The following is a 144179-nucleotide window of genomic DNA, read 5'->3' on the forward strand; positions in this document are numbered from 1 at the left end:
GTTTAGGAAGTGACAAAAAAAAAAAAGTTACTACCTTACTTACCTCAGATTCTTGGCTTGCTTCCCTAGAAAGGATGGGTTTGGGAGAACTGGTTATATCTGGTATTTGTTTGCAAGGTTGGTTTTTACTTCACTCCTTGAGAGGAAATTAAGCTAGAGGTCCACACTGGATGCCCTCCTCTACTGGGCTCTCCCTTCTTTTGTGAGACAGGGTTTCTCAACAAGTCTGGAGTTCTATTTAGACAGGAAGAGCAGGCGGACAGTAGGCCCCAGGGGCCCCAAAGGTTCCATCTTTGCCTTCTAGTTGTAGAATTTATAGTCAAGCGCTACCACACCTGGCTTGGGTGCTGGGGGCGGGGGGGCCAAGCCTGTGCAGCAAGCACTTTATCCACGGGCCCATGCCCTGGTCCTCAGACGCACCCCCTTTTCATGCAGAAAACCCTCTTTGGACAGAGCACACACAAGCGCCTTTACATTTTTTTGTCTTTATTTTCTTTTTTAAGTAAAGAAATTCCGTTGAATCAAAGATAACAAAATTACAGTTTTTGTTTGTAATGATCTTCATTTACCACCACAGATTCCAAAAGAAATGTGAGAACATGAAACAATCAAGGATGCCATTGTTTAGATAATTTCTTAATAAAGGTAAATATCGTCATATTTAGAAAAAATTGCATTGCTAATTGCAAGTCCGAAACACCTGCTGCTGGAAGAGTCAAAAGACCCAGCAGCATAGGGGCTTCCGGAGCATGAACTCCAAAATACAGTATTTCCAGGACAGCATCTGGAGTTCCGTGAAACCCAGAGAGAACAAAACAAAACTCATTAGAATCAGGAATGTAAAAGTGATGGTTCTCAAAAAAAAAAAAAAATCAATCTGGAAGCAGATCTGCCGACGTAAGACTGCGGTCGGGTGGGTCGGTTGGAGTCTACCTGGGAAAAGGAGGGAGCGAGCTGGCCCCTCCCCCGCCCCAGCCTGGTCACTAAGGCAGCGGCCTGAGGCTGGGGGAGACAGCCAGGTCACCTGGAACGGGTGTGGAGAGGTAACAGGATTCTACACGGATTTGTGCTTTAGGAAAACTAAAGAGGCCGAAATGAAGAGCAAAGTGAGCCTAGCTCCTCTGGCCAGGAACTAGGTTTCCTCATGAGAGCTGCCCGGGACAGCAGAGCGGTGGTGCGTGGCCCTGGGGACCAAGGAGGTCGGCGATGATTTTAGGTGATGTTGACTGCTGTGTCTGTGGTCTGGGGGCAGAATGCCCACTGACACTAAGGGTTCTCCTACAGGCGCTAGAAGTGGACTGTCCCCAATTTATGGCAACAGAAGATGACTTGGCTAATGGGGACCAGTTATAGATTTCCTAATTGACAGGAGTCTAGTAAAAAGTTGTGAACTTTCTGAAACTATGTCAGTCTCAATCTAGCAACTAGAAACTGATGTCGGTTTCTTTATCAGGCCTTGGTGAAAGTTCTACCTACATCTATGCCAGGAAAAGACAGCTGGGAGACATGGCAGACGGGCCCTCCCTTCCTAAAGAGACAGCTGTCTATGTTCTGGGTGTCTGGGGCCTGTTGGCAAGCTGTACTCTGTGGCCTGTTTCTAAGGACTACTGCAGGAGGATGCTGGGCTGTAGCACCTGGAGGCAGCAAGGCCGGCAGAGCAGCCTTTGCTTTGTCTGGATGCCGTTCTGGGTCCTCAGCCAGCAGGGGCCTGCGCCCGCCCGTGTCCTTAGCTGTAAATAGAGTTTAGGAAAAGCGACCCCAGACAGAGGGGGCACTGTCCTCTGCTTAGCTAACAGGTGAAAGAAACCTGGCCCTCGATGGCTTGGCCTCTACATGTCAAGCAGGTCCCTTTTAGAAGCATTTGAGTGACGGAATGTGGCTTTGAAAGAAAGTAAGGCCAAGGGGGGGGGTGTTCCAGATCACTCGAGGTGTTGGGGTGAGAGGTGGGGGTGATGTCATAGGAGCCTCCAGGCCACCTGAGGAAATTCTCTGGTTTGGCTGTGGTTTTTGCTTCAGACTTTCACAGCAGAAGGGTTTGAAGTCTTATGCCACAATGTTGTCATACCAGGGGATTTTCTAGAGGCAAGTTAAGGCTTTCTGGGTAAAGAGAACAATTCCAGGTGACACTGTAACAGGATGCTGAAGTGACATGCTTCCTAAGGATGCTCTCGTGTGCCTGAAGGAAGAAAACCCAGGAGTGCCTTCAACTCCACAAGTCCTATCTCCACCCCCACCCCCACTTCCTTCTCCTTTTAAAACTGTCACTCAAGTCAGGATCAAGGACACAAGAAAAGAAAAGCCTCTCACATCTCTAACACCTGCTTCCGGGGCAAACATAAACACATGTTCTGTATCTCCGGGGCTGGCAAACCCTATCTCAAGTCAGCCACTTACAAAGAGCGCTTTCATCCGGATGCCAGCCAGATAAGCTCAGCTACCCAGAAGCTTCAGCCTGCAGGGGAAGGGCTTCTGGCTTGGCAACCATCCACGCTTTGCCCGGTCACACTGAAGGCTGGAGGTACCCTCCTCATTACCGTGGCCCTCACCTGCTACAGTCACAAGACTACCCTCAGAATAGCAAGGAAGCTGTCATGGGTGAAGACTAGGAAGAGAGGCCAAAGACGGAGCTTTGGATGCTGACTCGGATCCTGACTAGGAAGAGCTGAGTGAACACGCTCCTTTCTCTCTCAAGATGAACTTAGGGGTCGGGATTCACCCCCTTCGACATGCAACTTCAGACACACTTAACGAGGACGGAGCAAACGATTCACAAGGGAGTGAAGCAGCCTCAGAGACGATGTAGAACGAGGTAATAGGTTCAGAGGTGAAGTGACTTTCCCCTATGTCTGGCATGAGTCAGAGCCAGTAGGGATGAGCAACATGTCTCCTGACCCTGGTTCTGTAACACCATGTAAATAAAGGAAGACACCCTTACCGGAATATTTCAGTAGACCCCAAGGTTCCCTGTGAGTGTAAGAAGCCACAGAAACGAAAGGAATACACTGACGTGCTTTCCGTGTTCATTCTGCTCTGGCGTGGACGATGCAAAGTCGTTACAGGAAAGAACGGGCTTTCAAGTCTGCAAGCCTCCCTGCTAACTATGCAGCCTTGATAATTATTTTGATGCTAGGTAATCCTAATTTGACTCAAGTCCATGGTTTTCAATTATTTGGGAAGGAGGGAATATAACTAGAATAATATAGGTACACTCCCCACTTGGGTCTTGATGTTACTCCTGCCACAGAATTGTCCACACCTATGTAATTTATATCCTTGATTTAAAAACAGAATATTCAAATGCTCTCTAAAAATTCAACCTTTTGTCCAAGTACGTATTTGGTAGCCAGCAGACAGGTCACATCATTATCAGGAATGGATGACTTTGGGAAGAAAGGGAGGAAGCCCAGTGGAAGGAAAGCGGCTGACCTACATAGAGGGCTGTTCCCTCATTCATTAGGCTAGCTGGCACCTCCACAGTCATGCCTCTGTACTCTCATTCAGGGTCAAACAAGAATTTTCCTGTCCGACTGCCATGGTCACGGTCTCATTTCCATGTCTGAGAGCCCAAAGCTTGAATAAAGAGCTTCAGTTGATTTCATGTGAAGCAAAACGGAATGCCAGCGCCATTCAGGGCGACACACTGAGGAGGCTTCAGCTGGTACACATCCCCTCCCCCCCAGCCCCGGGGCCTGGCTCTGGACTGAGGCAGCCCCACCTCTCCCCATCGGGCCTCCGGAGCTACTGCAGGGACCAGGCTCCCAGGATAGCCTCCCACTTCCTCCTGAGTGTCACTGCAGGGCTGATTTCCTCTGAAGCAGGTGGCACCCAAGCCACTGCTTTGTCAGGACTTGGGAAGAGATGACCTCGGGCAAGCGAAGGGAGCCCCTCCCTTCCAGGGACAGTGACTCAACTCTGTGACCTTACTGCTGTCATTAAGTCTTCAGGGATGAAGGCAGGATGCAGGAACTATGTGTGAGCCTTCTAGATTATAGCTGTGGTAGGGGAGAGGGAAAACCAACAGAGAGGGATTCGCTTCCAAATTGAGAGATGAATGATAAAGTGCCAATCTGTGCTAAGAGAAATGCAGCAGAGAAATGGCCACCATGAGGAGGGCGCGGGGACAGGATTTGGTGAATGTAACAAATTATAGCAAAAAGCAAAGTGGAGGCTGCAGACATCTCAGTGACGACTGGGATGACCTAGTGATTGTCAGAAAACAGTGCTTCATGTTCACAGGCTTTCCTGTCGGTCTCTCGGGCCTGTGCCCACGCTCTATTCCACCCGCAGCCCCGAGGTGTTCAGGTGGCTCCTTTAACACCCACAGACCCACGACTACATCTCAGGCTGCCCTGGCGCCAGCGGAGACAAGCAGAGGAAACAATGACTCAGGCAATTCACCCACAGTCTCGGTCAATTCTGGATAGCAACTGCGGACTTTTCAAAGTGCAGGTTCTTAGGGACTCGAGTACCCCAGGGCTCCACAAGAGGAGTTCGTGAACCCTAGCTAGAGCAAGAAGTCCGCTTGAGAAGTCATTTCAGAAAGATCTACCCAGCAGACCACACACAGAGGCTTCAAAAGAACACCCCCTTCTCTTAGCTGGAGATACACTTCTTCAAATTCACATCCAACTTTTGGGTTGTTTGATATCAATTAGACATTGGGTAGAACTGGGATGAAAAACTACAATTTCAAGAGAGTGATTAAGACTCTCAAATATTTTTCTATGAAATGGGGAAGGGAGGAAACGCAACTATGGCGTTTACAGCTCAGTGTGGGGGGTGGAGTCCCAGACCCCTGGGAGGATGAGCTGGGGGTCACCTTGGCAATCTACCTGGTCCAAGCCCCACTTAATAGGGGAGGAGAGTCAAGTCCAAAGGGACATAGCCAGGGTCATATAGCCAGGGTCATACAGCCAGGGAGAAGCAGAGCCAGACTCAGCTCAGATGTCCTCTCCCTTTTAGGGATATCACACAAGGGCAGCCATCCAACAGACCTTGCTGCTTTGGAGGTCTCTGGGAGCAAAGAGACACTGTGGCTTATGAATGCCAATTAAATGAGCCACCACGATCTTTCTAACTTAAAGGCATAGTAGCATGGTGTTTCCCTCAGTTTGCTGGATGATGAGAATTCCCTGGGGCACTTGTCAAAAATTAAAATCCCCAGAGCCCTTCCCAAGCTCACCGAATCAGCCTCTCTGAGGGGAGGGATCTGGGAGGCTGAATTTTTAGACAAGTGCCCCATGCAACTCTCAGCAGCAGCGAGACAAAGACAGAGAGGTGTCTTAGGAGACAATGACAAGGAAAACTTGGCTTTTGATTCAGAGAATTTCCTTTGCTTCAAAGGCGAAACTCAGGCCCAGGAAGCCCCAGGCTCTCAGACTCCCAAGCTGGGGATGCTGACTTCTTGGTGGGGACTCTAGTAGGGCGCGTACATCCATCACAAAGTGACATACATCCTTCACTGTTCTCAGGGAAAGGCTTTTGATTGGCAAAGCAAAATCGTACTTCAGACTCGCTCCTTAATAGGAAGACTAGATGTAACCAGCGTGAAAGCAGTCAGATACCGAAACCGGACAGAAGGGTGAGAATCTTGTAGCTTGTCACCATGGCTAACAATGCAAAGGAGAAAACCCGTAACTAAGCACAAAAATAGCCTGGAGCTCCCAGGGAGAGCCGCCTACTTGAGACAGGTTGCATGATGGGTAACCCCCCACTGATGGTATGAGGTCAGATCCAGGTCACTGAGAAACCTGAAACAGCCGTCAAAGGGACGTGGGTTCCAGAGGAGGGCCGCTGGAGCACGCCAGAGTCCGGAGGCCTCATTCCAACTCGGCCTCCATCTGCTCCGTGTCTGAGCACTGAGACTTATTCCTTTCCCATTGGCAAATGGCATTGGCGTACTCCACCACCAGCTTATCCATCCACGTCAGCGGCTCGGGGAACAGCACAGAGCCCTCGAAGAAGCCCAGGTGGCCCCCATGCAGAGGCAGCACAAACATGACATTCTCCCGTTTCTCTGTAGGGGGAAAGGCAGCAAAATTACAACATCCTATTAACTACAAGTTGGGGGTGGGGGTGGGGGGGTTGAGCATTCCTAAGTGGGTATCCAACCGCTGTGTATTGTGCCAGTCTTTTCTCAAGATGGCAGGCAAGCCAGCAGGATCTCACAAGTTTGGTGTCGAATGGGTACCAAAAGGGTGGGGAACACAGCTCAACGGCAAAACAGTGCCCTAGCATATGAACCCCCCAGAGTTCAGTCTCCAGCACCGCCAAAATAAATAAAACCCAGTTCATACAATGGGCCTCAGCTTCAGAAATCCTTAGAACACATATTTAAAGCTCTATAAACCCAGGCTGTATCCTGACCCCCACATGACTGATTAAGTTAAAATCTTAGGGCTGAAAGAAAGAAGAGGTAAAGGGGAACCAACACCATGCCGGTGCTGCTGGAGTATCAACACCGTGTGCCTGGATAACTTAGCTAACTCCAAGGGTGGGAAGGCTCAGTGGATGCGGAATCACAGCACTAAAGAGCGCTGTTCATCAGAGAAAAAGGAGAACTCAATGCAGGCAACACTTTCTTATGCCCAGCATCAATCTTCAGGCTGCGAACTGCAAGGTGGGTTAAAAGGCACCCAGGTTCCGGATGCCATGTGCTAAATGGATGAGAGTGGAGGGCACAAAGTTGGGCCGTGGGTCCAGATTCAGCTTGGTCTCCATGGCTACTGGAGAGGTGCATAGAAGAATAGAGGATACAGCCAAGTACAACAGGGGAGGGAATGGGGGGCAGTGGACACAGGGGGACAGTAGACATGGGTGCAGTGGATATGGGGTGGCGGTGGACATGGGTGGTGAGAAGAGGACATGGGGGTACAGTAGGGGTGGCAGTAGACATGGGTGGCGGGCAGTGGACCTGGTGGTGGGCAGTGGATAGGGTGGTGGGAGGTGGACATGGGTGGCCAGCAGTGGACCTGGTGACGGGCAGAGGACATGGGTGGAGGACAGTGGACACGGTGGTGGGCAGTGGACATGGGTGGGGGCAGTGGACTGGGTGGCGGGCAGTGGACACAGTGGCGGGCAGTGTATAGGGTGGTGGGCAGTGGACATGGCTCTGTTCTTGCCTCATTCCCTCCATTCTTCCTCCTAGTTGCTATTTTGTACATTTTTGTGGGACAGCATTAGTCCTGTGGATGTTATTTTCAGTCCAGAAGGAGACAAGTGCTGTTGCACGTGGCTGAGTGGGCCAAACTGTGGTGTGCTGGGAGTCCGTGGGTGGCTGGGGGTTGACAGGAGATAGCTTCTATCAAGTAACGGGCTCCCCCACGAGGCCTTTCTCCTTAGGAGGACAGAAGCACTGTCAGGCAGAAGCCCTTCCTCTGCAGTCTTATCTGCTCTTGCAGCTGGGGGCCAAGGGGAGGAAGCTGGGGGCCAAGGGGAGGAAGCAGTTTTTCCTTTAGGCTACTGTATTTACGAGGGGAAATCACAGAGGACTGCGGAGACAGCATCCTGGAGACTGGCAACACAAACAGCGCAGTGACTGGAACCCCAGCTTTCCCTCCAGGACATTCCCTCTCTGCCTTCCCTGTAGCGTGGACCACAGGACAGGCTGAGTCTGCACAGCGTTTTCATGAGCAGTGTTCTCTGCCATTTCTGTTGCTTATGCCCTCCAGCAGATGGAGAGGCTGTCATCAAAGGCAGCAGAATTGGCTTTGTTTTGTTTTGCTGTTTAGGACAATTTTAGTTCTAAATCTCTCTTAACCTCAGGCTCTCTAGCCCTGAGACAACACTGCTACCGAATACTCTGCTGGTGATGGGTATCAAGGGTGGTCCTGTCTCCTGCACCAGGAAGGAAGCCTAGAAGATGCTACCCAGGGCCCTTTGCAACCTAGGACTGTGTCATAAGCCGCCCCTCTCCCAAGAGGCTTGTCTCCAGATGCCGACAGGAAGTGAAAGTGCCAGAGTTTACAGCAGTAATCTGTCGCACAGCTGGGGAAACAGAGGGAAGGGACTCACCTGAGAGAGACTTTGGAATGGTTAGAAGGCTTTCGTGCACCAAGGGGTCGTCGGCTGCATTAACCAGCATGAGAGGCACGTATATCTGCAGCAAGAAGGTAAAACACAGTTAAACACCAGCCCCCTAGCAGACACGCCCTGAAGCAGAGGGAAATGCTCACCACTCTAGCTGGATTAGAGCCTTAGGCCTGCCCCACTGACCCTGGCAGTGAGACCAGTGACAGGTCTGCAGTGATTGCCCCTGGGCAGCAGGCACAGAAGCAACGCTGCCAGCACCTCAGACCTGTGTGTTCAGGGGAGACAGGGTAGTATCAAGCACACTCACAGTATTTCTGATCATCTTCAGTGTTTCAGATTAGCCACACCCCTCAAAAAAGGGCCACATCAGGTGTATATGTGTCTGTCTGCTTACCTATCATCCATCCATCCATCCATCCATCCATCCATCCATCCATCTCCTTCAGTTTATATTATAAAAAAGAAAAGTGAAGTGCACCCCACTAGAGGCAAAGGAGGCCTTCTAAAAGAATCTCAAAGATGCAAACAGAGCAGGAACCAGATATGCGTACTCTTAATCTCAGCACTTGCGAGGTGTAGACAAAAGACTCATGAGTTCAAGGCCAGCCTGGGGTGGGTATAAATATATGCCCTATTAAAAAAACAAAACAAAACACCACCAAGCGTTAGAGATGTGGCTCAGCACAGAGCCCGTATCTAGCCTGTGTGGAAGGTACCTGTTTCAATCAAACTGCACACACAACTAGGAGTGGCTGCTGGGTATCAGGGAGACCTTGGCAGGACTGTGCTCAATGTGCAGGTGAGTAAAACAGGTAACAGAGCCTCCTGTCAGTGTAGGGTGTATGTAGTGCTGACGGGGCACACAGACCATCCTGAAGTGTCATCCCGGCATAGTGACTACCTGTGCTCTCCTAGAACCCTGGTGTGTTAAGAGCCTGGGTTAGTGAAGATAACTACGGAGGCCAGCCACAGAGCTGAGGGGATTTAACTGTAGCAGTCACAGAGACTGGTACGAGTGACAGTTCAGCTGCTATGAGGCTGGAGTGGTGCTTGGCAGGTCCTGGCTCTGCTTCTGCCCCCAAACTTAGGAAAGGTAATGGTGACAGTGATTCAGAGAGGGGCTGTCACTCACCCTGTGCAGGTACCTCATGCAGCTCTCTTCCTCATAGTATTCCTTCAGGGAGTTATAGCCGTGGAACTTTCTGGAATACAAGAACACACAAAGGCAAAACAACATCTGTTACAAAACGGAGCTGACAACTCTGGTTCACACACAGCTCACTGCAATGGCAGAATCCCGTAGGCTGTAACCTCACTGTGGTGAAGCGCCTGCTTGTACAGAAATGTACAGAAGTGGCCAGTTTGGAGTGGGAGCATAGGCTTGGGAACTGGACTCAAACCCTGGCTCCACCACTTGGTGGTTGGGTAATCTTAGGCAAATGTTCAAGCTCCCTGTGCCTTGGCTGCTTCACTGTAAAGTGGATCAGAGACAGGATCTTCCTTAATGGTGCTCCGAGGCTTCTATCACGGACTGGAGAAATCCCAGCCTGGGGCCTCTAGTCTCCGAAAGCGGACCTCCTCTGTCAGTTCAGGTTCTGCGATGTCCTGCCTCCCCCAGAGCTAGGGATCTCTTCCACTTCCAGCCTTCTCAGGTACCTCGGTCTGCAAATGACCAGGAAGGCTCAGGCTAGACCATTAGGGACCTCTGGTAGGGAAGGAGGCTGTGTGCAGAGATCACACCCAGGATGTGTGAATCTGTGCTCCATGGTGTCCCCAAAACCTTCCATTCCTCCAGCGTTGCTGGGGACCACCCTGAGGATGATGCTAGACTGGTTTTATTATGGAACCATTACCACTCGATACTATTAATGACAAAGACATTAATAGTTAAGAAATAAGAACTGAGGGACGTTTTCTTTTTGGGCTTAAATTAAGAAGATGGACAGGAAATTTATATTAAATATTAAAATTAGAGTACCTTTCCTCCCTAACAGGCACCACAGTAATTCATATACTGCATCATACAAGGGCTGGGCATCGTTGATTTCTATCTTTTACATATACTAGCAATTCCATATTTCTATTTGCTTTGAAAAAACGGTAACTGACACCTTCAGGTTTCCCTGGTGGAAAGGCTAGGAGAGTCTCATGAAGAAGGGAAGCAGAGATCTCCCCGCCTCCAGCCAGGGGCCACCTTCTGAGAGGACCTGCTTGCTTTAGGCTTCGTTTAAAGGTATCGAGGGACTGTAAAATGTGAAAGACAGTGACGAGGTCTGAGACCAACTGTACAAGTGAAGTTCTCTAACCTCCATTAGTGGGTGCCAGCAAAGGTGACAGCATCGGTGCCAGGGGTCCAGGCAGGAAATGAAGAAATGAGAGAAATGGGCGGGGATTGTGTCTTCCACCCAGAAGCATCTTCACCCCACTGTCACCCACAGAAAGTGGCTCCAGGTGTCATCTGAAACCTATAGATCTCTTGCTCTGCCTTTGGTCATCTGCTTTTGATAGAGACTCGACCACTGAAGTCTGGATATACATGCTTACCATGTACAAGAAATACTTCCCTCCACTGTAAAGGCTGGCACTTTAGATCTGGGTGGCACTGACCTTGCCCCGTGTCTAGACAGGACATACAGTGTACAGTGCGGACCACTAGGTGGGCACACTCACCACTCAGTTCAAGCTGCCACATGGGGCAGCCATATTCTTTCCCCACTTCCAAGAGCTGAGAATGTCCCTCTGATTTCCTTCTAAGCATTAGATACTCATTGTGATGAAAACAAGCCTCTGGAGCAGGAGGGCAAGGCTGTGGTGCTGGGCAGAGGAGATGGCGGTCTCTGGCCTGGCACCTGCCGTGGCCTTGGGGACCCACCTCATCACATTGTCATCAATCTGCATCAGGGATGTTGCTGTGTAGAGCCGGCTCAAGTCTGTGTCCTCCAGGCTCTGGGGTTTCTTAACATGGTCTCCAAAGAGAGCTTGTCTAGAACAAGGCACAGAAGTGAACACAACAATGTAGATGAGAAGAAACCAGCATCGCAGAGCCTGCTGCCCTGTCCACAGGCAGACCAGGAGTGCCAGTTACCATGGGACCAGCACGACAGTCAATCAGACATACAGCACTCCATTTTTGTTTTGTTTTATTTTGGTTTTTGTTTTCCTGTGTTACTGGGGATTGAACCTGGAGTCTTATGCATGCTGGGCAAGCACTCTACGTTAGTCCTAGTTCCTATTTATTTACTTACTTACTTACTTACTTACACATGGTCTCCTGAAGACCAGGCTGATTTCAAATTCCCCACATAGCCAAGGATGACCTTGGACTCCTGATCCTCCTCCTGCCTTTACCACCCCCACCCACCGCTCTGGGATTACGAGCATGTGCTGCCATGACTGCTTCCTTTGCGCCTGTAGAACATTCACAAGGACGAGAACATACAGGAAAATGAACATCAAAGCCTTATTTTCCTTTCAGGGTCCAAGACCTGAAACCGAAGACTAGGTTTCAAGCTGGCACAGAGGAGGAAGGGCCTTTTCGAAGAGTCATGGGTAGTGGGCCAAACAGGGTCTAGCAACTGTATGTTACATTGATGTTGACGCTGCCAACCGTTGGCAGGTCCTTGTTCCCCTTACAAGCTGTAAGTATTGCTTAATAAGGAAGCCGTCCAGTAACCCCTTCATCATCTGGATAAGTCAGCAGCTCTCCACAGTGTTGGCTGAAAAGCCGTCACCTTTGGTATCCATGGACAACTAGTTCTAGAATATTCTTCAGAGATCCAAATCCATGGATATTCTAGGATTGCTATTTTTGGAGGGTGGTGGTGGGAAGGGATGGGATCTCTTTGTTACCCAACCTGCTCTCAAACTCCTGGACTTAGGCAGCCTCCCTGCATCAACTCTGAGTAGATTGGACAACAAGAACTTGTGCCACTATTCCTGGTTTTAGGACGTGTATGCAACTATGCTGCCATCTCCTGTATGTTTAATCATCTCCAAGTTACTTTTGATATTCACTTCACTGTGAATGGAATGGAAACAGCTGCTAGACTGGACTGTGTAGGGAATGAATAAAAAACAAACTTCTAGATGTGATTGGCTGCCTAGGCCAGTGACCTCCATCCCTCACAGTCCATGTGTGTCTCTGTGGAAGCTTCATGCTTGGTCAAAGAGGATGATCTTCCCTAAACAGAGGATGGTTTTCAGTCAAGGGCATACAATCAGCTATTCTCCCCTGCTAGAAACTCCAAACAAGCTCTCAAGAAAGAAACTTGCACGGACAAGCTCTTTCCAGGGCTGACTGTGATTCTGCTGTTGTTTGAACCTGTGTGTCCATGGAGATAGCAGTGGGTTCACTACAGTGGTCATTTCCATGGAGAGGCATGTCCACTCGGGGCATGACGGTAAAGGTAGGGATTGCAATGGGCAGGGTGGACTTCCCTTCCAAGCTGGCGTTCCCAGTCATGCAGTAGGGGGAGGACTGGGTTTGCTTTGAGGTTTGGCTCGACAGTAGAAAACATTCATGCCAGAAACGTAGTGTTCTGTACCCATTTATAACCTCTCTAAAAGGAGATCAGCATTCTTCTGTTTCCCAAATAAGGTGGCAAAGGATGGAATTCATAACTTAAAGTTTCCCAAAGATTTCAGTTAGTTGGCTTTCTCTGGTAAACACACTAACATGCCTTCCCAATTTGTTAACAATTGTGTAATAAACCTTCAGGACTTTTCAACCACACTCACCCTTCCAGCAAAACAAACCTCCCCTAGGAGAACTCCCTGTCCATTCTGGAAGTACAGACGTAAGGACTCAAACTTGGCATTGGCAATCTAACTTCATCCCATCTGGCCTCAGAAAATCCCCAGATGCACCGGAACTTCAGCTGGGCCGCACCCAGCTCAATGGCCAGCACGTGACTGATGTTCAAATCACCGGAGCTGAATGGGATTGTTGACTTTGCCACAGCACAGGGGACAGATGTCTCTTTTTCTCAACCCACCTAACACAAGGACCGGAGGATATGCCTGGCAGCTTGTAGTTTGAGGGGCTGTGAGGACCAGCCTGGCTTAGGTACCTCAGGCGCCCTCCCACAGGAAGCTCAGCTTAGCCTGAAGTACGTGGCTAGGCCAGGCTGGACAATGTTGTCTTGGGCACTGGGGTAGAGGGAGGAGATTCAGCAGCGGGCACACGAGTGCCCACCGGTGGCCCCGGCATGCAGAAGGTTCAGCAGGAGGATTGCCTGAGCTCACAAGTTTAGAGCCAACTCAGACAGCGTAGTGATCTCACATCTAAAACACCTCCCTCCACAAAAAAAATCACCCCCAAACCAACCAACAGATAAAAAGGACTGAGAAATTGACCACTTAGAATGCCTTTTTCTTAGGGTGATGCTGAAAGCCCCCTCCAAAGACTGTTTCCTGAGTGTTCCTTGGGTACCAGGCTCTGGGAGTGGAAACCTGGCCAGCACACCTGAGGCACAGGACAGACCTAGGAGAAGCCTCAGGGAGGCAGCCTGGTGGGAGAAGGGAGACTGAGGTGGGCCTTAAGGAATGGGCTGGGCCTAGTGAACAGCTGCTGGCAAGGCCAGAGGCACGGAGAGGCAAAGGGAGCAGGCTCCCACGCTACAGTCGGAAGTGCCAGGGAGGAGGGTGGGCGAAGACAAGGGGAGAGGTGATAACAAACCATCACAGACATCCCCGGCAGACTCCTGTTTCCTCCCCACTGCTCTGCTCAGGTGTGGTGCTCTGCTCTGGGTCTCCTGCAAAGACCCAGTCCTGGAGCTGTGCACAGAAGCATCCTGAGGAGGAAGGCCACCTAAACAGTGACAGGCCACCTCAGGATTGCTCCAACCGGGTGAAGGTGGTATGTGAAGAGATTCCTTGTCTCGTCTTAGTGGGAGGTACGCAGGTATCACCTGAGACAGGAGAGGGTCCTGTACCTGTGAGACAGGATGATCTTCTTCATGTTGTCAGCCATGAGGAAGTTGTAGAAGCGGCGGCACTGGTCCCACTGCATGAAGGTCTCCTGGGCCCTGCGGGAACCACAGAAAGTTAGACTCCATGACGGGCACGACGGGCTCTGTGGGGGGTGCAGGTTGGCTTTGGATCTTGTGTTGGATAACAGCTTTGATGTGCAGCAAGCAAAACCAGGGAGAAGCCAGAAGCCAAGAATGTCTCTGAAGAGATGAAGGAAGCCTCCGAGGCCAGAAAGGCCCAGCTGGTAGCAGCGCGCCTGACACCCTCCTGGCTTGCTGAGAATCTGCTCCAATAGATTAAAAAACAAAACAAAACAAAACAAAACAAAACAAAAAAAAACAGTGGGGAGCATAAAGGTGCATGTATTGTGTTCAAACACCAAAAGCTGAAGCTTTCGGTGGAGAATGACATACCTTCAGAGGTCAGAGGTCACTATCGTGTTTGGGACCCCTGCACTCTGCAGGTCCAGAAAGGCAAGCCAGGTCATCACAGGCGGGCCACTATGAACACTTGCCTACTGCCTTTCTTCTTAACCATCAAGCCACAACCTGTTGCTGCTCGACTTGGTTCCTCCCCTCTTGACCTTTGACCCCTGGTGCTGCCTGATCTGGGTGAGAGTCCATGGCACCCCTTGGAGCTGCCACATATCATGTGGCAGATGGCAGGCTTCATCACATACTAGAGAATCAGCCCACCTCCCTCCTTATTGTACAGGGCTCATGTGGCAACAGGCAATTGTGTGTGTGTGTGTAACTCTTAGAGGTATAGAGGAAGGAACAAAAAAGAAGCATTGCACAGATTTGAGGTTCCTACTGTATTCTTACTTATATACTTGTATACTGCCTTATTTGAACCCCTTACTTTGCTAACTGTGCTGATCATCTACTGACAGCAGATGGCACCATTGCCGCAAAATGAGAGGAAGCTCCTTGTAAGCTTGGGGCATTAAGCAGACAGGAAGGTGGAGAGGAGAGGGAGGGAGGGAGGGAGGGAGGGAGGGAGGGAGGAGAGGACAAATTTGTCACAAGCTTCCTATTTATAAAGCCCAGTGCTCTGTGCACACTAAGTTAGCACTCACAGCAAGCTCCCTGTGCTGAAGTCAGGAAGGGAATCTAGTGGCTTCTAACACTAGACAGGATGCTGACCGTCACACCAGCTGTCAGGTGAAGGCAGGGAGGCCCCCATCCACATCTCTAGGCCCTGCTCCCTCGGGTCAGGTGAAAGGCTGTCCGTCCTCCTGAGTATCCTTTTCTTATCCAAGTGGCTGGGCAGGATGGATTTTGGCTAGCTCTGATTCTGTGTGACATGATCTGGGAGTTGGATATTTCTCACCGGGACAAGATAAGGGAGTATGGATTCAGCCGTCTATGGGAAGGCTCCCCCAGGTCAAGAGGTTAACCTAGTCCTAGAACGCCAGAGCTTAGAGACTGCTTGGGTGACCAAACTGCTTAGCATGACTGCTTAGCATGGGATCATCTATGAAAACAGGTCTCAAAGGCAGAGTTCCCGGCTTCACCAAATCAGAGTTTCTAGATGCGGGGCTCCGCCAAGCTAAGCTTCTTTCCAGCATGATCCCCTCAAGTGATTCTTTTGTTTGAAACGTTATTATTATCGTGTGTTCGGGATGCTGTGTGTGGGTGCACATGCCATGGCACACAGTAGATGTCAGTCGCCCCAGTGATTCTCAATGAACCAAGACAGCCAGTGGCGCGAGGGACTGGTCTCTGGGATCCCCTGATCTAAACCACCCTCTTTAATTTTCCAGTGAACAGTAATGATGTTGCAGACAATTACACTCTGTAGCTGGGTGTTGTGCTGAGCACTTCACACATGACCTCATGCGCAGAGTGTCTGCTGACAGCAGACTAAGGGCTGAGGTATTTGCTCCTAAGGCCAGCTCCTTTGGGAGGATGGCTAGGATACCTGAGAGAATCCTTCAGGTGAGGACCTGCTTAGGAGACTTCCACAAGTGCCTTCCAACACCATCTAAGACTCAATGCGCCTGCTGGATGGAGGGCTCTCGGGGTCACAAAGCCCAGGGGTCAGATACTGCTGTTGGTCGTGTTCCCTTGTTAACTCATAGTTCTGTTGTATTCTGGAAACTCAGACATAATCTGAGACTCCCTAGGGAAGCGGCCACGAGTACAGTTGCTTTGGTGATCCAATTACAGACTTGGTCCTAAAATATTATTATGAATCTCAGGCGTAACAAGCCTGCTAGGATGACATGGGAGCAAATCGAATTGAGTCTAAGAAGTCTAAGAGTTGGAAACTTTTGTTCAGCCTGCAAGGCACTCCCTGGACCCTGGTGTCCTGGGTTAGCTCTATAAACAAGTACTGTCAACTGAAGGACCCAAGGGAAGAAATGTGTGTGTGTGTGTGTGTGTGTGTGTGTGTGTGTGTGTGTGTGTGAGAGAGAGAGAGAGAGGGGGGGGGGAGGGAAAGGGAGAGGGAGAGAGAGAAGGAGGGGGAGGGAAGGAGGGAGGGAGGACTCACCTCAGTGCGCTGTACCCCTGGCACACACTGACACAGCACAGGACCTTTTCCTGGTTCGCCTGAGTCTCTCCCAAGTATTTGCACACGATGTTACCGCCCAGGCTGAAGCCCACGACGACCAGCTGGGTCTGGGGGTATGTCCTCTTGATGTAGTTGACCATGGCTCCAAATTCCCACGTGCAGCCTGTGGGTACAAGGAGAGGTCACCCGACCATTTCCAATGCAACAGATACGGAAGAAAACACAAGCTGGAGCACTGCTAACTGGGTGCCCACGCCCTAAAGAACGAGGCACGTGTGCATGTGTGCTGAGAAAAAGCAGGTAGGCAGACAGTGTTTTTTAGCTATGTGAGGGATGCTCCCTTGTATTAGAGAAAACTGGGCATTAGCAGTGTTTGTGAGCAGATGCACACATAAATTTACAATGCTCTTTTTTGTAAAAAAAAAAAAAAAAGATTTATTTAAAATCTTTTTATTTATAAGATTTATAATTTATAAAAGATTATTATTATTGTATGTAAGTACACTGTAGCTGTCTTCTGACACAGCAGAAGAGGGCATCAGTCTCATTATGAATGGTTGTGAGCCACCATGTACTTGCTGGGATTTGAACTCAGGACCTTCAGAAGAGCAGTCAGTGCTCTTACCCGCTGAGCCATCTCTCCAGCCCCCACAATGCTCTTTTAAAGGTGGGCTGTGATTTACTGGTTTAGATTCTCAAGGGCATCCAAATAGATTTTGGGGGTGAGTGTTAAGCAGCTATGTTCAGGCAAAGATAGATATAAATACCAGTCAGAGTTAAGCCCTTTGAGGATTGATTAGCTTCTTAGCTACAAATTGGGGTGCTATACCCATGTGTACAATAATTCACAGTGGTAAGATCCTAGAGGATGCTATTTACCGGACCTTCTTGTCATCTCTGGGGACAGAAAAAAGCTGAACCTCAAGTCCACAGGGACACCTGGGATGCTCTGCAGGGTTCTTGGTGACACAGGGATAGGGTGGCAAGGGAGGACAACTCATTCTGAAACCCTCAGAGGGGAGGTGTGAACGGAGAGGGTGTTTACGCCTGGTCTGCCTAGGGGAATGCTCTCGGCCACTGTCCCCTGGAAGCTGCCAGAGCCTAGCTGTGCCTCTAGTGTTGCTGAGAGAAAGATGCTGGTGGCACGCAGAGGCGAAGGATTCAGCACAGTCTTCTAACAGCAAGCCCAGCCGTCAGGGAGCCAACCTAAGAGTAACCCGGCAGGGAAACTGCTGGAGGCTGGCACACGCCTCGGACACCAGCAGGGAAAGGGTTTACAGTGGGAATGGGGGCTGCTGTCCTGCCACCAGCATGGAAGTCTGATACCCCAGCTGGCTTAGCAGGAGCTTCCCAGGCGGGACACCACTCTTAGAGCCTAGAACGACTAACTCCCTTCTATCTGTCTGTGATGGTTTGATACAAACTGGAGTCACTTGGGAAGAGGGAACCTGAACTGAGATGATGTCCCCACCAGACGGGGCTGCAGGAAAGTCTGAGGGGCTCTTTTATATGTATGTGAGTACACTGTTGCTGTCTTCAGACACTCCAGAGGGCATGGTTGTGAACCACCATGTAGTTTCTGGGAATTGAACACAGTCCTCTGGAAGAGCAGCCAGTGCTTTTAACAGCTAAGCCACCTCTCCAGCCCCTCACCCACTTTTCTGATTAATGGCTGATAGGTGACAGCCCAGCCCAGTGTGGGTGGTGCTACCCCTGGGCAGTTGGGTTGCTTAAAAAGCAAGTTGAGTGAGGGAAGAAGAGCAGAGCATTGGCCTCTGCTTCAGTTTCTGCATCCAGGTTCCTGTTGGAGTTCCTGTCTTGGTTTCTCTCAGTGATGGACTGTGACCTGGCGGTTACAAGGAGAAATAAGCCCCCTCGCTCCCCCAAGTTGCTTTTGGTCATAGTGTTTAATCACTAAGACACATCTACTGTTTTCATTTCTTTCCCTTGAGAGAGGGTCTCAAGTATCCAAGCCTGTTAGCAGAGCATCTGGGGCGAGACCTAAAAGGCACAGCTGCATGTGTATCCCCAGGCCTAAGAACTACTTTCTCTAAAGAAGAAGGATTCTGTCTGTGTATTATAGTTCGCTCCTGTCATCTTAGAATGTGGGCGGCTGAGGCAGGTTTGTAGGCCAGCTGGGGAAATATAGCAAGACCTCGTCTTGAAACAAAAATAAATAAGTAAATAAGTAAATAAATAAAGCAGGCCTGGTGGTACACCTTTGTAACCCAGCACTCCAGGTGAAGGGGGCGTGTATAGTGTGTCGAGGCAGGACTGCCTAGGACAGAAGACAGCCTGATTTCCAGGCCAGCCTGGTTATATAGCAAGATGTTGTCTCACACAACAAACAACAACAAAGTTACCTGCTATGAACTATAAGAGAAGGGACTTTTTAAGGTGCACTCCTGTCTGTTTCAGGGTTATCTCTTTCCAGAGTTCCCTTTCTGCATGCAGTAAGCGCTCTGCACAGGTGGGGGCGCTGCTCAGCCTTTTAGAAGCATCTAAAGTAAAGAAACTTCCCACATTGCCTTAATGCAAGGTTTTCTCAAGGGCCACTCCCTGCAGATCCATCCAACACCTAAAGAGAACAAACAGCTTCCCCTCCTTGTTCCTTTCCCACCTCCTACCCTCCTGGCTCAGGCTGGCCAGGAATTTACTAGATAGCCCAAGTTGTCTCTAACTTGTGACAATCCTCCTGCCTCAATCTCCCAACCGGGAGCTATAACAGGTATGAGCCGTGCACCCAGCTTCCGAATCAAACTTTAAATATGCACAGTTGCTTTGTGCTAATGTTCCTTTGCAAAGAGGGAACTGAAAAACCTGCTTGCAGGTTATTATCACAGCAAAGAGCCAGGTTGGCTCAGTGATGGAAACGCGCCCTTGGCATGTATGTGGCTCTAGATCTCAGTCTTCAGCACTGAAAAGAGGCATAAACATCAATCATTGCGAGAGGGGTGCGCTGGTGCAGCAGAGACACTGTGTGGTGGTCCACTGCGTGGGAACTTGCTCCAAATGCTTGTCCATGAGCCCTTGCCCCAATCCTACTAACTCAGGAGCTCCAGAGGCAGGGGTCACACCGAGACCCTCAGGGTCCTCACTCTAGAGTCCTTCCTTCAGAGGGTCTGGATGCACGGAGAGTCTACATTTACAATGTGATGTCAGGTGACATTCACATTGTTGGTCTCGGGACCCACTTTGAAAATGACATCTTAGTTGATAGGGATGGAAGCCTTGATTCTGTTTTTAAAAGGCTAGTGGAAAAGATGGTCTGGACTATTCACAGGTAAGAAAATTTGAATGAAAATAATTAGCGTTTTTTTGTTTGTTTGTATCAGGAAAGACCAAGTTTGCCAGTCTCTAGGACTGGGGAACTTGCAGACAACGGGCTTGCAGGCTGCGAATGAGTGCATGACAGTGCACAGTGGAACAGAGACCTTGGACTGCATTATGATAACATTTATTGTTAGTTTTTGTTTGTTTGCTTGTTTTTGGATTTGGTTTTTTGAGACAGGGTTTCTCTGTATAGCCCTGGCTGTCCTGGAACTCACTCTGTAGACCAGGTTGACCTCGAACTCAGAAATCCGCCTGCCTCTGCCTCCCAGAGTGCTGGGATTACAGGCATGCGGCACTACCGCCCGGCGGTAACATTTATTATTAATGCTTCTTAAAATACAGTCCTGGGGCTGGAGAGATGGCTCAATGGTCAATGCACTTGCTGCTCTTGCAGGAGACCCAAGTTCAGTTCCCAGCACTCAAATGGCAGCTCACAACCATCTCTTAAGTCCATTTCCAGGGGGATCTTAGGTCCTCTTTTGGCCTCTGTGGGCACCAGGCATGCATAAGGTATACAGATATACATGCAGGCAAAATATCTAAGCACATTATAGAGATTTGAATAAGAAATGTTCCCCATAGTCTCGGCATTTGAACATACAAGCCCCGCCCCCAGTTGGTGGCACTCTTTGCTGATGTATAGGAGGTCTGGACTTGTTGGAAGACATATGTCACTGAAGGTAGGCTTTGAAAGTCTAAAGGCGCATGCCTGTAATCCCAGCACTCTGGGAGGCAGAGGCAGGAGGATTTCTGAATTCAAGGCCAGTCTGGTCTACAGAGTGAGTTCCACAACAGCCAGGGCTACACAGGGAAACCCCGTCTCAAAAAAACCAAAAAAAAAAAAAAAAAAAAAACCAAAAAAAAAAAAATCCAAAAAAACAAATAAATAAAAAATAAAAACAAAACAAACAAACAAACAAACAAACAAAGAAGAAAGTAAGTCAGTCTAAAGGCTCCTGCTTTAGGCTTCCAGTTCAGGATGTGAGCTTTCAGCACTCTGCTCTAGCTGCTGTGACTGCCTGCTGCCAAGGTCCCACCATTATGGATGCTAACTCTGTAAAATTCTTCTACGAGTTGTGTTGGTCACAGCATTTTATCACAGTGACAGAGAAGCAACTAATGCACACAGAAGTTCTTTTTCTTAGTACAGTCCTTAAGGCAGGTGGCATACATCTGAAATTCTAGCCCTTGGGAGGTGGATGTAGGAGGATCAGGAGTTCAGGGTTATATCACTGGCCACATAGCATGTTCCAGGCCAGCTCAGGCCATATGAGACCAGATCTTGAAAATCAGAAAAAGTCTAACTCTTCGAATCACTGACACTAAGGGCAGAAAGACTGTGAGTTTAGGTCTAGCCTGGGCTACATAGTTGGACCCTGTCTCAGATAAGAACAAAAGTAAAAAAAAAAAAAAATAGTGTTTTGGTCTAGTGATTCCATTTCTGGGAACCTTATGCTGCAGATACAATTGTGTATGTATGCAGAGATGGATGCACACGCAGATTCTTGGCAACTGCTGTTTGTAGCAGTAAGGACCCTGGAACACACCCCACTCCCACTGTCATTTCCATCAGCAAGCCTTCTTTCAGAGGCACCAAAACATGGGAGGCTGCAGGAAAGGGCGCCTGCTGTCTCATGTGCACGATTAGGTGCAAAAGGGAAATATGTGTGCACATATCTAACAGCATTGTGGAAAACTGGCAGATACCAAGGGGAGAACTGTGGGTCTCATATTTAATAATAATAAAAAAATCTAGCTAGTTCAAAAATAGAGTCAAATGAAGATCCCTGAGGCCAGTTTCAACTATGCTAAAGAGACCCGACACATCAGTAATGCCAGGACAGCAGTTTACGCTGGGGACATTATTTACATAAGGAATGGTTCTGAGGGGATTTATTTAAACGGTTACAAACCCCCTTACTTTTCTACCGTTTCTCTGGAGTTCTGCCTAATGTCATCCTTGGCTAATTACTTATATCTCTATGCTGTGTTCTAACGTGGAGTGAGCTGCTGTTAGATTATAAACTCCACGGAGATGTCCTTGATCTTGCTCCTCGCTGCATCCTTGCCAGATGCTTAGAGGATGCTTAATTGGCATGGCCTGAGTTTAGGGAGGGAAGAGGGAGGCACACAAAGAAACAGAACACAGTGAATGAGCGGGATGCTGGCCTTTGGGACCTGGGTCTGCAACCCAAGTCTTTGGCCCTGTATCACAAGCCTACAGAGGCATCAGGACTGCAGGGTGGTACTGATCAACTACTAAAAACTTTGTCTCCCATCGGATCCCTCTTGTAGTATACTTCGATTTGAACCTGATTACTTGAGACCTGGAGCAGGCACAAAACTTGGATTTGCTACACGACTAAGGAGCAATTACAGCTAATGGTGTAGGCTCTTTGGGAACCTTCGTTTCATTTAAGTCACTATACATCTAATCTCTGTCCAGTGCTGGGAAAGCTGCTGGTTGTCTAAGAAGAGCGGCCACCTAGCCCCAGCAAGGGAAGGGTAATCATACGGGTGTGTCGGGTGTGTTGGTGTGTCTGCCTTGGGCCAGGACTGGCCTCCTGGTGGTGCTGGGAACTCCTGACCTCTACCTGAAGCCAGACGCTAATGCTCTTAGGCGCACCCTGGCTTCTTGTGCTAAGCACTACAGTAATCTGTATGTCCATAGTGGGGGATTTTAATGAGGTTCTAGGGATTTGATCCCTCTGAGATTAGCACCAATAATAAGATTAGTCATCCAATCTCACTGCAGCTTTCAAAGGCGAGATGAAATATAAGCCAGCAGCCTGGCTTTAGAGGGATGAATCACACAAGACGACAGAACAGTATTGGGAAGAGAATGGGAAAGAGCTGTTGCCTTTTCATCAAGCTTCTTTCTCTACAGAAAGACAAAGTAAAGACTTTCTGAAAGCTACTATTTCAAAAGCTATTCCTGGGCCAAGGATGTAGCTCAGTTGGTAGAATGCTAGCCTAGCAAGCAGGAAGCTCTGGGTTCAATCCACAGGACCACACGAATCCGGTGAGGTGGTGCACGACTGCAAATCTAGCACTTGGGAGGTGGAGGCAGAAGGGTCAGAAGGTCAAGGTTATCCTTGGCAACAAAATGCGTGTTCAAGACCAGCCTGGACTATGTGAGACTCTTATCTCAAAAAACAAATCAGAAACCAAAAGCCATATCCTTAAATGACACAAACATGACTAAGCAGGCTAAAATATATGAACTCAGAGACATGGTGTTCCTGTGCGTGGGGCAGCTGAGTCATGTCTGTATGCTCTATGCCAGGCATGGATGGGCCTGGCATTTGGTGGGTACACCTCGGATGTGAAGTGAGTAAGAGCAATGTTTGAATCATGCACAATGAATACACAGCACACGTACTGGTCAGCACCGCTGGGCGGCGGCCGGAAATAAGCACTTGAGTATCTGTCCCACTGAGTTTAACCACATGGCTTGCTGGCAGCGGGTGGCTGGGCCTCAGCAGCCCCTGTCATTTTCATGGTAAAGGTACTTGACTCATTCCTTAAAGCCAAGTGGAGGCTACCCAAGATGAGTCACCAGGAAGAAAATAGCTGCAGAAATGAAGTTAGCTTCCCTGTTCTTATCTCAGGAGGAAAACGAATGCTTCAAGCTTTGTTGGTCGAGGTACCAAACGCAGCGTACAGCTGCAGGCTCCCACACCGGGATCTCACAGCAGCTCACAGTGCTTTGCCGCTTGTCCTGGAGCTGGACCCCGATCCTCAGAAACTGTCCCCTAATGTGCTTGGGCGTCACTTCCACCTTTCTTCCGTCCCTGTCTCTTGTCTGTCCCTCTTCATGGTGTCCGCTGCTTGACTTTTTAAGCAAAGGTAAGACAATGCACATTGTCACTCTGGAATCAACACGATCCCTAACTAGGCCTGCATCATCGAAAATGGCAGCTAGGACAAGTTTACAGAAGCATCCAGGGTGATGATCTAATCAGTTATTATAGGACAATGGAAACAAAATAGAAATGTCTTCAAATTTACTGTCTGGGACAAGGGCATAGTTCAGAGGCAGGACATTTACCTGGTAATAGTATGTGCAAAGCCCAGAGTTTGAGCCCCAGTACTAGAAAAAGAAAGCGGAAAAAGGCTGGATAGCTCAGTAGCTAAAGAACATTGCTCTGCCATAGGTCCCTGGTTCAATTCCCAGCACCCACATGGGGGTTCACAGCCATCCATAACTCCAGGTCCAGGGGACCCAAGGTCCTTTTCTGAACCTCACAGGCACCAGGCATGCACGTGGTACACAAACAGAGATGCAGGCAAAATATACATGTAAAAATAAACCTGAAAAAATGTTTTACAATATAAAAATAAAGGAAATAAGGAAAGAAAACAAACATAGCCACTGGATGTGGACACTGCAATCCTAACACTTGGGAGGTGAGGCAGGAGAATGAGGAGTTCAAAGCTAGCCTTGGCTACAAAGCAGCCTGGGCTACACAAGACCCTGTCTTATAAAACCAAAGGAGGAGACATGTAAATTTACTTAAAATTCGCTGTCTGTAACTCTACATGGCAGGTACTCTGGGCTATGGTGCTCGGATACCAGTCCCGAAGGGTCTGCTGTTCAGAGATGGATATCACTAAGAGCTCCCTTGACTTTCCCAAGTGTCTCAGTAGGTCTCTAAGTTATATATGGTTACCCTGGGACAGGGGCCTTTCTCCCTTCCAAGACTGACACTGCCCTTTAGGTTTCTGGTTTTATCTCAAAGGCACCAACCTACATTCAGAACAAGCAACCAACCAATTGCATAATTCCACATTAGACTCCACAGGACTCTGAAGAGCTTCTTCTTCAAGGCAGATAGGGCGTGTAAGGCTGCCCTCAGGCACCTTTCCTCAGGGCAACACCAAGAGGCCCAGCATTTGGAAAACTAAGGAAAGCTACTTTGTTATTTAAAGGGACAGACAGAGAAGAGAGCACTGTGAACAGCTAGAGGTTGAGTCCTTTGCTGCCAGAGGTGTGGTGTTTTAGGGGAAGAAGGGCGCTGGGTTCTTGGGAGACTCCTAGTCCCATAGAACCCAGTCACATTATGAGGGCCAACTTCAGGTTACTTTTGTTCCCTTTGTGTGATTTAGAAGAGACTTAACATCTATATTATTTCTGTCTTTGACTCAAGATCAAGGACCACTCTTGACTTTTTGGTCATAAAATTTCTAAACATGAAGATAAAATACAGGGGCCAGAAGGACCTCCAGCTTGGAGATCAGTCCCCAGCTCAGCTCACCCCAGGCTGTGGGCTTGATCTAATCGTGATCTGCTTTAAACATCATTAACTTGGGGCCTAAGGTACTCAGCAGAGGCAGCCAAAGGGAATACAGTGCTTCCTGATTTAATGGCCTTATAGTATCACAGGCAGAAACATCATATTCCAAACATGGTCTGGATAAGAAAATCAATTGTGTCAAGAAAGAAACAGCCAACACGTCTAACCCTGCAGTGTTGCAGTGTTAGAAGAGGTTCTTTATGATAACAATAGTTAAAAACATCACAGGACTTCTCCATTTTCCCTTCCTCTTCAGTATTACTGACAGCATACACACCGCAGGACAGATGCTCAACCCAAGGCCACGTGGAGAAAGGGGGGAGGGGAGGAGAGCCCAAGAGGGCCAGAGAGGTGGGAGTGCGATGAGAGAGAGTGATGAGAGAGCCAAGAGATATATTTAATATTTCATAGCTAAAAAAAAATCTACAGCTGGGCGGTAGTGGCGCACGCCTGTAATCCCAGCACTCTGGAAGGCAGAAGCAGGTGGATTTCTGAGTTCAAGGCCAGCCTGGACTACAGAATGAGTTCCAGGACAGCCAGGGCTATACAGAGAAACCCTGTCTGGGAAAAAAAAATCCAAAAAAACAAACAAACAAACAAACAAACAAACAAAAAACAAACAAAAAAATCTATAAAATACCAAGAACCCTGTAGTGGTGCTGGTGCATGCCTTTAATCCTGGCACTTGGGAGGTCCAGACTAGCCTGGTCTACAGTGTAAGTTCCAGGCCAGCCTGGTCTACAGAGAGAATTCCAGGACAGCCATAACTCTATTTCTAAAAACAAACAAACAAACAAACAAACAAACACTCCTCCTATATGGCAACCTAAAAACAAATTGTAAATACTCATCACAAGTCTCAACGTTGAAAAGACAGGAAGACTGAGGCACTCCCCAGTGGGGGAACCTAAGGCCACACTACAGGTAAAGGTCACATGGGCTGCTGAGAGGCTGGAGAGTACACCAGGAGAAAGGGCAAGTTCAGGCAGTCTGAAGATTAGCCGAGAACGCTGCTAATGGGAACTTGAGGTTTCATTGCTTGTACTATAGTTAAATGTTGACATTAAGGGATGGGCTGAGGACTTGTGGGAACTCTCTGTAATGGGTGTGTTATTTTCTGTGAACTTGAAGTTCTTTCAGAAACAGAAATTTAAAAGGGAACATCTTTTTTTTTCTTTTATAAAGTCTATGGAGTCAGGTCTGGTGACCCTGGTCTATGACCCCAGCTATTTAGGAGGGTAAGACAGAAGAAGAACAAGTTTGAGGTCTGCTTGTTGCTACAAAATTTTTTCAAGGCCATCCTGGGCAACTTAGTGAGACTCTGTCTCAGAATAAAGAAAACCAAAGAGAAAGATGGGGATATAGCTCAGTGGTGGGTCATTTGCCAGGCATGTACAAGAGCCCATGCTCAACCCACAGCACTGCCTCTCCCCACCATAAAAACCTATGGTACACATGGAAATGAAGTAGAAGCTCCTGACCCTGTGAGCTGGGGACTGAACTCAAGACCTCGTGCATGAATGTTCTACCACTGAGCCGCTTCCCCCGGCCTAGCAGCTAGGAGCACTTGTTCTCCAAGTTAGGGTCCCCGCAGCTCCTTGGTGACTCAGAACAATCTAGTAAGTCCAGTTCTAAGGGATCTGACCCACTTCCGGCCTCTGTAGGCACCAGGCATGCATGTGATCCACTTACATTCATGTTGCTAAAAGACTTGTACACGTACAAGAAAAAGATAAATACATCTTTTTAAAAGGCTAAAGTGTATTGAATACAGCACGTACTGCAATAAAATATTATGCCTGTACTCATTTTAGAAATCGATTACAGGACTAGGGATGGAACTAGGTGGTAAAAGAGTTAGTAAATGTGGATGAGACCCTGGGTGTGAACACAGAGTTAGCAAATGTGGATGAGACTCTGGGTGTGAACAGACGCACAGACAGACAGACACACACACACACACAGAGGGAGAGAGGGAGGGGGAGGGCTGAATACTGAGCCACAGTAGCTCTGAACTGGAGGTGTGTGCCCCACACAGACCTCACTAGGTCAGCTCTGCAGGTCACACATCTGCAGAACCAGCCCTATAAAAGAAGTCTCTACACCCATTCAATATTACTGCTATGCTGTATCTAGTACTGCATAATTACTGATATCTAGTCTTCTCAGTTCTCTCCACTACATATGTAAACCTACCTGTTAGCCTCTGAGATGCCCAGACTCTTGTCCTGTGCACACTATCCCTTAGCAGATGTAAGTCATGTAGTAGAGGCAGGAGATTAAGAAATACTATCTACACCTGTTAAAAACTAAGACCTGAGTCGGGCGGTGGTGGCGCAAGCCTGTAATCCCAGCACTCTGGGAGGCGGAGGCAGGCGGATTTCTGAGTTCAAGGCCAGCCTGGTCTACAGAGTGAGTTCCAGGACAGCCAGGGCTATACAGAGAAACCCGGTCTTGAAACAAAATAAAACAAAACAAAAACAAACCAAACCTAAGACCTGATCCCTGAACCTAAGAAGCTTGCCAAGACTGTACACTGTCTTTTGTGCACACTAAGTCTGGCAAATAAACTCAGACTGACGGTAGCTCTGTGCTCTGTCTGCCCAGAGCAGCGAGCTGTTCTTTATACGGTCCTGAAGCAGGGACTCTTGGTCGTGTTCCACTCTAGTACTGGAGGACGTTGGACAAATAAAAGACAGACTCCAAACCACCAGGCCCACTATGCGCCTCTGGGAAACTCCTGAATGTCCTTTGGTCTCCCGTCTAAACTGCATCTGACCGAAAGCCATTCTGCTTGTGGTCGCTCACGCACAGAGAGGTGCTCTCAGGGGCGGGGACTCCAGATGGATGGGTTGCCTAGGTTTGGAACCTAGGTCACCATTTACAGCTAGTCATTCAGCCTTGCTTGGGCCTCAGTTTCCTTAACTATCAAAGAGGACAATTGACTTAATTTGGTATATAAAGAACATGCCATGAAATCTATAGTTGCTAATAAAAATGCCCACCATCACCAAAGTGAGAGAGACTTACATTTAAATGTTCAAATATCCTTGTTTCTCTATATTCTACTATTCTAATGAATAGCTCCCCAAATAGGAAAGGAGCAATAGTCCAGAAATGGTATGAAGATGGGATTAAGAAGCGTACACTGGCCTCATGACCCATGGCAAGGCGCTTAACCTCCCCAGGCCTGTGAAGTAGGACTCTAATTAATAGCTATCTCAGAGGCAGTGAGACTCAAATGAAGAAGTGCACAGAATTCTGCACAGCCTGCTCTCATTAGCACGGATCAACGGAAGCCGCCATGCAAGGCTTTCCTTAATGAATTATCTTTCACAGGCAAGCAGCACCAAAGAGCCTAAGAGTGTGTAGTCAGCCACTTAGGAAATTCTTCTGTTAATGACGAGGGGGCAGTGCCTCTGTGTTTTGAACCTCTGAGTTTCTAAGACAGGGAAAGGTCTTTCATTATTTGGCTGAGGTACTGCAGAGCCGGCAGAGCACAGGGCTCCTGTCAATGCTTTTTGTTTTCTCCTCAGTCTTCAGAAAGACAAATGGGTTTTCCACAGTGAGGGGAAAGCCTGGCCTCAGGTCTAGAGAGGTGAGCTTTTCACCAGAGAGAATTCGCACAGGCACATTTGCTTGAGGCTATTCTCACCTGCATTCTCACCTACAGTGCCCACACATCAGCTTTCACATCTACCAGCAGAGTCCTGAGCCAGCCCTTCGCAGTCTCTGAAGGAAGAGTACTTCCTAAGACCAGGCAAAGAAGAGGTTACGAAGACTGGTTCTAGTGGAGCGGACTTTGGGGACAGAGAGTCAAGAGATAAACACTGATAAATCCATCATTTTGAAAATTATGAAAAACAGCTGGGTGGTGGTGCACACTTTTAATCCTGGCACTCAGGAGGCAGAGGCAGGCAGATCTCTGAGTCTGAGGATAGCTTGGTCTACAGGGAAGTTCAGGGCAGCCAGAGCTATATAGAGAAACCCTCTCTAGAAAATCCATGGAGAACCTCCAGGGGTGCTGGACAGAGGACCGAGTGATGTGGGTGCTGGATAGAGGACTGGTGGTGTGGATGGGGGTCGAGTTACTTGCGCTTACAAGAGTCAGTGGAGGGCTCCCACACAAAGCTGACGTCTGGGAGAGCCTCTGATGACAGGAGGAGGAGCTACGTGGGGCCATGAAAGGGATTCCCAGAGAACCTGGGCATCCTGGAGATGTTCAGGCCTGAGTCCCTCTGGCTCTCAGAGACAGCTGGGGCCCGGCCTGGTGCTAACAAACACTCGGGGTGGGTCCAGGAAGTCTAATTCATGAGCTTGTGGCATATCTTGGGAATCCAGAGAGCATCCCACCCCCAAATCACTCACATATGACAACAGATCATTGGGAATTTGGCAAAAGTGAGGCAAGGTGATTTAAAAGAGATATTCAAAACACACCAGCCAACTGTAACATTATGGACTTGATATCGGTTCTAAACAGATCAACCTGTAAAGGGGGAACAGGACAGGAGACAACTGGGAGATGTGAACTGCTCTATGAGAACACAAGCGGTGTTATTTTTAATTGAGATGATATATTGTGCTCATGCTTCAGCTATGAGACACATGGTTCCCCCAGATTCACATACGAAGCTCTAACATCCAGCACCTCAGCGTACAGGTGTATTCAAAGGAGTAATTATGGTAAAGTGGGGCAGTTCAGGCAGGCCCTAATATAATACAGCTGCTTAAGATGCAGAGACTTTCCAAAAGCACAGATAGAAGACCATGGTCCCATAGTCATGACCTGGTTTATGCACTGCTGAGGGTTGAGCCCCGTGTTTTGTGCCTGCGAGGTAAACACTGGTCTAGGTGAGGTGTGCTCCCAGGCCCCACGCTGGCATTTCTAATTCGGGTGGTGCACTTGCTATGGATAGAGCCTCTAAAGCCTCTGCTGAGCCTTGCAGCCAAGGCTCATGCCATTTTCTTTTACTCATCCAGATGGCTTTCCGTCTCATCCGCCATTTTAGAATCCCTCCCTATTGTTTTCATCTGTGTTCAAAAGCTGTCTAGTTTGGCCACTCGGAGCCAAGTCTTCCTCCACATGTCACATGTCCCCATGTACCTGGATTTTCATCTATTTCTCCAGTCACTGACCAGACTGACCAGAAGCATCTGGGAAAGGGGTGTCTGAGTTATAGGAGTGAGCAAGAGGGTGGAAATGGACTCGGAGCCACTGCCAATGCAGCCCTATGCCTGCCAAAAAGCACGCATATGTATCCTTCCTGTACTGCCTCACCGGTTACCAACGGCAGCGTACATGACCCCACAGAAGATCTGACAGTGTGTACAAATGTGTAGGAATGCTGCCAACTGCACAATTATGCTGGAAATCTATTCTGAAGATGTCATTAATGAGAAGAAAATGACAGAAGCTGAGAGGGAAGGATCACACACACACACACATTCAAGGCCCACTGACCAAGTTCAGGGCCAGCCTGGGCAACCTGGTGAGCCCCGTCTCAAAATAAAAATGCAGAAGGGCTAAAGTTCTATCTGTGACATGCTACTTGTGTAGCTTGAAAAAGACTGTGAGTTCAGTCTCCAGTACTTAAGAGAGAAGGGGAAAAAAAAATCTATGAACAAGATATTTATAGCAATATTTTTTAAAATACTGAAAAAATATACCTTATGACTATAACTAAACAGCAACGAGGCTCTTAAAGATTCAATATGACTACATACCTTTAAAGTGACTATAAAGCTACTACTATTAGTATATAAACTGTGAGTGCAACTAAATAAAATATATGTAAATATGGATAAAGACAGAAGCGGAGAGTGAAGAATCACAAACTGCTATATGGTAGGATTACAGATATAATGTTCAGTTGTTTCCCCTTACAACGCATTATAATTTGTTTGCTCATATAGATGCCCATCTTTTATGTGCTTATTATTTATGTGTGCATATATAATCAGAAGGGAGAGCCAATGGGAATTAAGAGTGAACAGTTCAGTGCTGGGCACAGTGGTGCACACCTGTAATCCCAGCACTTAGGAGGCAGAGGCAGGAGGATCACTGCAAGTTCAATGCCAGCCTGGATGATATCATAAGTTCTGGAATTGTCTGTGCTACCAAGTAAGACCTTGTCTCAAAAACAAAAACACAAACAAAAAAAGAAGACAGTTCAGAACTGAGAACTTTGGGTAACAGGGTTTCCTTTAAAGTTAAGAAGTATCTGTGTAAAATATTCTTGTCTTCAAGGAATTTGAGAATCCAGCAAGCTGCTGGTATACAGATTCTTTTCAACCAACACTGATAAACTCCACTGCACCTTTATCTGTCTCACAGAATCGGGAGGAAGAGCTGTCCCGGATAGCACAGTGAATGGTGTAAGTCCAGCTATGAATCCGATCTCCCTGGACCCAGTGGCACTCTCCAACCAGTCCAGGCCCATGAGCAAGACCTTCCCCTATGAACCTCGAGGAGCTGGGTCGGGTGCCCAGTGTAAGCTGGCTGCTGGAAGAAGTGTGCCCCATCATCTCTTGTGGATGCTCACAAATTCTACTCTTACAATATACTGCAGAAGGCTGGAGGGGCTCCGCACTTTCCATGAGAATAGAAAAAGGCGCGAGAGGGAGGCTCCATTTGGCCAGACCCCATGCTTACCATAGGTGAACATTCGTGGGGAGGTCAGCTCAATGTTGGGGAGGGCTCCCAGGTGGTTTAGCACTGCGCACCGGTAGCCATTTTTCTGGGCATAGTCAACGAAGGTTCGGATATACTGCTTCTCGCTGTGATTGGCAATTCCAGGACAGATGACCATGGTGATGTCATCTACAGGGTGGAGAAAGAGATCCTTATGTATCCATCAAATTATAAACATTGACATTAACAGGTGTTGGGTGGTGGGATTCTGGGCAATTCTCTCTCCTTCCCTCCCTCCCTCCCTCTCTCCCTCCCTCCCTCCTTCTTTCCTTCCTTCCTTTCTCTCTCTCTCTCTCTCTCTCTCTCTCTCTCTCTCTCTCTCTCTCTCTCTCTCTCTCTCTCTCTCTCTTTCTCTTTGCAGCCCTGGCTGGAATTCACATAGATCTAGCTGCCCTACTGCTAGAATAAAAGGTGTGCGCCGCCATGCCTGGTCTGTTCTTTTTCATTTTCAATCTGGTCTATTTTTCCATTTTAAATGCTTCTGTTTATCTGTTTGCCAAAAGGAAGATTTATTCCTCCCACAGACATGGAAATAAGTCATAAAAGAAATAAAACAGCTCATTTCTTAAGACTAATTCTTGGGTGCAGACACAAGCATTGATCTTTGCAGGGAGCCGGTTTGATGGGAAGTCATGGATAAGAACCTTAAAGTTGAAAAAAACAAACAAACAAAACAAAAAACCTTAAAGGTAGTTTTGTCCTTTCCAAGCCCTGAACTGAGTATCAGCAAGAGCGGACTGCTCAAGCTAAACTTTCTGCTACTTTGCTGACATTGTTGTTGTTGTTGTTTTCAGACAGGGTCTCGTGTAGCTCACGCTGGCCTTGAATTTCTGACCCTCAAGTATCCCTCTCTCTTGAGTGCTTGGATTTCAGATGTGAGCCACCACACCAAGCTTACGTTGTATGCTTAAATGCTACAAGTCAAATGATTAGAAATAAGGGAAAGAAAGCATTTAACTAACTGTGGTGGGGGGGACAGATATATGAAGGACCCACTACTTATGAACGTAGTGGGAACTCCGCCCCTAGCCATGTCCTCATTCCTCTGGTGACTGCTGAGAGCGCACACTCCTGGAATCCAGGAACTCCTGCACTGCTGAAGAAGGGACCTAAAGAGCTACAGAAATAGCTGGATTGGCATGCGCCATGAGGGACTAAGGCAGGGAGGTACTGTGGGTCTAAAGAAAGGAACCGTAGGTCTCAGAGGTGACATCTCAGACCTGAATGACAAGGAGGTGGCCACGTGAGGGTCTGGGGAGGAAAGCTACCCAGCAATTCCACTTACTTGGAATAAATACGTTGGCCCACATTTGCTGCAATTTACCCATAAATAATGGCTGCACTCCTGTAACAAACTAGGTATCTTTGAATAAACAAAAACCATGTCCTCTTCTGGTAGGTACTGCCATTCAAAAGGACGCTGGCGTCCAACTGCACTTCCTCTGAGGCCTTCATTGGAGGGCTTTGTAACTGCTGTTCACCCTCCCCATCTTCCCATACAAGACTGTGACTGGGAAAGCACAGTCAAACCCTAGCAGTGACGAAACTGGAGTCATTTCTTGGACGAGGTGTCACTGACTCATGAAAAGTAAGTATGGCTTTAATGTGTCCTTTTGTCTGAGGAGATTTATACACCAGGCACCGGAGAGCCTTTATGCCCTGCTGCCCAGCAAATAAATCCACCCTAGATTGCTTTTCCAAGCACCAGCTTCCCACGGTCAAGGGAGATAGCATCATCGCCTACCTCATGGGGCTTGAGGAGGATTCAGGGAGATAATAGTAGACAGTTAGGAACTGCTACCGACACTGACTGGGTCCTGGGGGCTCTAGGCTCTAAGCCCTTCCCGCCATTGTTTAAAATAGTTTTATGCACTCTACGAGGGGATTGCAATTCTCGGCAGCTAATATGAACTAACACACACAGGCCGTAGTTAGTCCTGATGACCTGGCCTCTGAACACAAAGGGACCATGGGTGGCATAGGCATTTTATACATTGCCCCTCGCTGATGGCTACTCCTCTCACTAGGTGGCCCAACACCAGGCCCTGAAGTGGCTCACCTCCAACACAGTGCTCAGCCAGGGGCTCAAAGAGGTCGAATGTAGAAGTGGCACCATCCGACATGGTGATGAACTTGCGGTGCCCGTAAGGGTGGGGCGACCTCACCCTCCCCATCTTCCCATACAAGGCTGTCTGGATATGTCCGCTTTTCCCCCAGATCAGTGGTGGAATGTATCTGAGAAAGGAAGAAAAATGAGTGGTTAGTTTCCTCCATATTTATTGAACAAAGGTACCCTAGTTTTTCAAGCCTTTCTCCACACAGTTTCTGTACACTAAGCATAAACACAATGGGTTCTTGTGACGCAGGGCCTCATGCGTGCCGTGCCAAGTGAGCACTTGGCCACTGGGCTGAACATTTTGACCTCCTTATATCCATGCTCCGTTCATTAATGCCTCCCACACCACATTAGCTTTAGGAACCAACCCTGATTTCAAATTTGGAGCATCAAGCAGTTCAACACGGGTTATTTCTACAATTGAGAGAAAAAGAAAGCAAATGATATCCTTTGAGTACATCCAATGCGACACGATTGGCCTCATTGTCACCAAATGAGCCCATGTCCACAGAGTGGCTCGCAGGGCACCTCTGCTCAGTAAATGCTCACTTCTGCCACAGCTGCTGTGGTTACTCCATTAACAAGAATTCTGCTCCTGGGGCTGGAGAGATGGCTCAGCGGTTAAGAGCACTGACTGCTCTTGCAGAGGTCCTAAGTTCAATTCCCAGCATCCAGACGATGACTCACAACCATCTGTAATGGGATCTGACGCCCTCTTCTGGTGTGTCTGAAGACAGCTACAGTGTATTCACACACATAAAATAAATAATAATGATAATTAAAAAAAAAAAAAAATTCTGCTCCTGGCTACATCACGAAGAGCTCCAGACTCTCCTCAGCCTCTCAGTGCCTTGGAATGTGGAGAGAGCACTACAATAAACCTCAGAGAATGTGCTAGAAGGACGAGCAGCAAGCAGTATTTCTGATGGATTAACGAAGGCTAAAGGCTTCTTTGCATACCGCCTCCCTTACAACTGTCCTTTGTGAAGACAACAGTGGCCTTGAAACGAAATACAAGAACTAAAAACCCATTAATTCCTGGGAAAGAGATTGTTCCAATTAAGAATTGAGGATGGTTCATGGCCCTGGTACAAGACGATCCCATTTACTGAAAATGATATCGGTTTATCTCGCAGCTTGTATCTAAGCATGATGTGCGTTCTACAGAAACTAGAATCTCCTAATGGTGATTCCACAGTGGTGGCACCAATCTCTCTGCTCTGTGCTACGTCCCAGGGGAGTTTCATTAATGATTTATCTTAACCTATTTGTTCATTCATGCCTGTCATTCCCCTCAGAACCAGATGGTTCTAGAAGCTCTTCTTCTACATATTCCTTGTGTATGTGAACTATTAAATACACATGAAGTTAAAGAGGCAAAGCTCTATCCCAGGCAAACTGCTTCTTTGGGGCTGGAGAGAAGGGAGGAGGGTGTTCAACTGAAGGACATGGGGTCACTTGCCAGCAGGTACAAAAATCTCCATAGAAACAATCGGCTGGATTTGGAAAGTCGAGGAGGGTACGTTGAAGGACTGAGCAGTTAGGACAACAACAGAAAGCAGCTTTGTAAAAGTAACGGCAACTGGACAACAGAATACTGTGTAAGACCCAGCCACATAGTTTACAGAATCCCCCAGACTGCCACTATAGAGGGAGAAGGGAGAACTAGGAAACCAAACCCCTGAGGAAAACTAGAGGAACATTTTTCTTACAATATGAATCATAACAAAAAAGATAAATATACTAAAGTTAAAAATATTGGAAGAGGAGGCAGGTGGAACTCTCAGTTCAAGGCTAGCTTGGTCTACAGACTGAGTTCCAGGACAGCCAGGGCTACACAGAAAAGCCCTGTCTCAAAAACAAAACAAAAAACCAATCAACCAAAGCCTATTTCATATACTACTTTTTAATTTTGCTAAGAACATGAGTTAATCTTAGAAAATACGGCAAAAAAAAAAAAAATTACAGCCAAATCTCCTGTTCATTATTTGCAGATTTTGCATATCAGGATTGTTGTAGTAGGTATTTAGTGATCTCTCTCTCTCTCTCTCTCTCACACACACACACACACGCACACGCACACGCACACGCACACAAACACGCACACACGCCACCCATCCTCATGCCATTCCCCCCACCCTCGTGGCCTAACCTCTCATCCGTTCCCCACCCACTCCACGGTTCAGTTGTCCACTGTGCCAATGGAGAGAGAATCTCAACACACAGCTCTTGCTGCGGCTCTCCGATGCACAGGTCCGCAACCTGGCCTAGAGTTAGTTACACCCTGTGCTTCCCTAGCTCTGCGTAAGCTCCAGAAGTAACCCAGTGTCTCAGATGCACCTCAGACAGACACTCCTGGGGATCCATGTCTTTATGCCTGATCTCCACTTGCCACCCAGGTCCCTCCTGGCCACTGGACCTTGTCTTTAGGAGTCGCTCCATGCCGGGCGGTGGTGGCACATGCCTTTAATCCCAGCACTTGGGAGACAGAGGCAGGCAGATCTCTGAGTTTGAGGCCAGCCTGGTCTATAGAGTGAGTTCCAGGACAGCCAGGGCTACACAGAGAAACCCTGTCTCAAAAACAAAACAAAACAAAACAAAGTAAAAAAAGGAGTCTCTCCCTATCAGGATGGCTACTGGTTCATTGTCTCACTCCTGTGTACTGCTGTGTCCTAGCACCAGGTAACTTCATTATTTATGTAGTTCTTTCTAGGCACATTTCCTACCACATTTACCTTAATGCCCAGGGGCCCATGGTAAGCACCAAGAGAATTTTTGGAAATGACAGAAAACACACCTACTTAGCAAATCTTAGGTGTTAAAGTATCTTTAAAAGATAGTATGTATCACATGACAATGGGAGTCTAGCTCTCATCTGATTGGCATTTGGAGACATTCTCAGTCTGTAGAATAAAAATCTTCAAAGTGTGTGTGTGTGTGTGTGTGTGTGTGTGTGTGCAACTGCCTTAGAATCACAGTGTGAGGTCAACTGTGCACAGCATAAGTCTCACAATCTTTAATTGTATGACAATACCACCTACTGATAAAACACCATTTTTAATTAACTTCACAATAACACGCAGCAGGACTTACAAAGCTGTGATTCTGAAGTAAGTTTAGTGTGGTGGGTTTCTAACTAAAAACCATTAAAGCATTAAAAAATATATAACTTATCAAAAAACTACAAGGAAAAAAATCAAATCAGTGTTCAGAATGGTCCTGTTTAGGGAAGAAATAGACCCAAAGGATAAAATATTCCGGAGTTTAAACAATGCATACAAATACTGGAGAGACGCTGCTGACATGGTCTGGGGAAGGGCATGATTATTCATTCCATCATTTGTCTGAACATAGTAGTCATTAGCTCACTTGACCCTGCGTCTGAAGGTCCTTCTCAGGTCTAGGCCAGTCTGGGATGGGTTGGGTGGGCAGAATGTAGTGGAAGGACAGCCTGTCCCTTAAGAGACGGGTGGCTCTGTGTTCGTCCCCTGAAAGTCCGTCCAGCTGCCCATCTGGTGAGAAGTATGAGGGGAACCTTGGAGACTAGGTGCAGTTTCCATTCTATAGATAATGCCAAACAGCTTTCCAAAGATGATGGATCAACTTATATCCCTGCCAGTAATCCATGAGAACATTTGTTTGGCTTCTTTACCCTCATCAATAGTTGGCATTAAGCTTTTATATTCTGGCCACTTTAGTGGGCACCTCATTTCAACATGTTTAAGGCTGATCCAATTTATGCTTTTAAAAATGTCTCTCAGGATAGCAAGTGGCTTGGAGGGTAAAGGCATTTTTTTGCCAAGCCTGATGACCTCACTTCAACCCCCAGGACACGCACAGCTGTCGCCAGTTGTCCTCTGACCTCCACGGGTATGTGTGCCACTCATGCCCGCTCCCTAATACATGTAAACGTGCTTCGAATTTCAATTCATGTGCTCACTCAGTTTTCCTACTATTTGCATTTATTTTTCTCCTGTGAATCCTGCTTATGCTGTTTATTTTCTATTATTGTTTTACTCTTTTCCCTGTTAATTTGTATTTTTATTAGCACTATATTGTTTAAGTTCACATTTTTCATTGGTTTTTGAATTTGAAGCAGGTCTCAATACATGGCCCAGGCTAGCCCTGAACTTGCACTCCTCCTGCTTCAGTCTCGTGAGTGCTAGGACTACAGGTGTGTATTGTGATGCTCAGGGAAGTTTAATTTGATTTTTACATATTTTTAAAAATATTTTTGTGGTTAAATTTTGTGGTTGTCCAAGAATAATGACCTTGTCTATTAGGAGATGAGCTCTGTCTTCAGATCACTTAAAGAAATAAGTGCATTTCAGAGGGATACATTTCTTTAAAAAAAAAATAACTGTAGGAATAAGAGGAAATAGCTGGTATAGTTATAAATGGGTATTGGAATCACGCTTCTTAAAATACCAGGCAAAGTCAGATCCACGCCTCTAATTCCACCACTTGGTAGGTAGAAGCAGAAGGACAGGGGCAGGGGAATTTGTGCCTCTGACTTCTCTAGGCAGATATTTTTGTGGTTAAATTTAGTAGATCTTAGAAATTAAACCTTTATATTTTGGCTCCCCCTCCTTCTAACTTGATTCTCTTTTTAAGATTTTAAGACACCGTCTTGTGTAGCCCACAGCTAGCCCTGACCTTGCTATGTAGTTGAGACTGGCTTTCAGCACTTGGGTCCTTCTGCTTCTACCTACCAAGTGGTGGAATTAGAGGCGTGGATCTGACTTTGCCTGGTATTTTAAGAAGAGTGATTCCAATACCCATTTATAACTATACCAGCTATTTCCTCTTATTCCTACAGTTATTTTTTTTTTTTAAGAAATGTATCCCTCTGAAATGCACTTATTTCTTTAAGTGATCTGAAGACAGAGCTCATCTCCTAATAGACGAGGTCATTATTCTTGGACAACAATAAATGTTCCACTCGTCCGGGCTGATTTCCACCATTACCTGTAACACACGCCACCATCCCGGTTACTTAAGTTTCTCTCTTCTCTATTTGGGTTCGTCTGTTTGTCTATTCATTTGCCAGTATGGCTGTTTTAATCAATACAGCTTATGGGGCATGTTGAGAGATAAAACGTTCTGATCACCTTCACTATTCTTTTTGCAAAATTTCCTCAGTAGATTATTTCTTTTTTCCCCCCAGGTAAATTATATGATTAGCTTGTTGAGTTCCTGGGAAACTTTGAGGATGTTTGAAAACATATCAAACATGTATTACCTCAGTTGTTAACAGACATCTTTGTGCTGGGCTGTCCCATCTAAAATCATGGCGCATCGCCTCTACAGCCTGCAGGAAAGCTTTTCGGCTTCCTTCGCGGTTTAGAGCGTACAGTCTGATTACATTGCTTTGCGTGGGGTCATGCATACTGCTTAAAGGCTGTGCCCGAAACCAGAGCATATGGTCATGTTTATCTCTAACAGAGCAGGAATAATGTTTCCTCCTCCTTTTCTAATCTCGCTGCTCTGTCCATGGTCGTGCTGAGGCCTGTGGTTAATAAAGACTCAGCGTTACTAAGAAACGTACTACAAAATAGAGGCCAGCCTGCCCTTATCAGATCAACATCTGGTTTTCCTAACAAAACTGCCCAACAGGAAGGATTGCAAGGGAAAAATCTGGATCCTCCTGCTAGCCCACATGCCCCCAAGGCATGCACACACACTGCGCACACGCACACAGTCTTTAGGCAGATTGAGCAAGCAAATGGTTTCGATTTTTAAAGAAAGAGTTGAGGAAAATAAAGTTGACTGATTGCTTAGATTTGCCTTAACCCAGGGTGTAATTTTGCGCCCTGGCACCTGGGTCTGTTGGTTGTAAATTAAATGCCTTCGTTGGTAGTTGTCATTTCCTTTGACTCTCCTGTACCTCTCTAACGATTTAGGATCTGAGGTACTGTATGTGTTTTGGATACGTCACCTGACACTGAGTTCCCTAACCCAAAGCTCCGCTAGTCCTTTCCAGTGAACCAAACGCCCATCAGCAGCTACTCTTGGGCACTGTAGATGTGCACCAGCTAGGGCATTTTAAGGTCATTTTTATTAATTTTTGTTTACATATACATGTGTGTATGTGTGTGAGAGAATGTATGGCAGGTGTGTTCAAGTCCCTACAGAGGCCAGAAGACCACCTCCCGAAGCTGGAGTTACGGATGGGGACCAGCCACTCACATGGGGCTGGGGACCAAACTCAGGTCCTCTGGGACAGAAGCATGAAACTGCATCAAGGAAGGAATGCACGCTGGGGCAGTGTGGGGCATCTGCCTCGAGACCCTGCGAGGGAGGGAGACACAGGGCTGTCTGGTTATGCCCCATTTATTTGCACGTCCATCAGTCAGAGGCAGGGGAATTTGTGCCTCTGACTACTCTAGGTAGCGCTGCTGTAAGCATTTGTGTCCACACTTCTGTCTGAAGGCCTCTTCTCAGTTCTTTGAGGTCTGTACCTAGAAATGGAATTGCTGCTTAACCCCCTGAGAACCAAACTGTTTCCCATAGCAGCCGCACCATTTCCCACTGCTCCCAGCATTATTCAAGGGTTTCAGTGTCTCTGTCTCCTCACCAGCACTTTGTCACATTCTACTAAAAAATATCTTGTAGGGGCTGGGGAGATGGCTCAATGGTTAAGAACCTCAGCCATTCTTCCAGAGGACCTGAGTTTGATTTCAGGGTGGCTAGGGGCATCTGGCAGCTCTGGTCTCTGCAGGTACCTGCACTCACACACACACACACACGCACACGCACACAAATAAGAATAAAATCCAAGTTCAAGGCCAGCCTGAGCAGTCTGGTGGGATCAAAGGGCTGGGGGCATCTAACTGTGCGGTGGAGCCCTTGCCTAGCTGTGTGAGGTCTTGGGCTCAATGTCCAATACTGAAAGCAACACGATTGTGCTTTCTTAGCGGGTGCTCGAATTGACATCTCATTCCGGTCTTGATGGACTTTCCTTTGTGGCCAATGATGTCAAACACACTACCATTCTGACTCTAGGCTATTTCCTATACCCTCAATCTCTGTCTCCATCTTTAACCCTAATTACAATTTAAAAAATGAATAGTGGATACATATTAGTCCCTTATTCATCTTAGAGCAGCTATTATGGAAAAAAAAGAACCACCTCTACGGAATCAATTAAGACTGCATGTGGCACAATTTAGTGTTGTCTAAAAATTGGTACAAGAATCTAGTGTTCATATGAACATTTTGACTTCCACAATTGAACATAGGAATTAGACGTGGGGGACTAACAGCTATAGGAGAGCTTACTACACCATAAGTTATTGTCTCAATATGTGTGATGGAAAAAAAAAATCACTGAGCAGGACACATGGGACACACATGTAATCCCAGTACCTGGAAGGCTGGGGCAGGAAGACTGCTTTTAGTTTGAGGCCAGTCTGAAATATATAGACGAAAATACTGACCATACTCTAGTCACCTGCAGGAATAAGACTCGTGCCAAAAAAGCCACCAGAATTTTACAACAGCAAAGAAATGAAGTCACTGGACCGAAACCTGGGGCCTCTCCCTTAGAGACTTAAGACACATTAAGGATTTTTCCTCAACAAAGAGAGCCCCATAACAAAGGGAGCCAGAGATGTTTGAGATGCTATTTAGGGCTCTGTGATCCCGAGTTTATTTACCTTTCTCTTTGAACAGAGAACATGTTAAATAAAACAGTTTGTTTTTCTACAGCCCCTTGCAGGTTTTCAAAGTCCTTTTTAAGCACGATCTCATTTGGCTTTGATGTTAGTTTGTGAAATGGACTGCCTGCTTTTCCATGGGGACCCTGAGGCCAGTGAGTTAACAGCAGTGAGTGCACAGCAACGGTAGAACTGGGAGTTGAACTGAGGCCCTGGCACTGCGCACTGCTTATGTGGATGGTGACTAGGTACTGGGGAGGGGGTGAGGATACTTTCTCCCTGGAGAGTCGGTTGATCGTCCTGTAACAACAGTAGCGGTAAGTACCAGTGTAAATGAGGTTTGCCTGCATGGTCATTAGCCTCTAGCTTAAAACCTCTCTCAAAGTGGCATGTGAGACTGGGCTGTAACTCAGAGCCCTTCCATGTCATACACAAGGCTCCGCGTATACGCCCCAGCACTGCAGCAGCAACAGCAACACCCTACAAAAACAACCAACAACTAACAAAAACCCAAGCAAGCAAACAAACAAACTTGTACACACGTTTCCTTCTCAGTAAACACAGACAACTGGTGTGTTACTCCCTCCTAGACATCAGCTTACTGGGGACCTGGTAAAAGAGGGTATCTAAGCCAGAGCTGGCAATGTCATGGAGAAAGGACATGCTCTGTTTGATCAAGGTCTGGGTCCTCAGCAAGTACAAGACAACAGCCACCGCACAGGGGACTCACTCCAGGGTAACTCCCTCTCACTTTAACTAATGTTGGTTCTCTTCTGCCTACGCTCGCTCTGCATTTGAGAAGGGCTCACTACTGCAGCTGGGGATCCAGTGGAACTATCAACCATAACTCAGCAGCATCCTGAGCATCTCTTAGAAAAGACCACTGTCTTCTTTCTGACAGCGTCTCAATTCTCCTGCCTCAGCCTCCCTAGCACTGGGGTTGTAGGCACGTGCTACCGTACCCAGACTCACATTATTGCTGCAAGCCCCAGTGCCAGGCAGATGGCTGGGTCTGTAGCTAAGCACAGATGGCTCTGTGGCTTCAGGTCAGGATCATGTTGGGCAACAAATGAAAACACAGAAACCAGCCTGTTTGTTCTGGAGAGAGCTACAAGATGTTCTCCCTGTGGGGGAGACAGGGGCCTGGCACTGCCAGAGGGGACTCTCATGCAATGTACACTCAAGCTCCTGTACATGGAGAAGCCAGCAGAAGGGCCACCAGAAATGAAACTGTCTGTATGTGTTCTCACGTTTTCTGGTTTTGCAGTGCCTGGGATACGACCCAGAGAAGCGCTGTAGCACAGAGTTATATCCCCAACCTTCTCTTTCGTGATGGAATTGAATATGCTTAAGTTAAATAAATGTACATGAACTGCACCACCCCCCGCCATGTACCTGAAAGCACATAGAGGAACAGCTAAATATTTCCTCTCAGAAGTAAGAAATTCATCTTTAATTTACCCGCACTGTATCTCAGAGGCCTTAGGTTGGAAGGAGGGATGTCCGGAATTGAGTGTCTGCAGAACTCTGTCAGGCACCCACAGGTGCCTCTGGAACTCATCGAGAATTTCACCCTTGAGGCTGATATGAAAGGTCAGCATACAAAATGGACGGCTGTCTTCTTTAGAAGAGCATCGGCATCCATGCCAGCACTGCAGCTCTCCTGGCAGGTCCTGAGGGGAAGTGTCTGTGACCACAGCACCTCCCCGGAAGTGTCCAGAGACCACAGGCCCTGACTTTAAGTTCAGCTCCACAGACACATCCCTGTCACCCTGTACTTTGGCCTGAAGGCTTCCCTCTCTTACAGAGCTCAAGTCCAAGAGACATTTCAGTGACTCACAAAGCAGGGGGGATCATGAAAAAGGCTCTCTATTGCTTTGTTGCGTCTATTGCTTTGTTATTTATTTGTTTTTACATGTTGTTTAAGATGTATTTATTTTTACTTTATGTGTATGTTTTCCCTACATGTATGTGTGGGTACCATGTCTACCTAGTTTCCTCAGAGGGTGTTGGATCCAGCTGGAGATATGGATGGTTGTGAGCCATCATGTAGCTGACGGGACCCTCTGCAAAAGCAGCAGCAGCCTTAAGCACGGAGCCATCTCTTCAGCCCCCACGTGGTTTTTTTCATTCCTCCCCTGACCACCTCATTCTTCAAGGATGCTGCTATCTCCACCTGGCTAGGAGCAGGGACGCCAGCCAAGAGTTCCAGACAGGGGTTGGTTGGACTGTCAGGGTATACAAGCTCTAATGCCCACTTGGTTTCCAAAGATGTCACCTCGGCAGGCTTCCACTTAGCTCTGTGTACACCCTCAGGGAAAGAAAACCAAATTTTCCACCTCTGGAAAAAAAATGTGACCCCAGAGAGGTAGATATTCTGAGCAAAGGTCAGTGACACGTGGAATCCTTATCTAGGAATACACTGTCAGCAGCTGGGACCATGCCAAAGACAGTATCAGGATTATTAGCTGTGTTAGCCCAATAAAACTTAACACATGTGGGCTCTACGAAGCACAGGGAGACAGCAAGGCACAGTGCCTCTCAGGGCCTGAGATGGAATTCAGCACTTGAGGCGTCTCAGGAAGCTGCTGCCATAGAGAAAGAAGGGTAGGCAACAGGGTCTCAGAGGCAGAAGGCAAGGCATGATGGCATGCAGCCTTGTGGGTAAGGAGTCACCGGTTCAAGATGGAGCCTGGAGTTCTTAGGAAGTAGGAACATGCCTGAGCATCCTGTCAGAGCCTGGCAAATCATGCTTAGCATTCAGCCTCCCAACAATTATGAACAATGATATCACCCAGCTTTCTCAGTGGGGGAGGGAGCACAGGCACGTGACTCAAGCCATGGCTCTTCTTGTTACTTTACACTTTCAAGACTCACTGACCCCACCCCCACCCCTAACTGGAACTTAAATTAGCAACAAACCATTAATCAACTGTCAAAATGCATTTTTAAACCACGTGTCTCCAAAGTGCTAATTGAGTTGGCTGGGAGCTCTCTGTGGTGCTTTTCCCATGCAGTCAACAGAAAGCCACTGCTTTGGTCTCAAGTTTTCTACAACTAAAATTGTCTTTTGAATGGCAGTGTAGTTAGCATGGTAATTATTTCAATATTCACATTTGATGATTTCTAAAACGAGGGCAGAATGTTAATAAAATCATACTGGGTTTCTCTCCAAAGATAATGAGACCTCAGAAAGTAATGAAAAGACAGAGGCACTTCCAGAAAAGTGGCAGGTGTCTGTTTTGGGGAAGCATTTTTTTTTTCTTGCTGGCTGGGGTGGGGCACACAGGAATAATGCTCGGTTGAGGTGGCAAAGTTGAACTTTCTGTCTGTCTGTCGGCTTAAGGGTTTTAACCAAACAAGAGCCTCCCTCCCCTTCCCAATTGCCCAGGTCTGAAACCCAGGACTCCGGCTGAACCTAACCCCAGATTCCCTTCCTGGGTTCCTCTTCCCCACCCTGACCAGGTCAATATTAGGTCTTTAGAGCCACAGCCCTTTGGAGCCAGAAGCCCTTTCTTTTCAGGAGGCCCTGGGGGTAGCTCCACTGAGTTTTGGAGCAAATGCCTTGGCTCTCTAGCTCTGAGCAGCTTCCTACTCATGCCCAGGACCTCGGCGCCTCCACTGGAGGCAGACAGCCCCTCTGCAGCTGCTGCTCATTACACCCTCCCATACTTTGCTAAATGTTCTATTCCAGATTTGCTGGATTCAGCACAGGAAAATTCCAACCTAGAAATGACTCTGTTTCTGCCTGAAAAGAGGAGGAACTGGAGAGGACAAGATAGGAATCGTCTTCTAAGCCCAGCGAGGGCCACTGGGCAGAGCTGGTACATCTGTGGGTCCCCTGTGTGCCACGGGCAAGTTTTTAGGCAGGAATGCTAGGGAGAGCAGACCCACGAACGACAAGGTAAACTATTTAAAATGAAACCATCTGTATGTTTTTGCACTAAGTTCAAAGAAAAAAAGCTCTCAAACCCTTGGGATTGTGTTCATGTGTTAAATGCATCTCATCCCACAAGATGCATTTCCTGGCTGCCTACAGAGCCCCCAAAACCTCTCTCTCACAGATGTGTCTCAGGGTTGGTGGCACAGGGGGTGTTACTAATAGGCTCCAGGGTTCAGCTAGACAAAAGGCACCCCCTAAGGAACTAGGCCTGTGAAGGAGAGCCACAGATGCTTGGCCTAACCCTCCGGAGGGCCTTGTAGCTCAGGTAGAAGGCTGCCCAAGAGCCAAGCACAGGGCCCCAGGTTCAGTGTGCTCAGACTTCACATGGAAAACATTACCACCATGGCAAACCTTTTTACAGAAAAATTATGGATTAAAAAAGCAAAAAATTAACCTGCCTGTTCTGGCCAAACAGGGCGCATATTGACACAGCACACAGCACACCTCTGTTGTGTGCCCATGTCCTCCAATGACTTCCCCTCTGTCTGGAGGACACACACAAAGTGCCAAGGCCCATTCTCCGTGCAATCCAGTTCTGCCTTTGGCTGCTTCCTAGCCCAATGCCATGTCTGTGCCAGACTTTGATAGGAGGGAGATAGGAAGTCCCATCCTCTCTGCCATTATTCCTAGTTGGGTCAATGGGGACACCTATATGTGACTGCTGGGTTATCTACAGACTCTGATCTTTTACCAACACTTCAATTAAAAGATGACTTTGAGATGGGGCTAGAGAGATGGCTCAGCGGCTCTTCCAGATGACTCAGGTTCGATTCCCAGCATGCACACTGTGGCTTACAACTGAATGTAGCTCCAGTCCCAAGAATCTGCGACCCCCTTCTGGCATTTCTGGGTACTGCACACACATTTCTATTACTACACATAAAATAGAAATAAGAGGGAAAAGTTAAAAGATGACTTCACGGATTAAATTTCAACATTTGCCATCAGCACTTGGTGCTGCCTGGTGCCTTCCTCCTTCAGTATACAGAAGAATAAAACCTCAAAGAATGACACACTCCTTAGACAAGAGCCATGCTCTTACAATATTTAATAAACATTATGCCTTGCCAGTAATTATATAGATCATTATTAAGAAGCCATTCAGAACTAGACTCTCTTCATGTTCCCAGATGTTCTCTCATATCACGAGATGGAGATTAGGAAGGCAGATTCCCGATACTCTAAGGATCGAGGGGATTGGGCAGATGGGTCTGTACTGGAAACATCTGCACCATAAGTGTGTTGTTTCTCCTCAAATCATCTGCAAACTTAACAGAAGCACAAGCAAAACAACAGGAGTTTTGTATTTGGGACAAAGCATTTAAATGCTCATCTGGGGAGATGCCCCATCAAGGAGTCAGTGAAAGGAAGAAAAAGAAGTGTAACAGAGAGGGCATTCTGGCACTGCCCGCCCCCCATCCCCACAGGAAAGCACGCTGTTAAACTACAGCCTGTGGACAGTGTGGGCTCAGGGGCACAGGAAATCTAGGTGAGAGAAAGACAGTCCTGAATAAATGAGATAAGGATTGACTGTTTAGTAATGCTGCTGAGGGAAGGAGGACAGCCACCTAGATCGACGTAAGCCGGAGCTGCACCTCACAGTGAGAGGAACTCAGAAGGATCGAGCATTTTAAAACAGAAAGAAAACCATGCATGTGCTAAAAGAAATTCGGAGGAAAACAAATAATCTGCAACAAAGGATTTCTTTCTTAGAAAGGATTACCTTTCTAGGAAAAACAAAAACTCCACAAGGCACAAAGAAGCTATTGAAAAATTTGACTGTGCACACATTACAAAATTCTGCATGGCAAATGCCACATGTAAAGGCAAAGGACAAATCAGGAACAAATATTTGCAATACCCATCACACAGGCTAATTTCCCTGGTCTATCTGGAGCTCTTGCAAATGATCAGAACTGGCCAGTTGACTATTAGGGCATTGGCCGGAGGCTACCAGCAGAAAGGAACACAAAAAGAGGCTCTTAAATGCATTATTAAAATGTCCTTTTCAAAAAAAAAAAAAAGTACAGATGAAAACCACAGAGAGAATATGTTTCACCTGCCCCTTGGTGATCCCAAAGCACAAGATCCAGTGCCCGACTGCTGTGAGCTTAGGCATAACCGGCCCCTCACATAGCTCTGGGGGGAAGGCAGGAAGGCAGCCACTGGCAAATTTTTCTCCAGAAGTCCCTTTTGACCCCACAACTCCGTTTCTAGGTTATCTGGTGCTAGCAAGAGCAAATGCAAAGGGATTCACTGCAGCACTGGCAAAGCAGAAAAAGGTCAAAATCTGCAAGGAGAAGATGGTCGGACTGTTTGAGGACTGCTTAGCAGCTAACCCAGTGCTAGAGAAAACTAAAACTAGGAAGAGATAATGGATAGAGCTTGGTGTGTATTTAGGGGTGAGGGCAGGTCTGGGAGGCTGAGACAGGAGGACTGCAGATTCCAGGCCAGTGTGGGTTGCATACTGGGACCCTGTTTTGTTTTATCTTGTTTTTAAAGGTGAAAAGATGAACGCAAAAGCCCATGGATGCGAGACGCACAGAGGGGGAGACTGTGGGAGAACAGCCCCTGCTCCTGGAGTGAGTCACAAGCAGAGATGGAAAAGATGCAGCTGGGGCTTTCAGTGCAGCTCAAAGAGGCCACTGTGGAGGATGGCTGAGGGTCAGCCCCGGGGAAACACAGTCCTCTCCCAAAGCACAGGAAACCACTACCTCCAGGCTAACAACTCTGCCCTTCTTTCTCAACTGTTCTATGGTCTTGACACTCTGGCTTTTTCCTCCAGCACCCAGGCTACTCCAGAGTCCACAGATACCGTTCCTTCTAGCTTGACGGCCCATGCTTCCCTTTCTCACTACCATGAGGAATGAGTCTAATGTTGTTTCTGGGAAAGCAATGGCCCATGTGATCTGACCTCCTTTTCTCCCCTACAGACATGGGACTTGTGGGTATAATCAGGCAGCTGTTGTCACCAGACCATGCATATGACCTGGCTAGAAGCTGGTCAGGAAGCAATGGTGGAGAGATCAGAGCACTGGGATTAGAAGCTCATTAACAAACAAACCCAAAGGGCATAAAGGACAAGGGGCGGACTATGTGGCAGGTGCAAACACTAAATAAACAGTGTGAAGTTCATCTTTGAGAATTACAGGGATGGTCAAAGCCAAGCCAAGAGGTGGGGGGCGCGGGGGGGGGGGGGGTCACGGCAGAGCAATCGCCTTTCTTAGCCTGGTTGGAGGCACTGGACAAATCTGGACAGGTGAAATGTAGTGCTGGAAGACAAAGTCAGTTACTGCAAGTGATGTTTACACTGGATCCTGGCCTCACTGACCTTGGTGCTTGCCTGAATACCGTCCTGTGGATCTGAAGCAGAGCCATCCTGCAGACAACTCAAAGCCCTGCATCTAAGGTGCCTTGGTCCCACTGCCCCTCCTCCCCCTGCAACCCTTTATCCCTGTCCTGAAAGTACTCATTCTGATAGTTTGTGTTCCTTCCAAAATCTACAAACATCAGCATGAATTAATTCTGTGCAAAGGAACAGCTGTGTGGAACACACTTTTAAGACGGTCTTTGTTCTCAAGTCTCTGAAAAAAAAACTATGGCTCAATCCCAGCTGCTCCAGAAGCTGGGGCAGGAGGATCACCCCAAGTTCAAGGCCAGTTTGTGCCACATAGTGAGTCTTAGGGCAGTTTGGGCTCCATAGTGAAACCTTGTTTCAAAAGGAAGAAAAAGAATACAGTTGGAGATGAAAAAGGCACATGCAGAGGGTTACAGTTACATCCCTGCCCTCAGGGAAGAGAAGAGCCAGAGATAAGACCAGTAAAAGGGAGAGGAGGAAAGAGGGTTAGATATGGAAAAGGTGAGGGTTGGTAAGAGGGGGTACACAGGCCTCTGATGAGGAGAGAGGAATTGGCTATAGAGAAGGTCTCAGGGGATGCAGGTGATCCAGGGGACACAGGATGCAGGGGATAGAGGGAATGCAGGGGATGCAGGAGATGCAGGGGACACAGGATGCAGAGGATGCAGGAGATAGAGGGAATGCAGGGGATGCAGGAGATGCAGGGGACACAGGATGCAGAGGATGCAGGGGATGGAGGGGATGGAGGGGATGCAGGTGATCCAGGAGACACAGGATGCAGGGGATGGAGGGGATGCAGGGGATGCAGGGGATGCAGAAGATGCAGGTGATCCAGGGGACACAGGATGCAGGGGATGGAGGGGATGCAGCGATTGCAGGGGCCTCTGATGCACTGTGAAGGTAGAACTAAGGAGCATCCTGAATGAATTATGTACTCCAAGGTGTGCAGGGGGAGTGAACAAAGAGCCGTTTACAGATACTACCGATCATTAATATGCAAGTTTATTTATTCACAGAGAAAAAATATTTTCCTTTATTCAAAACCAAGGAAGGAAAAACGCACGCTGTTAGGGATTGATCATTTCAAATTAAAAAAAAAAAAAAAAGACTTGGGGCTGGCAAAATGGCTCGGGAGGTAAAGGCGCTTGCTGCCAAGTCTGACAATCCGAGTTCAATCCCTAGAACCCAAATGGCGCAATAAGGGACATGACTCCTGCAAGTTGCCTTCTGACCTTTACAAGAGTGTTATGGCATGAGTGTACTTGCATGTGTGCATATACACATGCATACATACACACATGCATACACACAAACACAACGAACATATAAATAAAAGATTTAATAAAGGTCTTTCATTTCGTATAGTATGAGATCACTGAGCAAGTCTGTGTGACCCAACTAAGCACAGTAGTTCAGGGTCTTGCTGGAAGGACAACATTTTAGTGTCACTTGTCACAGGAAGTCAAGGTGGTCATGGAGCCTCTTCCCTCCTGGGAAGCCAGAGATGGTTCCCCATCAGCCACTGACCTTGGGAGAGGTTCCCCAAATGTTTCAGATCACAAACTTTCAGAATAGGCATCCCCAGGAGTGGAGTAGCTTGTCCTGATGTCATGTGTACACTAAGCCAGAGCCCTTCACCTGGGTGGAGACAGAGGGTGGTTCACAAGCCTGACTTTCCTATCTCCGTGACTTGTGACATGGCAGGTTGCCACTGTAGGTAGCTGAAGAGCTCTGGGAATGCCCGAAACAACCACCACCACAACAAAAACAAACAACAAGAACAAAAATGTCTTAATCCAGTAATAATCGATCACTAGGTATACCTCATCCAAACCTGGAGAATACAAACTTTCTATGTGAGTAGAAACTTGCCAGAGTTTAGTGGAGGGACAGATTTTCCTGCAAACCACGGAGAACAGATACCCTGAGTAGTTACTACACCGCCCTTAGATTCTCATCCCAAAGCCATCCCGAGCCCCGAGCCCCCCCCCCCCCAAGGCTCTGCGTACAGGAAAGCCATTCCTACCGCTAAAGACACGGGGCTCCAAGGCCAGACGCTTCATTCTCTGTGGCTTCAAATTACAAATGCCGGAGTACGTTCAGTTCATCATCACAGATGACATGCTGGTAGGAAATTTGGAAATCATACTTATTTACCCTCTAGAACATACTATCAGAGTTGATTTCTGCCTTTCTTATACTCACTGTTTCTGATATGAAGTAGCGTACCCACTGTATCGAGGACAGAGATGCTGAGAAGAACAGATTGAGATAAAAATTGGTAACTACTAAATTCATGGCATCAATAGAACACGAGTCACTAGTGAAAGCAGTCTATGTTTGCCAATTTGGGGCTTCCTAGAAAGCGGGTCTGTGTCTGCTTCTGGATGTCGGAGCCATTTTCAGACAAATACATACCGAAAAGGACCAGAAAAGTGGACATGGTCCCAGGCAAGACTTGAAAATGAAGCTTAAGGAAAGTGCTGTAAATAAAGGAAAGTTAAGGATGGTCAAGAATCCAAGATGGAGGAAGACTGGAAGAGAAGGGTGACTTAGCAGTGGAACCTACAGCAGGAGCAGGACCCTCTTGCCCATCCCTGCACTGGGTTTGACAGTGGGGTAAAGGCGCCCACTGGAGCAGATGTTTCTTTTGATTTTTCCCCCCTTTGAGTCAGGGTCTCATGCAGCTGTGGCTGGCCCTGACTCCTGACCCTCTTGCCTCTACTTCCCAGATGCACACACAGTTATGAGGCACAGCAGCGTCCTGATGAACATAGTCGGACCTGACGGGCAGGGTATCAGGAGGAGGGATTAAGTAGGAAGGGGATGAGTTTTCAAAGCTGGAATTGGTTGCTTTGGTGTGAATGACATGGCCTCTATTTAAATAAAATGGAAGGATCATGAAGATTCTGAATTCTGAAACTTTTTAGGTGTTTTAGGCTTCAGCAATTCCTGAAAGAAGGAATAGAATCTTTACAAGCTATGATCTGGCTCTCAGGTAGAGAACACAGGCGAATTCTGCAGCAGGCTCCTGATGGTTATCTTGATCGACTCAAGATAAGATGCGTCAAGGATAGTGATACTCTCCTTCCTGTCCCGGTCTTCCTGTTCCTAAGGTAAATATCTACACTAAGGTACACACAGAGAAGGGGGGTGAATATCCAAGAGTAAACTCTGAGCTAGTTACTGGCAAAGTAATTATCAACTTCAAATGCATACTCACTTACTCAGTCACTCACTCACTCAGAAAACAAACAAACAAACAGCCTCACTATATGACAGGCTGAAGACAGTGAGAAATGGTGTGGTCAACACATCCTGCTTGTCTGAGACTCCTTCAGTACTAGCATAGAAAGTCCCATGTCACTGGGCAATCTGGTACACACTTTTAATCCCAGCATTAAGGAATCAGAGAGATCTGAGGTAGGTAGATTTCTGTGAGTTCAAGACTGGCTTAGGTCAGCCAAAGCTACACAGTATGACTCTGTCTCAAAACAAAACAAAACAAAAAACAAACCCAAAAAACCAATGTCTGCACACCTGCCAACCCTGGGCAGGCTAGGACATCTGGTTGACCTTTTAACAAAGGGCTCTATCCCAGGGTGGATTTTGCTTTGTTTTGTTTTTGTTTGTCTGACAGCTTGGTTGTGAAAACAATTCTTTGAACTACAAGTATAAGCAATTTTCAGGTGAAGCAGCCTCAACCAACCAAGGCTGCCCATCAGTATTCAGTCCCAAGGAAGACAGCTTGAGTGTCTCATCTTCAAGCCTTCCAGGCAATTATGCTCTGAAGGTTTAAGGGCATTGGGACACAGAAGAGCCTCTTACAGCATCTATGGAAATATTTGCACAGCTCTTAGAATGGATAAATTCGGGTCAATGAAATAAAGACTCTTGTCAATTAGTTTATCCTCTGAAAAGGACAAAGCTTGAGTGTTCAGTAGAGGATGGAAGTATGTAAATCGGATCTGGAATGTGGGTGAACGAGAGGGAACTAAGTGGAATTTAAGCCCAAAATAATGAAATTCTTTTCAGCTTTAACTCCCTAAAAATGAGCTGTGCTACTTGTAGAACTTTACCTAGGAGTGGCTAGCCCAGGGTTTGCTGGCTGTCATAGGGGTGGCAGGCTAGTCCAGGGTTTGCTGGCTGGCATAGGGGTGGCAGGCTAGCCCTGGCTTTGGCACTGCAAAGAAAGGGTCTTACAAAACTGTCAGGAGGAAACTGCAAGGGAATAGGGGTTTCTCTATGAAGTCCTCCATTCTTTTGATAGAGAAAAGAGCTTCATGTGCTCTACCAGAGACATCTGAATCAGTGTGGGGGTTTCTGGTAAGGGACTTCCAATTATTTAAAAATTCCGAGGTACACTAGGGCAAGAGTACCTTTACCTTACATATTTCTAGCAAACACTGTAAATATATAATCTTGAGCCAGGATTTTATTTGTGAAAGGAAAGTGTAAATGACAACACAGGAAGGGGTTGAGGGTAGAAAGATGCAGAGTGGTAAGGAACACCTGCTGCTCTTCCAGAGGACCCGAGGCCAGTTCCCAGCACCCTCCCTGGGGCTCACAAACCTGTAACCTCAGCTCTAAGGGCTCGGATGCCCTCTTTTGGCCTCTGTGGGGTAACTGTACACAACTACCATACCTTTATGTAAACAGACAGATAGACACACACACACACACACACACACACAGATAAAATCTCCAATATGAATCACTATTGTCTGAGAGAAAGATGAAAGGCAGTTTTCTCTGCCTTATCAGGAACAGTTATGAACAGGTGTGTAGGAGGAAAGGAGGAGCCACAGTTCAAGCCACGATGAAATCAAACTTCAAAAAATGCCTTTAGCAGATTTCTACAGTGTAACATCTTTAATGACTTAAGGGCCTCCCACCTCCTACCCCGAGCCAAGAGCTTAGTCCAAAGAAGGAGATCCTCTAATGTTTAGAGCCAGCAACCAGATGACCATGGCAAGGAACTGAAACCACAGGCTAACTCGAGAGTTGAGAATGAGTCTGTGGGAGCCTGACTGCTCTGGGTCTGAGCTCTGGTGAGGGAAAGCAAGGGGGAAAACCAGGCCTGACCCAAGGTGATCTCCTGAAGGGCTACCAGGCTTCGGCCGTTCGCTTGTGACTGTGTAACGCGGCTTCCCCAAAGCCATGTTCCCAGAGGACACGAGGGCTCGGGACAGCCAACTGTTGTTTTTGGCATGGCGTTGGAATGGGTGTGAACCTCACCTCAAGTTTTGGGCATTTCTCAAACCCACTGTGAACAATAGCACTCAGTTCTAGGTAATACAGTTGACAGCTGATGGCAGGAGAAAGCTATTCTATTTTTATCTCTGAGGAAGCCCTACACAAGGCTAGGGCTCGATCACATGACCTTCCTCACTGGATTGAAAGGGGAACCTAGTTGTTTCTTACATCCAGCCAACATAGCAGCTCTGTTGCAGGCTTGTCTGTTAGTCTGTAGTCGGGCATGCTGCCCCTAAATCCCTTTCATCTTTAGCTAGAACATGGCTCACACAGACACAGACACACCCAGCCCGCTAGTAAGTGAAAAGGCCCAGCCCGGCTTCCCAGGGGAAATGTACACACTACAACAATAAGTGCCACCTGCTGCCTGTGCTCCCTTCCCAACCTGTACCTGCCAGCAGAGACCAGCCAGGGCCCCAGGGGAGGCTGGGAACAATTATGCATCTGGGGCTGCCCCAACTAATTTAAGACGAGAAAAATCATTTAACAAAAACACATCTTCTTCCAGAGATAGGTCAGGGCCCTGTCAGTGCCAAAGGGACAAATGACCCCCCCCTCTGTGCCTCCCCACCCCCCAGGCACCACTGAACCAACTGGAGCTAGTGCAGTTTCTTGGTTTATCTTGGCTAACACAGACGGCATTTGCCAAAATCTGAACCTTTCTCACCTACACTTGCTTATGGAAAAAATGAGACAGAATGAACCAGACTGAGGCTGAGAAAGCCCAGGAGTCCTGCTCTGTCTTGTCAGGCCTGTGGCACTTTATCTGCGGTATGGTACATGTCCGCCAGAAAAGAGATGGAGCCAACGAACTTCTCACGAAAGCAGACGAGAGGCAGTGACTGGAAACAGAAGTTGTCAGTTGGAGACAAGAGAGGGCCCTTTCTGGCTAAGAGGGAGTGGGTAAGATAAGGAAGGGTTTTCTTCTTTGGAATCTGACACAGCTTATGGTTTTGTTATAAGAGTTATTTTAGTTTATTTAGCTATTTAGTTGTATAAAGGAGGTGGCTCAGTGGGTAAGGGGCCTGACGGGCAAGCCTAAGGACTTGAGTCCCCAACAGAGGCGGCCATAACTCATGGTGGGGGCGGGGGTGTGGCAAGGGACAAGGACAAGTGGATTCTGGTGAACATTGGCCAAGCAGTCTAGCTGAATTGATAAAATTCCAGATTCAGCAAGACAGACTGCGTCAAAACATAAAGGTGGAGAGCGTCCGAGGAAGACACTGGCCTCCATATGCACATAGAAACAGGAGTATTTGCACCCCAACAAAGGGTACTTCGGTGGAAAACAAGAGAGATCTGGGGTAGCCAGAGACCACAGCCCTGTGGGCAGGCAGGCCCTTCCTGGGCTACTGGAGAGTGTTGTGAGAGATGAGGATGGACAAGCACACTTGGGCTGGAGGAAGCAAACCCAAGAACTATTACAACTGGGTGGGTCGGGGCAGGGGGGGGGGAGGCAAGGTGGGGACACACCCGTGAAAACCCAAGAGAGCAGTCGGTGCATGCAGGTCCTGTGCTGTAGACTTAAGGTCTGCATGCTTTATTATATGCAAATGATTTACCCTAAAGTTGTAAAAAGAGAGACAATGCCTGCTTGTTCCACAGCAGGGGTCAGAGAGGACAGACAGGCAAAGTCTCCCCGTGTCTTTCGTTGTGCTATATTCTCCTCAGCCCACTCAATAACTTTATAACAAATCTTAAACTGCATCAGAGTCTAAGAAACCTTCCCTAGCTTATCTATTCCCTTTAGACACAATGAGCCCTCCTCCCATCTCTAGCATATAACTTCTATTTCCATTCCCCTGGGGACTGCGAGCAGGGATGCCAGGCCACAGGAGGGGCAGGAGGGGGAAAGGAGGTCGGCCTGGTGCACTGGAAGAGAAGGAAGGATGCCCAGAGGGGCTACACCGTCCAGTTCCCTGGACCTAGGCTTGAACCCTAGTTTACATTTTTCTACATCCTTGTAATCTGAGCACTTGGAAGGACGACCCAAGATAGTGAACAAGAGGACAACTTGGGGTATACATCAGGCTCAAGGCCAGCATGAGCCACTAGCACCAGACCCAGGCTCACAAACCGAGGATTTAACTCAATGATAGACAAGAAAAAGCTACAAACCAGAGGCTAGGTAACAGCATGGCAGAGCTGGGTTAAAACACGTTACCATTTGGGCCAGGACATATTCAGCTCAGAGGCAGAGGACTTGCCTAGTGCATAAAAGGCCTTTGGGTCAATTCCCCGCAGCACACACACACACACACACACACACACACACACAAAGAGATATACCATCCTGATTTAATTGAGGGCAAATACATACAGAAGACCACAAAGATGCTCAAACAGCAGTTAGAAGAATTACAGATGGGTTTTGTGTGCTTTGTTTTCTGAACCTTTTTATTCTGAAGAAAATGGAGATCTGTATCATCCTCCGTCTTCTCATTGCTCCTCACTGAGCTTTGGTCTGCTTGTTTCAGTAAAAGCAAACACTTCTTGAATTGCTAGGTAAATATTGACACGTTGCTAAGTGAATAGGAGGTACGTGGTCCCGGCTAACAGCCCTTCTCTGAACATCACAGGATGCGGCTGTGATATACCTTTGGGTCAATTATTTAAATCAGCCTTAAAAGCCGACTCTAAAGCTAAGAGGTAAAGAAACCCTTAGACTCTTTAAATGTTCACCTTTCATCTGTTTCTTTCCTATCTGGGCAAAAGGCTCTGTCTGGATTTGCATGACAGTCAGAAGCAGCCGCAGGAGTTGCAGGAGTCTGGATAATGGGCGATGCTGGCCCTCACTGTGTACCAGCTACCTGAACCTTCCAGAAGAGACTGTTTGTGGAGCCTATAGGCAGCTTCCTTCTAGGAAAAAAAACTTCAAAGTCCCAGAAGAAGTTTTTTATCCACACTAAGCCATTTCCTGCCCTCCCTCAGCTTCAAACACAAGTGAAGCCATTCCGGAAATGTGCCTCATAGAAACATCATCAGAGGATGGTGGCTTCCACCAGAAAGATTAGAAACTGAACGGAAGACTACTTGGTGGGGGAAACCCTAACACTCCTCCCATGGGCTAGCCTCTTGCTGTACCTACACTGTTCTCTGAATCCTGAGAATACTCCTTGTATACTTCTCCCCAGGCACAAGAAAGGGACCCACTCTCAACTCTGCTAGTCTGGCTTAGTGTCATGCAGTTTCCCAATCTTTAAAAATGATAGGAAAAAATGAGTTTGGCCTCCAAGTTATTGAGAGGATCTGATGGCAGGACATGTCTGAGAGGGGCTGAGGGTCACACATGGACAAAACTGTGAGAACGGTTTGCTAAAGCGACATGTACATAGACCGGCATCTAATCAGAAGGAAGACAATAGGTAAAAACAAAACAAAAAAAAAAAAACAAAAACCTAAGAGGAACAGAATCCCTTGGTCCCAAATCATTTGTCATGTTTAAATTAGAGGGAGCCCGTGTGTTCAGAATTCCTGTAACCAAAGAAGCTTCCTGGAGAACTTGTCTTTCATGCCTAACTTTTCAAGCCAAGGCTAACTCCTAAACAAACATCAGCCCTGCCTTTCTTTCACCCAGGTACCCTGCACTCTCCGAAAGCAGGCTGTGCTGGGAGAGCCTAGACACTGGCCGGTGAATAGGGGGACTTCGAGCTGATTCCCGTAAGGATGGACCAGGGCCTTCTACCACACCAGGAGTCAGTCCCCCTCAACGGCAGTCTCCAGGTCAGCACCGCAGGCTCACACAGGAATATGAACCAGGAAGTGAAGAAAGCCAAGGGAGACTGAAGGACTTCAAGTGTTTGGCTAATTTTCAAAGAAAAATAAGATAAGGAGGTAAGACCTACCGGAAGCAGCTTTATTTACGCCTTGCACAAACAGGACAGAATCAATCCTTGATAGTATCTTTCTGGAGCCAGAGCAGGCAAAGCTCCACGGCTCCTCCCTCTACTCCAGCCGGTCCCAACCGGTCTGTGGTCGAGACCCCTGTGGTCAACCTCAATCTCTAAAAATATTTACGTTACAATTTGTAACAGTGGCAAAATCACAGTTATGAACTACAAATGAAATAATTTTATGGTTGGGGGCCACCACAACATGAGCAACTGTATCAAAGGGTCCCAGCCCTGGGAAGGCTCACGAACATGGATGGGTCTGAGGCCTTAGGAAGCAACACTGAGCACAAACTCAAGTTTGTACACATATACATTTACAGGGTTTTGTTTGTTTGTAACACTTTCATGTTATGGTTTTGAAAGGGAAAAGACCCCCTTCCCCCGCCCCGACTCATTTATTTAAACCGGCAGTGGTGCTGTTCTGGCTGGGTGTGGAACCTTTGGACAGGAGGTCTGGATGGCTGCTGCGGTGGTTTGAGTCCTGGCTCTGGCTTCCTGATGGCAGACACCAGGTACCTCACACTACTGCTCCAGCCTCAAGCAGTTCCCATCCCACAAGGCCCTCCTCACCATGATGGACTGCGTAGGGCCAAGTAAAACCTCCCTCCCTAAGTTCCTTCCAGTCAGGTATTAGTGATGAGAAAATTAACTAATAAACTTGGTCTTCTTTCCTTCCTTCTCCCCTCACCCCTCAAGATAAGAGTTTCTCAGTAGAGAAACCCTGTCTCGGAAAAAAAAAAAAAAAAAAACCAAATCCAAAAAACAAAACAAAACAAAGAGTTTCTCAGTGTAGCCCTGACTGTCCTGGAACTTGCTCTGGAGACCAGGCAGGCCTCAGCAATCAAAGGCGTGGCCTGCTACCTCCCACCATAAATTTGGTTTTCAAAAGCTCTCTCCAAATGAGATGACTGAGGAACAGTGTCTAAAAGGAAGTGCAAACAGCAGCAGCTAGGCTAACTTAGTTATTCAAATGAAACATAGGAGAAAGACTCAAAGTACAAAGAGAAATACAGGGCAATTTTCAAAACACCGTTACTGTGCATTCCCTACACAGAGTAGACTTTAACTGCAAATACCGTGTAATAAGAATGCCATATCCTTAGTGATGGTACCTGGTGTGTGGAGGTGATGGACAGGGTAGTTTTAAGCACAAATACGATGACATTTATGTTGTGCACACCTTTCTATGAAGATTAACAATATCCCTCTAGATCTAAAGCCATGGCATCATAGCCATGGTTTTAAGACTCTGTACTGGACCACGCCACCTACCCAAGGGCCACACGGAAGGTCCTCTGCCTTGGCTACCGGCCTCTGAAAAATCAATCGAATGACCACAGTGCACAAAGCAAGCACTTGACTCTCAGGCCCCTCTGTGGCCCTGTCTGCTCTAGGAGACGATCACGTGCTCAAAGCCACCAGCTCCCCAAAAGAGAGTGGACGGCGAGGCTTCTGCTCTTCCCACCGAGTGTTGTTAGACACAAGCTAAGCAGACACAGTTTAAGGAGGGTAGGGCTCTGCACAGCCATAGCCCCTAGGCTCGGTGGGGCGAATGGAGCACATCAGGAGAAACACAGGGATCCAGGGAGGGCGAGGACTGCTTCAAGCCTGCGGCTTGGTTGATCCCCAAAGGAGGACCCAGTTACGCTGAGTCAATGGGAAATTTAGCACTGCCTTTCTTAGAGACGGCCTGTGAGTCCCAATGGATGTCCCTACATCTCATGCTTTCCTCTCTCAGAGGCAAGCCACCTGCCTCCAAAATGTAGGCATGGCCCACGGGGATCAGAGGGGGCAACCCCTTCAAGTGTGTTCTTTTGGTTAGTGCTCTAGACATTTTTTAGGGTCCAGAGAACCCCACAACAAGGCCTTTGTTGTTTTCAGTGATAACCACATCTCTGGACAAGGATGGCGTCTCTGTCCCTCAGAGTGGCAAGAGCGAAAATATCCTCCAAGGTTTTCTCTCTAACTAAGAAATGTCTACTATTTTCTGCAAAGTCCTTGTCACAGACAATGAGGACAACGACATCATGCTGTGGAGAACAGAATGTTTCCAAGCAACAAAGATAGGATTCTTTCTTCCATGTTCATTATTTAAACACGAGTCGACCACCAAGACTGTTTTTAACACCAGAGAGGCCATTTCTCATCTATGCCTTACAGATACAATATGAGATCCATTTTGTTTATCTGCATGCTCGCTAGCTTTGCAGTTCTGAGACTAGAACCATGGATGACAAGCGAGTCCTTGCCCGCTCAGCGACAGCCTTAGGCTGAGGAGGTTCTTAGAACATCATGCAAAGCCACGTCAAACAGCAGGTGGGCACAGGCAGGCAGGGCAGTGAACTCACTCTTTGGTCAGAAGAGGACAGGATTTGAGCAGGAAACGTGACAGCCCGGAGTCCTGGAAGTACAGGTCAGGAGGGGCAGTCGGGCTCTTTAGGTTCAAACACCGCACGATGACGTAGAGAACTGCGGCCACGGCAGCCAGCTTCACCCCGTCAAACACAGCGGGAAGCTCCGGGGTCTCCAGCATGGCATTCATCTTGATCTAGAGAGCAAAGACACAGGGTTCACAGACACAGCCAGGACACGGAGGGTGGAGCCCATCTCATTACGGGGGGCCTGACCCACCCTGGATATGCTTCAACCCCCCCCCCACAGGGTGCTTGCTCCACAGACCCCCCTCCCCCATCATCACCCGACAGCACCCTCACCCCAGCCAGGACCCATCACCAGGAAGACAGTTCTGAACTGCTGGACTAAGAAGGGTACTGTGTTCCTCCTGTAATCTCATGAGCAGTTCTGAACAAACTGTGCAGTAATAAAGTCTTTCTGAGAGTGGGGAAGGCAAGGCAAGTTAGGGAGGGCTGGGGGTAGTGAGCTGATGTTTCTGAACAAGCCGCTTAAATCCCTGTAGACTTCAACGGCACCTGGAGCACCAGGTGTGTTGCTGTTTCCAGCCCGAACAGCAGTGTGGGGCGGTGGGGGCCACCGGGTAAAGCTGCACCACGTGCTGGGCCCACGTGCTGGGCCCACGTCTCTATTTTCAGAGCAGGCGGAGAGAAAGCTGCCCTGTCCGCACTCGTCCTTTGGCTCTGTGGTGTCCAAGGCTCTGGAATACTACTGTTCAGCCTTGGCCCAGGCCATGGTGGTCCTGGCTCTGAGGCTCGCAGGCAATGTGCAGTGGAGCCAAGCAATTAAAACAATCTTTTTTTTAATCTTCCAGGAGGTTCCTGAATGCAGCTATCAGTCAAAAATCGGGCCAAGGACAGACCAAAATTTAATAATTACAATACAGAAAATACACACATATATCTAATTTCCTGCAAACGGTCTAAATACTTCACATTTTAAGGTAAGCATTCTCTTGTATACAAAGTGTACACACACCACTGCAGACACATAAAACCGAACATTATCTGGTATTTCCCTTGCTGCTTTACAGAACAGCAGAACATCAGCTGTGGCCTTAGGAATTAGGCTAACTAGCCAGGCAAGGAGATACACCTAGATCAGGAGTTCAAGCCACATGACACCCCGTCTCACAAAGAAATGGGGAAGGTTGGCACAAAACTAACAAAAAAAGAAAATGTAATCCTCATAGCTCCGGTAACTATGGTAACTGCTTTCCCTGGAATGATTTCAAGTAGCTGCTGCTAAAAACAGTTACGAGAACCCTGGTAGCCAAGGATGGAGACGACCCGGGTAGGGTGAGGAAAAAAAAAATCTCCAAAATGTGTATAATAGACTGATGTCTCCTGAGACCTAAAGAAAGTCCAGAGGGGCCTTGGAGACTCCTCTAAGGTGGCATAGACACAGGACCAAAAACATGTTGGGAAATCACTAGCAAGGCCTCCAGTCTGGTGAGAAATACATCAAAGGTCACAGCCTCTTACAAAGCCTTCCGTAAACTTCCCAGCGGACCGGCAAGATGGTTCAGTGGGTAAAGGCGCTTGCTGCCAAGTCTAATACCTGAGTTTGATCCCTAGAACCCGAATGGTGGGAGGAGAAAGATGATGGGAGGAGAAAGATGGCTGTCACCAGCAAGTTGGCCTCTGACTTCCACATATGCACTGTGCCATGAGCACAGCCACACATAAAAGAAATGCTTTTAAAAAGGCTTTAAAAGTTAAGGTTGTCCTCTACTACACAGACACATTCAAGGCCAGCTTGGAACACATGAATCCCTGTAGTAATAAGTAGTAGTAGTAGTAATAGTAATAATAATGATGATGATGATAAATTTAAAACACAATATATCTGATCTAATTTTGGGTTTCTTTTGGTTTTGTGGTTGTGGTTGTGGTTGTTGTTGTTGAGGCATGGTCTCTCTGTGTGGCCCTGGCTGTCCTGGAACTCACTTTGTAGACAAGGATGACTCAGAGAGCTCCACCAGCCTCTGCCTCCCAAGTGCTGGGATCAATGGTGTGCATCACCCCGCCTGTCCCTGAAACCGTGTCTTTAAAAGAAAAGCAGAAGTGAACAATCTACCAGAGATCCCACAGCATCCCTGACATCATGCTGGTGAAATGGAAGTAACCTTTAAATACTGCTCTGCCCTTGCACGAGTGAGAGCAGAGGCCGGCCATGCTGGTTTTCCCAGTCTCCTCACAGCTGTTCAGGTCTAGCGACTCATCGAAAGCTCCTTCCCTTCCAGGCACTGTTGGCTATAATAATGGGAGGTGAGGCAAAGCTAAGGGTGAGTCTCTGCCGTACTTACCTAAGTCGCTATTCCTCTCACGGAGAATATGGGCTTTCCTTGAAGAGGTGTACAGGTGGGCCAATCAGATCTGATCTCGTATTCAAATTAACCTAAAAGCTGAAAAGAATCGGATGCAGGTGAGGGTTTAAAGGAGGAGAAAGAACCTTCTCTTTTTGTTCTTTGGAGACAGGGTCTCCATAGCGGGCAGCCCTGACGGGTGTTGAACTCATAACACTCCTCTTGCCTGCACCCTCCTCCCAAGTTCTAGCAAGAACCTGTTTTAACAGAAACATAAACAATCCACCTTTCCTTCTCTGCTCTTAGTCTTTAGGGAAAGGGCAATTTCTTTGATGAACGTTGTCTGCCGCGGTCTCGGACGCCCTCACAAACCGGCTGTGAGAGGCTATGTGGCCCGCAGACCCGCAGCTCTCACTGGTGCCGGAGACAGGCTTCTGACTCCAGCAAACTCAGGCTGCTTTTACCCTTAAACCCATGACACAATCTTGAGCAGTGCTGACAGGACAGGTGTCATCACTGCAACCAATGACATAACTGAGAAGGCTTTAGAGCGAGACAGCACAGTAAGTGAGCCTTGACCTTTCTTCTAGACTCAGAGACATGGCCGGGACACGGGCACCAAGGAAAGTAGGAGGCACAAAGGCGAGGTTCTAAAACTACAAAAGAGCTGCCAGCAACGACGCACAAAGCTCTGTTCTGCACAAATACTAATTCATTTACTCCTTCCTATGCCCTAGGAGGCAGACGCCAGGATCAGCCCATTTTACTGGGGAAACTGATGTCTACAAAGATTAAGTGATCCCAAGGTCACAGGCTGGAGGGAGAAAAGGCCAAGGACTTGAAAGCCAGAGAGACAGAGAAAATGGTAAGTCAGGAGCAGTATGGAGGACAAACAGAAGACTCCAGAGGCTGGCCCCCTGAGTGACAGGTGTACTGGTGCATCTGGGTTCAAGCTTTGTTTCTGATTCCTCCTCACACTTCAATGACTTAAGATGATGAAAGGCTGGTGAAGGAAAGACTGGCTCAGTAACCTTCACGGAGCTCTACCTCAAATCTGTATGAGCTCTCCACAGTCCGAATGAACTCCAGGGCCCAGGGGGCAGTGTGGTAGGAACTGCAGAGCAGGGTCCCCAGCCACATCGCAGGCCACCTGAGCCCAGCAGTCCCAAAGGCTCAGCTGCAGGATGAAAACAAGGTTCAGTCCAGACTCAAAATCTGAGCTGCCGGCCCACAGCCTGGGGTTAGAGCTTCCTGGCTTTGGTAGTGGCGGTGAGACCTAGGTCTCCTATCTCAGAATTTCTTTTATGTAAAAGAATAGTTTACACCACTATTACTTATAGATGCTTTTACTATACAATTTCCAATGACATATAAGGAAATACTATATACCTACATCTCTGTGAGGCTAGAAGCGTCAACTCTAGGTGCAAGATACTTAGATTGCTACTTATCAGAATGCTTTCATTTATTTTCAAAGTTCACAGTGACTTTTAACTATTTTTGTTGCTAGAGAAAAAGCTTTAAGAGCTGGGGGGTTGAACCCAATGGCAGACCACTTCTAAAAAGTGCAAGGTATTGGATTCAATGCTTGGTACCAGAAGGAAGGAAAGAAGGAAGGAAGGAGGGAGGGAGGGAGGGAGGAAGGAGAGAAGGAAGGAGAGAGGGAGGGAGAGAGGAAAGGAGAGAGGTTAGGAAGGAAGGCAGGCAGGCTGGCTGGCTAGACTTTAAAATAGCAACTAACAAAATATATGAAAAAAAGTTAAAATCTAGTACAAGGAAAATAAACATACCAACAAACACAACAGCTCTGTGTGTGGTTCAGCTAGATTGACTAAGATTTCTGCCCACCAGAGGAGAAGGAGAAACCCGGTCAGATCAGGGGTTCACGGAGTGGAAAGAGTTAATGACAGAGCTGTCTTTCCCCCTTAGGCGGTTGGCACACACTTGGTGGAAGGAGGGCTTTTCTGGCACAGAGTTATTTTAAAGATTTGCAGGACTTTATAGAGGGGACATAGATTGACAGACTGTCCTCCTACAACTTAAAAAAAAGAAAAGTAAATGCAGCAAAGAATTAATTTCTTCAACCCTTGAAAAATGCCAGGGTTTTAAGATTTCAATTCAGGGTAGGCAATTCCATGGATGGTTTATAATTATTACGACCTACATTTACAGCCTTGGCCCACGGCTTGAGTCTGAGGGTCAAGCCAGTTCTGCATGCTCCTGGGCAGCGCACCCTTAAATCCTAGCAGGCTTAAGTAGCTGACCACCTACTGGGTGCCTAGCATGACATAGAACCATGACATTAAGTACCATGTGCACACAACCAGGGGGAAAAGAAGCTAAGGTTCTATGTATGTACCTTAGGGTCTTGGAGATGAGAACCATTAAGCAAGGAACCTGGAATCACTATATTCAGACCTGGGCCTCAGAGTATCAAGTCCAGGGTTTTAGAAGTGTGTATATGTCTATATAGTAAATATCTACCTATCTACCTACCCATCAGTCTATTTAGGTATTAAACCAGAAATTATCAGACAATCCAAAAACAAAACTCTTCACTTCCATTTTAACTCATCTTACATATTATTTATGGTGATTACTCTCTCCACTTTTCTTTTCTTTTTTACAAATCTGACCTGCCACTTAACATTAAATATCCTGAACTTTGTCGAGACATACCGAAGTTAGAATATACCATACCACCTTGAATGTGCTAGATTTCATCTGATCTTGGAAGTGAAGCAAGGTCAGGCCTGGTCATTTCTCAGATGGAAGACAAAACAAACTCAATGTCTTGAACTATTTGGAATGCTCCGACCACCTCCCCCCCCCCCTTTCTAGGCAGATGAAATCCAGTTAAAATAGGCCCTAAGCAGTCGTAGACAGGGGAATGTCCCTGAAGCGCTGGCATGCTGGCTCTGTGAAGCAAGCGAGCCCTCCCCCACCTCCACCTGTCTCCATCTCCTGCTTCTGAAGAGCTGGGTTTCCCATGCACCCGTGTCAGTCTTTCCTCTGTGGGTTGCTATAGTCCAGTCCTGCTCTTTTGAGTAAATTTAGGTCCTGTAACTGGTAGCTAGTTAGTATTCTATTTGTCATCTACATATCACAAAAGAAAAAAAAGTACAGGGAGCTGTTGAAAGCGAAGCATCTGGTCATGAAGGAGCTCACAGCGTAGCACTGCCGCTGGACTCTAGACGTGCTTGGCTGGTCTTTCCACCCATGCCGAAGATCCGGGCTGGGCCTCCCACGCTTCTCACCGCTCACCCGTGGCCAAGGGTATCACTTAAGGGTGGAGGCCCCTGCACTGGCCTGACACCTGGGGACTAGAACCTGCTCTGCCTGGTCACCTTGGAAAAGTCACTTCACTTTTCGGGGGCCCTAAGGGTCTCAGTTGTAAAACGAGAGGCTTGAATTAGCAGTAAGAAAACGCTGAGGTCTCTTTCAGCTTGAAATGTCTGAGATTCAGGGGACTTGATTGCAGCCCTTGGTTAAAACGCACAGGGAAGGGGGGGGATTTCTCTGTGCTTTGTAACATAAAGCATCCCCTGCCTTTCTGCCTCAGACCACACATAATAAAAATCCACAGACCTTGAGGCCTTCCCTCATCAGACCAATTCTACACTGTCAGCTGTGTCATGTATACCAGTAACTCCACTGTCTACTCCAGTAAGTGTCTCAAAATACCGGCTACTACCATCATCACTAAATTCTCTCCCCTTTCATCTCTGTAAATCTAACACACATAAATCACACAAAGGACATCTGGCCAAGGTGCACAAGGGCCCCATCAAACAGTGAAACAGCTGATTACCTGCATGGACTTCCTCCAACAAGATTAAAACCAATCCCTGGGCATTCTCTTCCCGAGTCCTCCGCAGAGGAGCTTTATTAGATTTAATACATCACTTGATAACAGACAGTAATCATAAAGTTCCCCAAAGGGTTCCAAGAGGCGAGGCATGCTGATCCACACCCGGAGTCCCAGGACTCAGGATATGGAAACAGGATGAGGGGAACACACCACAGGATGAGGGGAACGCACCAAGCCAGCTTGGCTTGGGACACAATGAGATGCTTCAAGCTATGTTGCTCCTTGTTTTATAGTATCCGGGCTGGGCTTCCCACGCTTCTCACGGCTCACCCGTGGCCAAGGGTATCACTTAAGGGTGGAGGCCCCTGCACTGGCCTGACACCTGGGGACTAGAACCTGCTCTGCCTGATCAATGAGCAAGGGGTTTGGGCTCACTGTTCTAGAAGGCTAGTGTCCATGACCGTAGAGCAAATGGGGGGTGGGGGGCGGAACAGGCAGCTGAGGACTCACATCTTGAACAGTAAGCAGGAAGTAGAGACAGAACGAAATTGGCTCCAGGCTTTAAAACCTCAGAGCCCACCCCTAATGACATGGACCCTTACCATGTCCTGTAAAGGCCATGTCCTTGTGCTGAAGTCAGGCCTGCCCTCTGGACTTACCTTCCCTTGCAGGGAACAGGCTAGCACACAGAACAGGCTAGCACACAGAACAGGCTAGCACATAGAAGGCCTCTGGCAACTGAAGGTGTTAGGGTGTCAATGAACAACTCTGCCACAACAATACGGCCTATGTCTACTCCAATCCATCCTGATGTGGCAAAAAACAAGACAAAACAAAAAAGGCGACCCTAGTGTGGGCAGCACAACACCATGGAAGAGAAAGTAAATAGGAAAAGAGCCAGTTTCTGCCATTTCACTGAGAAGTCAGGGCCGCCATTTGCCTCAGGAAGCGAGTGCTAAGTCCAGAAGAAGATGGCCAGGAAGAAAAGCCCAGGGCCCACCTCTGAGATGCGTCTTTGCATCTGGAGGTATTCACTACTTGTATACGTTACTTCTCTATTACTGTGATAAAAACGCTATGAGCAAGGGGTTTGGGCTCACTGTTCTAGAAGGCAAGTGTCCATGACCGTACAGCAAATGGGGGTGGGGGACGGAACAGGCAGCCGAGGACTCACATCTTGAACAGTACGCAGGAAGTAGAGACAGAACGATAATGGCTCCAGGCTTTAAAACCTCAGAGCCCACCCCTAATGACACTTCTCCTCCAGGAATGCCACACCCCCTAAACTTTCCCAAACAGTGCCATTAACTGGACCAAACATTCAAACACCTGAGCCTGCAGTGCATGCGTATGGGGTGGGGGTGGGGGATTCCTATTTCTATTCAAACCATCACCCTCCACAGGCAGGAGATATTCAGAAGAACGTCCACGAGGTTCTGAGATTCGGCCTCATCTACTGAGAACTGGGCAACACCTAAGACCCTGGGTTCCACTCCTAGGAGCGCTAACACCCCTGGTGGCTGCACATCTGAGCCAGCAGCTCACCGAAGAGCTGCTTTTACATGATCTACATCTTCTCCCTCGGATTTTGGGGAGGACAGAGTGACCACTTGTGTGCTCAGGGCTGAGAAAGACCCTCCTTCTGGACCACCACTACTACAAACTCCCACGTGTGAAGGCCTGGCAACTGCACCAATTCTCATCTCAAAAGATGCCACAAGGCATTTTATTTTTCTGCTCCAGCACTGAGTAACTAGCTGTTTTCCTCTGGTAGCTGCTGCTGCTGCTGCTGCTGCTGCTGCTGCTGCCCCTTGAGGCCACCCAGGCAGATCAGAGCAGGTTTGCTATGCTGACTTTGCTGGAGCAGAGAGGCTGAAAGCTTCAACTAAGAAGACTCCTCACTAGTCAGCCACAGCAACACACATGCAATCCCAGCACACACACACACACACACACACACACTGACTTAGACTGACATTTCTTACAAATTAGATCCTGCAAGATGAAGGACTGTACAAAGTCATATGTAATTTGATTAAGTAAAAGACATGGTAGATAATGAAATATATTTATGTCAATGTTGCTTCAATTTCATTAAAAATTCAAATCTTGAAATTCCTTTGTGCGTGTGTGTGTGTGTGTGTGTGTGTGTGTGTGTGTAAACTCACACAGGCTATAATAACTTTATTTAACTGTATTCTTCTACAAAGTCATGCGGTCATAAACTGCTGAAGTTTTCAAGGATAGTTTCTGAGCTCCCAGTCAAAAACAAGAGCCAGGGGCTGGAGAGACTCTCAGTGTTCATGAAGGCCAGGAGCCTGACATGGCTGTCTTCTGAGAGGCTCTGCCTGAGCCTGACAAATACAGAGGCAGATGCTTGAGCCAACCATTGGACTAAGCACAGAGTCCCCAATGGAGGAGCTAAAGAATGGACCCAAGGAACTAAAGGAGCTTGCAGCCCCATTGGAAGAACAGCATCAACCAACCAGACCCCCCAGAGCTCCCAGAGACTAAACCACCAACCAAAGAGTACACATGGAGGGACCCATGGCTCCAGCCACATATGCAGCAGAGGATGGCCTTGTTGGACATCAATGGGAGGAGAGGGCCTTGGTCCTGTGAAGGCTTGATGCCCCAGTGTAGGGGAATGCCAGGGCTGGGAGGCAGGAGTGGGTGGTGGGTGGGGGAGCACCCTCATAGAAACAGGGGGAGGGGGATGGGATAGGGGATTTCCAGAGGGGAAACTGGGAAAGGGGATAACACTTGAACCCACAAGGAGGCTCACAAATATCCGTGACTCCAGTTCCAAGGCATCTGATGCCTTTCTGACTTGTGGATATTGGGCATGCACAAGGTACATGCATACATGCATACATGCAGGCAAACACTCGTACACAGAAAATAAAATAAATCTCAAAAGGATTTTTCCCACAGAGACAACATTTTTCTGTGTAGCCTTGGCTGTCCTAGAACTCACTCTGTAGACCTCCAACTCACAGAGAGATTCACCTGCCTCTGCCTCCCAAGTACTGGACTCAAAGGCATGCGCCAGCTCTGCCTGGCTCAAAGGGAATTTTTTTAAGAAAAGCAAGAACATGCTGACTTCACAACGAAATGTCAGGAATGGCTAGCAACCCACCAGCTTCCACAAAGGAGGCTCACGGCACTAAAAATACCTGAGAGCTGAGTCACCCTGAGCTTTTACTTGGACGCTGTGAGTTTAGGGAACTGCTAAAGAGAAGCTGATCTCTCCTGCTTGCACAGGAGCTTAGGAGAAGAAGATGTTGCCTGTCTCCCACAGAAGAGTGGACAAGGGCCGAGCCTGCCTCTCCCCAGAGCAGAACCTTCTCTACCACAAAGAAACCAACCCTGCTGAGAAGGAACCAACCAACAAAATACACACTGGCAATTTCCCACAGAGAGATCCCGGAATCTTCAAAGAGGCCATTTCTAAGAAAATATTTTAATAGGAGACTCAACAGCTCCATATAATTCACTTTTAAAAACCTATACTAAAAAAAAAAAACAAAACCCCCCCCCACACACACAAAAAAAACAACAAAACCTATACTAAATTAAAGTCTAATATCAAAGCAAATCCTCAGTTTACCAGAACCGGACAAACTCCACTTTCTCACTTACTTCATGGACAGAACACCCCACACCTCCTCCCTCACCACCACATGCCCACCTCCCTTCTTTTCCTCCTTTTTTCTTGACAGAGTCTCATGCATTCCAGGCTGATCCAGAACTTACAGAGCAGCCAGGGTGACCTTGAATTCCCGATCGTCTGGCCCCCACTTCGTGAGTGCTGTGATGCCAGGTATGAGTCGGCCTGCCCAGTTTTACTGTATGGGCCAAACTCAGAGCCCCACACCTGCTGGGCAAGCACACCATAAGCTTAGCTTAGCCTCCAGACCCATCTACTAGATTTTTTTCAGAGAAGGGCACGAGTGAGGAGAACAGCTCTGGATCTACAGCAAAAAGAAACCCAGGGCATGCTTCACACAGACCTACGGAAGAGCTTTTAGAAAGGAGGGAACGGGGTGGGGGTGGGGGTGGGGTGGGAGGTGCAAGTGGGAGCCAGCATGGTTATGAAGGTGACAACCTTGCATCTCACCATGGTAAGCATCGGAGAGCAGATCTGCATGGAGATGGTTTGTCAAGCCCTTCACCTCCCCACAGGGAAAACCTAACTCGTCCCATTCCCCACCCCCCCACCCCCGGCCTGCTGAAGCCAAGCTAACTCTCTCCTGCCCCTCTCAGCTCTGTGGCTATTATGAATTCTACCAGCTATGAGAGCAATAGCTCTCCTCAAGGCTCCGCCGGGCCCTTTAATACAAGGACAGACAGCAAGGATAGACAGCAAGGACAGCTCCTGAATCTTCATTTTTCCGGGACTGACAGAAGCCCCTGAGGCAAGAGAACACAGTGTGCACGCACGGCATTGGAAGGCAAGCTTCTCTTCAAGTTGTAAAAGTACCTTGGAAGCTATGAGTAGAAACAAGAGCTTCTGCCAGGCCGCAGCAGCAGGCCTGAACGTCACGTGGCTCCCGTGAGTCTCAGACAACAGGTGTGAGCAGCCAACACGGATAAGTACAAACCACTGGCTGACAAGGTCCCTGGGCTAAAATGAAGGAAGGGGTAGTGTGGGTTGGACACTACTGTGGGTTAGTCTCTGCTACCAGTCATGTGGATTCAGAGAACTGAAACTTCTAGGTTACCACCCAGGTGGTATAAGATCCAGAAGGTCTGGAGTCTGGATGTTGGAGGAGAAAGTCTCATTTGTATTCTCTCTATTTCTATCAATGGCGTCTGGAGTCGTTCTCCCTTGACTTGCCTTGGGCAGCTTTGGGTAGGTCTCTGGCTTGAGAGCCTGTATGATCTATTCAAACACAGGCTTTGGAATCAGAGGACCTGAGCTGGAGTCCCGATTCTGCCAACTAATCTTAGGTAAATCATATAAACTTCAAATTAATTTGTACTTTCTTCTAAAAATGAGAGCTCATAAGTTCCTCTGTACGCCGAAGAGGGAAAAAGGCTGCTGGGTGAAACTCTGGGGGTTAAAGACGTTTGAAAAGGACAGCGTATCTACAGACATGTGATAGGCTCACAGAAACGTTTTGAACTCCTTATAGGAAAGCTACTTTAATATTTCAGGGTTAGAGAACTGTTAGCTTGAAAGTGACAGGAAGGGAATTTTAACACACGTGGCTAGGCATCTATCTGTCTCCAGGCAGCTCTGAGCTAGATCTTTGCATGGGTGATACCGAACAATCTAGAAAAATATAAATAAAAATTCAAAAGGAAGCACACTGGGCTGGTATATTTTGGGGTTTGAGCTAAATGGATTGCTTTGCCAAATAAAGAAATAGAAGTAAGTTCACACCCTCAAATGTTCCCGGCTCCCCATCCCTCCAATACACAGCCTACTGTTGTTCTGGGCCTCTCTCTCTGTCTCGGTCTGTCTGTCTGTCTCTGTCTTTCTCTCCCTCTCTGTCTCTCTCTTCCCCTCTCTCCCTTCTCTCTCCTTCCCTCCCCCCTCTCTCTGTCTCTTTGTCTCTCTCCCTCTCTCCTCCCACTCTAGAAGCAAAATTTCTCAGCCTTTTTAAAGCCCGAGGGCGAGTCCCAACTGCCACCCTTTCTTCTGCCAGCCACTTCCCTCTTTTGACTTTTGTCCAAATCCAGTTTTGCTCATAACCAGCAGCATCTGCTCCAGGTTCCTACCCAGCCTTCCTTGGTGATACACTATACTGGACAACAGGCAGCCATGCCCCTGCAGCAAGGCTCTGGAGATTACACTCTGCAGGGCCTTCCCCAAACATAAGCGCCACTTCTTCAGTCTGTGTCCTGGGAGATGAGGAGCGGCCCGCAAGGGGAGGATTTTAACAGAAGCAGAGCAAATCCTTCCACAACTGGGAAGAGGACAGAAGCAGTCACTGAAGATGAAGCCACCTGTCTGAAGTGGCCAAGGCGGTGGTGCTTTGCAAATGAAAAGGACAGAGCCTTCCGGTGGGCCATTTACATCAACAGTTCATGCCAACTGTGAGGGAGGGGGGCTTTACAGAGGACACCCCATTCTTCTATTCCACCCAAATCCCCCTGCATCCAAGGCCTCAGCTTCAGTCTGTCTTCTTTGGGCATTATGCAAGAATTCTAACACGCAATATCTGTAAAGTGCTTCAGGGCCAACAACAAACCCTGGAGGACTTCAAACAGAGGAAGCAGAGGGAAGAGGGAGATGGGGTGGCAGTCGAGGATCCTTGAGGAGAGGAGAGGAGAGGAGAGAGATAGGGTGTTCACAGACATCAAGAAGCTGAGCGGTGTGAGGCAGACAGAACCGGAGGGATAGGTGGGGAGCGGGGACCATGAGTCACTGTGGAATGATGCTTCCACGCTGTTTACAAGGGGAATTCCAGGAGTCAGCCTGGAAGCCGGTGCCACACGGATGCGGTCATGGCAGTGGGAATGAGTTGTGTATGTCCTACTGTTCATTAGAAGGGTTGACGTCAGGCTCGGGGTGTGGGGAACATTTGCTTGGCCACTGGAACCAGACTCTCAGCTCTACTGGGACATGTCACTCACCAATGGAGCCACAGTGACAATCCTCAATGGCATCTAACTCATCTTGTAGGAACTCCTGTATTGGAGGCCTAGCTCCTCTGCTTTCTAAGTCCCCTGTGGTGTACCTTCACATGCGTACCTTCACGACTAGGAAATTTGCTAGTGCCATTTCTTCATAAGAATGAAGTCACCTCTCTTTACTGTCCGCGCTGCGGAATTCCAGCCAATGCCTTTCAAATTAACTCTTCCTATTTGGCATTCTACACAGATGGAAACCCACGCTTTTGAGCACATAGTGGGCATCTTGTAAATAGATCAAGCTGGAAAGACTCAATTAGGCTAAAGCAGCACCACTGTGATTCCTTTAACTGTATTTTCTCGTCAGATTACTCCATCAGGCTGAGAGGTAGGCAGCTGCCTTGCTGCTGTGCACTGAGAGAGAAATCTCAATGCGACCTGGGCCTGCAGCAACTTTTAAACATTTTAAAGACTATCTTGAAGATCCAGCAAACCATTTGTCCATCCAAGATGAAGGTTTTCAATTTTCTGTCACTCAGAGAAGCTACTGTCCATGGCTCTATTTTTTTCCTCTTACTCTCTTGCCCTCATGACTAAAGAATATCTCAGTAGGCCAAAAAGTTAAGAAATCTACTTTAGCTGTGGCTGCCTCGAAAACACAGATATGCCACAGTGGGGACCATCGTTTGACTGGAAGGGAACAGATCTGGAACACCACCACCACCACCACCACCACCACCCCCGCCCCCCAGGAACTGGGAGGAGCTGAGACATCCTGCAGACCTTTGGAAGGCACAGCCTTAGAGAGTCAAAGCCACAACATTCTCTAGAGTTTTTCCTAGTGGACATAAGCTCATTTGAATAGCACTAATCCTGTGTTAATCTAGACCAAGAGGCCATTTGGATTATAAAATAAGCTGCCTTTTTAGCATCTGAGGGAAACAGGACTGAGTCCTTTAGAACAATTGATGTCTGCAAGATTTCCGCTTCCCAAGAGACTTCTCTGATCTGTAGTGCTGGCTGAAGAGACCGGCTACTCAGAGGCCAAGACAAATTTGTCCTGAATTGAAGCTGTGCTACACACTACTTGTGTGACATTGGGCAAGTTTCTTAACCTCTCAGCACCTCATTAAACAAGAATAATAGAACCTTCCTTGAAGAGTCACTGAGAGGCTTAAAGGAGGTAGCCAGGATCAAGCGCCCATGCCAGAACATCCTGTTATTATGAGTTTAAAGATACAAACACTATGCTTACTGGGCAATGATGTGCTCACTAGATAAGGCTAAAAAGGGACTTGCTATATCCACCAAGACCAGAGAACCTCATTCTAGACAAATGACAGTTCTTCCAGTTCTCCAATTCTCTCTCTCTCCTCTCTCTCTCTCTCTCTCTGCCCCCCCCCCCCCATGCACAATGCACCACAGACAACTAGCTAGCTTATCCATCAGCTTGTCGTGGGATCTAATACCGCCTTTGGCTCTGATGTCATTATCTTTAACACGCTATATATCTTAAACATGGGAACGAACTGGATGATAGGAAGCATTCTACTTGGGTAGCTCACCATTTAGCAAGTGCTTGCGATGTTCAGACATGACCTTGATTACTCCTCAAACGAGGCACAAGATGCATTTGTGTTGACCGTAGAGGCCAGCTTCATAATTTACTACTTACAAAGTGTACACTCAGACATTACCTCATTTGGTACTAGTAACAGCTTTGAGTGCTAGAATATAAGCAAGGAAACTGAGGCCCAAGACCTCTCCCTGTGCTGGGCCTTGGGAAAGGCTCTAGGAACATGGAAGGGGGAGCAGTCACCAAGTTGGAGCTGGATGGAGCCCACCTTCAGTTCCCTTGACAGGAGCTCTCTAAGGCCATTAGGAGATAGACATGAAGACTTTTTACATTCCTCCTATGAGTCCTGTGATGACAACGCAGTGCCACACCCACCTTCCTCTGTAGGGCTGACCTGTAATGGGTGGTATTAATGACAGACCAACGGAAATAGACTATTATCTCAACTGAAAAAGATATCCCCGGCTGTCTCCTCCTTGACATTTTCCACCGTCTCGCTGTACAGGACACAATTTTTTCTGCATTGATAAGAATGAGTGAGCACTTTATGAACATTTCAGACACAGAGGGAGCTGCAGCCAGAGCCCTTGGAAGCTGACGTTTACAGTACGAATACAGTTCAGGCCACCCAGGGAGTGTGGAGCCGGGAACACAGCGAGCCTCCCCCCAACGGGCTATACCCAGTGGAGGCACATGATGCCCACGGCCCCTGGAAAAGGGGCCCCCAGGATCATCTTCGGCACAGGAGAAGCTGCACAAGCATTTGCTAAACCCCTGAAATCAGTAAACACCTCCTTTCACGGAAGATTCCAGTCACATCTCAGAATCCTAGGAAGGCTGAGCTCCCTTCCACTTCAGGGATAAACAATCTCACAAATGATTACATGAGAAAAGCAATAGCTTGCCAGACGATATGTGTGGCAATCTGCTGACATGCATCATTCCATGTCACCTGAACATAAAGCAAGGAAGAGAAAACCACGGACAATATGCTATCAAGTGGAAGAAAAGAGATAATAATGTATCACATCTGCTGGGCTACACATAACACACATCTGAAATATATATGAGGAACTAGTAATGGTCATTACTTCTGGGAACACTGCTCAGTCTTTACTGCGACGTGCTTAGCCAGGTTGCACTGTGTTAATGCACTGCCTTTTCAAAAGCAGATAAAACTTTCTATACCACAAAGTACCTGGTTTCTCCAACAGACCAGCCTGGGCGGGGGAGGAAGGAAAAGGGAAACTTAGGAGTAGGGTGCTTGCATAGCATGTGGAAAGAAACCAGGCGTGGTGGCACACATGTAATTCAAGCACTGGGGAGGCTAAGACAGGAAAATGGTGTGCGTTTCAGGCTAGCCTGGGCTACACAATGAGACCCTGTCCCAAGTAACAACCTCACAGAGTCAAGGACACAAAGAGACAGAGTCTTAATGGGTAGAACAATGAACTAGAGTGAAGCGAGTCAGCCAATCCTGGGCATGTTCAGGGTGGCAGAGCTGTAGGCTGACTACATTCGGTGAATGCTACACATGCCATGTTAGAAGTATTACTGTTCATTTTTTAAAATGCTAACGGATGTGTAGTAAGAGTATTTTGAGGCATTATCATGGAAATATTTACAGATGAGACAGCATGGTGTGTGGGACCAACTTTAAGATAAACGTGGCTTTGGGAAAGTACTAGAAGAGTAAAGGAACTCCATTACTCATAAGCTGGAGATGGGCCCTGGGGCCATGGGGGCGCAATACATGATTCTCTCTATTGCATATCCTTGAAATAACCACAATAAAATCCTAACAAATGAACGAGTGGCTATTTAGGAACAGAACAAGAGCCTTGGTAGCCACTGAGCTCCAAATTCACCTCCAGCTTCAGCTCCAGTCAACTTCAGGGCAATGGCTCCCGAGCTTGTGTGTGGTGGCCACGACAACATACGAGCCAGCTGCGGGCTGTAGGCTGCTGCCATTTGGACCATGTGTTCAGGTCATGCAAATGATGTGTTCTATCCGATTATTATTTATCATTACTTCTTCATTTGAAAAGTTCCTGCCTCTTTTCTGTGCTAAGCCCACTCTGCATTTCTCTGAAATGGGGTTTCCTGGCTCCAACTCATCAGGATTTCACACACACAAGTGAGGGGTACCAAGACTGAACGTGTGGTACCTAATATTAGTGATCCCAGCATTTCAGGGTAGGCATTTCAAGTATTTCCTATTATCATTCATATAAACAAGTCTGAGTGCTTTGGGGTCATCGAATGAGAACCAAGGAGATCTCACAAACAGAGCCTGGGCCCCAGACTGGGAAACCTTAGGACCAGGCCGGAGAGCTGGTGCACCACAGTGAGCAAGCAGGGCCTAAGATGTGATGAGAGGTCACCTCACGTGCTCCGTCAGGAATTTAATAGGCTTAAACACATGCTTCGGGAAAACGCACATGTGAACATTGCTGAAATGCCTTCCCTAATCCTAACCCTTGCCTAAGGTTGCTGAGCTCAGGCCTCGGCCCCCTCCCACCTTCCACTGCTTACAAAACTCATGGTCTGTGCCACCGAAGACACTGGACCTATTAGCCCACCAATCGGTACCACTTACAGGGAAAGCTTGACTGGATGGACACTCTAGTTTCCTGGTACTGCTTACGGAAACCGGAAATGGTGACAGGAAATCTAGGCTCTCCCAAATGCCATGACTCAGTAACTATCAGGGCAAGTTTTTGACCTATGTAGAAGAATCTCTGTATTCTTTTTCTTTTTCCAAGACAAGGTACCCCTGGCTGTCCTGGAACTAGTTCTATAAACCAGGCTGGCCCCGAACTCACAGAGATCCACCAGCCTCTGCTTCCAGAATGTTGGGACTAAAAATGTGTACCATCACCACCTGGCAGGACTCTGTATTCTTATTGACTTCCTTAGATGCTAACATATTTGTCGACATATTTATTTATAAATAAAATGAAGGTGATAAGTGATGTTAGGTTTGTTTCCCTTATTTGAAAAAAAATTGAATTTGGGTGAGTCTGTGTTGGACTTCCTGGTTCCCCAACACACACACACACACACACACACACACTGGCCTCACTGACATAACTAAGTACATAAAAATTTATCCAGAGTGATGGTGAACTGGGGGACACTTGTGGGGAGTTTGTCTCTTTTATTGGAGAAAAGAATAACTCATAACCATCTCCCCTCTCCTCGAACACACAAAGTACTTGTGGCACAAACCGAGGGACACTCTGCTGCCCAGCAGTGAGCAAAGTCGTGATGACTGGACACTGGCCTCACTGACTAATGTCTTGGACATTCAATCACTTCCACGGTGACTCTAAGACAGACTGGGAGATAATCAGAAGCAAATAAAAGCAAGAGGCCAAGGAGCATTTAGAGAAACCCCAAAGGCAAAATCCAGGAACCACAGAAGACCAGAAAACTGTGTTTAAATCAGTGTGGTTATTTAAAATGCAGGTGCAACCACAGAAACTCAAAAGTGAGGGACCAGGAAACCCTCTTCTTACACCCAGGGAGCAAGCAAGGCTGGCTCAGTAGGATCAATGAGAGAGGCAAAATGTGAGGATGGCCTGGAACCACTTCCAATCACAACAAGTCATGCATAGATGTGGGGACAACTGAAGCGGGCAGAGCTGGGTTTTCTGAGACCCTGAAAAGGGGCGTGGCTCTTATTAATGCTCCCCAAACAGGAAGCCCTGAGGGGAAGGGCAGGCTGCTGTTCTAAGGTAAGAACAGAGAAAGCTGCTGTGCAGACACTGGACCAGACAAGAGGAGCTGGAAACAGAACTCTCTGGACTCCAGAGAACACAAGGAACCGCCTCTGGCATTGCCTGTGCCTTCTGCCCTGAGGTCATAGTTGGAGCCCAAGGATCTAAGTGTTCCTTATTCTCCTACACAGAGCAACCTGGGGGAGGAGGAGCCTTCTACCTCTCCAGGTATTTTCTCAGGAACAGACACATCCCTGACAGGTAGACAGACAGGGAAAGCGGCCAAACGGCAAACTTCTGGCCTCTTCCTCAGCCTCCTAACTCAACACAAAAGCCTGGCAGGTTTTCCCTCCCTCTGGCAGCCAGCCCTTCTGGCTGATCTGTCCAGGATGTCAGGTATTCAAGGCTGGTCCTGAACACATTTATCCAAAGCTCCCCTTTCTTTGTTAATCCAAACTAAGGAGAAGTGGACCCATCCCAGGCCTAGAAACATAACTCCCAGGTGTGGTTGGTGTGTGTGTGTGTGTGTGTGTGTGTGTGTGTGTGTTTGTGTGTGTGTGTGTGTGTGTGTGTATGTGTTTCTGAATGTCCCCTCTCCACTTTGTGAGGAGTCCTCTAGTGTGCTTTGCAATGTGTGTATGCTAACTCACTTTTAATAAAGTCTGTTGCCGGTTGCTACCTGCTGTGTCCGAGTATTTTTTTTCTGTTTAGTGCTTTAATTTGTGGAGATAATGAGCCAGATCAAGACCCTTAGGCAGGAGAGTAGGACAAAGAGAAGAAAAACATTTGTCTCCAAACTGCCACAAAATGCCTCAAGATGCCCATGCAAAGCTACTGGCCTCCACAAGCGGCTTCTCGGCATCCTCTGGGGCAGACAGCGGGATCTGAAATGGACGGCCTTCATAAAGGGTGACGTGGAAGCTGCTTTCATCTTGCTAAGAAAAATAAAGTGAAGAAAACCAAGGTTTTGAGCAGTTTGCTTATCGTGCGCTGCCACGTGTGTGGAAAGGTCGAGCGAGGCGTGCTGTCCATGGTGGATGCTGAGGGCAGAGCTTTCCTCTGCAGAGTGAAGAGATTACGGACACTGGCTGGCTGTCTCTAAGGAATAAAGCTAGGAGGAGGGATTGGGACAGAGGTGCATTTCCTTTCTAATCTTTGCACTTTTCAAATACTGAATAAAGTCATCATCAATGTGTAATCACCCCCCTGCACCCACCCCTCCCACACACACACCAAGATATAGTCTCATATGGTAAACCAGGCTGACCTGGAACTCACTATGTAATCCAGGCTAATATTGGACTTATGGCAATCATCCTGCCCCAACCTCCCATACACTGAGATAGTTAATGTGAGCTACCACACTTTGGCTTTGTTATTTATCACTCATTTAAAAAGAAAAAAATTAAACTAGCCAGAATTGCACTTTCCGAGAGTATTTCTCATACAGATTCAATATTTTGGTACCTTTCCATGTCTATATTTTCTTCAAATACATTTTCAGTGGCCAGAAAAGTGGCTCAGCAGACAAAGGTGGCTGTCAGTGACTCTGACCATCTAGGTTGGGTCCCAGGAACCCACAGGGTGGAAGAGAAAGAGAATGCAGTCCCAAAGTTATCTAATCATAAAGGGACATGCACACAATGGTATGAACACACTCACATACATAAAAATAAACACAGGAAATAAGTGTGAAAAAAAAAACCCAATCGCAACAAAAAGCAAGCTAGGTGTGGTGGCTCACACTTTTAATCCCAGCATTCTGGAGGCAGAAGCAGACAGGTCTGTATGTTTGGGGCCAGCCTGGTCTACCTATCAAGTTCTAGGCCAGCAAGAGCTACCAAGAGAGACTCTTATCTCAGAAAACAAAACACCAAAATTTGAATTAAGAGCATTCTGTTTTAAAAATTTAAATAGAACCAATTTTTAAAACAAAATAGCTTTAGGTAATAAAACAGATACACTAGTTGGTCTGGTTAGCAGGGTTCCTGATATACACCAGGTAGAGAATTTGTTGAACTAACAAATCTCTCCTTGGCTGGGGATGTGGCCCGGCTGACAGAATCCTGGCCCTGGGCTCCATGGTCCCTACCACGTATTACACGGCATTCTAATGGAAAAGCCTGTGAGCCCAGCACTCTCCAGACACACTGGTGACAAGTCAAGGTCATCCCGCACCGTGGCCAGCTGCTGGCTAACCCGGGTTCCACTTACAAGAGAAAAGTCAGAAGCTGTGCAAACCTGCGCTACCAATGCTCAGGGTCTTTAGCCTATTCCTAACCTGACTGTTGCCCAACGACTAATAAAGATCAGAGACCGGTTCTGTGAGTAACACGTGTTTTGCCCAGTTGGCCCAGAACACACACTTCTTGGTAATAGTGAGATTCTTTATCAGTCTACAACAGCCATTTTATAAACTGAAAATGTTTAAATTCAATTCATGATGGCTTGGTACAAGGATAGTAAAAATTAATCTGTAGACAGAAGCACAGTCCTCAAAAGAAGATAGGGCGGTGGCTGCGGATGCCTGTGATCCCAGCACTCGGGAGGCAGAGGCAGGGGGATTAAGGGATGAAGTTCATCCTTGGGTGTCCAGTGAGTATGAGGCCCATCTGGGATACAGGAGACTGTCTCAAAACAAAAACAAAACCAGGCCTCTTGGACAATAAGTTTATGTACATTTTCAATGCTGAAAAGAAGCCCGGGGGGCTTAAAATGGTTGTAATCCCTGGGCATCATCAGGGCCTGAAATCCCAGGACCGAGGAGGTTGAGACAGGAGGGCCATGGAGGAGTCAAGCCTGGACTCTGTCTCACACAACAACACAGCAGGGTGGGGTTAGAGGAAAGAGAGAGATCTTAGTGATGCACTGGCCAAAATCCTGGGCCAGGAAAGGCTGTGGTATAATCCTAACACTTGACCACATTAAAAGGTTTCTGTTCCTGGGATGGGCGAGATGAAACAGAAAGGCTTACAACACCTCGAGCCTAGTCATTAACTCAACTGGTCAATGACGGTTCAAATCCTACATCCAGTAAAAACCCAGATACTGTAGGCTATGGCCCTGGCGGAAATTCTACCAGATGGGATCCCATTATATTGGAAATGTCCATCTGCTGGGGTTTTCACCTAACCGGATTTTAAGGGGGGATGGGGAGTGGGGAGTTATTTCCTCCCCACCCCTGTCTGTGACAGGGCCAGAGGTTGTGCTATGTTCTAGGGCAGGAGCTGTGGGCCAAGAGTACTGTATAGACTCCTGTCTGAAAAACTAGGGGAAAGGTGTGAATTCAGGAAGGAGGGAATGGTTGACTAGGAGCCATCCTTCTATTAGAATTTGGGGGGAGGGGAGCACGCAAACACAGAAAAGAAGAAGAAACTGGTCTTCTAAAATGGCTGGGCTCCGAAGGAGACCCAAGGCAAGAGCCCCAGATGCAGGATCACTGTCCTAGGTGCCCATCCATGAAAAGTGGTCACCTTCAGTGACACCCAGAGAAGAGAAAAAGCACGGGGGAATGGGTTTCTGCTAAATTCAAAACAATAGGGAAACAAAGGTGGCAGGTGTCTTTTCATTTACAGAGAGCTGCCCCATCCCCCCATCCCCCCCCCACACTCCACTCCGTGGCCTCTTCTGCACAGGTGAATTCAACACAGCCTTGGAACCTTCAAAAAGCATCAAAGAGGTAGTGTAAAGGAAAGCGAAAGTAAAAAGGCCTGAATGGAACTTCTGCTAGGCGGGGAGAAAGGACTCACACTGCATGGCCATCTGGTTTATTTCAGGCTCTGTAAAAAGAGGGAGAAGGAGGGTGCAGACAGAAGATCAGCAGAATAGACGGCCAAGAGGAGGATCTGTCCTGCAATCCTTTCTCACACACCAGGCTGCTGCCGCAGCCTCCGCGCCCCCTACTCAAATGACTGAGGAACTTGCTTTAAGTGCACTCTGACACGCGATCCCTGAACTTCCGAAAAGCACTTAATTCGGCGGCTCATGAAATCTTAATCTAAAAACGTTCATCCATTTGCAGGCATGCTGAATCACAGTGACAACTGGGGAGGGAGGCTGAATGGAAAGAATTCGAGTTTGGAAAGACACCATGAAGCCTGAGATCCTGGGGACTTTGGTCTACCACTTTGAAAAGAGATTCATTTTTAATTCCTTTAAAGATGATGGAAATACTGGTGTCTCGGGGGGAGTGGAATACAAGGTGGGAACTGACAGAGGAACCACATTATCCGATTCGAGCAAAGGAAAATAGAAAAGAAAAAAAAATGTGACGGGACTAAGAAGAACTCGTTAAAATCTAGATAGATGTTTAAGGGTGAAGAAATCCTGGGTGGTGGTGATGAGGGAAAGCTAATCTGTTATGGTGACCGTGGGCCAGGCACGGCTCTAATGGTCCCAACAGCGCATACTTCTCTAATCTTTTAACCAAAGTACCAGCACCATTCCTTGCCTTACTGGCCAGGAAACCGATACAGAGTTTGGATAACTTGCCCCATGTTTAGATGCCAAAGTCTTCTACCCTCGCTGGACTCCTCTAGAACTTGAAGAATGAGAACTCGTCCGGAAGTAGAATTCAAGTCATGCCCTGCCCTAGACCTAGGGTTCAAGGGATGGAACAACTCTTGGTCATGACCCTGTGATGGCCAGCCGGCTTGTGACCATCCCAGGCCTTAAGTTTCTTCATCCATACAATAAGGAGGGTGAGTTAGATGAGCTTCAACATCTTGGCTTCGAAATATCGTAAGCTCACGCTGACCCTCGGCAGCATGGTCTAGTCTGCTTTCTGGCTGCCTACCCGAAGCTCCATCTACCTTCACATGGGTAAGGCAGGCTACAATTATTTCTTCTGCTTCCTGACCTTCAGAAGATTATGTCCTTTCTAGGCAGGCAAAATGAGAGGAGGCAGTGAGGGGGGGGAAACACACTCTCCTTAATGTGGTTGTAACCCAATGGTCCTTGAAAAGCTCTGGGCACAGATCATGTTGACTCTGCCAACCCTGCAATCTCTCCCAAGCCTGTTCTTGGAACCTGCCTCTGGGCCAGGTAAAACTTGACCAGCTGGAGACGGAGGTGCCATGAAAGAGGAACCAGAAAGGGGAACCCCAACTGAGCACTTAAGATGAACTACCTGATTAATTCATCATTCAATATTATCTATTCCATTTGCACGCAGGCATGCACACATGCACTTGAGAGCTAAGACCTCAAAAAAAAAATCATTGTAGGTGAATTCAACACCCCCTTGGAATCTAGCAGACTCCTGTAAGTACCATCCTCGATGTAGTCAATACATCGAGATGTATTGCCATCCAGAGACCATGGGTGGATGGAGAAGGGCCTCACAAACGGATCATATAATCCTCCCCTTCCTAAGCATCCCAGACAGGTGGCTGTCATCTGGCCTCTCGCTAGGCACTTCCAAGGTCGATGCTCTGGCTGCTCCGCCTGGCAGGCAGCCCAGGGCACTGCTGGACAGATCTTGTTGTGGGGAAAGCCCACGAAGCACCTAGAACAGTTGCCCCACAAGCTCAATAAAGTGCGCCTCCAAGTAGGTCAAAAATTGCTTCCCTAGAACTTGAACCCATCGGCCGTATGTGAGCCCCGGGGATCCCAAAATGCATCAGCCCATCGAATATCCGGGCTTGTAGTCAGGCCCTTTCAGGTTTTCAGGATCCTGCACTCTCTACCCTGAGTCTAGCCGGGCAGATACGTCCCCAGGACCAAGACTGAACACTGATGAGAACAGGGGATGGCAGCTAGGAGGCCTCCGTCGGCCTTGTCCCCAACCTCGGTTCTCCGAGCAGGAGAGGACAAAGGACCTTTAGTAAGGCGTATCCCACCAGCGGGTTGGGCTGCCCCGTCATTAAACAAGCTGGCCCTCTGGATCCCCGCAGTGCCAGGTGACTGTGCCCAAACAGTCTCCACGGATCCGGAGCACTCAAGCTGCGGCGCGATGGGCCGAGCCACGCTGGGGACCGCGGTTCTGGCCCGACGCCTCCAGGGCGCGATCCCTGTTTGGTGGAACTCGCCCAGCCAAGGTCTTACCTTTGCTCGTTGACTCCAGCGGTCTAGCCCGCCCGGAGTCCGGTTCCCTCAGCTCCGCAGCAGCCGGCTGCGCTCATAGAAATACAGCCGGAACCCGGGCCAGAGCAGCTCCCGCCGCTACCGGCCCCGCCCAGGCAACTGCCGCCACGCCCCTGACGACCGCCTCTGCTACGCCCCAAGCAAGGCTCTCCCAATGTTCATTGGATAACCTAGCCGCCACTCTATTTGCTCAGCGCGCTTATTGCGTCTATTTGGCAGCCCATTGGTCGGTGGGACTGCTCCTCAGGGTGGAGGCGGAGATTCTTAGCAGACAATTCTTCTATAATTGGTTACTTTTGATGTCTTTAGCCAGTAGTCCTACATGCTATTGGGTAAGGCCCGCCCCGAGGGGCGGGATAAGGGGAGCCGACTAAAGGATGGGTGATGTTTGATGGTTGGTGCTACCGGGTCGAGGAGAGGGCCTATTGTGATGGTTTTCTGAGTTCTGGGGCGGAAAGGTCTGGAGTCTTACAGAGATGAACTGGGGAAAGAGATAGCTCAACTGTGGGGTTCTCAGCTCTGGTGTGCCCAGGAGGACGAACCTGTAGCTCAGGACGCAGGTGATTGAAATGTGGAGTCCTAACTTTGAAGAGCAGAGGTAGGTGGTGAGTCACCAAGTCAGAAAGCAACGAAGAGGTGGAGGCGACAAAGAGGTGGAGGCAGCAGCTTTTGACCTCTTTCAGCTAGGGAAGTGGGCGGGAACATGCGGGACTTTATAGACCTGTTACTGTCCCTCTGTTCTTTCAGCCTTTAACCAACCCCTGTAGTTGGAGGCCACTTGGAAGAATGTGACCTTTGAAGTGAGACTGCAGCCTTGGCCATGTCCTTTAGCCTTTCAGTTCTCTCTGACGTCATTTGGTGAGTGCTGGTAGCTGATAGAAGATGGATACAGTGAGTGACTTCCATCTCTCAAGGTTCGCTATTCCCCACTCACCCTCTCCATCCACGCAACTAGTCCTGGTTCGACAGAGCCTGAGGCTACACGTGCAATGACAGATAACACACTTGACTAAGGATAGAATACTGACGACTCGAACTGGAACTCCAGTGAAGCAGCCACTGAGGCTCTCGCAGCTTGGCTCTAGAGAAGAGGCAGGAGACATGGAAGAACCACATAGCCAGAGGGAGGAATTTGGATTTGAAGCAATGCTAAATTTTCTCCCACACATTTCAGGACTATGACAAGGAAATGATGAACCAACTCAAGGAGTAGGAGCAAACTCATGTCTCCTTCTGTTATTTTAGGAGGAAGCTGAGGCAGGAGAATTGCTGTAAATCAAGCTACATAATAGTCACAATGAGGCTTTGTCACAAACAAACAAAGCAACTTGATAGCAATAGCGAGCATCCTTAGAAGGCTGCTCAGTGCTGATCCAGAAGTCCCTCTGTAAACTATCCTCGACTCCCCCATTTCCATTTCTCTTTCTGAAGGGACACCCCAGAGTGTGGATGGAAATAGACTCTTGGAACTGCATTGAACCCCAGACTTTTTTTTTCTTTTTTTTTTTTTTTTTTTTTTTTGAGAGGGTTTCTCTGTGTAGCCCTGGCTGTCCTGGAACTCACTGTAGACCAGGCTGGACTGGAACTCAGAAATCCGCCTGCCTCTGCCTCCCAAGTGCTGGGATTAAAGACAAGCGCCACCACTGCCCGGCTAACCCCAGACCTTTCAAAGCACCCATAACCGTGGGACAGCAGGGACAAGAAGACTCCATTGCTTTTTGGGTTTCGCCCAGTTGTCATCATACCTCAATAAAGTTTCTTCTCAGCATTTATTTATTCCTCCACAATCTGTTCTCTCTTGACAAAGAGAAGACCAGGTTCTGGTAGCAAAGGACTTTGCTGAGGAATAACCTCCCACCATGGTGCTGAGTTCTCTTCTGCTGAGATGATTTAGACCTTAGAGATGAGCTTTGGATTTGTCACCAGATAAGGACGTTAACCAGCTTGATGCAGTCACCTCACTAATGCACAGGTACCAAAGCATCGTGTGGTAGGCGTGCCCCAAGTGTGCACAATTGTCAATTGAAAAGAAAGTCTTAAAAATGGGGAATGTATAAATAGATTCGCTGCCAGTTGAGAGACTTGTATTCATGACTGTGGGTGCGGGCATGTGTGTGTGTGTGTGTGGGTGCACACACTTGGTTCTGAGCTACAGCTTTCTGGTTCTTCCCTTTAAATAGAGCTGGTTGGTGGCTAGACACAGGGCTGCACACGTGCTGAAGAAGCCGGCTCAGTCTGGTATGGGGCTCCTGCCCGTGAGTGCTGAGACATCTCATCTCAGGCCTTGGGATGGCTGCAGTGACTTCTGGGGTTGCAGATGAGTTCTCTAGTTTGAATGCCAGCCACAAAGGTGACCGTTTGCAGTGAATTGCTGATGTCTCACCACGATAAAAGTGGGGTTTCCCTCCTGTGGCAGGAACCTGGGATCAGTCAAGACATCTGTCCAGCTTAGGAATTCGCAAACCATGAGTCACTGGAGCTCGGAAAGTAAGCAGACGAAGCCGAGGCAGAGGCTGGAACTGACACCTGTCCGCCATTGTGGCTGGGTGACTTCAAGAAGGCTCCATCATCATAAGCGCACAGCGCTGTTTCCTTGTGTGTCTCTGGTTCCCGTCTCCGCCCCTCTTCCAGGGCTCTTGCCATATTCTGTTTGATCATATTATTTCACTTTACAAAGCATCCCTGTGGATGGTCCCTGAGGGGGCAAAAATGGCCCCATTTTCACCTTCAAGTTTAGCGACCTCCAAGGATTGTGAACTTGGTAGGCCTTGACCTGAGATATGCAGGCGCCAGAATATGTGTGTAAAGCTGATTTGAGAAGACAGGAGAACTGGAGGTGTGGGTCAGCTGATACTGCTTGCCTACAGATGGAAGAGCCCTGGGTTCCATCCTCAGCACCGGATAGACCTGACGTAGTCAGGCATGGACACTTGTGATCCCAGGACTCAGGAGGTGGAGGTAGGATCAGAAGATTGCATAGAAACAGTGTGAGCCTGCTCACGGTCTAGGGTGAGCCTGCTCACGGTCTACAGTGACTGATGCTCCTTTGGGTCTAACTCAGTCAGAACCTCTCAACAGGATTTGACCTAAGAGATTCTAAAAAGTACGCCAGAAAATGGGGGAGCTGTGATATGGACTCTGCTCGGCCCAGCAGCTTCCTAGCCTTGTCCATCATTCTCGGGTCGGCAGGGAATAATGACACAGCATCCAGCTTTGGAATCTCGGCTGTGGGCACTTGGACTCTGGCTCCACCCTCCTTAGCTTTGTGGCCCTGGGCGAGCACAGTGACTTTCTGTGCTGTCCTTTTTCTTTATCACATGCAGCCAACTGTAATGCACTTCCCCCCTGGCCCTATGACTAAGCAGATGAGTTTGTAATGGACAGTGTTTCAAACAGACCTGGCAAATGCCAGGCTCTAAAGACAACTTGGAATGGGTCTAAGAGGAGCCGCTGAAGAACTTTTCTCCAAAGTCCAACTTCTTTCCTAAGTTGTCTCCCTGGTGATCAAACGATTTTTAGCATACACAGAAGCATGGACACGTGTGTGTATGTAACTTTATATTCTATTCAAGTTTTTAAAAACAACAAGGCCATATAACCCAGAATGGCCTCCAATGTGTGGCCTTCCCACTTCAGCCTTCCCAGAGCTGCCACACCCACCCTCTTTTGCTGTGGATTATCTGAAGACCAGTCAGAGGATTGTGTCAAATTCCAGGGGATTAAACCTCATCAGCTTAATCACCATGAGGGCAATGGGGGAGGGGCTGAGACTGGCTGCAGAGTGGATGTTGAGTCTGGGTTCGCCTGACAGCCCCCGAAGTGAGTCAGACCAAGGAATGCAAGCTCGTTGAGTTATTGTCACACCCTGCGCTGTTTATGGGTAGTTTAGGTTCAGAATGCCCTGTGCCTCCTGGCCAGCTTCTCGTTGATTGAACAGGCTGATTACCTTGGTGTGGTAGCGCTCAGGCCCAGTGTGTCAGTTGTCAAGCAGAGTGAAGGATGCACTTCAGGGACCTGGTTCCTTTTGATGTTAGAAAAAGCTTGGGGGGAAAATAACCGATTTGGTTTGTGCTGTTTCCTTGATCCACATATAAAGTCGTCTATAAGAAGATTTTGGAGTGGAGACCTGGCTGTGACATGTTCGGTGGGTAAAGCACCCACTGTGCAAACCTGAGGACCTGGGTTTGATCCTGTGTCAACTGGAGCAGAAAACTGATACCACAAGGTTGTCTTCTGACTTCCACATGGTGCTCCCCTGTCGTGTGTGTGTGTGTGTGTGTGTGTGTGTGTGTGTGTGTGTGTGTGTGTGAGCACACACTAAAAAATTAAATTTTAAAATAGATACAATTTCCTGGGGGCTGGAGAGATGGCTTAGCGGTTAAGAGCACTGACTGTTCTTCCAAAGGTCCTAAGTTCAAATCCCAGCAACCACATGGTGGCTAACAACCATCTGTAATGAGATCAGATGCCCTCTTCTGGGGTGTCTGAAGACAGCTACAGTGTACTTACATATAATAAATAAATAAATCTTTAAAAAAAATAGATACAATTTCCTAAAAATGCTAAAGATAAATTAAATCTCGATTAGATAGTTTTGGAGAAAAATGTAATAGTTTTTGTTGAGGTGACTCAAATTAGATGATAAATATTGCAGTGATACTTACACATAAGTATCCAGTATTGAAAACACTTAGCTGGGCAGTGGTGGCTCACTCCTTTAATCCCAGCACTCTGGGAGGCAGAGGCAGGCAGATTTCTGAGTTCGAGGCCAGCCTGGTCTACAGAGTAAGTCCCAGGACAGCCAGGGCTACACAGAGAAACCCTGTCTCGAAAAAAAACCAAACCCAAAAACAAACAAACAAACAAACAAACAAAACACTCATGAAACTCACCCACACACACATGTAATGAAACCCATACACACATGTACATACACATGTATACTCACACATGTATACATACACATGCACACACTTGTATACACATGTACATACATGCACAAAACATACACATATATGTACACACATATGCATATACGTGCACATATGCACACATGTATGCGCATACACACATGTATACACATATGCATGCACGTGCACACACATACACACATACCCTTGTCCCATACTTACTATCAGATAAAAAAAGTATCAGACAGGTGATGTCTCAGTCACCAAACATTTCTCTTCTTGACATCATCCTTAATAACAGTAATAAAAATCTACTGTTTCCCACTATTAATTCTAAAGAAAACAGTAAAATGTGCATTAAATATGTGCATTGCAAATCCTTTCCTACCCAAATCCATGTGATCAAGCTATATTAAAGCTACTTAAAATCCCTTTGGAGACCTATATATTGTTTTTATCTTATTTTTAATTAACCAGACAGTAAACAGTTTTACTGAGCAACTTATTTTCAGTGCTAGACAGTTGGACTGAGTGATAAGGCAAAGTCCTGTTCCCACGTGGGAATATAGGACAAAGGGGAAGTCCTAGAGACGCCTCCAAAGACCAAGCAGTAAGCAGCGCTGTGCAGTTTGTGCTGAAAAATCTTTATTCATAAAAGGGAACAGTTTCTTCTCATTTGGATTTATGGAGATTTGAGCTGGTGCTTGAAGGCCCCCAGGGCAGGTTTGGATGGGCAGTGGGCGGCATTCCACGCAGTAAAGGCAGCAGCTACAGAGGCCTCTGGGTGGGAGAACTCAAGACAGCTTGTCCAGGGTGGAATCTGAGTGGGGAATTGACAGAGCAATGAGCAGATGGGCCAGCGCCGCCAGCCAACATAGAGGCCTGTGAATACCTTCACCTGAGTTAATGGCTTTACCTAGCACCCTGCAGGGTACGCATCCCCCATCTCCGGCATCCACCTGCCTCCTTCATGATGCTGTCCTTATTTCTGTATTCCCTTTGTAACTTACAAATGCAGTAAGTTGATTCACTTTTTAAAAATCTTGTTTCACACACAGGGTCTTTTTAAGTAGTAGAGGCTGGCCTTGAACTTGTGACCCTCCTTCAGTGACCTGAGTGTGGGATAACAGGCATGCACCATCATTCTTGGCTTTTGGCTTTGGCTTTGTTCTCTCTCTCTCTCTCTCTCTCTCTCTCTCTCTCTCTCTCTCTCTCTCTCACACACACACACACACACACACACACACACGTCTGTTTATATCCCTGAGCTCATTTGTTGTATCATCCTCGATGCAGACACGCTACCTTAAAAGTTAACCTTGATTCATGTAGGTATTGTACACCAATGTTGATATCTGCATTGCTCACAACTCCTGAAATGAAAAACAAACTGATTGTCTACGGATGGAGGCGTGGGTAAGAAAAGTGAAATCCTGACACACACTACAACACAATTCATTCTTGAGGCTGTTCTGCTAAGGGCTATAAGCCAATAAGGATAGAGCAATAAACTATAATGTTCCACTTCTATGAGGCACCTAGAGGTGTCAGATTTCAGACTCAGGAGGTACGATGGGACGGGGTGGAGGGGGGAGGTACTGGGGAGCAGTAGCAGGGAGACAAAGCAGAAGCTAGGTTCAATGGACGCCCAGGGAGTGGCACTATTAGGAGGTGTGGCCTTGTTGGAGTAGGTGTGTCACTGTGGGTGTGGGCTTAAGACCCTCACCCTAGTTGCCTGGAAGTCAGTCTTCCACCAGCAGCCTTCAGATGAAGATGTAGAACTCTCAGCTGCCCCTGCACCATGTCTGCCTGGATGCTGCCATGCTTCTGCCTGATGACAATGGACTGAACCTCTGAGCCTGTAAGCCAGCCCCAATTAAATGTTCTCTTTTATAAAACTTGCATTGGTCATAGTGTCTGTTCACAGCAGTAAAACCCTAAGACAGACAGACAGATAAGATAGGTAAGATAGGTGGATGGGTGGGTAGATGGATGGATGATAGAGGTAGGTAGGTGGGTGGGTGGGTGGGTGAGGGGATGGATAGTTGTCATATTACAAATGAACACCACCAATAACAGTAAAAAAAAAAAAAACTTTGCTTGTCAGGAATTACTCCCCAATCCCTGCACTTATTAATCTTTCTGTATTCACAGGTTAACCTATCCTGGAAATGTCACATAAATGGAATAATACACTACATGTCATTTGTGACTTTCACGTCATCAAAGCTCATCTTCATCGTAGCATGTATTTTTCACTAGTGAGTTGAGGGGAGGCCTAGCGTATTCTAGACACATGTCTGTGTTCCTCAGCTCTCCATCTCTGTGACAAAATACTGAGATAAATCAATTAAAGGAAGAAAGTTTATTTGGCTTGAGGTTTCAGTCTCTTGATCTAAAGTCTCTTGATCTTCTGGCTTGTAGCAAGACAGACTATCATGGGATATGTGTTTTCCTACTGAAACTTTCAATACACTGTCTTGTTTTCATTATGACATGTTGTAGGAGTTTTCTTTCCTGGCTGAATCTATCAGATGTCCTGTGTACTCCCTGGATCTGTATTGGTGTGTTTTTTATTAGTTTTGGGAGTTTTTTTTTCTCTTATCATATTGAAGCTCTGGTCTACACCACTGACTTGGGATTCTCCTCCCTCATCTGTGCCTGTCATCCAAAGTGTCTCACATTTCCTGGTGTGGTGTTGTTGGTCGGTTGGTTGTGTTGTTTTGATTTGATTTTAACTACGTTCCTTGCATATTTGGTCTAGATCCTCTGTTGCATCGTCCTGATGCTCTGTCTTCTGCTTGACTTACCCTACTTGTAAGACTTTTCTTTGCATTTTCTAGCTGAGTTATTGGTTTTTATTTTCAATTCCATCTTCCTTTCAGCTTGAGTCCTCATCGATGTCTGTATTTCCTTATTGAATCCCATCCTCAGGTCTTGGATTGTCTTAGCTGCTTTTCTCGGGCTGTGTTTTCTCGGGCGTCGCTCTATTTTCCTTAGGCTCATTCCCCTTAATCCCACTGAGCTGTTTCTGTGTCTTCTTTAAACTCCCTGAAGACTCTGATGAAGTTTGTGATTATTTTTCTAAGTTCTGCATCCTCAGATTCATCTAGGAAACTCTCCTTGGCAGACATTTCTACGGGACTGCAGGGTTTTGGAGAGTAGAAACCAGCTTGATCTTCTGTACGGTTGGTATTTCTGCAGGGAGATGTGGCCCCGTGGGCCTCGGCTGGTTCTGAGTCTGTTATTGACAGAACAGGTTGGGGCAGAGAGAGGATGTGCGATCATGTTAGCCCTAGAGCCTGGAAATGGACTGAAGTAAGGTGGGCAGAGGGGGCTGGACTGGTTACAGGAACCCCTTCCTGGTCCAAGTCTGGGGTGTGGGGATAGATCTGGCTGGGTGGGAAAGTTGACTGTGTTGCTGGGAGAGGGGGGACTTGTGGGTTAGGGGACTGGTAAGGAGGGTCCTAGCAGAAGTCTAGAAATCCTTTTCAATGCAGGCAGGGGAGGCCAGACTAGGCCAGGGCCCTGTATGTGGACCCCAGGCTAGACCTGGTGGGTTGCAGAAGATCAAGGGAAGGATAAGGAGGTCAAGGAGACTCCATAGGCCCTGGAGGAGGAGCTAGGATGTTTGGTATTACCATTGTTTTGGAGTCTTTAGCTAGTAAGTCTGCTCTCTGGAAACTCAGTGAATCTGATATTTGTCGCCGCCTCCTCTTCTTCCTCCTCCTCCTTCTCCTCCTCCTCCTCATTCTCCTCCTTCCCTTCTTCTTCCTTCTCTTTCTCCTCCTCCTCTTCTTCCTCTTCTACTTCTGTGGATGTCAGATTTCTGTTTTTTTCCCATTAATTATAACTTTTCACTGAAGACTGTCTATTTTAGGTAATATATAACAACTTTAGATTTTATTTCACTTTGGTTTTGTGAGACAGGGTCTTTCTATGTAGCCCTGGCTGTCCTGAAATTTCCTATGTAGATCACTGTGATCTTGAACTCATAGGGATCCACCTGCTTCTGTCTCACAAGGGATAAAATGCGTGGGCCACCAAGCCTGGCTGGACATGTTGCTATTGTGTTTGCATACTTTATCTGTGGATTGGCTTAGCTGGATAAATCTGATGAAGTCTCTTCCTCTTATAGTTGGTGGGTTTGGATACCACTTCTTGGGGGCTGTAGGCATGGGTATGTGCATAGTTACTTTGGGATGACAGTGGTCTTTTGTCTTTTGTTTTTGAGACAGAATCTAGCTCAGGATAGCTTCAAATTAGCAACAGACCCTTAGCCTCAGCATCCTGTGTGCTGGGATAACAGGCACACACCCACACACCTGACTTTTTATCATGTGTTCTTGTTGCTTGGAACTTGCTTTGTAGGCCACACTGGCTCCAAACTCACTATCCTCCTGCTTCAGGCTCCCTGAGTCCTGGAACTACATGCATACACCACTGTGCCTGGCCTACAGGGGTCTTAAAGGTCTTCTTTTGCCTTTCTACCTTTTTATTAAACTTGGCCAGTGGAATCATACAGTGAAGGCAAGCACCCTTCACTGTAGCTCAGTGTTCTGTTGGTTTTGATCCTGCCCTGGTGTAGAAATTGCTTCAGTCTTCCCCAGTCAACTTTATTCCCTTTTGCAGATATAAATTTTTAGGTCTAGCTCCACAGGAGGTGTGGGGAGGAGGAGTTAACTGATGTATCTCATGATTCTCTCCGATGTTCTTGATGGTCTGTGGTTGGACTTCTGTGTATGTGGTACTAAGGACTGAACCCAAGGCCTCACACATACTAGGCAAGTGCTGCCTACACCTCTAAGTTCTGCCCTCACCCCTACTTTAGCTTGTTCTAATAGAGGGGTGCTTAGCTTCTCTTAATTGCTTCCTTTATAGTTTCTGGGAGCATCCCTGGACTAAAGGTCCCCCCAGTTGTGAAAACTCCAAACTGTTGTGGTAGTCACTTCTCTTCAGAGAAACCTTTAGGCTGCTCTAGAGCCTGGGGAACTTGGGCAGGCACAGTGGGCCTCCCCTATCTCAGTGACAACACTGCTTATTGGACAGGGTGATAGCCTTTTGGTTTTCTTGGCTTGTCTCTTCCGGAATAGAGTTCTGCCCTATAAGCAAGCTGGAGCCTGGATGGCTAAAGCTTCAGCTAATCTTCCACCGTCCGTGGCCAAAATAGAACTCCCCGTCTGCATGGGGGCAGGAGTAGGAAGAGCCTCAGGCCACCCGGCCTATGAAGTCTGCATCAGAGCCTCTATAACATGCTCCTCCCAGGACCTTACAGACGCCCACTCCTGCAGTGAGCTGGAAGAACAGGTTGCTTGCGTTCTTGCTCTCACCACCCTCACCCCCTGGAACTGGAGTGGAACTTGGGGGACGTGGCTTGGATCAGGGTCACTGACTCTCACTGCTCTTCCTGGGATTTAACAGTTTCTTGCATCAAAGTTAATACAGTTCCTGAACGCCCCTAGGACAATTTGCAGAGGCTTTAAGTGGTTGTGGTTCTGAGTTTTAAACAGTCTCTGCCTGCTGTAGATGTTTCAGTGGGGAGAGAGTTCAAGGGACAGGTTAGAGCCACCATTCTGAAAGCCAAAGATCTGGTGGCCTGGCCTGGAAACACTGCTGTTCTAGCTAGGTCACCCAGTAAGTGCCCTGGGTGAGTGGACAGCCTGGAGCCAGGCAGAGGAAGCGGTGGGCTACTGACATTAGTTTAGGTATGAAGTGACAAGGGGTTGAATAAGGCAATGGGAGTAAAAGGAAGAGAAAATTAAGAGGGGTGTGCTAAGATGGGGGTGTGGCATAGTGACAGAAGTATGCAGAAGGCTCTGCGTTCCATTGCCAGAAACAGGCACACAAACACATGCACATGTGCACACATGTGCATGCACATGCATATGCAACAATGCACTCATACACATGTACACGCACATGCACACACAACACATGCACTCATATGTACAAGCACATGCACAGACATGTACAAGCACACACATCATACACAGTAATGTGACTACAGTACCTCACAAACTAAAGCTGGGACACAAGGGGAAGGAAGGGTCAGAGATGATTCCAAACTTGTCCAAAGGTCATTGCAAGGAAGAGAAAGGCCGAGCTGATGCAGGGCTGTTGAGATTATGGTGGCATGCATATTCAGAGCAGAGAGAGGCTACTGTGAGGTTACTGACCTGTAATATTGCAGAAGGCAGAGGCAAGTTCAAGTTCAAGGAGCAAGTTCTAGGCTAGCCCAATCTGCAGAGTATGTTTCAGAGCCAAGAAAAGGGAGGGGAGCGAAAGAGCAAATATGGAGTCCTGACTAGAAAGGCAGGTTCAGCCAGGAGGAAAGAGACCACGTTTTGTAGATAAAGAGATTTGCAGGTATATTTTAACATCTACTGTGCAAGTTCATCCATATACAAGAAAGCAGAAGTCACAGGAAAAGGCCAGTTTTAGAGAGAAACACAGTCTTGAACCTGGAAGAACAGAGCTTTTAGGAAATGGCAGAGAGTATGAGGAAGCTCACGAAGAAAGGTGGTGTTCCAGCTGCCACTCACAATGCACTCTCTGAAAGCCAACGTGGCTCTAAGACCTTTACAGAACCCTTATAACTCCATGGAGCCAATGTGATAATCCTCGGTTACCGATAAAACTGTCCAGATGATTGAAGTTATGTAAGTTATGTGCTTAAGGTTGTACAAGTGCTGTGCAATGAGATCAAGATTTTTAAAAAATAGGTTAAAGTCCAGCTATCAAGATCATATGTAAATCTCCCTCCCAAGTATGAACCCAAAGAAACACATGCACAACTGTATTCATGGTAGCACCATTTATATAGCAGCCTATGATTATCAACAGCCCAAAGTTTCCTCTGTACTACAACGGATAGACAAATCATGGTATATCCATATCCAGCGGATTACTATACAGCACTGAAAAAGAACATTGTTCTAAGCACAATGTGGATAGAATGCTGAACAAAAGAACTTGTCACAAAAGAGACCTATTTGATTTGATTTCCAGAAGGGTCAAAAAAAGGCAAAAAGAACCCCTAATGTGGCATGGTCAGGTGACTTCTCCAAGGTAGGAGACTTGCTGGGATTTATGCTGTCCTGTTCCTGAGCTGTTGTGCAGTGTTGCTTATGTTTATTTGTGGAAATTCATCAAGCTGTGTGTCTTAGCTTCAGTCCAGTTCAATAGGTGCAGGCAACACCCTGGTGAGAAACTTAACAGCACAAAAAACAGGTCTTAACCACCAGACTACCAAGACAGCAGGTATCTCTTCTTCAGCCAAGGAAAGTGGAGGGGTCACTGTGACATTGTACACCTGAGTTTAAGAGGCAGGTCAACTGAAATGCACGTGTGGGTCTTTTTATTTTTATTAAGTCGACCTGGAAGCAGCCCAGTGGGGAGGCTGCTGCTCAGTGGTCCTGACTGGTGAGCAGAAGGCCTGGGCTCTACCCCAGAACTGCGCAAAAGTGAACAGACCAACGAACTGCGTCAGCAACGGGGCACCCGAACACCGCCATTTTGGCTGACAGAGGAGTTTAATATGATAATGGTGATCAATATTTTTTTTAAAAGCTCTTAACATTATTTTAGAGGCACATGCTGACATAATTGTTGATAACAGGAATCAATCAAAATGTAGTCATTTGCTTCAAAATCATGAAGATGTGCGATTGAGATGGAACAGGACTGGCCACGGGTTGGGCGTTGTTGATGGTGTATAATAGTTACCTGGGGTTTGGTGTAATGGTAATTACACATAGACTGAATGTCTTGTTAAAGAAGATTTTGTAGAGGAAGAAGGAGAGGAAGAAAAGAATCAACTAACATGCAGGGTGTTGCCAAAGGAATGGATTCCTGTGACTTCATATTTCCTCCTCTTCCTCCTCTTCTTCCTCTCCCTCCTCCTTCCCCTCCTCCTCTTCTTCTTTTTTGAAAAAAAAAAAAGTCTCACTTATGTAGCCCAGGGCAGCCTTAAACTCACAGAGATGGGCTAGCCTCTGCCACCTAAAGGCTTCGAGTCTTGCTGACTTCGAGTCTTTAAATGTGCATTTCCTCTAAGAGAGACCGAAGTCAGGGACCACACAGACACATCTGGAGGGGGAGGGGATGCAAGGAGGCAGGGACTCTGGGTGCCTGTGGTTGTAGCTTGGTCTCTGTCTCCATTGGCTTGGTCTGGCAGATGTCACCACGACACTGACGTCTGCCACACATAAGCTGTGGGGTTCCCCCACCCCCACCCCGTGACCTGGCTTCTCCCTCCTGTTGGGAGCCAGCCTCCCCTTTTCTTGTTTCCCTTTTGTGTCTATCGAGGGTCTTCGTCTACCCTGGGTTCTGTCTTTAGCCTTCTGCTCTTCCCCGTCCTCCCCACCCCCTCTGTCCCTTTTCCCGAAGGACTTGCCTTTTTCCCTAGCACTCTGCAGTGCCTCTGTAGCTAAGTTCTTAAAAGGAATGCTGGGGGCTGAGACCATGGCTCAGGGGCTAAAAGGCTTGCTACCCGGAACTCCTGCCAATGTTAGCCGGGTGTGGTGGCCAGCCTGCACCACTACTGTGCAGGAAGCCTCCAGGGCAGGCTCCCTGGAGCAGGGTGCCTAGCTAGGCCCTCTTCTTTGCCTGGAATACCCACGCACACTTCTCTACCCAGAAAACGACTCTTCCTTCCGTATGCTGCTGCAGAATCCCTCTGTCCGATGGCTTCCCCACCTTCCTGTGGACTTTGATCATTCAATCAATACTCAGTACTCACTCGTTCAGTAAGTCGTTTATCTGTGAGGCCCTGTGCTGAGGCTGTGTCGAGGGCGAGCACCTACCTAATTCAGACCTTATGTCATAGCTCCTATCTCGCCAGTAATATAGTAATATTGACTCATTTATGTAATATCTGCTCTCGGGCGCTACCCTTTGGGGTCAAGGATGGTAAATTACTCATCTTTGTACTTCAGGGATAGAAGGCAATAAACCCTGTTTTCTTAATTGAGTTGAAAGAGAGTTATTGCTGAGAAAATGACTTTGGAATCTTTTTTTTTTTTTTTTTTTAAGGAGTCTCTGAGGTAGTGTAGGGTGAGAGGAGTAAGGCTTTCCTGCTGGGCCTTTGACACAGCTCTTGGTCACTTGGGTGAGGAAACTCAGCAGAGGGTCCGGCAGGACTGGTGCTGTTTTTCACTTTCAGTTATTCTGTATTTCACCCGGCCAGGGCCTCGGGGAGACCAGGCAGGTGTTCTGTCACTGAGCTACACCCAAGGATTTCCAAATACAGAGAAGTGCCAGCAGGAGAGAGATCTAAGGTTCTGATGAGAGCAGACAGTGGCCCAGGAGCAAAAAGACAGGCCATAGGGCTCTTCCGATGCTGGCTGTAGGTGAGCCTCGTACCCGGGGACAACCCTGTGATAATGGCTACTTGCTGCTGCTGTTCGGCTATAGTTTTGTTTTTAATATTCTCACTTATGTGGAAATTAAGAACAAAAACAAGCAAAACAATTGATAACAGGCAAGCTGACTGCAGGCCTGAGGGTTTGCCTCGTGCCTACCCTCTGTTTGAAATCCACTGGCCTTTTGCTGAGGAGAGGCCCAGTGTGGTGGTTCCCTGGCTGGCACTTGGCTACAATGTTATAAACACTCAGGAAGTTGTTAAAACAACAGCTTCCGGCCACTCCCAGCTTTTCTGATTTAACTGGAACTGGGCGGGAACACGGGGGTCTGAATGGTTTAAATTCTCTAGAGGAAGCCTAACACGTGGAGGAAAAAATTTGTCAGAGTCAGCACAGAGTTAGGATGAAGTTAAGCAGACACCTGCTCATGTTTCTCAAAGTTGGAACAAAGTAGGCAGACAGATAGATGACTGACAAACAAATCATGTGTCCTGGAACAGTGGCATCATATTTGTGCTCATATTTCATTGACTATAAGTAGATCATGTGACCAATTTGGCATCAGTGAACAGTTTACCCCCACGGGGGGGGGGCAGGGGGCGTGGACAATAAATATTTCAATAACAATAGAATCGAGTATAGAACGTGAGTAGGACAAGCCCAGGGTCCCCAGGAGTGCACGTGTCTTTTTTAGGGTGGTGTGGATGGACTTTGTGAGAGGCAGAGCCAAGGCTGAGGGACTCCCTCTCCGCCAGGAGCAGAACTAAGACCTGAGCAAGAGACAGCGCTACGCCCGAGACAAGAGGCTCCCTGTGGGCTGCTGAGATGGCTCTGTGGATAAAGGCTCTTGTTGCCAAGTCTGATGAACTGAGTTGGATTCCTAAATCCTACGTGCTGGAAGAAGAGACTCAAGTTGGCTTTTGATCTCTATGGGTGTGCCATGGCATGTGTGCACTTGTACACACACACACACACACACACACACACACACACACAAGAGATCAAAAGCCAACTTGAGTTGGCTTGTAATGTCAGACCTGTGACATTTCAGGTTTCAGGGGCCAGCCCTGTCCGCCAGTCCTTCCTGTCATCTCCTGTCCCTAGTCCGCCCTGCACAATCCCTTTTCCTCTTAGTTTCAGCTCTCTAGTCAGAGGCACCACACCTCTGCCCTTTGTACCTGTTGAGAGACTCTGGACTTGGAGTCTGTTTCTCTGATGGGGAGGGAATGTCAACTCTCTCCTGTGGGAAAGGTGAGCTGTTTTGCAAGAGAAAAGCAAACATTTGTGACCGAGGAGGAATGTAGAGATAAGTTGCTTTAAGGAAGCAAATTATTATGACTGAAAGAAACGTCATGGTAGTTTGAATTTTTATCTCAGACACTCCTCACTACTCTAGGGTCACCCTTTTTGGGGGTATCCCTCTTCCCGCGGATTACATTTGGAACTCCTCTGACCTTAGACTTAGTCACATGACTTGCTTGACTAACAGAACATGAATGGAACAGACCTGTGTCGTTTCCAAACGGGAGTCTGAAGCCCCGACATGTGACCCACCATCTTCTCCCTCCATCTGGAGACTAGTGATGTTTCCTGTCACAACTGTTCCTGAGCCTGGATTCCAGAGCAAAGTTACAGCTGACTCACACCGTGCGTGTTCTGGGAGTGGGAGATAACTGGAACACTGAGCCACTGAGATCTCAGGGATGTTTGTTACTGGGGCGCAACTGGGCCTTCCCTGCCTGATACAAGAGTACATGAACGAGCTCACAAATCGCTGTGCTAAGCTCAAACTCACCATCTTCCTGCTTCAACTTCTCCAGGGCTACAATTACAGACCACCAGGGATGACTTTGTTTGATGCCCCCTCTCCCCCTTTTTTTGGCTTGATGCCATTTTTTTTTTTTCGAGACAGGGTTTCTCTGTGTAGCCCTGGCTGTCCTGGAGCTCACTTTGTAGATCAGGCTGGCCTTGAACTCAGAAATCCACCTGCCTCTGCCTCCCAGAGGGCTGGGATTACAGGCGTGCGCCACCACCGCCCGGCTTTGATGCCATTTTTATGAAGTCTATAAACAGTCTAAACTATATTATTTAGGAACAAGTGTTGGTTGATACAATTATAAATAAAGCAAACACTTGAATGACTCAGGAGAAAGTGTTTGCACCAGAGAGGCACAACTGGGGATTTTTACTCTGCTTGTGTTATATATACTGTTTTGTGTGAATAACACAATTAAAAAAATTGTATTTGCGGGCTGGAGAGATGACTCAGTGGTTAAGAGTGCCAATTGCTCTTCCGAAGGTCCTAAGTTCAAATCCCAGCAACCACATGATGGCTCACAACCATCCGACATGAGATCTGATGCCCTCTTCGGGGTGTCCTTACATATAATAAACAAATCTTTAACTTTTTTTAAATTTTAATTTCCTTTGTATATGTATGTGCCTGCAATCCATATGTGCATCACATGCATGCAGTGCCCATAGAGACCACAAGGGGGCGTTGGATCCCTAGACCTGGAGGTAAAGACCTCGGTGAGGGGCTTGACGATCATGCTAGAAACTGAACGCAGGTTCTCTACAAGAGCAGCAAATGCTCTTAACCACTGGGCCATCTCTCCAGTGGTGGGATGGACACACATGTGTCCACATGTGCTGGACTCTTGCCCAGTCCCCAGGGCCCTGAACCTGGCAGTCTGTGTGGCTGCCTTGAGGTGTGCAATGTGGTGTAGTGTGCTGCTCTGGGGTTTCCCAGGCACAATCATAACAACTCTGGGTGCTTACACTTATGTTTGTGGGAAACTTTCTCCGTCCTAGCTACCAGCTGGTTTGAAGAAACCCAAACTAGCCCGTGTGGAGAGGCCACATGCAGAGACTAAGAGTGGGCGTTTGGGCTGACAGCCCAGCCGAGGCCTCAGCCAAGCCAGCAGACATGTGGGTGAGGATGCCTGCAGATGACAGTAGCCCCCGCTGCTGAGTCAGTCTCGGCTTGGGGCAAAAAATTAGCCACCCTTTCTAGTTCCTGACTTCCTGACCCTTCAGCATATCAAAGCGATTTCGTGGGACCAAAGTTTGTTATCAAGATGGTTTGATCTGTGCCCATTAGACTCGCACAGATGAGTCCGTGTTCTGACAAACCACAGTCAAGGTAGAACATGATAAGTCAAACGTGCACGTGGTGCTCTGAGAGGCCCATCACAAAAAATCCAGTTCTGCGGTTAGGCCAAGTTAGACTCTCCGGAAGAGTGCATTGCTGCATGATCCCAGCCCTTGGGAGGTAGAGGCAGGAGGATCCTTAGCTCCAGGCCAGCCTAGGATAGATGATGAGACCCTCTCTAAGAAAGAAAACTGTGACCATCTGAAGTCATGGACTGCATATGTCCATGCAAACACACACACACACACACACACACGCACACACACAGTTTGTAGGTGAAGAATCCCATGGGACTGTTCCCTTTCTTTATGTAGCCATCCATTTGTTGAAGAATTCTTTCATGTATCACCCAATTGCTGAGCATGAATAAAGAGACAGACTCTGAGGTTCCCTCTATGCTATGGTTTGTACCTTGATGCACCACCTCCCAGAGGTCATACAGGACAGGTTGGACAGTAAATGAGGGGGGCTGCTGGGGGGAATGGTAGGCTCAGCTGCTGTAGGGAAGATGCCACGCTCCACCCTCCACCTTCTGGGGTTGGCGTAGAAAAATCACGAGCCTCTAACCTTTTTGCTTCTTTGTTTATTCCAACCCTAATTGCTGTAAACACGGTGACCTCAGAATATACTCATGTTTCTCACAGAGTCTGGTGTCTGGAGGAGCAGTGACTAATATAGTTGTGCCATCATATCAGTGTGCTCGGGGCTCAGCTGAGGACACCAAAGCCAACTGTCTCGGCACAGGCTGCCTCCGCCACCCTGGTGGCCCACGGCTCCCTGGGCCCCATCAGCACGCGGCTCCTATCGTGGCCAAGGCTCACGTGTGGAGCAATGTGCCTTTGCTCTCTTTGGCTAGGGAAATGCCTCCAGGCCCTGCCATTTGTTTGTGAGCAGGGGGCAATCCTCCTGCTTGCCTCCAGGAAATAGGGCAGGAGGAGGGCTTAGAGATAAAGATGCCTGTGGTTGAATTGTATCCCTTAGAAAAATGTTTGTAGGGCTGGAGAGATGGCTCAGCGGTTAGGAGCACTGACTGCTTTCCTGAAGGTCCTGAGTTCAAATTCCAGCAACCATGTGGTGGCTCACAATCTGTAATGGGATCTGATGCCCTTTTCTGGTGTGTCTGAAGACAGCTACAGTGTACTCATAATAATAAATAAAATATTTGGGCCGGAGCGAGTGGGGCCAGAGCCAGCAGAGGTCCTGAGTTCAATTCCCAGCAACCATATGATGGCTCACAACCATCTCTACAGCTACAGTGTACTCATATCCATAAGATAAATAAATAAATCTTTAAAAAAAGTTTGTGTCTTGATCATTTGGGGGATAGAACCATTGCAATTGATGTCAAATTAAGATATAGTCATGCTGGCTTGGGACCACAGGCCTTCAGTCCAAAGACTAACATCTCTAAAAGAAGAAGATGCAGGGCTGGAGAGATGGCTCAGTGGCTAAGGGCAGTGGCTGTTCTTCCAAAAGTCCTGAGTTCAATTCCCAGCAACCACATGGTGACTCACAGCCATCTGTAATGGGATCTGATGCCCTCTTCTGGTGTGTCTGAAGACAGCTACAATGTACTCACATACATAGAATATAATAAATGATTCTTTAAAAAAAAATAAACCAAGAAAATGAGATTTGAAAATAGAGACTGAAACAAGGAGAGTTGGTACATGATCACGTAGAGTAGGGTGAGGTATTTACAAACCCAACAATGTTAAGGCTTGCTGACAACCACAGATAGGAAGGAGGGGTGTGGCTATAGTCTTCCTGCACTGTAATGAAATGCCTGAAGCAATAAAATTACAAATAGGAACGGTTTATTTTGGCTCATGGTTTGGAGGTTCCAGTCTGTGGACCATGGACCTACGAGGAGCAGAGAGAGCATCACGGTAGGAGCCTAGGGAAGAACAAAGCAGACTGGGATCCTGGAGTGCCTTCTGCCTGTCCTACAGATTCCTTCCAGATGGAATTCAAGATGGAACAGGGAATATTCTATATGACAAAAATCAGAGAAAAGTATGTTAACACAAGTTCAGGATAGTGGTCCTCATGGTCCTCCGAGAAGACCGGAGCAGCAGAAGGCTCCTGTGGTCTGAAGATGCACAAGCACAACTTTTTATGTTATTATTGACCCCCAAACCTACACTGCTTGAATTCATGAAGACTGCATCACCCACGAGTTTATTAAATAAAACTGGGTAAAGAACCAAGTGTTTGTTACGAGCACTCTAGTTAATTAACATAGACTCTATGCTTCACAGAGTTCTAAGAGGCCCTGGTGGGGCATGGTGGCTCAGGCCTGCAATCCTGCAGGAGGATTGAGTCTCAGGCTAGGCTACATAATGAGACTTGCTCTCAACACCAATTTTAAAACTCCTAATAGGGGCTGGAGAGATGGTTAAGAGCACTGACTGCTCTTCCAGAGGTTCCGAGTTCAATTCCCAGAAACCATAAGTTGGCTCACAACCATCTATAATGGGATCTGATACAGTCTTCTGGTGTGTCTGAAGACAGCTACAGTTAGAAGATAAGCTACAGTGTACTCACATACATAAAAGTAAATAAACCTTAAACAACAACAACAAGATAACCTTTTAGGCTTGTCTCCAAAGACAAACCTAATAGACTCATTGGTCAAGAAAGGAAAGAAAGGAAGGAAGGAAGGAAAGAAGGAAGGAAGGAAGAAAGGAAGGAAAAAAGGAAGGGAGGAAGGGAGGAAAAGAGCCATGAAAGCAGAAGAGGAAATAGCTGTGAAGAAAAAGGATCCATGGGAGAGGGACAGGAAGGAGCAATGGGCGTCAATACTGCCTAACAACATTCTGATGCTATGTTTATATGGATATAGGAAAATGTCATAATGAAACCCATTATATATAATTAACATGTGCTAATAAAACACCTTTTAAAAATGTGCTTTTACTTTGATATGAATTGATGACTGCAAGATAGAAAAAAAAAGGCAAGAAGCCTACTTCCACTGAGTGCCCTTCAGTGGATGAGAGGATTAGAAGCTGAGGATTCTGCCATGACAGAGCACTATTGGGCACTTAAAGGGAAGGACATTTGACTCTGCTAAGTGACTTTTCCTTCTGCCAAGTGAAGCAGGCCAATGGCGGGGGCACACACTCCTCAAGCTCACTTACGTGAAGCACTTAGAGCAGTCTGACTCATGGAGACACAAAGTCGAACAATGCCTGTGGGGACTGGGAGCCAAGAGGGAGCCAGCGCTTGATGGATGTGGAGTCTCGGCCAGAGATGCCTGTAGAGATGGATGCTGCTGATAGCACGGGTGCTCACTGACACTCAAAGACAGCCCCAGCAACCTGTACGCTCTCTGTGTTTGATTCCCAGACACTACCACCAAACAAGGCCAACCCCAAACTGTGTGTGTGTGTGTGTGCATGTGTGTGTACGTGTGTGTGCATGTGTGTGTGCGCGCGCGCATGTGTGTGCATGTGTGTGTACGTGTGTGTGTGTGTGCATGTGTGTGTGCATGTGTGTGCACGTGTGTGTGCATGTGTGTGTACGTGTGTGTGTGTGTACGTGTGTGTGTGTGTGTGTACGTGTATGTGTGTGTGTGTGTGTGTGTGCACGCGCGCGCGCCTGTGTGGTGGAGGGCACAGGGAGAGAGCTGGAGGGATTATATGTAAGAAAAAGTCTGAGCAAGGCATAGTGTGATCTGGCACTTGTGAAGCTGAGGTAGGACAATGGCCACAGGTTTGAAGCCACCCTGAGACCCAGTCTCAAAACAAAAAGCCTGACAGGGTTTATGTCAGTTTGTAAACAAGTAGTTTTCAGTGGTCAGGCTATAATGTACTTTAGCTTTAAAAATGGATCCATTTATAGTCCATAGGTTTTTCTTATTCACTCCCCCTTCCCAGGCTGACCTTGAAGCCCCTGTCCTCCTAATTCAGCCTCCCAAGGGCCTGGGCTCTGGGTGTGTGAAGCCCAGTGCAATGGAAAGGAAACTGGTGTCTACTGGACCAGCAAATGGGGATTGATCAGCCACCTTGGCATTGTCAAATGACCAAGATGAAAAATTAGAAATCAGTCACCATTAAAAGCAGAGAAGTCAGTAAGTACCAGAATCAATGATGGGCTAGCTTTCACACTTCTTCATTAAAAGTGTGTCTAAGTTATGGTTCGAGGTCTTTTGTAGCTCAGGCTGGTCTTAAATTTGTAGCTAAAAATGATCTTGTAGTTAAATATTGTCTCGAACTTGTAATCCTCTGGCCTCCAGCTCCTGAGAGTTGGGATTGTAGGTGTGCAGCACCATCCCCAATTTGTGTAATGGTGGGGACCAAGCACAGGCCTGGTACATGCTCAGCAGGTGTTTTCCCAACTGTGCTACATTTCAACCCTCACCCCCTCCCTGCCCCACTATTGTCTATTCGAAGTCTTGGTTCCTTCCTAAAAGCCCATGCTAAGGCTCCCTCCAGCCTTGCCCCCAGTGCACATTCCTTCCAAAGGCCCAAAGAACCTTCATAGTCCTGGATGGACAGTAGCCCTGAGGCATCATATACCCACCTTCCTGCATCTGCTTCTGCTTGGACCTCAGGACTCCAGCCTGCTATGTTTAGCTTTGATGCTTAAAAGGCTTCTCTCTTTCCATTTGTAGGTGGTCCTCTGGAACTCATGCTTGACAAATGTCCCCTAGGGAACTGGGGGTGTACATCAGCAGACAGAGTGCTTGCCTAGTGCGTACAGTGTTCTGAGTTCATTGCATAAAACTGGGCATGATGGAGCAGGTGTGTAACAAGATGGTTCAGGAGGAGGATCAGAAGTTCAAGATCGTCCATCCTTGGCCAGCCTGGGATACGTGAGACCCTGTCTCCAGCAAATAAGAACCTGCCCCTGGTTCTGACTCTACTGGTATCTGAACATGCCCATAACCTCTGCCTGTTCCCACCAACAGTTCTCTTGCTTCTAGTCAGGGTGGCTCTGGCCTCACAACCATTGAAAGCTGAATCTTGTGACTGCTGTTCTGCGCCCTGCTGGTTCTGCAGCCCTGCTGGTTCTGCAGCCTTGCTGGTTCTGCAGCCTTGCTGGTTCTGCAGCCTTGCTGGTTCTGCAGCCTTGCTGGTTCTGCAGCCTTGCTGGTTCTGCGCCCTGCTGGTTCTGCGCCCTGCTGGTTCTGCAGCCTTGCTGGTTCTGCAGCCTTGCTGGGTTGCCACTTGTTGATATGAACCCTGTGGCCTCTGAAAGTCTGACTTTATTAGTCTGCCTCTAGGGCTCTCTTCCTAGGACGTCTCCTCAACCGATGGGAGAAACTTATGTAGACTTATTAATTGCATAGCTTAAATTCAGAGTAACAGAGGCCATCTAGATGTCCCAGAGCAGATGACCAATCACACAGGGCAACATCTATACACACTATGGGTATGATATAGGATAGATAGATATATAGATCTATATCCTATGGATAGGATATAGTTAGTGCATGTTGTTGTTTTGGCGGTGCTGAGAATGGAACTCACAACCTCAGGCATGGTAAGCAAATGTTCTAAACTACTGAGCTACATCCTCAACCCTTGAAGTATTATTAAAGATACCCTTGATCAAAATGTGTATCCAATGTGCTGTCACTTGAAATTGTAGAGGACACAGACAGAATGTGCATACTAAATGCATACTAAATTCTAAGTCTGAGTCTGGGCTGTGAGATGAGAGAGATTCTCCTTGCTTTGTCTTTGTCTGCACTTTTCAAATGCTCCACTGTGAGTGTAAATCTGGAAGGCAGAAACTTAAAAGACTTCACACACACACACACACACACACACACACACACACACACCAGAGAAAACACTGGATTGAGATACTCAGCCCTGGGCCCTGCTTAACCACAAGGCTTCCACACCGACTGAGGAGCCTTCTGGAAATTCAGCTACTCTGTCTTGGCCATGGTGTGACCTATGTCTGTTGGTGTACAGAGTGTCTCACCCTCTGCTTTCTGACACCCCTGTTCTCCCTGGTGGAGCTCTCCCATAAAGGCAATGGTGCACAAATCTTTTGTATCAGGGAGTTGGGGTTCAGACGGGCCTTGGGTGGCTCAACAGGAGTAGTAGATGGAAGACCAGCCTTTCTTCCTTTTCCTTTGAGACAGTCTCACTATATAACCCCGAAGGCTAGAACTCACTGTGAAGACCAGGCTGGCCTAGAATTTGCAGAGATCTGCCTGGTTTGATCTCTCCCGTTGCTAGGATGAAAGGCACACGCCACTGTGCCTGTGGAGACAAGCTCTTGAGTGAGAAGCTGCCATCTGAACCTTACACTGTATGGAAAAGACTGGGTGGATGCCTGATTGAGTTGGGAGCTAATTGGCAAGGCATTGGCAGGTGCCGAGCTCCCGGAGGATGCTGGTCCTTGAGGGCACCTGCTGACCTAAGATAGGGACAGTGAAGGGAGGTTTGCTTACACCAGAGTCTTGTAATCCTGGCCTTGAACTCACTATAGCTGAACTCTTGATCCACTTTCACCTCCAAAGTGCTGAAATTCCAGATGTACACTATCACATCACTCCTGTCTCTGAGTGAAGTTTGCCTCTGGATTGAGGCACAAAGCAGAGAACAGAAGCCTCCGCCTCCGGAGCCTGCAGCTTCCTCATCCCTGAGGGGAGAACTTCCCCCGTGGCAAGCTTGCCTCCTGCCCTAGCACTCACTCACTCATGGGGCTCTTGCCAACCCATCGTACCATTTTGTGTCACCAACTAGCAGGTTTCTTAAGCCCATTTATTATGTGAGTTCAAGTCTCCATTTTTTTTAAAGATGATATTTAAAAAAATATATTTATGTGTATGAGTTTGTGTCTGTATGAACACCTGCATGGCAGAAGGAAGCATCAGTTCCCACTAAAGATGGTTGTGAGCCATCATGTGGGTGTTACTTGAACTCAGGACAAGCAGTCAATGCTTGTAACCACTGAACCATCTCTCCATCCCCAACTCTCTAACATGTTCCCCTTACCTTCATCCAATCCTGTTTCCCAAACACACGGTGACAGTAAAGTCTGTCTCCTTCCTAACTTTTGAGTTTTGACCACCTGATTCCATCCTGTGACTTTTGATCAGATTTCTTGGTTAGGAAATTGGAACAGGCAGTACTTTGTAGGTGTCTTCCAGGGGCACAAACAAAAGTAAGTTTGGTTTTCTTCCAGGTCTGGAGTGACAGGTGGCCAAAGCCGTGCCAGCTTGTCTAAAGCAAAAGGATTATTTTGTTGAGGATGTTGGGTGGGTATCATGTGGTTGGTCTGGGTGGGCAGGCCACCCTACTTCCTGACTGCCTTGGCTCATGGGCATTGGTGAAACTAAAGAGGTGTGGCTAAGGGCCGAAGAGAAGGGGCCACATGGGCGGGAAGCAAGAGGAGAGATACTGGAGAGGAAAGAAATTTTCCATTTGGCTTTTCAAGTTCCTTGCCACATCCCCCGAGCACAGTAGCTTGGAGGCTACCCAAGTGCTCCAGCACTAACCTTCCCTCATGAATTTTTCATTCCAGGCAAAAAGCTCTTATCTCTCACTGGGGCCGCTTCAGGAGCCGGCCTTCCCATCAGCTAGAGGCTAAGCAGATGAAGGCTTGCATTAAGGCTAGAATTATCTGTCCCCTGAGAGAGAAATGACACTCTATGCCCTTAGAAGGACACCTCCGCCCACATTTTACTGTGGGCCTCTGCAGAACATAAGGCTGCTGTTTTTGAGAACATTTTGTTGAGGACTGAGTGGGAAAGGCTTCCAGGGCAGCTGTGGTCTTGGCCAACACATTGACTCTTGTCTGGTGCCAATTACTGGACATGAAGGGGACTCCAAAGCAGGAAGGGGGGTAGTGAGGAGGCGTGGCCTTTCACCACACAGAATTCCAGGTAGTTAAGATGCTTATGGGAAATTCTGAGGGATGGGTGTCTGCCAAGTTATTCCCCAAGTTAGAGTAAGAGAAGCCCCCAAGTGTCCTTGGTGGTGGTGGGGGCGGGGTGTAAAGGGTACACTCTCTTGAAATCCAGATTTGGAATTTCTGCCTCAGTGTCAGATCCTTTCAGGGCCTACAAAGACATCTTCCCTGGGTTTATCTTCCCAAGATGGGCCTGGGTCCAAGGGGTGATTGTTTGGGGGTACAGAGGGTATTGGTGAGGAAGCTCGAGTGCTCGGGTGTGAGTATCCTTGTGTTATCTGGGGTTCTAGAGTCTGGGACACGTAGAGCAGGGTAGGGATGGGAAATGAGGGTCAGGGACATGGATCTCCAAGAAGACTGGAAAAACAGAAATAAGAACAAATCAACCCAAACGAAAAACAAAACAAACAAAAACCCTCTTAGAACTAGGTCCCAACACCCTCTCTCTCTCTCTCTCTCTCTCTCTCTCTCTCTCACACACACACACACACACAGAGATTGAGAGAGAGAGAGAGAGATATTGGGGACTGAACCCACGCCCTTGTATTTGCTAGGCAAGCTCTCTACCACTGAGCTAATCTCCACTTTATCCAGTGTCTCACTGTGTACAGCTCAGGCTGACCTGAAACTTATGATCCTCCTGCCTCAGCATCGCAGATACAACACCACACTGAGCTCAACATAGTTGGTCACTGGGTATCCGTGTCCTAATGGAAGGATGGGCACTCTTCGCCTAGCAGTCGATTGTCTTGATGGTTAACAAACACCTGTAGACACAGAATCCTGGAGTCTTTATTTGTGCTTTTGTCCAGGTTTGACCATTGTCCTGCCATTTAGAAGTGAGGAACTAGGGTGCCCATGATGTGGATTCCTGGGGGAGAGGAGAGAGGACTGAGAGCGGCAGGGAACAACTCAGACTGGATAAACAATGTTTTATTCCTGTTTTCCCCGGCAGAGCAGCAGGGAGGTTGGAGAGGGAGCAGCGCCACCCTGAGGCCAGGGAGGCAATGGCGGCAGGAACGGAAGCCTGCCGCTTAGGTCGAGCAGCTGCGCGGTCACATAGCCCCGGCTCCATTTAGAGGTCTATTTTTTAGTCTTCAAGCAAAAAATATATTTTCGTTACAGATGCTCCTAAACAAAATGTCAGCTGCTAGCTGACGGTGATGACCAATCGTCAGAGCCCCATCAGAGTCCAGCCCCCAACTTCCCAGCAGCCCCAGCGTAACCAGCCTCCACCCCACCCACTCCCAGAACCTGTTCCTCCTAAGAAATTTAGAGACGGGAATTAGCTCCAAGCAGCTAAGGAGAACGGACCTGAGGTGTGTGTGTGTGTGTGTGTGTGTAGCTGGTGGGGGGCAACACTAGCATAGAACTGACTTTATTGTCGTTTTACTTTTAATTAATAAGTAATTAGAGAGGGGGTCTCATGTACCCCATGTTGGCCTCAGAGTTGCTGTGTAGATGAAGATGAACTTGAATTCCTGATTCTTCTTCCTCCACTTCCCAAGTGCTGACGTAATGGAGTATGCCACCATGCTTGCTTTACTTGTAATATTATTTTAAATTGTATCTCTTACATATAGAATTTACAGAGTAGAAAAAAATAATTAATGTCTATGTTCTTTATTTCCTGGTATTGTCCACGTATTAATTCTGGCAGACAGAGAGCTTGTTCTCACTCCCATTTTACAGACAAGGACACAGGCCCAGGGAGGGAAATAACTTACTCGGGGTCACTCAGCAGTAAGGCACACTGCTGGGCTCATAGCTCTGTTTAGTCTTGGGAGATGGGACCATTAAGCATTCAAATTCCTGCCAAAGTCTGTTTTATTTTGTTTTGGATTTTGAGACAGGGTTTCTCCACGTAGTCCTGCCTGTCCTGGAACTCGCTCTGTAGACCAGGCTGGCCTCGAACTCAAGATTCACCTGCCTATGTCTCCCAAATGCTGGGATTAAAAACCTGTCAGCACTCTGGGAGGCAGAGGCAGGTGGATTTCTGAGTTTGAGGCCAGCCTGGTCTACAGAGTGAGGTCCAGGACAGCCAGGGCTACACAGAGAAACCCTGTCTCGAAAAAAATCCAAAAAAAAAAAAAAAAAAAAAAAAAAAGAAGAAGAAGAAGAGGGTGTCAGACTAGAGTTGCAGATGGTTGTAAGCAGCTGTGTGGGTGCTGGGAACCAACCTGTGGTCCTCTGGAAGAGCAGCCAGTGCTCTTAATCACTGACTTATATAATTTGCTATTATTAATAGTATCCCAATAGACTTTTTTTTTTAAAGTTATCAGAAACCAGTGCTTTATTTTTGTGGGCTGAATTCCTAAAAGCAGGATTGGTAGAGTGAAGAGTGTGTGTATTAGCCCTGGGCACAAACTGCTGGCCACAGAGTGACTAAGCGCACCCCACACTATTGAAACTGCCAATACAAATAATGGCGATGTTCAAAAAGAACGTGGGAAAAATGTCTATTTTATTGGAAGCTGTTCAGAAAAGAGCCATGGTCTTCTTGTTTTGTTTTGTTTTAGTTTTTCAAGACAGGTTTTGTTTTTTTGTTTTGTTTTGTTTTGTTGTTTTTATGTAGCCCTGGAACTCTGTAGATCAGGCTGGCCTTGAACTTAGAAATGCTTCTGCCTCTGCCTCCCAAGTGCTGGAATTAAAGGTGTGTGCCACCACCGCCCAGCTAAGAGCCATGTTCTAAAACAGCAGAAATGTTTTTGCATTTTAATAAACTATATTTTATTTTAAAAAATAAAATATAAAAGACTCCAGAGATGGGGTGAACATTCGGATGTTGGCAGTGACGGCTTCAGATGGAGGGGGTTACAGGTAACTTATTTTCCTCAAATTTGATCTTATCTATTCTCTCTCCCTAGCCCCCCCCTCTCTGTGTGTGTGTGTGTGTGTGTGTGCTATGCATGCAGTCGGAGGTCGATTTCCCCCATGGGTCTCTGTGGGTCTCAGGGACTGGCCTCGGGCAGCCATGTTTGCCTGACACATCTTCTCACCCACTGTGTCATCTCACCATCACGACTTACTTTCATGTTTGCCTCATCTGTATTTCCTATGGGGTCATGCCCTGCTGGTGTAGAAGTGTTGGGATCTCTGGGGTGGCAGAACCGGACAACTGCTCAGACGTGTCACCTGACAGGGATGGGGTGAGGATGCCAGCCACCAGGGAGGCTGGAGGCTAATTCAGGAGAAAGGTCTCTGTGGCGCAGTGGGATGAACATCAGACCCTTCAAAGGCAGCGGGGACAGGCTCGCTCTGACAGGCTCCAGCCCCAGAGTATCTCCACGCATTCCTTCTCTTGCTACTGCAAGCCTTTGTGTAGTCTCCTTGCCGCTCGCTCACACTGTGCGCTTGCGTCTGGTTATCGCTCGCTCACACTGTGCGCATGTGTCTGGTTATCGCCTTCCTTGTCTGACTCTCTTTGTTTCTGCCTTTGTCTATAACCTGTGAACCCTTCTCCGAGGGTCTCACGCTCCCTCCATCTCCTCCCCAACTCGGATCAAACAAACAAGCAAACAAACAAACGCTGCGTGCCCACTCTCAGGAGCAGCTGTTGTGCAGAACTAGAATATCAGATTATGTTGGGGACTACAGGCCAGCAGCCTGCAGACGGCTACCTTTGACTCTGGATAAGATCCCTGTTGCAGTCTGCAGTTGCCAGGGGGTTGGGACTCTGCTGCCCGCCAGTTTCCTATGACTGCCGCTCCAATCCCTTCATTACTCTGCTGTCAGCTGTCAGAAAGCCTGCAGACAGGGTAACTTCAACATCAGCTCTCTGAGAGTTCCTGGTTCTGGGGGCCAGAGGTCTTAGTATCAGAAGGGTTGGTCCTTTTTAGGGCCGTGAGACAGAAGCTAAGTCCGGCCCTCCCCCCCAGCTCTGGCTGGTTTGCTGGCAACTGCAGAGTTCCTTGAATTACAGAAGCATCACCCCCAGTCCTCATCTCTGCCTCCTACTTCCCATGGCCTTCTTCCAGTGTACGCACCCAAAGTTCCCCCCCTTTGCTGCAGACACTAGGCATGATGGATCAAAGGATTAGGAGACATTTACATCAAACACTACTGCTTCTGCCGCTGTGAAATCCCGAGACCCGCCTGCCTGCTGCTTTGGTAATAACGGAGAACTTATCACCACCTTCTGCAAGCTGAATACTCAACTGTGTAATTGCAAATGGGTGTGTCAGCGGACAGCTTTTTTAAAAATTATTGTTAAATACGATGGAAATCAGCCTTATGATTTCTCAGACTGGTGCCAGACCCCATTCAGGAAGATCTCACCTGTGGCATTGCAGACCCACAAGGAGGAATCATATTTCAGCGCTCTCATCTCTCCCACCCTTGGAGGTAGGGTGCGACCATGAATAGTCTGGCTGATGAATGTTGAGTAAATCTGTTTCCGTCCTCTGGACTGAGAAATCGGCTTCTATTTACGGCCTTGCTCCCAAGGGAACCCGAATTCCAAATTCCTAGCAACTGATTTGCACATAACTTTCCGTCCCGGCTTCAGTGGCCACTAGAATGTGTTCTCTTACAGTTGGGTCTTCAGATGCTTTCCCAAGGTCCTGGTCCTTGCAGTGCTCCTTGCCCCGCCCTCTGCTGCATTCCCAGTCTTTACCAGCTGCTTTACTCCGAGGGCAGGAGTCCTCATCTTTGTTACTTGTTTCTTGTGACAAAATAATCGCCCAAGGTGGTGACAAGGTATTTGACTAAAGCAATTTAAAGAGGGAAGGTGGACTCGTTTTGACTCCCAGTTTATAGTATCGTCATCTTGATGGTGCAGGCCTGGGCGGGGCACATGTGTGAGGCGGCTGGCTGGTCACAGCGTGTCCTCAGCTGAGAAGCAGAGAGAGATGGAGCAGGTGCACGGCTTCCTTTCTCCACAGAATGCTGCCTTCCTGTAGCCTTCCTGCCTCACTTAACCCAATCTACAGACTGCCCCACAGACAGGCCCAGGGGGTTGTCTTCTGGCAATCCTCAGTCTTGTCAGTTTGTCAGCAAAATTAACCAGTATGCCTTCTCCCTGACTCTCGAGGCCCTGGGATGCTTGGGGCTGGATTGCAGGGCCTGTCTTGCTTTACCTGGGTTTCAGAAAACTGTGTAGTGACATTTCAGCCTCTTATAGGAACTTAGGATCTTTACAGGCAAAAATCTCATTGTCCTCGTGTTCAGGAAGAATATGAAGTACATGTAGCACTTACGAACTACCTACTACATACCAGCCTCTGAAGCAGTGTTTTCTCACATACCCTTTAGAAATTTGTCTCCTAGCACCTACACCAGGACCTGGTCCACAGAAGCTGTCCCTCAGCCCCCTGGTCACTTGTGTGTGTATTCTCCCAAGCTCCTGGACCTATGATTGTTACTGAAGGTGCTTTCATCTTCCCTCCAGGGCTCAGGGAACTGGGCAGGTGACAGGATTACTAACTTCCCAAAGCAGTCATCTGGCATCTGAGAGAAAGCCGGCCTTCTCCTCAGTGCCTCTCACCCAGCAGATGGGACTTAGTGTGTTTGCTGGCACCCCTGCCCCGACATGAAAGGGAACAGATCGGATCCTCAGGGCTCACCGTGTGAGAACAGGAGCAGTTAATAGACATCCCCACCCACAAAGTCAGATGTCACTGGGCTCAGGTTTGCTCTTACAAACCAGCTAGTCTACAAGATTAGGGGACATTAACCCCAACGCCTGGGGGTGTGTTCTGCGGGCCTCCCCCTCCAGCCCCGTGCTTGTACTCTGGTTGTTGAATCTTGGTTGTGCCAGGCTGTTTCAGCTTGACTCACATGTTCACATGACTCCTGAAGAGAATTCATAATCCCTGCCCCACAGGCCTCTCACCCAAAGCCTCTGCCAGTTCCAGTGATGGGCCCCACCCTGGCCCAGCCTGTCTGCTGCCATCTGTCATATGTGTGACTCTTGGAGACCCCGAGGGAGCTAGGCCATGTCTGTTCTAGGGCCCATGGCCTCTGTGCTCCCAGCTCCAGAGGAGTGGACACTCAGTTCAGTGTCTTCTCTTCTCTGATTCCCTTTGCATGCACAAGAAGCCCTCGCCAACTCGAGACCGTGAGCCAAACCTAAGGACACATACCGGGGAAGATGACTAACATTTTGTGGGCAACTCTTGCTTTCTTCAAAGTCACAGCCCTGCTCAAAGACAGTGAGCACAGGACCCACTTCCTGTTTGGAGGAAGGAAAAGAGAAAAATACAAGGAGGAGGGGAACCCATAGATGAATGTCAAAATACTTAGTCCAAGTGGATGTCTCTCATAGGCTGCCTTCAATTCCGGCTCCTTTGTCAACCGCAAACTCACCTGTTCAGGGTCCCAGGAAGAGCTGGGCCAGGGTGGGCTGCCACCTTCTGAGGGACCCTGTGATCACTACTGCATCATCTGGCCAGGGTGGGCTGCCACCTTCTGAGGGACCCTGTGATCACTACTGCATCATCTGGCCAGGGTGGGCTGCCACCTTCTGAGGGACCCTGTGATCACTACTGCATCATCTGTCCTCTCAGTGGTCATGCTCCTGCTCTTCCTGTTCATGAAATGGGGCTTGGAGAGTAACTGATCAGAGGATTGTGCACCCTGGGCTTCTCAGCGATCTCAGAGGTAGACTTAAGTGCTCCGTGATAGTGCTGAATATCAGGTTTCATTGGCTGGAGAGGAGCACCGGGAAGTCTTTAGGAAGGAGGTGGCATTGGGAGCTAAGGTTTAGATCGGTGAGTAGCAGGGGAGGTAGGCAGCAGAGAGGACGCTTTCAGGAGCTGAGCTCCAAAGGCAGACACTGCTTGTCACTTCTCTTGTTGTATCTAGTGCTGGGGATGGAACCTGGGGCCTTGCGTATGAGAGACATGCATTCTCCCGCTGAGCTACAGTCATGGTCCTTGCAGCTTTTCAGGTTCAAGGTTAAACATTGCCTTAGTGCTGAGGTCTGAGGAAGCCAAATATGCTAAGGACCGAAGCATCGTGGAAGAGGCAGTCTGACTTCCTCCTCAGTGCCAGAGTGGCCCTGTGAAGACCCAGAAGCCCCAATGGCAGGGGACACCTCCTGCCTGTTGTTCTGTTTAGCACAGGGAGGTCCCTCAGCCTTTGCCAGCCTCCCCGACCCAGGCCTCCTCAGCTGCAGTGTGATAGTGCCCGAGGGGGCTTTGTGTGATGACTGTGAGGCTGAGCTAAGGTGTGTAGACAGGAACCTGGAAGAAGCCTGCTTGCAGAAGAGGCCGAGAGGGGGAATGCCAAGTGCACAAAAGGCACATCGAATAAAATAGTAGAGGCAGACGACAAGAGGTAAGAAGCCAGCACTCAGTACTCACTCTTGTGGACATGACCCCCTTAGCTCTGTTCCCACCAGGGTACCAAGCTTTGGCCAATGAGGCATTAGAAAGATGCTCTCCCAGGGGCTGTTGATCTGTTCTCTCTCTCTCTCTCTCTCTCTCTCTCTCTCTCTCTCTCTCTCTCTCTCTCTCCTCTCTCTCCTCTCTCTCCTCTCTCCCTCTCTCTCTCCTCCCTCTCTCTCCCCTTCCCACCCCCAACTCCTCCAGTGCTGCCTCCGGAAAAGTGTGTTGGGAACTCAGCTACTGTGCTAACAGGTTCCACACTGCTAGAGGGAGAAGATGTTCCATCTGAGGACCCCTGAGCCTCCAGACAATAGCTGGTATCAACACCCAGGTGCAGAGGACGCCATCTGGGGATTGGGTCTGCAGCCACAGTGGTGCCATCCCAGCTGATGCCCAGGGCAATGGAATCTAGCTGTCTCTGCTGACCCCTACTCCTGCGGTGGGACCATGAGCACATGTAAAGGCTAGAGAGTAAGTTTTGGGGTGGTCTGCAGTGGGGCAGAGGGGCTGCGACTCCTTCTGAGTTTTGCCTTGAATTCGGCTTTGCTGCAATTGTTCGTTGGTGGGTTGGCTGCTTGGGAGAGGTTTTATGTCTGTGTCACAGGCTGGCCTCAAACTCCCTGTGCAGCTGAGGGTGACCTTGACGTTTGGTTCTCCGGTCTCCACCTCTAGAATGCTGGGATTGTACGTATGCACTACCATTCCTGGTTTATGCAGTACTGGGGTTTAAACCCAGGGATTTGCGAACTCTTCCATCTGAGCTACATCCTTAGCTCCTATTTACTGTGCGTTTGTAACAGCTCTGTCTATGGGGTACACCCCTCTTATCCGTTAGGAGCCCTAAACTGAGTGTGGTGGCACTCACTTGTCCCATGTCATGTCCCTCCCTCCATCTCCCCTTCCCCCATCTGGGAGTTGGAGGCAGGAGCGTCAGGGTCAGGACTTCAAGATCATCTTGAGTTACCTGTTACATGGTGAGTTCTGTGACTTCTGCGCTGGCTGTCATCCCTAGGAAGGAATAATTGTTCTCTTATTTATGATCTAGCAGTGCTTGATATAAACTCTTGTAAAGAATATAAAAATCTACAATATGTGTCACTATGTGCTTGAACCTCTCCTAGTAGAGAGGTTTTTTTGTTTTTGTTTTTGTTCTTGTTTTTCGAGACAGGGTTTCTCTGTGTAGCCCTGGCTGTCCTGGAACTCACTCTGTAGACCAGCCTGGCCTCAAACTCAGAAATCCACCTGCTTCTGCCTCCTGAGTTCTGGGATTACAGGCGTGCACCACCACCACCCAGCTCAGGTTTTGTTTTTTTTTTTTAAACAAGAAAGATTTTCCCTACTTTTAAAATTAAAAATAAGATTTTTTTATACAATATATTCTTATTGTGGTTTCCTCACCCCCAACTCCTCCCAGATCCATCCCACCTCCCTCCTACCCAGATCCACACCTTTCCCTATCTTTTTCTGGTTAGAAAACAAACAGGCATCTAAAAATAATAAGATAAAATAAAAAGAAATAAACCAGAATAGGAAAAAACTAACTAAAGAAAGAGCCCAAGGAAAGGCATAAGGGACACAAACAGATGCAGACACACACATTCACACACACAGAAGTCCCATAAAAACACAAGCTGGGAAACCCTAATCCTAACAGGGCCTAGCATTCTATCTTCAGAGCCTAGAACATCAACCATAGGGCAAAGGGGCCAGTGCAGCTCAACACAGAGCACTTGCCTGGCACACAGACAGCTCTGGACTCAGCCTACATAGACAAAGAGAGAAAGAAATGAAATAAAATGAAAAAACAAGCAAACAAACCAAACCAAAACAAACACGCAAACAAAAAACCTGTGACTTTTCTTGATGTGAAAAAGTTCCCCTGGGCTCCCAGCAGGGGGCAGACATCTAGTTTACAAGAAGCTCATCTCTTTTTAAAGACTCTTAAAATTTGTCTTAGGACACAGATGTTAAAAATAAACTTGAGGGAGGCCCAACACATAAGACAATCAGAGACTGCCTAGACCACCCCCAGCCTGGCCCATTCCTACAGATGCCATGTTGTCTTCAGTCAAAGGCTGTGCTTCTGAGTGACCTGGAATGTGTGCGGCTGCATCTCTGCATGGCGGCAGGCAGTAGACCCTAGAGGGATACCAGATAAGCAATGGTCCTCGTTCCTAATCACATACCTTCCCCTGGCTGTCACCCACACCCCTTCAGAGCTGGTCTCCTTTCTCTAGGGAATGGGGGCGCCGATGAAGACATCTGAGGGAAGCAGGGCTGCTTTCTGACGGGCTGAGCCGGGGTGACATGGACCCAAGGCTCATAGAGAGCTCAAGGAAGAGCATGGAGACTAGAAGGGCGGGATGGCCAGCTTCAGACGAGAGCTGTGGTTTATTGGGTGTGCTGCTGTGTGCCAGTCATCACAGCAGCGGGGAGGCTGAGGCAGGAGGATCTTGACTTGAGGCTATGTCTTAAAATGGTAAAAGTCTACTTCTTCTTACGTGTTGAGACAGATTCTCGCTGTGTAGTCTCAAGCTCACAGAGACCCATCTGCTTCTGCTTCCCATTCCACGGGACTGACAGAATGAGAGGTATGTGCCACTAGAACCGGCACAAGTCTATTTTTAAAACCTACCAACTAACTGTGTTATGTGTGCGATAATCCCGTGCCATGTAAATACACCAGCCCTTCACTGTTGTAAAGTTTCTCATGCCTAATCTCTAAGATAAGGCTACCTCACCATGCGTTTGTTTGATTACCAGGCTTGGTGGCACATGCCTACAGTCTTAGCACTCTGGAGGCAGAAGCAGAGGACCAGGAGTTCAAGGTCATCCTCAGCTACGTAATGAATTTGCCTTAAGGAACTTCCCCCCCCCCCATAATCTAGTGTGATACGGGCAAGCCTCCAGCATGAATTTAACCATCTCTTCATCTGCGTGGGGTATCATCATTGCTGGGCCTTCAAATTGGGCCCAGCTTGGGCAAGTACCATCAGCCTCCTCAGGGTTCCAGAGTCTTAGACCCATGCTAGACCTAGTGAGCCAGAACCTGAATTTTATGAAGATCCCACAGGATTGTGTGCACACAACAGCTGGAGAAGCTATGCTCCTGGGATGACACTTGACAGTGCCCTGCAAGCAAGCATGCATTGAGATGATCTCACCAACAATGCAGGTGTCTGCCTCACTGATGCCAACTTTACACCTCACTGCTGCTTTTGGGGGTGGTGTTTTTTATCCTTCCACGTCAATGTTGACTACAGCACAATATTTGTTAAATATCTATCTATCTATCTATCTATCTATCTATCTATCTATCTATCTATTTATCTATCTTTCTATCTATCTAATCATAATCATCTATCTATCTATCTATCTATCTATCTATCTTTCTGTCTATCTATCTAATCATAATCATCTATCTATCTGTATCTATGCATCTATCTTTCTGTCTATCTAATTATAATCATCTATCTACCTATTTATCTATCTCTCTATATAATCATCCATCTGTATATTTGTCTGTCTGTCTAATCATACATCCATTATTCATCTGTCTATCTATCTATCTATCTATCTATCTATCTATCTATCTATCTATCTAATCATTCATCCATCTGTCCATCCATCCATCCATCCATCCATCCATCCATCCATCCATCTACCTATCTATTTACTGTGAGAAAGCATGAGTGTAGAATTCTCTCCTGTAGAATTCTCTCCTTTCACCACATGTATTCCTGAAATTGAACTCAGACCCTCAGGCTGGGCATTTGGCAGCAAGTGCTTTTCCTCACTGAGCAATCTTGCCCGGCCCATAGTTACAGTCCTTTTGTTTGTTTGTTTGTTTGTTTTGTTTTGGTTTTTTTGGATTTGGTTTTTTGGATTTTTTTTTTTTTTTTGAGGCAGGGTTTCTCTATATAGCCGTGGCTGTCCTGGAACTCACTCTGTAGACCAGGCTGGCTTTGAACTCAGAAACCTACCGGCCTTTGCCTCCCAGAGTGCTGGGATTACAGGCGTGCGCCACCACCGCCTGGCAAGTTACAGTCTTTTAAAAGACATTTTCAACAGCAAATGTGGGAGTGCTATAGGTGTCAGTTCATTGGTCCAACTTTGTTGGATTAAGCTAGAGTGCATCAAAGTCATGTAGAAGACTTTTGAAACCTAGCTTTCCTAGTGGCACCCCATAACCAGCCAGCTTGACTGAGGGTCTAACGATTTGTGTTTCTGCCAAGTTCTCCTGGGGGTGCTGATAGGTGGTCTAGGTATCCTGTGCGAATCCGGGTGCCATCCTCCAGGTGTCCTCCCTGTTTTCCATCTCTGTCAGTGACAGAAGTTGTACAGGATGAGGATCTTGTGACAAAAGGTGTCAGGCTGATAGGAACTCATTCACTCATCAATCTTTGCAGAGTATAATGGGCTTCCATCAGCACTTAAGCCAATAGCCGATGTATGAGCTAGTTTTTATGTCAATTTGACACAACCTAGAGCAGTGCTTTCTCAACCTTCCTAATGCTCAGACCCTTTAATACAGTTCTTCGTGTTGTGGCGACCCCCAACCATAAAACTATTTTCATTGCTCCTTCATAATTATAGTTTTGCTGCTGTTATGAATCATAATGTAAATACCTGACATGTAAGATATCTGATATGTGACCCTGTGAGAGGTTCTTTCAACCATGGAAGGGACTTGACCACAGGTTGATGACCTAGAGTCATCAGAATGGAGGAAATTGAGAAAATGACTCCACAGGATTGGGCCATAGGCTAGACTGTAGAGAATTTTCTTAATTAGTGGTTGATACAGGAGGGCACAGCCCATTGTGGGTAGTGCCACCCTTAGGCTGATGGTCCTGGATTGTATAAGAAAACAGTTTGAGCAAGTCACAGGAAGCAAGCCAATAAGTAGCACTCCATTGTCTCTCATACACTCCTGTGTCTTGTTTGTGTCCCCACCTTGACTTTCCTCAGGGATGGAGTGTGGCCTGAGAATCATAAGTTGACATAAGTGCCCTTTTCTCCCCAGAGTTGCTTTTGGTCATGGCGCTTTACCAATAGAAACCTTAACGAGCCAGATTCCTAAAGCTGTGAGTCTCCCAAGGGGAATAATACTGTGGAGGCTTTGCTAAGGTCGAGGCAGGTGCAGGGTTTAACCTGGTGCATCCATTGAAGGGCTGTTGTCAGGCCCTGGTCGAAGGCTGTAGGACTTAAGGACTTAACAGCACTGGTTGCTTTTCCTGCCTCCATTTCATTTGGTGTAGGGAAAGAGGCAGTGGAGACACTTAGGTTGGAGTCAATCATATTCACCAACATCGCTGGCCCCTTAACGATCCTTCTCTTGTTTTATTTAGTCAATCATTCCTTGTATTAATCAGAGTAAGTTAGTGTTGTGTGGTAGTAAAAAAAAAAAAGTCTCCAATCCCAGGATATTAAAACAAGACTTTGTCTCCAAAATTGCATGTCTTAATATAGGGTTAGCAGGAAGGGGGCTGGGGGAGGGCCTTTTGTACCCACTCAGAGGTACAAATTGGTAAAGTTTCTCCTTAACTCTTGTCTTCATGACTGTCAGCAGTAGTGGATCAAAGCCTTGGATGCTCTCCTGCTAAGAACTGAAGTCTCTGGACTGCAACAAGCACGTCCTTATAAAAAGCACTGGTCTGCCAGCCTGGTCTACAGAGTGCAGAGAAACCCTGTCTCAAAAAACACAAAAAACAAAAAACAACAACAACAACAAAAAACCAAACCAAAACAGCACTAGTCTACAATGCGACTTCCGCCCACGACTCTAATTCCATGTTCTATCCCAGTGTAGAAGAAGTGGGAGAAGTGTAACCACCCCACGCCCACCATGGGCTTAAGAAGGAGACCAGCCAGCGAGTGAGCCTTGGAGGCCTGGCGGCTTTGCTTTCATCTCCCTCCATCACCCCATGCTTCCCTCCCTCTCTGAAAGAGCCATCCTGAACTGTGTGATGGGTGTGCTTGCATTTGCATATGTTCTTGCCCAATGCGTGATGCTGTTTGATGGGCACGCGCTATTGATTCTTGTGGATGCATTCTGCTCTGGACCTCACCAAATGCCGCCCCGCCCCCCAGTGCCATGCTTTTAGTAACTATCCCCACTGCCAAGTGTGCATCAGATCTGTTACTTCTGGCTGTCTCATGGACCACTTTTATTTACCATCTTCCACAGTGAGGGGACACCAGATTGCTTCTCTTTAACACATTGTTCGTTCTCCCACATGTACGTACGCAGAAATATAAGAGTATTTGAAAAAGGAATACGGGGCTAGAACTTCAGGGTTCTGGGGCCTGGACATTGTTACAGTTTGACTCTGAAATATCTCCCACAAAGAGTGTTATGGACACTTGGTCCTCGGATTGTGGAGTTAGTTCAAAGGCTGTGGAGCCTGTAGGAAGAGTGATCTGGCAGAAATAGGTGCAGAAATAGGTGACAAAGGGGCAAGACTTTAAAGATTGCATCTGCTGTGATTCAGGCCTGCCACCAGGTGAGTAAGCTGCTACTATGTGCTCCCCCTGTTACGTGCTCCCCCTGTTTATGTGCTCCCCCTGTTTTGTGCTCCACTGCCCTGGAAATGATCTTCTTTGCCTTCTCCACCAAGAAATACTGACTCTGGAACTGTAAGCCAAAACAAACCTTTCTTCCCCTGACTTGCTTCTATCAGGTATTTTGTTACAGCAGACAAAACAACTAATGAATAGTTGTCCTCCTTCTTCAGGTCTCACTACACAGCCTGGGCTGTCCTAGAACTCACTATCCTCCTGCCTCAGCCTAGGATCAGAGATTTCAATCTCATTGTCTCCTCTGGTGTGTGTGTGTGTGTGTGTGTGTGTGAGAGAGAGAGAGAGAGAGAGAGAGAGAGAGAGAGAGAGAGAGGGGGAGAGAGAGATGTATATTATTGCTTTTACGGGAACTCCTCCAGTGTCTACTACATTTGAGCATGATTTTTAAATGTTTGCTAGAACGGTTTTTTTGTTTTGTTTTGTTTTTTTGGTTTTTTTAAAGGCGTGGGCCACCACTGCCTGGCATTGCTAGAACAGTTTTAACTTCAGAGAAAGACCTGTGAACCACCTGGGTCCGTTGTCTCTTTCAAGTTGCTACATGTTAGTTTCCCCAGCTTAGACGGAGGGTGTGTATCTTTGAGACTTGCCTTTGCTCTGTTACATCGCATTTGTGTTTCCACAGTCAACCTATGATGCTTCATAACGTTCTCCATGATGTCGGTCACGGAAGCAAACCTGTAATTGCACATTACTGACTACCCACTTATTAGTCTGTGGGCTGTCCTTCAGAGTGTCGCCAAGGGAACACCTCCCACTGGCAGTGCCTGCCTCACAGAGGAGAGGCTCCTGCTCACACCCGGTTCCATTTCCCCTGCGACTTCCAGCCAATCCCAGACAGCTGACGTGAGGAGATGCCACAATGGGCTGAATTGAAACTGCAGAAGACCATGGCTTTCAGAATAAACAACCAACAGAACCGGCAGGCCGTCTCAGGGAGGCACAAGTGGGCGGCACTGGACTCCGTGAGCCTAACTTGTTTTATTTAATTGGCTTATCTTGATAAGATGCTAAGAGGTTGGTGGGGTTTAATTCACTGTGCTGCCCATTTTAAATCCAAAAATCTAGAACTGATGACAAGGAGAACCTGGCTTGCCTCCCCCATCTACCTGTCTGGAAAGAAAAGGGTCCTTCAAGTTGGTGATGGGGGTACAGGGTGTGACAGTACAGTCTAGAGTAGACCCCAAGCCAGCCCTGGGTGTCCTGAAAGTCGTCAAATGCACTTTAACCACTGTGTCATTTTTAAATGTTCAGATCATTTTAGTTACTGGAATGGACAGCTTTTTTTTTAAACATATGCAACAATATAGCATATACACTTTTTTTTTAATTTGAAAGAAAGAAGAAATACTTTCTTATTTTTAATTCTCCTGTGTTTTCACTTATTACTTTTATTTCAACTGTAGGTATCCAGCTGGTAGCCTGGTTCACATCTATAATTGTTGTGGGAAATATTAAAACGAACGGCAAGTTCCCGCGCTATGCTGGGCAACGGTGGGCTGCATGGCTCCAGCGGGGTGGCCTCATCTCGGCAGACTCTTTGGCCCGGAGCTCCTGAAACGTCTCCACACGACTCATGGAGTTCCCTTGGTGGATCAACTCGAGATGAGCTGTCACAATTCCCAGTAACTCAGCAAAATCAAAACTCTAGAAGCTTATAATTAATCAGTCAGATTTATATATCAATAAATTCTCAATTTACAGGATGCCCGTACAATAATTTCAGAGCCCAGGCTGGCCTCCAGGCCACAATCAGCATTATTTTATTTCATTCTTTACTGAACTGGGGATTGAACCCAGGGCCTTGTGCATGCTAGGCAAGTGCTCTACCGCTGAGCTGTGAACCTTTTCCCTCACTGATTTAAAATGTCTGTAGCTTGAATTCCTCAGAGGGCTGCCAATTTACCACCCTTGGGGTTTGGTTCAGTTTGGGTTGGTGGTGGGGATTCTGCAGCCCTCTCCCCCAGGACACACCCCACCAGCTCAGCCTCTGTGATCTGTGCTCAGCACCTCCACACCCCTGGCTTTTCAACTCTGACTTGACAAGTCAGAACCCCTGGGGTCTGAGAGAGTGGTCCCAGGAGGACTTGCCAGGTTCAGAATTTTATCTAAAGAAGTGATAGCATCTGGCAGGGCCTGTCCTTAGTGAGCCCTGAATCCTAGGGAAGCTCTCCGAAACTCCCTGTGCCATTTTTTTTTGAAACTCAAGTCAACGTTTGTCCATTTCTAGTCAGGTGGGGTCAGACCCAGTTTTTTTAAATTCCGCCACAAGTCCACATGCCCTCGGAACTTTGAAACGTAGCCAACTCAGCAGTTGTTGTCCTCAGGCATTTTCCTTATTTTGTTTAAAACTAACCTTCCCTCCCTGTCTTCTCCCTCTCTGGGTTTGTTTGGATTTTTTTTTTTTTTTTTTTTTTTGAGACAGGGCCTTTCTATATAGCCCAGGCCTTCAACTCACTTATGTAGCCCAGGTCCCAGTCCCTCAGGCTCTTCTTTCCCTGAACTTCAGGTCAGGTCATGACCCTGCCCCTCACTGTCTCGCCCCGAGAGCAGCCCAGGCTCTCATACACAGTCGCATCTGGGCGTGTGGGCCTTAGAAGAACCTCCTAAACTCTCTGCTTACAGCAGCATCCACAGCAGGAAAATGAGGGCTTTGACCTGGGCGGCCGCCAAGGTGCCTACCGAGAAGAGGCTTTTGGGTTAAGTGTCCCTTTGGCAATTGTTGGAAACTGTAGACTCTGAATCTAGAAAATTTGTAATTCTATGGCTTGCTATCCGCCATCCATTTTGAGTTCTGGGAACCCACGTGTTCCTGTGCTTGGCAGCAAGTGGTCTGATCTGTGCAGCCAGCCCTCCAGCCTGCCCCTCACCCTCCTTGTTCTGGAGGACACTTCTCCCCAGCCTCAACTAAGGGTTCCAGAAAGATGACAACTCAAATCACCCCGACTGGCTCGGTTGGGAATAGGGGTGAACTGGAGGGTGAGGGAGCACTTAAATCCACTTCTGCTTTGTGTTCAATGGAATGGGGAAGACATCTCTTCCTCTTTGGCAGGGGGCTCTGAAATTTCAGCCCAGACCTGCCTGAGGTCATGTTTTCTGCTGTGAGGAGAAAGCCCTCCTGTGTTGTTGAGAAGGAAGGCCACGGGCAAAGGAAGAGCAATGACTGGGCGGAGGCTCAGGGAAGAGACGTTCTTCCTGGCATTGTGGTCCTGATTCCCGGTTGCAGGCATCTCTCAAGTTCAGCCCAAATCTGTCCTATTTATCTGTCTACTCTTTGGACCAATGAGTAACTGGGGTGGGGGTGGGGTGGGGCATTGTTCTAGGGGTTTAACCCAGGGCTCTGGACGTGCAAGGCAGGCACTGTACCAGTGAACTACGCATCAAACTTTTTATTCTTTATTTTGAGACAAAGTCTCATTAAGTTGCCCAGTCTGACTTTGACCTTACTATATGGGCCTGGCTTGTCTTGAATGTGTGGTCCTGCTTTAGCCTCTTGAAGAATTGGCATTACCACAGAAGGGCCTAACTTCCTGCCTCCTTTGGCTATTTGTTGAAGTGGACTTAAGTGGACTTATATACAGTGGAATGGCACTCATTCTAATATCCCTCAAGATGAAAGGCATAATCTTAAACCTTGGATTGAGTGTGTGTGGTGTGTGTGTGTCCTATGTAGCTAAGAGATAAATCCATGTGGATATGTGTACTTGTGTGTGTATATGCATATACAAGTCAGAGACTGGCATTACATGTCCTCTATTTCTCTCCATATCACCACCACCACCACCACCACCATCACCATCATCATCATCATCACCATCATTTGTTATTAGTCTTTATTAGACTTTTGGGTTAAGTGTCCCATTGGCAATTGTTGGAAACTGTAGACTCTGAATCTAGAAAATTTGTAATTCTATGGCTGCCTGGATTGTTATCTACCATATATTTTGGGTTCTGGGAGCCCACATGTTCCTGTGCATGGCAGCAAGTGATCTGAACTGTGCAGCTAGCTCAGTGCTAATTTTTTATTAGTCTTATTACTTTATTAGTATCTCTCAAAGAATGTGGCACTCACTGGTGGCCTGCAGCAGCTAACCAATGGTCCACTCCCTAACGCTAGGGATGCCTGCAGTCACACCCAGCTTTCCACTCGGGTTCCGGGATCAGAACTTGGTCCTCATGTTTGTATAGGGAGGTGGTTTGGATAGAGTGGCCCTATCAACTCATATATTTGAATGCTTGGTCACCAGGGAGTAGAACTCTTTGAAAGGATTACAAAGATTAGAAGGTGTGGCCTTGTTGGAGTGGGTGGGGTCACGTTGGAGTGGGTGGGGCCACGTTGGAGTAGGTGTGGCCACGCTGGAGTAGGTGGGGCCACGTTGGAGTGGGTGGGGCCATGTTGGAGCAAGTGTATCACTGGTCTTGAGCTTTGACCCGTGGCAGGCCCAGTTTCTCTCTCCCTTTCTATTCTCTTCCCCTCCCTCCCTTTTCCTCCCTCCCTCCCCCATCCTCTCTCTCTTCCTTCCCCCTATGATTTAGGATGTATCTCTCTCTCTCTCTCTTTTTTTTTGGTTTTTCAAGACAGGTTTCTCTGTATAGCCTTTGCTGTCCTGGAACTCTGTAGACCAGGCTGGCCTCGAACTCAGAAATCCGCCTGCCTCTGCCTCCCAGAGTGCTGGGATTAAAGGCGTGCACCACCACCGCCCAGTTTAGGATGTATCTCTTAACTACTTCTTTAGCACATTGCCTGCCTACCAAGCTGTCGCATGTGCATGGTTACGCTGGGGTCTGTGGTGTGTCACACGGTATACCCCTTTGCCAAAACAGCTTTATTTGCAAATGTTCATTGCAACTGAGTCATTGGTCTGGTTCAAGGCCTCTGGCTTCCGCCACACCATCAATACTGGATCATCACCTAGACTCCTGGATATCTTGCAGTTGCCCAGAGTCATGGAGATCCTACGGCGATGGCGCCCCTTTGTGATTTCCAGTAGATCATAGATTGGGATAATCCCCATTCTTCCTGTCTCCGTCTCCTCACCGCTAGGATTGCAGGCTACTAGGCTGGCTCACTGTGACATTCTTACACATGCTGTAGATGACGGTACCAATTAGAGATTGACAAATCCTTCTGCCAGGAGGCAGTCCATCAAGAAAGCGGAGATACGTGCAACTCCTCATGAACCTTACCCTAGGGATTTCAGTGAGTCCCAGAGTCCAGGACAGCAGATCTGGGACTTTCCTTAATGGATGGAGCACTGGATACAGAGCGTAGATACAGTCAGAAGTGTCTAAAACTACAATCTGTTCACCATCAGAGCCAAGGTGGCCTGGCCTAGCTAGAGGAGCCCACACCAAGGCCCTTGATAGGTTTTGAAGCTTTTTATGGCAAAGTCGGACATACAGTCAAACACATACTCGCACACACATGAACCCAAGGGTGCTGTCACCACACTGCAAAGATAATATGTTTTATCTCTTTATGCAAAAATTCAAAACTATTTTCTCAAGTTGTGACTATTAACGGCACATCTACGACCAGGAATGTTGTAGGAGAAAAAGGGGAGAAATGTGTGAAAGTAAGATATTCTCACTGCTGTAACTTCCTCAAAAATCCTTCATATCAGAGAGCAGAGTGGGGTCTAAAAAAAATAAGTCAGCAGCCAGTTTGGGGCCCTCGGTAGAGCTCCAATGAACGTCAGAGGTTCCCAATAATAAAACCCGCAGCTCCCGGGACTAAATCCGGGCCAAGTAATCAACCTCTCGGGTGTGGATCTCAGCATTGGCAGTTGGGCAAAGGCAGGAAGATTCCTCTGCCCAACCCAGGCTGGTTGTTACGGGGGACCAGAAGAGGTCAAAGAGCCTGGGTGTATCTTACCACTAGATGGCGCTGGAGAGCAGAAAAATCTCAAGGTTGGGCGAGCGCCCCACATTGTCATCCCTCTTTACCATACCAAGGCAAGTGGCCAACGCTGTTCAAATGGGAACCAAAGTGCATCACCCTGTGTGGTACTCTGGACATCCCCTGATTTCCTCTTCTGGGAAAAGACAGGGAAGTTCCTCCTTTGTGGCAGTCCAAGGGACACGCATCTTCATAACTGTTCCAAATTGGACGGCTGTCCTGGCTGTTTCTCCAGCCACTGAGATAGATCTTATTCTTCTGAACTGAGGAAGGGTCTCCCGATAATGAGCATGTTAAGTGAATGCATGAAAGAAGAAAAAGACAGTTATTTCTTTGCTTCTTTAAAATAATCAATGTGTGTGTGTGTGTGTGTGTGTGTGTGCGCGCGCGCGCGCGCGCGTGCACACGCGCATTTTATTATTTCACAAATGAAGTTTATATGTTATGGTGTGGCTAAGTCAGTCTGGTAATTGAGCATGTTATTCCATATCTTTATTTGTCTTGGGAACTCACAAAGTCTCTGGGCAATTTCCAAGTGTAAGATGGATTTTCTTTATACTTGTTCCTGGCTTGGTAGAAATGAAGACATTCCAAAGAGACGATTTTTGTCTCTTGATCAGACCCAATGACTGTCAAAAAGATGGAATTTCCCTGAAATCTCATGCTGAGAAGGAAAAGCAGACTTGTCTCCTGTAAAGAGTCTTACAAGTTGTAGACAATGACTGATCAAGGGCGGCAGGGCGCCAGGGGTGGGGTGGGGGCTGGGGGCGGGGAACGCCACACTTTAACCTGGACTGCTTAGATGTGTGTACGCCTGCTCTCTGTTTAAATTTTAACACACTTTAGGACCCCAAAGATGGACTGGGGAGACGGAGACATTGCTAATTCCTTTGTCCCCTTCCTAATGGACAGGGGACAGAGGCCTCTGGCCTCATTAAATGGATCTCCTTCCCATTATTATTAATTTGGCTATTTTAATTGTCTCCTTGAGGAAGGGGCAGCCTAACTGACTCACTGGGGCACAGATTGTGACCTCTAAGTTTGGTAACACTCTATGTCACAAAAAAAAAAAAAAAAAACGAGATCTCTGGATCTAGTAGCTAACTGAAATGTTGTGACTTTACCCATCAGCACCCTAATCTTTCCCTACCCCTAACCCCTGGCAGACGCCATTTTATTCTCTGCTTCCGAGAACCCTGCTGTCTGATTTCATATCTAGGTGCGTGCCTGTGGCATCTCTGAAGGCTGCCCGTGGCAGGATGCTCTTTCAGACAAGAGCAACCTCAGTGTTTGCCCGTGAGTGGGTGTCCAGGAAGTGCCCATGGAGCTGCTTCTGGGAGGATGAGTTGTTTACTGAGAAAATGTGCTTGCCAAGACCATGGAGATGTTTTACCTAGGAACTGAAGGCCTGTCTCTGGCAAAGGGGTGGATTTTAGCAGCCAAGAAAGGGACTCCTGCTCCTGAGGTCTTTGTGCTGCAAATCATGGCCCAGGATGGCAACAGTGAAAGAGCTCATGGCACACTTAGAGGACTGATGAAAATTTCCCTTTTCCTCCTTCCTTTCTTTTTTGTTTGTTTGAGACAGGGTTTCTCTGGGTAATACCCTGGCTGTCCTGGAACTCTCTTTGTAGACCAGGCTGCCCTTAAACTCACAGAGATCCTCCTGCCTCTGCTTCCTAAATACTGGGATTCAAGGCATGTATCACCATGCTCAGTGAAAACATCCTTTTAGTACATTAATTTATTTAAAGTTTTTTTTTTTTACACATCTTTATTTATGGAGGGGGCGGGGCCAGAGGACAGCTTGCAGGAGTCAACACTTTTCTCCTTTCAACGCGTGGGCCCTGGGGACTCAGACCGTGAGGGTTGGCAGCGAGAGCCCTCATCCGCTGAGCCATTTCGCTAGGCCCCGTTACCCCTTTAGTCCTTCTCCTCCGAACAAGCCTTTGGCCTGTACTAAATGAGCAGCTGTTGGCCCTCAGCCAGGCCAAGCAGCATCTGCTGCTCCTCACGTGTGGGCTCTGTGTCTGAGGAGCGGCTCAAGTGTTTCACTGAGAAAGCAAAATACCCAGCAAGTCCTTAATTTCTTCTCTTTGCCCTCCAAACTTTCTGTGTTCTTTCTCTTGCCCCCATCTTCCCCTATTCACACATCATAGAAACCATCATTTCAAAGTGTGCAATACAGTAGTTTTTAAAATGTTTATAGAGTTCTGCAACAATAATTACCATATAATTCCAGACCGCTTTTATCGCCGCCAAAGAGATTCTATATCCAAATCACTGCTTCCTTCTTCCCTTCTTCTCCAGGCTCCTGAAAACCACTCCTTCCTTCCCTCTGTCTGTATCTCCCCCCTCCCTCTTTTCCTTCCTCCCTCCCTCCCTCCTTTCCTCCCTCCCTCCCTTCCCACCTGCCTTCCATCCTTCCCTCCCTCCCTTCCCTCCCTCCTTCTATCCTTTCCTCCCTCCCTCCCTCCCTTCCCACCCTCCTTCCATCCTTTCCTCCCTCCCTCCCTTCCCACCCTCCTTCCATCCTTTCCTCCCTCCCTCCCTCCCTTCCCTTCCTCCTTCCATCCTTTCCTCCCTCCCTCCCTTCCCTCCCTCCTTCCATCCCTTTCTCCTTCCCTCCCTCCCTCCCTCTTTTCCTCCCTCCCTCCCTCCTTTCCTCCTTCCCTCTTTTCTTCCCTCCCTCCCTCCTTCTTTTTCGTTTTTTGAGACTACGCTATTTTCCATCTCTACGGGTTCCTTATTCTGGAGGTTTCATAGACTATAATCATTTAGTAAGGTGACATTTCGTGACTGGCTTTTATCTCTCAGTTTTGTGTTTTCAAGGCTCTGAGCTGTGGCTTGCAGATGCTCCATTCCTTCCCTGGTGAGAGCATTCCATCCTGGGGATTCTCAGCCAGCGCATCAGCATAGCCAAAGCTTGACCGTGCCCCTTGCGACCATTGTGTAACATTTGTAGGTTTTATGTCATCGTAGTCATACATATTAGTTCCCCTTGGTCATTATGTCAGTTTTCCTATGGCTGACAAATACCAGAAAGAGCAAATTAAAAGCGGGACCCTTTCTTTTGGTTCACAGGATTTAGACCACAGTCCTCTTGCTCTGTTGCTGTGGGCAGAACAGCTCCATAGCAAGGGCACTTGGTAGATAAAGAAGCTTGCTTCATGTTGGACAGGAAACTGAGTCAGGAAGGACCTGGGATCCAGGGATCACCTTCAAGGGCACTTCCGCAGGGACCTATCTCACCAACCTGGCCCTGTGTCATGAACTTTCTACCACCTCCCAACATGTCACCAGCTGGGGACCAAGGATGCAACGGTCTCTATTACAACTGTGCACCTTATACCAGGTGAAATCATGCTCAAGGGAAATTGCTAGGTTGTGTGGTAATTCTATGTTTCATTGAGAAACTGCCACACTGTTCTCCGACACGGCCGCACCGGTTTACATTTCAGCAGCATATGAGCGGTCCACTCCACCTCCCATATTCTCGCCGACACTTTTTTCCTGGGTTGGGGGGCGGGAATGGGGGGCAGTGGTACTAGAGACCGAACCCAGGGCCTTGGGCATGCTAGCCTGGCAGGCACTCTACCACTATGAGCTGCTGTGCTGACTAGTTTTTATGTCAACTTGACATGGGCTTGAGTCATTTTGAAAGAGGGGGGAATCTCAATTGAGAAAATGCTCTCCCTCACAAGATTGACCTGTGGTCAAAGTTGGGGGTCATTTTCTTTTCTTTCTTTCTTTCTTTCTTTCTTTCTTTCTTTCTTTCTTTCTTTCTTTCTTTCTTTCTTTCTTTTCTTTCTTCTTCTTTTCTTTCTTCTTCTTCTTTCTTTCTTCCTTTCTTCCTTCCTTCCTTCCTTCCTTCCTTCCTCCTTCCTCCTTCCTTCCTTCCTTCCTTCCTTCCTTCCTTCCTTCCTTCCTTCCTTCTTTCTTTCTTTCTTTCTTTCTTTCTTTCTTTCTTTCTTTCTTTCTTTCTTTCTTTCTTTCTTTCTTTCTTTCTTTCTGGTGTTTTTCGAGACAGGGTTTCTCTGTGTAGCCCTGGCTCTCCTGGAATTCACTCTGTAGACCAGGCTGGCCTCGAACTCAGAAATCCTCCTGCCTCTGCCTCCCAGAGTGCTGGGATTACAGGCGTGTGCGCCACCGCCGCCCTACTTAGTCATTTTCTTGATTAGTGGTTAGTGGGAGAGGGCCCAGCTTACTGTGAGGAGCACCATCCCTGGGCGCATGGTCCTGAGTGGTATAAGAAACCAGGCTGAGCCAGCCATGAGGAGCAAGGCAGGAAGCAGTGATCCTCGAGGGTCTCTGCATCAGCTCCTGTCTGAGTTCCCCCTGACTTCCCTCAGAGATGGACTGTGGAGTGGAACTGTAAGCTGAAATAAACTCCTTCCTGCCCAGGTTTTTTTTTCGTCATGGTGTTTTATCACAGTCAGAGAAACCCTAATAAGACACCTGTCTTTTTGCTTAGAACCATCCACAGGGTGTGACTGACTCTGTTATCCTGTGACTGACTTCTGTGCCCCTGTGACTGATGTGGGGCATCTCTGCTTTGTGCCTATGATGTTTGCATGTTGTTCTGTGATAAATACCTTTTGGAATCCAGGGTCCATTTTAAAATCACAAACTATTACTTCATTTTGTGTATGTGTTTTTGTCTGCATGTATGTATGCATACTCAAAGAGGCCAAAAGAAGATCCCCTGGAATTGGAATTTTGGCAGACGGTTTTGAGCTGCGTGTGGGGCTGAGAATTGAACCCAGTTGTCTGAAGACTGGCCAATGCTCTTACCCGCTGAGCCATCTCCAGCCCCACTTTATCTACTTTTACACAGAATTATTTTATTGTCATTGAATGATGGGTTCTTTGTATACTATTAGATTCTTTCTACACACACCATGTAAACTTTTTTCTTCTGTTCTGTGGATTGTCTTTTCAGTTTCTTTTAACACCACTTTTAAAAAATGTATTCTTTTATAATATAATGTGGTATGGATACATGCATTTCACAGTGCCCCTGTAAGGTCACAGGAGCTGGCTCTCCTTTCTTTTTCTTTTCTTTTTCTTTCTTTCTTTCTTTCTTTTTTTTTTTTTTTGGATTTGGTTTTTTCAAGACAGGATTTCTCTGTGTAGCCCTGGCTGTCCTGGAACTCACTCTGTAGACCAGGCTGGCCTTGAACTCAGAAATCTGCCTGCCTCTGCCTCCCAGAGTGCTGGGATTACAGACGTGTGCCACCACCGCCCGGCTGGCTCTCCTTTCTTGAATGTCCCTGTGGAACTCAGGTTAGAAATGCCTTTGCCTGCCCAGCCAGCAGGCCAACCCCGTAGATTTGCAGTGTATTTTAAAAATCAGGAAGCATGCACCCTCCCACTTTCCTCTTCTTTTTCACAATTGTTCTAGCTAGTTTAGAGTTTATTTTTACTTGGGCATGTGAATGCTTGGGTCTGTTTGTCGAGTCTCATAAAGCAGGCGGCTGGGATCCTGGTGTAAGGTTTGACCGAGCCCTCATGTCATGCTCATGTGCTAGAAGTTTGTCCTCAGTGTGGCAGAGGTTACTGGGGACTTTAGAGATCTCTTGGCAGTAATCAGACTACAGGGGCTTCAGTTTATTAGGTGAACTCACGCTGGCCTTGTGGAGTGAATTAGACTTCGATTCTCTGAAGCCCAGGCTGTCATAAGGCAAAACTGTCTTGCATGGTTGTTCTCTTCTCGAATGATCAGCTCCCACTCTTGCCAAGATTGCGATGCAACCAGGGTTCCCTTACCTGAGTTCCAGTGACATACTCTTGAGAATTTTCAATACCGGAATTATGAGAAAAAAATTAATTTCTTGACTTATAAACTACTCAGACTCGGGTATTTTGTTATAGCAACACAAGATAAACTAAGGCCTGTTGTATAGAATTTGAACATTAATTGGAGTAGCATTGGCATCCTAACAAGGCAAGCCTCTGGGCTGGGGTGTAGCTCCACTAGTAGAGATTACTCATTCACATTGCTCTAAGCTCTGGCTTTAATACCCAGCACCACATAAAAACTGTTCATGGTGGCACGTTCCTGTGACCCCAGTGCTCCAGAGATGGAGACAAGAGGACCAGAAGTTCAAGATCATCCTCCACCAGGTAAGGAGTTCAAGGCCCTCCTGGGCCATACCAGACCAAATTCCAAAAACAAAAACAGAGCAAAACTGTGGTCCTCTCTTACCCCTCTCCCACGACCCCGAGAAGACAAAGGGAGCAGAGTTGACTAACAGGGCTTCAGATAACTGTGAGCACCGCAAAGATGACTGCTTCCAGGGTCGGCTTCAGAGGGGCAGCTCGACTTCAGCTGGGGTGAGTCAAGGGTTATATAGTTTTGGGAAAAGGGGTAGGAATTTCTAGGCGGTGGGTACATATCATCCATTATAGTTTAGGATACTGAATAATGCCTCATTTGCATGGAGAGGCATTGCAGGAATTCCAGGTGACAGGCTCTTTTTTTTTTTTTAAAGATTTGTTTTCTTTATTTTATGTATATGAGTACACTGTAGCTGTACCGAGGGTTGTGAGCCTTCATGTGGTTGCTGGGAATAAAGGCTGCTTGCTCCAGCCGCCCTGCTCTCTCTGGCCTACAGATTTATTTATTATTATATCTAAGTACACTGTAGCTGTCTTCAGATGCACCAGAAGAGGGTGTCAGATCTCATTCCAGATGGTTGCGAGCTACCATGTGGTTGCTGGGATTTGAACTCAGGACCTTCAGACGAGTAGTCAGTGCTCTTAACCGCTGAGCCCTCTCTCCATCCCCAGGTAACAGGTTCTTACTGGGAAGGAAACTAAACCTGTAATCTCACCAAGGCTACATGACATTCCACAGGTAGAAGGTGTAGGGGTTTGGAGTTCCCCAGACACGGTCAGAGAAGGAGAAGCCCTGCACGAAGCTCAAGAGAGCCGCCCAGATAATGGTAGACTCAGACCTTAATTAGCAGGGCCCAACACAGAACAAAACAGCAGCAATAACAAACCCATTACCACCACCACCACCACTACCACCATCACCACCACCACCATCACCACCACCTCCACCACCACCATCACCACCACCACCACCATCACCACCATCACTACCACCACCACCACCACTACCACCACCACTACCACCACCACCACCATCACCACCACCTCTACCACCACTACCACAGCAAACCCAAACAAAAACGAGTTCCCCAAAGAGGTCTTCTGATCAATGAACAGAGAATATCTTTCCATATACAAATTTTATGTAAATTTGTCAATATATATGGCACATTTTAAAAAGTCTTTGCTTATGTGAGTCCCAAGGCTTGAACTCAGGTCCTTAAGCTTGGCAGCAGACATGTTTACTCACTGAGCCATCTCCCGGGCTCCTAGAGCACTTTACGTTTTGTTGTTAAAAGTGATTCCTGCTGACTGTGATGGCACAGGCATTTATTGCAGCACTTTGGTGGCAGAGGCACGACAGCCCCAGTGAGTCCAAAGCCAACCTTCAGGCCAGTCAGAAGTACAAAGTGAGACTTTGTCTAAAAACATGAAAAAAAAATCTAATGTTTTTTGATGCCACCCTAAATGAAATTGCTTTCTTTCTCTTTCTTTCTTTCTTTCTTTCTTTCTTTCTTTCTTTCTTTCTTTCTTTCTTTCTTTCTTTCTTTCTTTCTTTCTTTCTCTCTCTCTCTCTCTCTCTCTCTCTCTCTCTCTCTCTCTCTCTCTCTCTCTCTCTCTCTCTCTCTCTCTTTTCTTCTTCTTCTTCCTTTTTTTTTGGTTTTTTCCAAGGCAGGGTTTCTCTGTGTAGCCCTGGCTGTCCTGGAACTCACTCTGTAGACCAGGCTGGCCTCGAACTCAGAGATCCGCCTGCCTCTGCCTCCCAAGTGCTGGGATTACAGGCGTGCGCCACCACCGCCCGGCTTGAAATTGTTTTCTTAATTTCATTTTGGGCTATACAGATTTCTATTTTATAAAAAACACAGTCAATTAAAAAAAATGAGGTAGTGGGGAGAGAGGTAAGAGTGCTTGCTGCAATTGCAGAGGGCTTTGAGTTTGGTTCCTAGCACCCACATTGTGGCTTACAACCACCTGTTATGTTAATATGATTTAAAAAAATCTTCTGACCTTTGAGGGTTCCTGCACATACATGGTGCATACAAGCTCACGAAGGCAAACACACATACATGTAAATAATTATAAATAAATAAATATCTTTAAAAAATTTGAGGGGTCCCATCTTGCTACCTAGCCCTGGCTGGTACACATCACACGTGTGTGTTATGGAGGAGAGCCGTGAGCCGGTCTTGTGCCGTATTACTCAGCTTGCAGACTCTGCTGTGCATCTATCTGCTTGTTTTATCAGCTCATTTGCTACAACTGGGCGGAGGCAGGAAGGAACTTAGCGTTTTCTTTATATAAGATAGCATCAACTCTGAGTCTGGAGTTTTGCCTCTTTTTCCTTTGCAGTCTGATGTTTTCCCTTTTGATGCTGGTGGGCACCTCCAGTGCGTAGAAGTGCCGAGGTTCTGGAATAGCGCAGAGGCAGTGCAGCACATCTTTTCCGGTACGGACCTTGGCAGCTGTTGGTAGGGCATTTGTAGATGCCCCTCACCCTTTTCCTTTGATTTGGCATCTATCTATCTATCTATCTATCTATCTACCTATCTATCTATCTAACCACTGTGGTCCTTGGAGCAGCCCCTGCATGTGCTAGGCAAGCACAAGACTTATAAACGACACCCCTGCCCAAAAAGGTTTGATTCCTCTTTGTTATGGTATTTTTCTTTGTTTTTTTTTCCTTTTCTTTAAACGTGAATTTGTCATGTCTGTTCTATACAGCAGTTGAGACAATCAGTGCTTTTGTTTGTTTGTATTTAATCGTATTAACCTATTAACACGCAATGTTACTATGCTGACAGATTTTTAAGGTTAAACCAACTTCCGCATTCCTAGAATCCTACTAAATCCTCCTGGCCTGCGAGATTCCATCCATTCTTTCTTTATCTTTACCTCCCAGGCAGGGAGTGGGGGGGGGCACCACGACAGACAGGCGAAGGTAACAGAGAAGAGAATGAACAAAATGCATGACTGGCATGCCTGCAAATGTCATAATGAAAAATGATTGCATGTGATTAATATATACTAATAAAAAGTAAAACACAGTTGGTAAGGTCTAATGGCCTGAGTTAGATCCTCAGGGCCCACATGGTGGAAGGAGAGAACTGACTCCCAGAGGCTGTCCTTTAACCTCCTGAGACGTTCTGTGGTATGCACGTGTGCAACACACACACATACACACACACACACACACACACATACACTCACCAAATAAAGCAGCAAAAAAGACAAAATAATTGTTTTTTTCCAAAACACACCTGCTTGGGTTTTACTGCTGTGAACAGATACCACGACCAAGGCAACTCTCATAAAGACAACATTTAATTGGGGCTGGCTTACAGGTTCAGAGTTTCAGCTCATAATCATCAAGGTGGGAGCATGGCAGCACCCAGGCAGGCATGGTGCAGGAGGAGCTGAGAGTTCTACATCTTCATCTGAAGGCTGCTAGCAAGGGTTCTAGATGTAGAGCTGAGAGTTCTACATCTTCACTTCCAGGCAGCTAGGAAGAGGGTCTTAAAGCCCACACCCACAGTGACACACCTACTCCAACAAGGCCACACCTACTCCATCAGGGCCACGCCTTCTAATAGTGCCACTCTCTGGGCTGAGCATAAACAAACCATCACAGTATTTTATAACTCAAATATATAGGTGTACCTTTCAAAACAGCTTGCTTTGTAGGTGTAATATAAGTTTCTTATATAGCCTCTTGCTTTTCCTAGAGATTTTGGTTGCTAGCAGTTTTTAAAATCAATGGTCATTCTTTTTCAGTCATTTTCTACTGATGACAGTCTGCTCTCTCCTCGGACATCTTCCACACAACTTGTGCCCTCCTGCAGCTGAGGGTGAAGCACCAGCCTTGATCTGCCGACAGTGCTTCTGGGTACGACAGTGCTTCTGGGTACGGGCCCTTCCCTGTGTAGTTCACTTGATTTCTCTGTTCCCTTTTCCCAAACACCCTTTGAATTTTGTTAAAGCATGTCTTTGAATTCTGCCTCACCAGCACCAGCATGTTGACACATGATTTTGTCATCAAACTCTGTCAGAACCCAGAAGGCATCACTTGACATTTTTTAGAATTCAATATTGTTGGGAAGTTTGATGTTCCTTGGATTTTCTTGTCTGGCAGATGACATTTTATTCTCTGTACAGAAAAAGAAACTTTTAGGATTTTTTTTTTTCCAAAACACACCTGCCTGCTTCACTTCAAGGCATTAAAAAAAAAAATCCAGAGAGTGTTCCCACAGTACCAAGTGCCACATGGAAGCTTTGTGTTTTCCCTTTTCTAGGTTTCTTTTGCTTAGCATTGGGACCCTTCTGATATGAAGGTAGCACACAGTCCCTCGACCCTGGGTTATTTTCTTCTATCCCTTCCTAGTATCTCTCCTTGTTCCTTTCTCTGCAACTTCCAGAACAGACCGGACCGAGCTGCTGTTCTAGTCCTCATGCTGGTCAGTGCAAGGTTAAGGCGGGGTTTTCTTTCTTCCTTCCTTCCTTCCTTCCTTCCTTCCTTCCTTCCTTCCTTCCTTCCTTCCTTCCTTCCTTCCTTCCTTCCTGATTTGTTTTTTTTTTTTTCCAGACAGGGTTTCTCTGCATAGCCCTGGCTGTCCTGGAACTCACTTGTAGACCAGGCTGGCCTTGAACTCAGAAATCACCTGCCTCTGCCTCCCAGAGTGCGGGGATTACAGGCTTGTGCCACCACTGCCCGACTGAGGCGGGGCTTTCTAAATGCGCCTCAGGCACCTCAGCTTTGTAAACATATCAGGCACCTCAGCTGTTTTGCCCTTCTCTTAGTGCCTCTTGCCCGGCTAGTCCCCGAGTACTGACCTCTCCAGCCTCCTGCCCCAAACACTCTCCACATCCCCATTTCTTCCTGGGGAGCCAGGTCAAAATTCCAGCTTTTCCCTATCCGGTGTTCTGAAGCCTAACCAAACCCCATGACTTTCCTTTAGATTTCTTAGTCTTCACATTCCGATTTCAATTCCTCTGGTTGAACTCAGTGCCTTGCAGATCCACAAGACACATTCGACATTCACCCCAAATCCCTTTCCACCTCCATTCTCCACCTACCTCTGGTCCCGTGTTTGCAATTGGCCAGACACCCAGCAGTCTCCCAAGCAGGCTGGAAGTTTCTGGGCACTCCCCACACTCACACTCCACTCCAAGTGATCTGTTCCACGGCAGGGGCTTTTCTGAAAAGGAAGAAGGGAGGGAGAAAAAGAGAGAGGGAGGGAGAGGAGATGGAAAGAAGAGAAGTCCAGAGACAAGTAGGTCTTGAGACAGAAAAGGCTGCCAGGAGGTCTTTGGTCAATAAATATGTGGGCTGGGGATGTAGCTCAGGCAATAGTGTTTGTCTGACATGCACGAAGTCCTGGATTTTATATCTAGCCTTCCATAAAACGGGGACATGATGACATATGTTCTAATTGTAGCATTCATAAATTCCCGTAGGAGGTTCAACAGTTCAAAGTCATCTCTGGTTACAAGACGAGTTTGGGGCCAGTCTAGGATGCATGAGACCCTGTTTTGAAATAATAACTTTTTGTAGGATGGAGGTACAGATTTGACATAAGTCATAGTCAAAGCTGGTCTTAAAGAGGAAAAGCAGCCAGGGGGTACACATGAAGGACAGAAGACAGAGGGAGGGAAAGGGAGAGCTGTCAGATCACTGTGTATGGCTACTTAGCCCCTGGTGCCCAAACTCTATCTGTTCAAGGCTTCCTTATGACTCATGGGGACAGAACTGGCTGAGACACAGAGGAAGCCTTGGCCTTGGATATTGTATAAGTAAAAGGACAGTTCAGATCTGGGAATGCAAACTCTTGGAGTCTTTTTTGCAGGGTTGGAGGAGGTGCTGGGTGGCAGAGGCGGGAGCAATCGTTAAAGAATGACGGCCTTGGCTGTAATCCATAAGACAAGAGGGGGGGGGAGGGATAGAACCTGAGGTTGTGGTTGGCGCCATACAGCCCTAAGGAGAAGTCTGACCTCCCCAGAAAACTTGGGTTCTAGGTCTTAAAGCCTGGAGAATGACTGCAGTTAGGTACATCTACGAAATACCTCTTCAGCAACACTAAAATGATACTTGATTAAATGGCTGTGCTGTTTAATGCTATAATACTGTTGTATTCCGTAGCTGCCTGCAGTTACTACGAACTGGGTTGCTGGAACAGAAGCTGAGGGATAGATGGGGAAGGGGCGAAAAGAAAGAAGGCCAGGACGATATTTCATTGGTCGAGGCCCCAACTTTAATGGGGGTCAGACTTTTTAACAGTTCGGGCAAGCCCTTCCCCCCAGACTCCGGGCTGAGTTCCAACAGAAGTCGTCTAGCTTCCCCTGGCGGTTCTTGTCTCAACTGCTCAAGCAGCTGGGTGGGTCACCTGCTTAATTCAGGAATTCGTAGACCTAGAGGAACAATGAGCTTAACCTTCCCTCTGAGCTTCGCTACCCTAGGATAAAAATTCCTGCTGTAACCTACTTCCCTATTGTCCTACCCTCAGATTCTAGCCTGAAGCCAGGGATTGTCTTTGGCTAATGTCAAGTTCCTACCATGTGGCATGACTCCCAATATGGCTCTGTATATAAGACCAATACTACCTCAGTCTAGTTGATGTGAAAACCAGCCTCCATAACGCAGCAAGAAACAGGAGAGAGAGAGTATGGGGTTTGGTCTGGATTCTGTGCTGTTCCCATTCCAAGTAGCCAACCCTGTGGAAGAGGAAATGGCAGTGCCATACTGTGACTCACTATCTCGAATAGAATTTGAACTATTTCCTGAGATTTAGCAGCTGGTTTGAGCACTGGTTGGAACTGGTTTCAGACAGCTTTGTTGGGTGATTTTAGCATCTGACAAGAAGCACAAACGGAGATTCAGAATTTATTTGTGGCATTTACATTTTAACTGGGATCCCAAAGGACAGTCCTGTGGGTAAGTCATGGTCTTATTTGAGGGTATCAGTGGTGCATCAGTCAGCTTCCACCAGGTTAATTGACAACAATCCCAGTCGGTTGGACTGATGGTAGCTTGTGTCTCCTCTGTATTATATGTTAGTGGCTGTGGTTCTGCTGTCTGTGCCCTCTCATTTAGGACCCAAATCAAAAGGGAAGACCAGTCAGAGCTTGTTCCCAAGGCAAGCAGAAATGGCGAGACAATGGAAGGAACACAAAATGACATTTGGACCTTGTGCCCAGAACTAGCCCGGTCACTTCTACCCATATGCTCTCGGCTTCGCTGCATCAGGTGGCTAGGTCTGACCATGGGTGGGGAAGGCGTGCTGGGTCTTCTAGGAGGATGGATGCCAGCGATTACACATTCATTTACAGAGAGTGCCAAGGCGTGGGGGCTTCATACAGTTTTCCTGGTCTCTCTCCCTCATTCTTCCTTCCTTCCTTCCTTCCTTCCTTCCTTCCTTCCTTCCTTCCTTCCTTCCCTTCCTCCCTCCCTCCCTCTCTCCTCCTTCCTTCTTCCCTCCTTCCTTTCTTCCTTTCCCTCCTTTCTTCCTTCCTCCCTTTCTCTCTTCCTCCCTCCCTCCCTTCATCCCTTTATTTCTTCTTTCTCTTCAGTTGTTTTTAAAATTTTTTTGAGATTATAATATAATTACACAATCCCACCATACACCCTGCTTCCTCTTCCTTCCTTCTAAACCCTCCATGTATCCCCCCCTTGCCTCCCTAGCTTTCTTTCAAATTTATGACCTTTTTCTTTAATTGTTGTTAGTGTGTGTGTGTGTATTTCTAAATATGTCAATACAACCTGCTCAGTCTGTACACTGTTACTTGTATGCCTGTGTTTCCAGGACTGACGATTTGATTGTTTCTGACCAGGACCTTCCTTACATTGCCTAGGATGGCTTGTGTTGCCTTGCCCAGCAAATTTCTTATCAGAGTTACAGTTGATCTTACAAGATACATCAATTCATAAGTGTGGCAGACAGTAGAGATGACCACGTTGCACCCAGGAATCCAGAGGGCACTGTGACACCTCAGGCAGTATGGAGGAAATGTCAACGCTGGGGAAGGGCCCTTCTCCAGAAATCGACATGCCTGGAAGAAGACTGCTAGGATTCACACACACACACACAAACACACACACACACACACAGAGAGAGAGAGAGAGAGAGAGAGAGAGAGAGAGAGAGAGAGAGAGATCTCCAGATCTCCAGCCCATTGGGAGCGAGTGGTCTTTGAACCCAGTAGGAGGGCTGTGGCTTTTAATTTCTGTAAATATCTGGATGCAGGCAGATGTGTGGGCAGAGGGCACGTATACCCTTCTAAAGCTCCAGGGCACCCCTCTTTTCTCTAAGGCCCTATTTGTTGTTCAGCAAGAGATTTAGATTGTTAGCATGGATAACCCACGGAGGTGTGTGAACGTGGAAACCTACAGCTGAGAGGTGG

At 47.5% G+C, this 144179-nt stretch overlaps 1 protein-coding gene and 1 long non-coding RNA gene across 2 annotated transcripts; one reads left to right on the forward strand and one right to left on the reverse strand.

Moving 5' to 3' along the window:
- Positions 1-469: 469 nt before the first annotated feature.
- On the reverse strand, positions 470-84643 carry Abhd2 (abhydrolase domain containing 2, acylglycerol lipase). The gene is made up of 11 exons (XM_052160315.1): positions 84523-84643; positions 62787-62885; positions 60415-60614; positions 33902-34077; positions 31804-31971; positions 16498-16681; positions 13965-14057; positions 10904-11014; positions 9164-9233; positions 8014-8098; positions 470-6016 (listed from the first exon to the last, which is right to left on the reverse strand). The coding sequence occupies exons 3-11, from the start codon at positions 60606-60608 to the stop codon at positions 5820-5822; spliced, it is 1278 nt and encodes a 425-aa protein (XP_052016275.1). The 5' UTR covers positions 60609-60614; positions 62787-62885; positions 84523-84643; the 3' UTR covers positions 470-5819.
- Positions 84644-84936: 293 nt separating this feature from the next.
- LOC127667325 (uncharacterized) lies at positions 84937-90668 on the forward strand. Its single transcript, XR_007973873.1, has 3 exons — positions 84937-85159; positions 85309-86533; positions 86742-90668. It is a non-coding gene; the product is annotated as an uncharacterized LOC127667325 (long non-coding RNA).
- The last annotated feature ends 53511 nt before the right edge of the window (positions 90669-144179 follow it).

Source organism: Apodemus sylvaticus, chromosome 1 (genome assembly GCF_947179515.1).
Source record: "Apodemus sylvaticus chromosome 1, mApoSyl1.1, whole genome shotgun sequence".
NCBI lineage: Eukaryota > Metazoa > Chordata > Mammalia > Rodentia > Muridae > Apodemus > Apodemus sylvaticus.

Bases quoted from the DNA above. Each gene is read 5' to 3' on its own strand.
- Abhd2 (XM_052160315.1), bottom strand. From the start codon at position 60,608: ATGAATGCCATGCTGGAGACCCCGGAGCTTCCCGCTGTGTTTGACGGG. The intron at 11,015-13,964 runs GTACAGGACCCT...GCCTTGTTCTAG, and splicing joins AAGATCATCCTGTCTCACAG to ACAAGCTCTCTTTGGAGACC. The intron at 9,234-10,903 runs GTGGGTCCCCAA...CTTGTATTCCAG, and splicing joins ATTGATGACAATGTGATGAG to AAAGTTCCACGGCTATAACT.